Consider the following 142,839-nt stretch of genomic DNA (forward strand, 5'->3'; position numbering starts at 1 on the left):
GAGTACCATGAATTTATTTTTTACAGTTCTCTTTCCAACAGAGCTATATATTTCCTCACTTCTGCCTACAGTTTGCCAATCCTCCATTCTTGGAATATCCACTAAAATTCTTTATCCATAATAGCAGTTTGGCATTTTATAACTAGCTACCCCATGACCCTGGGGGAGGGGTCCCCAAAACCCTTTCAGGGTGTCTGTGAGATCAAAATTATTTTGTACTAAGACATTCTCTGTCTTTTCCAGTCTTATTCTCTCAAGAGTGTAGAGTGGAGTTTTCCAGTCTACAACAGATCTGATAACAGAACTCTGATGGCTTGTGGAATGTGTATTTGAATATTCTCACATTTTCCAAAATTTTCTAAGGTAGTGGGTTTAGGATATAAATGTGCATTTTTAGATATTAGTTCAGTTTGTTCTCAGAACATCTACTATGCTTTTATTGGCCATCTTTGATTGTATCTGCTATAATCCATGCATCTATGAGGATGGATTTTTTTCATATACTTCAAATAAAACATACACAACAGACAAAAAAGGTCTGCTATTAAATCAGACATTAGGGGCACCTGGGTGGCTCAGTTGGTTAAGCATTTGCCTTTGGCTCAGGTCATGATCCTGGGGTCCTGGGATAGAGACCCAAGCCTGCTTCTCCCTCCCTCTCTGTCCTTCCCCCAGCTCACTCTCTCTCTCTCATATCTCTCTCAAAAAAATAAATAAACTCTTAAAAAAAAAATCAGACATTAAAGAGATTTGCAAAAATACAAAACAATACTACACCACTATTTTTTTTTGTTTTGGAATATGGGGGGTTATGTATAAAATGTTATTTATATTAACATATAATGGTTTTTAAATCATTTAATAAATTTTTTTTCAATATCTCAGTTTTAATTTCCGATATGACAAATATCAATAGATGTAACCTATATAAACAATTTGGGGTCCTCAATGATTTTTTGATTAGTCCTGACCAAAAAAATTTCAGAACTGCTGGTCTTTGACATTCTTCCCATTTTTTAAGAACTTCCTCAAATCTCCACCTCCTCCACGAAGCCTTTGATAATCAGGTCTCCCAAGAGGTTAGAGAAGGAAAGGATTAAGAGATACTTGTAGCATCTAATTGTTTGGACTGTGAAAATGCTGTTTTCCCAGAACATCAATAAACTCCAGTACTACTTTTTTTGAATGATGAAAATGAAATTTTACATTTCTGATGATGCATACATAAATGAAAATACGACTGATAACAAATATTTTATTACTGAATTAGCTTTGTAAGTGAAATTTGTTCTGACATTAGGTATCCTGACCAATGTTTGTCTCATTTGACATTTTTATTGGCCTTTGGGCGCTTAACTGGAGGAATTTAACATGTAAAGCATACATTTGTTAGTATCTGGCTACTGATTTTGTCTTTTTATGTCTACTCATCTTGGCCTTGTAAACAAGGCTTAATAGAAGAAATTACACAAAATAACATGTAGATATAACCACATCTGCCAATGGATTATCTTAAATTCTCCCTACAGTTGTATGAGAACTTTCATAAAATTAACTTTAATTAAACTTTCATAAGTTCCTTTTAATAGCCAATTATTTCTCTTTTCTCTGTTAAGGCCTAGCCTAAAGATTTAATAAAACGAGGGACCCTTTAAACGGAACAAATATTCCGTGACAGCATGTGAAAAACAATTAGGAAGCTATAAAAGTTGGATTCTTTCCAACCTTAATTTGAGAAACACAACATCCCAATTGATGTTGCTTTCTCTTGCTTTCAAGCAAACCCTCAATACAGCGGTAGAAGAGTCTTTTCATCCTTCTGATGATGCAAAGGAGCAGTCTGAAAACCAGAAACCAAATGTGAAATAAACGTAACAGCTGGTCACTAGAGGAAAAAGCCTTAAACGTTAATGAGAATTCATAACCGTTTTTTACAGTACGTAGTGTACACCCAAATATTAGCCTGGGGGAGGGAGGTACGCCTGGACTTACCTTTTACTCCTTCAAAAACAAAAAACTGCCTCATTCGGATAACCGCATTTGTCAAGTTAAGGAAACAGCTGCCAAAATGACCTCTCCGTCGGGCTTTCTGTGTGTTATTCGGCTGACTCACTTGGCCCGTGAAAAACAAGATCGCGCTGATTTCCCTCAAACGTCAGAGTCTCTAAGCCAGCCCTGCCCAAATATCTGCTACGGAGGTTCAGAAATCAAGGCGCAGAACTAGAGAGAGAGCCCAAACCGCCGACAGTGGCCACTAGCAGCCCCGGCCGCTCTCCCCACCTCTCCCATCCCACCTCTGCAGTCCCGCCACCCGTCCCCACCTTCTGAGGTCGCCAGAGTCCCGCTCAGAATTTCCCGAGTCGCCTGCCACCTTCTCCGGGCCTTTCGGAAGGACCAGCCCGGGTGACCAAGGCAGGTGCGTCAGCTCCGACCGCCACTCACCTTGCTGGGTCCCCAGGGCGCTGCGGGCCCGGGCTCAGGCGATGCCACTCCGACCAGATCCATGTTGGAACAGAAACCAGCGACAAGAAGAGGGCAGACAGGTGGCAGGACTGGGAAGCAGCCTCCGCCGAGGAGACAGGTGGCGGCGCTGGGGCGACGGGCTGCTGCTGCCGGAGCTGAGGTGACAGATGGCGGCGCGGCCGCGTCCGGAACTACATCCCATCTCTTCCGTCCTCTCCGCTAGGACCGTCGCTTCTGATAGGCCGCCCGCCGGGGGCTCCCGGTTTCGCCTCCTTTCCCCGCCCCCGGCGGCCCACACTTCCGGTCGCTGCCCCCAGCCCCGGCTGCCTCCTCCGCTGCCTCTGACTTGTGGTCGCGGTCGCCGGTGCCGGACAGAGCAGGCATCGGGTGTGGCTTCCTCTGGCCAGTCTGTACTCTGTTGGCGCACCGCCTTACCTCCTCCCCGCCTGGCCGCCCGAGACAGCATCTGGATCTAGTTAAACTGAATTAGGCTGCGTATTGGTTTACAACAACAAACAAACGAGGCAGTCTCTGTTCATTCATTATTTTCTGGGTGAATTCTGAGCTGGGATGGTATGGGGGACAGAAAATAGCTGGTGTGGACAGGTCGGATTTTGTTGTTACTGCAATTTGTCGTTAGGAAGCAGGGCATAAAAAGTGAAAATTTGTAAAATGTGTTATAGAACATTGCAAAAATAGGACTGTGTAATAAAAGTTTTGATTAGATGTTTTGTAGATTCTCCTAAAGTGACCGGATAAAAATAGCTAAGCATTACATTTCACTTACTATATTCGTGCACTGTCCAAAGTACTGTATTAACTCTCAGTCCTCAAAATAATCATGAGAGGTGCATTCTATTTCTAGCATGATCTCAATTTTACTGATAATGAAACCTAGGACCAGAGCTGAAGTAACCTGCTGGAGGTCATAGGGCTAATGAGGGGCAAAGCTAAGGAGTGATGAACCCAGGCATCCTGGGCTAGGGGACTGGCTCTATATGTGTACATGTTGACTTTTCAGACATTCTAGATATAAACACTGAATAACGATGTTCTTAAATTGCAGTTCAGAGCCAAGATCCCTGACTGTCTATGCTTGAGATCCCTAGGATACCCACCTTGGTGGTTTCCCTTAGCACACAATTTTTGCCATTCCAGGTCAGAACATGTTCTGAATCTTCCAAAAACTCCAAATTAAAATAAGGTGAAACTATATGATAGGATACAGACCTATGCTTGGCAAATATTGTCCATATATGTGAATGTGTGTGGAAATCACATTCCCTCTTAAGGTTCAAAGGATTACAATCGGGGTATAGATAGTTGAGGGAAAATGGATGTAACCAGAAATTAAATGGATCTCTCTATTCTGGATAAGAAAGAAGCAGGAAAGAAAATCAACCAAGAGAAGTTATTGGAGTTTCCTATTAGATGAGCCAAGAATTTCTTATTGGAGTTTCCTATTAGATTAGCCAAGAATTTCTAAAGAAAAAGATGAAAGGGAAAAGAGCAGATCAGAAAGAAAGGCTGAGGTGCAGTGCATGACAAAAATGTGCCAGCGAGGGACTTGTGGGGGATGTATCAGAAAAGGATAGGAAGTCAAAAGTAGAACTAAGAATCTGGGTATTTGTTTTAGATCATTTTATTCAACACATTTTTATTGAGTGCTTTCTTTAGTACCTAACATTGATGTGACAAAGATGAATAAAAATAGGTGCCCATCCTCATGGACCTTGAAGTCATAAACACAGTACAATTGAGTGTTAAAGACGCTGTGATAAAAGTATATGCAGGGATGACACAGAGGAAAGAGGTCAGATCTACTAGGACGTTCAGGAATGATTCCATAGAGTTATGGCATTGAACTCAGTCTTGCAAGATCAGCAGAGCACCACTAAGATAGCCTTTAGGGCAAGTGACAGCTTCCATAGAAGGAGGAATGGTATACAACGTGCATTGGAAAAGGGCAAGTGGTTTGACATAGCCTGAACTCAGAGTTCAAAAGGCACAAAGTAAAAGACTGAGTTGGAGAATGCAAGGAAGGGCCAGGTCTAAGAGATTTTAATGGTAAGAACTTCAGAGTTTAGACAATAGTTATTAAAAGATTTTAAATGGGAAGAATAATGTTTTTAGATTTGCTTACTAGGAAGATGATTCTGACAGCTGTCTGATGGGTGGACTGGGGAGAAGTGAGGCTGGAGACTGGGAAACCTGCCAGAAGATTAATGATGAGGGTTACCTGGACTTCTACTGACACATTCTTTAAATGTGTTAATACTTTGAGGGTGCCTGGGTGGCTCAGCCGGTTAAGCCTCTGCCTTTGGCTCGGGTCATGATCCCAGGGTCCTGGGATTGAGACCCACATCAGGCTCCCTGCTCAGCGGGGAGTCTGCTTCTCCCTCTGCTGTTCCCCCTGCTTGTGCTCCTTCTCTTTCCTAAATAAACAAAATGTTAAAAAAAAATACTTTGAAACTAATTTCAAGTCTCAGAAATTTATTTTATCTCTATAAGGTGACTTTGACTATTCCAACTCTTATCTCAGTTCTCTTATTTCCAAGATTTTATTTTTGGGTTTTGGTGCTTGATGTTGGTAGTACCAAGTAGGGGTAGTGGTGGAATGGGAGGTAAGCCATTTCAATGAAGTTCAAAGAGCTGAAATAACTTTTGATTTTTCAACTGGTTGATTGGGTAGATGGTAGTGTCTGAAGATCTGGTTTGGAGGGAAGATAATGTTAATTTTGGATAATGTTAAACTTCATTTGCCTATGAAAATAGCAGCTATCAAAATGTACAAATACACATTTATTTGCCTATTTTCTTTTTACTCTCTGAGAGCAGGGACCATTTTTATTTTGTTCACTGTTGTAATCAATGCTTAGTATGGTGCCTCATGAATATCTGTGAATGAATGAACTGAAAGGATGCAGTTGAAAATGACCAATGGCAGCCTGCAGTTTATGAGAAAAAGTAAGGGCCAAAATTAAAAATCTGATAGTCACTCTCATAGCTACCAGTTAGTGAATGCTTACTATGTGTTGAAAACACTTCAAGCAGATTAGCTCATTTGGTTCTTTTTTTTTTTTTTTTTTAGATTTATTTACTTATTTGAGGGGTGTGAGAGAGAGAGAGTGCGCACAAGTGGGGGTGCGAGAGAGAGAGTGCGCACAAGCGGGGGGAGGGGAGGAGGGGGTGAGAGGGAGAGAGACTGAGAGAGAGACTCTCCTGCAGACTCCCCACTGAACACGGAGACCAACACAGGGCTCAATCTCAGGATCCTGAGATCACGACCCAGCTGAAATCAAGAGTCAGACGCTTAACCGATGAGCCACCCAGGTGTCCCATAGCTCATTTTGTTCTTAAAACAATTCTGAGGGATATTGTTATCCCCATTTTATAGACAGGAAAACTGACACTTGGGGGGAGTCAATGTCACATAATGAATTATGTAGTTTATATTAGCTATGGAAAGAAATGAAAAAGGGGGTAGCTTTTAGGAGGAATGTAAGGAGTTAGGGGACAAGAGATTTTGATGAACTTGAGTGAAGAAATTCAGTGGGAGAAATGCCCTAATGGAGCTGAAGAGTGAAGAGGTAGTTGGTTCAATAGCAGGAGTTGGTGAAGATGTAGAGAACCCTCCTATGTGGCCGTCTTTCACCATTAAGTATTGATGCTAGCTGTGGGGTTTTCACAGATGCTTTCTATCATAGTGAGAAAATTACCTTCTAATCCTCGTTTTGTTAAATGATTTTAATCATGGAGAGGTGTTGAATTTTGTCAAATGTCTTATCTGTTTCTATTGAGATGATCATGTGGGTTCTGTTCTTTATTTTATCGATATGGTGTATTACATGAATTGATTTTTGCATGTTAAACCAATCTTGCATTCCTGGGAAAAATCGTACTTGGTCTTGGTGTGTACTCCTTTCACATGTTGCTGAATTCCTTTCCCTAGTGTTTTGTTGAGGATTTTTGCATCTATATTCATAAGAAATATTGATGTTTGGTTTTATTTTTATTTAGTTATTTTTTTTAGAGAGGGAGAGAGAAAGAGAGAGAGGGCAGGGGGAAGGGCAGAGAGACTCCTAAACAGGCTCCATGCCCAGCGCTGAGCCCAACTCAGGGCTCAATCCCATAATCCTGAGATCATGACCTGACTCGAAATCAAGAGTCAGTCGCTCAACCAGCTGAGCCACCCAGGTGCCCTGCTTGTCTGCTTTTAAAGTGGGATTTAGGGTGTTTCCAAAAGTATGCTGCTGCTTCTGCCATCTTTTGAGAATTCTCCATGTGTGCCATCAAAAAAATTCATTATTAAAAAGATTTGTTGGGGGAAAACCCCCAAAGGCATTATTTTATCTGTGCTCCCCTCTTTTTTTTTTTAATTCAACATTTATGGAGCACTTAGGGATCCATTATCAAAAAACAAATCAGTAACTATGACCCTTCGGTTTCAAAGATCTCAATTAACAATACGAGTAGTTAAATCTTTTTGTGTGTTTAAGTCTAACTCAATCTCATAAGCACCAGATTGTTTGACAATGTAAGACCTGATAATTTTATTTTCATTCAGTCTTAGTTTAGTTTGTTTTGTGAAACAGAATGATACAGCTTTGGAAAAATCAATGGCTTTGGCATGATCTATCAGCACTTTTGCTGCAATGTCAGCTTCTGTTTGCATGGTTCTTTCCTGTTCTGGTTGTTCCTGCTTGTTAAACAATTCTGTCAAAAAAATAAGTTAAGTAATAACTAGGAAATAACAGAGCCCGAACCTGTTCATGTACTAAAAGTGCTCAGAGAATATCAGGTAAGTACCAGCTATTGATTTCAAAGAAATTCTGTTAGGCAAAACTTTTCTTTGTAAGGACTATTTAGCTCTGAAGTAGGTTTCCTAAAATAATGTCAAGGGAAAATGACTTTTTAGTTTATTTATCTTTTATGTAGAGACAATACATCTAGTGATTGCTTGGACAATATAGTTTGATAAACAATTTTACACAGGGAATACAAATTTTAAAAAGTGAAGTTTTCCTAGGATGCAGGGTGTTTCCAAAATCTGTGTTTCTGCACGTGGTGGACACTTGCACCTCTAGCTCCTGACAAAGTCCATCAGCATGTTTCAGGTGTGTTAACGCCTATTTGCCAGAAGCCTAACTAGGTAAAATTTCCACCCTATATACTAGGAATAGGGGCAGTGCTTAAAAACTCTACTTTGGGGAGGATTTATTTTATGTAAATTTCAGCACACTGGAATATCTTCTCTTTAAAAAAAAAACAACTATACTCATTCTAGCTCTTCAGTGTTCCTTCTTTTAAAATAATAGTTTTCATTAACTTTTTGGTGTCGTCTGCAAAAGTAATACAGACTCAATGTAGAATATGGGGAAAATTCAGTAAAGCATCAACAACATTTTGGTACCATCGTTTAGAGACAGCGATGAACATTTTTCTTTAAACGGTAATTGGGTGTTGTGAAATGTTTTGTAAACTACAATTTTTCCTCGTCTACCATTTTTTACTTTTTTACAACGATTACTGTCCGTCCTTTCTCCACTGGCAGTCGCAGCCCCTGCCGGGCGAACTTACCCCCGCCGTCCGCCACCCCGACCTCCTGCGGCAACCAGAGGCCGCCTCGCCCAGAGTGCAGCTGCAGGGCGAGCGCGGGCCCCGGCCCTTTAAGAGGCAGGCGCCGAGGGGGCTGTCCCCGCGCCGATTGGCCGAGCTTGGAGCCACGTGGCTGTTCTGGCAGCAGAGGGGGCGGTCCAGCTCCCGGAGGCTGTCGCGGAACTCCCCCGGGGTCTCCGGGAAGAGGCGCGGGGTGACCGATGTGCGTGAGGAGGTGCCTGGCGGGCCTCACCTTTTGTACCTGCTACCTGGCTTCTTATCTCACGAACAAGGTGAGGGGGATGGGCGGGGGGTGGCAATGATTGCACGTGGGCGGTCTGGGTCCCCAAATCGTACGTGGAAGAGATGCAGCCTCCAGCTGTTTGTCTGATTTCTCGTGATGCTGGTGGAGAGGAAGCGGACTGTGTATGAAATCCTTATTTAGAAATAGGATTCGTTGGACTGTACTGGCCCTGTTTCCCGCACTGTAAAGCATCCCTTTACATCTCCTGGGACACCGAATATTTTAATTGGCAAATTCCCAGGAACTTAATTTTGGGTTTTGCATACTACTTTTAAGGGAAAGAAAGCAATTGGCTCTTGTTCTCTCGGGGAAGGAAGAGTAGAAGAAATCTGACAAATCCTGACTTCTTTCCTAAGACACACCCCTGCCCCAGAAACCCACAAGGTTCAGGAAGCTTTTAAACAGAAGAGATCAACCTATTTACATCTCCATCTTTCCCTCACACCACTGATTCCCAAGACTTTTTAAAAATATGTCTTCATCCCAGACACTTCCAGTATATTCAAGAGTTTTGTGTGGAATTATTTTTGAAAATAAAATATAAAGTTAATTTTATGTAAAGGAATGTCATGAAGCCCTTTTAATGAAAAGGCAGAAAAGCAGTGATACCATGTTTTTATCTTGTTAGGAGGGGGAAACTGGCCTTGGATTTGGTACCAGGCAGGAAAATGTTAGACCCCTGTAAGCTAGAGTGGGCCATCCCCTCCTGTTCTGGACATTGGGCTGGAAACCAAGACAAAGTGGTAATACCAGGCCCAGGACCACCTTCTCCCACTGTGGGGTCTCCCCTGCCCCCCCTCAAAGGCCCCAAACCCCTCTTGCTCTCTGGAAAAAAACTATTAACAAATAGCATTTCCTTATACCTTCTCTCTTAAAGTGAGTGGCTGTTTCAGTATACTCAGAGGACGCGCCAGAACCCTCCTTACCCCTGTCCAGGTGATTTGTAGTCCTGGTGAAGACCCATAAGTAGTACCTTCCTGGGAGGCAGTGATGGGTTTGCATCCTTTCTCCACTTAACTTGGTCTTTGGGGCTTTAATTTGTCTCAACCTAAGGTTTTTTAACTTTAAGATGGGATTAGCAAGTCCTCTTCAAAGAGTTGTTCTGAGGATTAATCGAAATGTTAGGTGTTTGGACAAGTGCCCAACATCATGGTAAATAAGGTAAGTGGTAATTACTCTAGAAGAAACAGAAGGAAGGAAAGACAATCTTTTGCTTATGGTATGACACAATAATTATTAGCTTTTAACAGACTTGTCTCTTCCTTATTGGACAAGTAGCTAAGCTAAAAGATTTATTTTAGCACCTTTTCCGGAATATGTGAATTTGCGAATTCCTGGCCTTTTCCTTTAACTATTCTAATTTGTCTAGTTAAACCTGATGAATATATTGGTAATGTTTCGCTTAAAAACCGAATGACCTTCCTTTTATCTCTCTATAATCATCAGAAGGGGAAGAGTGACAAGTCTTTCATGAAAATCCACGAGCAGTGGCATTGGTTAAGGAACAAACACAGTATCCAAGCAAAATAGTCCAGCAGCCAGATAGCATTTAGTTCACAGAAATTTATACCCCCTCTGGATGCACATTTGCATCTGTGGCATTATTTTTGTATTTATTGGGGTACCTCACCATTTTATAATCAATGTAATAAAGATAGTACCTTCCATGTGCATCATGCCTTAAAGTGCTAGATAAAAAGAAACCAAATTGTCATGTCTCTAGGAATATCTAATCTGAGTAATAGGAATCGTAGATTCCCAAGGACCCTCAGAGTTTAAACAATAAATCCTTTTCCATTTTCCACGATGGTTTGTAGTGCTTTGGTTCAGGGCTCTTGGAAGTGTCGGAGTAGATGGAAAGCAGAGGGATAACAGCAGAAGGCAGAGAGATGGGGGGAGGGGGGAGGAGGTTGTATAAAGGGGAAAGAAGAAGTAGAGTTAAAGAGTAGCAGAAAGCAGATGTGAGGCCCAGGTAGGGGTGGGAGAGGTAGTTCTTCACAATGGGACTCTGGTAGGGAGAGGTAGTTCTTCACAATGGGACTCTGGTAGGGACTTTGTAACTCTTAGATTATGCCCTTGTTTCAACCAGAACAGTCATGCTTCTTTCTGGCCTCCATAGCAGGTTGGCTTGGACCAAGTCAGGGCCAAATGAGAGAGGAGCTGTGCAGTGCCCTCCCCCCCTCCCCAGCATATAGCCTCTGTCAAATGAATTTGCTTTTCAATTAGTGAAGATTGTTTTGAGTTTACAGGACAGGATCTTCTCTTCCAGTTTTTAGAAAACTCTATGCTATTTTTTTTTATTTTCCTATTTCTCAGCGTAGTTTCCAGTTTACAGGACAGGATCTTCTCTTCCAGTTTTTAGAAAACTCTATGCTAGTTTTTTTTAATTTTCCTATTTCTCAGTGTAGTTTCCTCCTCAAACTATTTCCCTTTGTGTTTGTAAAAAAAAAAAAATTCACTAAAAAAATCTTGTCTATTTTAGTCTTATCACTTCTGGTGTTAAAAGAATGGTTGATTTGAGCTTGAGCAGCAAGTGTTGACCTAGTCTGAGTGGCATGTTGTTCCAGCGTGTAGGAGGTTCTGGCAGTAACGAGGCTTAGGGCCCAGGCAGCCACTGGTCCTTCTTCCCCTTGCAGCTATTAAGCCTTCAGCCTGGAGACAAAGTCCATGTATCTTCTCCTTTCAGAGGCTCCCAAATAGCTCCATCTTTTTCCTTGGGAAGCTCTCACCGCTGTTCCACCAAATAGCATTTTGCTCTGAGCAACACTGTTGAGTGACATGAAGAATTGCTGAAAGAATAAATATTAGGACTTAGATTCCATTTGTCAGAGATTTCTTTTTTCCCCTCTTCTTTAGCCAGGTGTGGTAAGAGCTTCAGCATTTTTCTGTCTACCCCCCAGTATCTATGACAAAGCGTGGCACACAATAAACTAAATAAACATTTACTATCTTCCTGAAGGTTGTTAAGGGTAATGTAGCAAATAGCCCAGACAGTCACTTTATCCTTTCTCTATCTCTGTTTTAGAATGAAAATATCAGGGAAGAGTGGGGAAGGGCATATGGAATTATGTGAATAATTCGATTTCAGAGAAGAAGAAGGTCCATCTCCAGTGAATATAGATCAGAGCACAGCAGTTAGTTGTAATTGTGACATTTAGGAGCCCATACGAGGAGGCCTATGTGTAGGCTAATCCATGGGAAAAAATAAGTATGTCAATTTGCCCAATACCAGTCCACTCTGTTTTCTAGATCATGTGAAGAAAAAGTAGAGTCCTTGCCTACAGGCTTTAACGGCTTTTAAACTTTACAAAAATTCTCAGTGTTCAATAGTAGGAAAAATAGGAAAAGACACCCAGAAAGACAAAACACAGTCCCCTCATTCATGAAGTGTTGCAAAAGACATACTAGAAATACAGGTTGCCCTTAGTCAGGCTGGTTTTACAAAATCCTTAAAATGGTAAAGCACAGAAAAAATTATGATGCCTAAGCAGAATTAGTTAAAAAAAATCTTTAGACTGCAAAAGCCAAATTCCCCCAAAAGGAAGAAAAATGAAGGAAATAAAGACTAAGGTGCAGTTCTTGTTTGAAGAGAAACAAAGAAGGGGGTTGGATTGTTAGGTACATTGGACGTGGATACCCTGAGAAAAGAGACTATGTCCTGTATTCTCCAGTTGCTGTGGTTGCAACATGGCACCTCTGGGGTCTGGAAGGAGGCTGAGTGGTTGGGCGTCCACAGCATCAGACCCAGCTGCTGTGCGTCCCAATTTGCTGAGGATCCCAGGTCCATTCCCCGACTGAGGTGGTCAGGCTTCTGACAATCCTGGGCAAAAACAGACCCACTCTTTTTAGTATGACTTGGAAGGTCTTTTTTTTTTTTTTTTTTTTAATTTTTGTCCAATGTGTGACATTTTGGGGGAAGGATAAAAACCTTTTTGAAACTTGAGTGTATTTCTGTTTCTTCAATAGGGATTTCTTTGATTATACAGTCAGTTTTTTCTTGATAATTTGAAAATGTCTGTTAATCTGGTATTTGTTTTTCAGTATGTCCTGTCTGTCTTGAAATTTACCTACCCTACATTATTCCAAGGGTGAGTATCTTTTACGTTCTTCATACACATTTGTGGGACATGTCCAACCAGCATCATTAGCTGTTCTTTAAAATATTTTTAGGGGTGCCTGGGTGGCTCAGTAGGTTAAGTGTCCGACTCTTGATTTCTGTTCAGGTCACGATCTCAGGATCATGAGATCGAGCCCCACTTTGGGCTCCTCACTCAACAGGGAGTTTGCTTAACATTCTTTCTCTTCCTCTCCCTCTCCCCCTCCCCCTGCTTGCGTGTGCTCTCTCTCTCTCAAATAAAGAAATATATCTTTAAAAAAATAAAATATTTTTAATGACTATATAGATTTTTTAATGAAATAGACATACTTTATTTAGCCATTCTATTAGGGGCATTTAAACTGTCCCATTTTGGGGGCATAAAAACAATGTTATCAGACATTTTTTATATTCAAATCTGTCAGATTTCTAGCTATTTCTTTGGGATAGATTCCTATATAAGAAATTTGGGTTAAAGAATATGAACTTCTTTAATATTCCTCCTTAATATTAAATTCTTTCCCAGAAATGTGTTACCAATTTACATTGTCTGTGAAAGTTTCTATAATATTGTATTCAAACCAAGACCGTTTTTTTTTCCCCTCTCTCTGATGATATCATGAGCCCCAAATGGTATCACATTGTTTTGTCTTACCATTTTTCATGAAGTTGGACCGTTTTCTTATTTGTATTACCCACTCGTATTGCTTTGTGCCTTTCCCCTTTTATTTTTACTGGGGTGTTAGTGTTTTTCTTAATTTAATGACTTCTTATTTTAAGAGTGCCAACCACTTGCCCATAATGTTTATTAGAAATTTCTTTTTTGGCAGTTTGTCCTTTGCCTTTTCATGTTGTTCATACTTGTTTTGATTATTCAAATATATTTTTAAGTGACATCATAGAGAATTTATTGCTAAAACGTAAGAAGGAAGCAACAGAGAGAACTACAGGTAAATCTAGCATGTGGTCTTATGATTGAAGAATACCATTCTTGGAAAAAAGGTAGAAGGAAAAAGGGGTGTGGAGCTAGGGCAATAGTGGAGATGTAGAAGCCGCACGGAGTGGTATGGCACTCACTTTTCCCTTCCTCACCTCATCCCCACTCAAGCTTTTTAATTAATTAATTAATTAAGTTAAGATTTATTCATTTGAGAGAGAGTGAGAGAAAGCATGACCGTGGGAGAGAGGAAGAGAAAGAGAAGGAGAGAGAAACTCAAGCCAACTCTGTGCTGAGGGCATAGCCTGACGCGGGGCTCGATCTCACGACCCCAAGATCGCCTGAGCTGAAACCAAGAATTGGATGCTCAACTGACTGCGCCACTTAGGTGCCCTCCATTCACGCTTTTTTAAAAAAATTGTTTTAGGGTGCCTGGATGGCTCCGTCGGTTGAGTGTCTACCTTCGGCCCAGGTCATGATCTCGGGGTCCTGAGATTGAGCCCTGCATCAGGTTCCCTGCTCAGTAGGGAGCCTGCTTCTCCCTCTCCCTTTGCCCCTCCCCCTGCTTATGCTTGCTGTCTCTCTCTGTTTCTCTCCCATATAAATAAATAAAATCCTTAAAAAATTGTTTTATTTTTATAGTGGACAAATATTGATGATTGTGATTGGTACCATTGCTTTAATGTTTATTCTTCTCCATCACAAGCTCATGTAGATATTTACCTATATTTCATTAAAGCTTTATTAAATTTTTAATCGTTGTCCATTTATTTAAATGTGTGGTGTAATGTGAGGAAATTATCTCTCCCCTAGTTTCACTTATACTAGCCCTATCTTTTTAAAAAAAGGTTTATTTCTTTATTTATTTGAGAGAGAGAGAAAGAGAGCATGAGTGGGAGGGGCAGAGGGTGAGGGAGAGAGAATCTGAAGCAGACTCGTGCTGAGCATGGAGCCTGATGCAGGGCTCGAATTTACAACCACAAGATCAAGAGTCGCATGCTCCACTGAGTGAGCCAGCCAGGCGCCCCATGTACTAGCCCTATATTTTATATTATATTGTATAATCCTTCCTTTTGCCTTTGGGTTGTTAATATCATATATCAAATATCATATTTTCTAGAGTCTATTTTTGAGTATTTGTCAATTTTTATGAAAAGGGGCTAGTGCTAAATTGTTTTAATTATTATAGCATTTAAATATGCCCTAAAGCAGGACATCCCTCATTCTTTAAAAAAAAAAAAAATTATACAAATGCAAACAAAAAAGCAGGGGTCATGATCTTTGCCAGCCAAGGTTCAGGACAACAAGCACTAAACATGTGAAGAAAGATGTGCTATGATGCTAAAGCGTGCAGTTCAAAATGAAAAGACAAGTTGTAAATGTCATGAAAAGACATTTTGGAGTGTGCCGTTCAAAACAAAAATAAAATAGGGGCGCCTGGGTGGCACAGCGGTTGAGCGTCTGCCTTCGGCTCAGGGCGTGATCCCGGTGTTCTGGGATCGAGCCTCACATCAGGCTTCTCTGATGTGAGCCTGCTTCTTCCTCTCCCACTCCCCCTGCTGTGTTCCCTCTCTCGCTGGCTGTCTCTATCTGTGTCAAATAAATAAATAAAATCTTTTAAAAAAATAAAATAAAATAAAATAGTGGTGAATATCTACCAGCCAAGCAATGGGGCAGGAATATCAGGAATACATAGAAACATACAAGTGATAGGAAATAAATTTGCCGCTATTTTTCCATGACAGTTCAATTGGACAAACAAAAAAGCTAGTGTCCGTGTGTGTATGTGTTTCTGTATATATATAAGCTAAATAATACAATTAATAGGTAAATATCAAACACTGCATCTGTAAAATAGAGACTATACCCTCTTCTCAAATGCCCAGGGAATATTCTCTATGAATAAAACAAGCAGTAATTTGCCCAAAGTAACAATTATACAATCTTAGTGCCCTAAAGCTAGGTTTTATTTTATTTTATTTTTTTAAAGATTTTATTTATTCATTTGAGAGAGAGTGAGCAAGAAAGAGAGAGCACGAGTGATGCAGAGAGGCAGAGGGAGAAGGGGAAGCAGACTCCCCACTGAGCAGGGAACCCAATGCAGGGCTCAAGCCCAGGACCCTGAGATCATGACCCGAGCCAAAGGCAGATGCTTTACTGACTGAGCCACCCAGGCGCCCCTAAAGCTAGAATTTAATATCAAAACCAAAAATCTCTATTTACAAATGATTCTTTGCTCATAAGAAAAATGTAATTAAAAACGATATTGAGGGGCACCTGGGTGGCACAGCGGTTAAGCGTCTGCCTTCGGCTCAGGGCGTGATCCCGGCGTTGTGGGATCGAGCCCCACATCAGGCTCCTCCGCTAGGAGCCTGCTTCTTCCTCTCCCACTCCCACTGCTTGTGTTCCCTCTCTCGCTGGCTGTCTCTATCTCTGTCGAATAAATAAATAAAAAATCTTAAAAAAAAAACGATATTGAAAAATCATATTTTGCCTATAGGATTTGTAAAATAAAATTTCAAAATTTGATAACACAGTGTTGGTGAAAATGTAGAAAACAGGTGCTCTCATATATGGATGGGTCTGGGGTGGCAAATTGGTACAGTATCTGTGAGTGACACTTTGGCAATATGTAACACTATTGCAACAGTTTGAGTCCTTCAATTCTGCAGTTCCACTTCCAGGAATTCATTTGAGAGGTTTCCTTGCACTTTTGTAAGTGAAATATGTACAAAAACGTGCATGTGAAACATTACTGCTCTGTGACAGCAAGCATTTTTAAATAACCTGATTTTCGTCTCTACAGAACCCATTACATAAATTATATTATATCCTTAATGGAATACTACTCAAATGTCAAAAATTAATAAGGACACTCTCAGGTATTGAAAAGAAAAGGTTTTCCAAATGCATTTAATGGGGGACAAAAGCAAGTCTGTTAACAGGGTAGCACAATAGCATCGTGTAGAAACGTGTGTTTTCCTTATTTAAGAAAAGGTGAAGAAACTACCAAACATGGTTACCCATAGGAAAGGGTGGAAACCGCAGAGAGTGGAGAGGCAAGGGAAGAAGACTTTCGAACACTTACTTTTTTATGCTTTTGGATTGTTGTACTTTATAGTATCACCAATATATTATTTCAAGGGAACTTCGGAATGACTTTGTCAAGTTTCTCCCCAATATTTCATAGGAAAACTTTAAAAAGTATTGTGTATGATTACATATACAGTAGTTCCCCCCCTTATCCACAGTTTCGCTTTCTGCGGTTTCTGTCACCCGTGGTCAGTTCGGTCTGGCAGTAGGTGATTCCCCTCTGACTTGTCGGAGGTAATGGTAGCCTAAGGCTATGTCAGAAATGCCTACATCACCCATCTCACTTCACCTCACCGTCTAGGCATTTATCATCTCGCAGCATGGCGAGAAGGGTGAATGCGGAGATTTTGAGAGAGAAACCACATTCGCATAACTTTTATTACAGTATATTGTTATAATTGTTCTATTTTATTATTGTTGTTAATCTTTACTGTGCCTAATTTATAAATTAACTTTATCATAGGTGTAGGAAAAAACATATATTCGGTTTCGGTACTATCTGCAGTTTCAGGTGTCCCCTGGGGGTCTTAGAATGCATACCCCACAAGTAAGGGGGGATCACTGTATTTCAGCCAATAAAACTGGGATATTGTTTTCTCTTTTAGTGAATAGGAATCATTCTCTGGTCCTGACTGTATTGCAGTTCTCTCCAGGTAGAGAGACTTAGGGAACTTAGGCGGGAAAGGAGGATCTCTACACCTGGATTGCTTTTTCCCCTCTGTATCCATGGATGGGTCAGAGTGAAGGTCCCTCCTCCAACAGATTGTAAGGTCTACAAATGGAAGAACTTTTTAAAAAAAATTTCTTTTGTCACTGGAGTATCCCCAGTGCTTAGGACAATGCCTGGCGTGTATGAGGTACACAGTAGGGCGGAGTAACTCATTCTACAAATGCTTATTGGGTGCATCCTGTGTCCCAGGCACTGTTCTAGACATGGGAGGGACATCAGTGGAGAAAGCAAAGATCCCTGCCCTCGTGCAGCCGGTCCCTTAAGTTTACTTGCAGTGAATGGTACCTCCCATCCAGTTGCCCGACTGAATAACTCCCAGAAACCTGGGAGTTGATTCCTTGGTCTCCTTCATCCCCAACATCTAGGTAACCACCAGGACCTCCTAAACATCTTCAGAATCTGTCCACCTTCTTCAACCAAATTGCCCCTTCCTGGGCCACTGTTACCTGTCACATTACTGTTGACATTTTGAGCTAGGTCCCCTTGGTTATGGGGCTGTCCTGCATATTGTAGGATGTTTGGCAGCATCCCTGGCTACGACTCACCAGATCCCAGTAGCAGCCCATCCCTCCCCCACGCCTAGTTGTGACAACCAAAAATGTCTCTAGATACTGCCGAATGTCCCCTGGGGGAAAAACCATATGGTTGAGTACCACTGCTCTAGATTACGCTGTTGGAGGGCATGACCCCTATCTGTCTGCCCTGCTTGGCTGGGTCAGTGGCGGTTTCACAAAGGAGGCATAAAAACTGGATCTTATAGGATGAGCAGGTGTTCACCGACACAAGGGGATGGCAGAATATGATGGGTTCAAGAGGACAGCACATGGAAACTCTTAGAAGTATGAAATGACCTGGCACATTCCCGAGGCTGCGGACTGTTTAGTATGGCTGGAATGTCACTGCCCATAGCAAGCGGACGGGAGCTGGTCCTGGAAAGGGGAGACTGGAAGTCTGGGAAGGCTTGTGTGTCACACGCAAGTGACTTTATCCTGTAGGCCAGCAGTTCTCAACTGTTATGTCACAACACACGAGCGTGTTGTAATCACTTCCGAGGTGGGGTGTCTCAAGTCATAAAATAAGGTTTTGAAGTCTATGAATGACTCACCTAAGATAAAGCAATTAGAGTGAAACAAGGGGAAGTTATGCCTTTAGTCCCCTCTCACTCATTTTGAACTTTGCTGTGCTTTGTGCAGTGGGAGGGGCAGGGATGCATAATTTACAGCCTGGGCTCCCCCTGAGCTCTGCATGCTAAAGAAGTGCATCTCACATGAGCTGGTGGCCCCTGGTGTGTTGTGGCAGAGAAGAGGTTGGGAGTTGCTGCTGGCCACCTGGGAAGAATCCACCACTTTTAAAATGAGCGAGTGGCAAAATTAAGTTTGCATTCTAGAACAAGCCCGGTAGCTGCAAGGTAGAGAATGGATGTTGCGGGACCATCCTAGGGATAGGGACACCAGTTAGGGGACCGATGCTGGGTTCAGGTGCGCCATGATGGGAGTCTGCATTAGGCAGAGGCAGAGGGATCAGGAGGAGAAGGCATGGCACTTAAGAACTGTTATGGGGATTATGTGCAATAGCATTTTGTGAGCAGATGAGGGAGGTGACTGAGGAGGAAGGGCTAGAATGACATCTGGGCTCTGGTTTGGTTGTTTAGGGATAGGGGCAATAGATCAGGATGGGGAAGGGAAGTTCAAGGTAATGTTTAGGCAAGTTATCATTGAGAGTTTGTGGGTATTAGGGTGGCAGTATCCAGGTGAGCACAGGGCTTTGGGAATCATCAGTGCAGGGCAACGGGAGAAGCAGGGACTGTGGGTGAGATTGTTTGGGGAAAAGTTTAGAATAAGAGAAGAATATTAGTGTCAGCACTGAACAGTACAGCTGGACTTGAGAATAGTACGGGTTGAGAAGGAGGGATCAGGAACTGGGATGCCAGTTGGGAGAGACTGGGAGGAAAGAATTATAGGAAGGCTTCGGTGTGTATATTTGTGTCAGCCAATGAGTCTGCCGGGGCTGTATGGTGTTTGAGACTATAGCACTCTCAAATTCACATTGGTCTGTATCCTTTGCAGGTGGCAGACATTAATTGGTGGACTTCTGCTTCATGTGTCATGGAAACTGGGCTGGGCTGAAATCAACAGCAGTTCAAGGTAGAACAACCAACCTCTTCTCGCTCAATTCATGATTCATACCCTGCATTCTTTTCACATTATTTCATTTCTCCTGGTGTTATGTTGGGAAACACAGATATTTATTTGAGTTGCATGATCTCTTAGTTCCCTTCTAACCTTGAGATTTTAGTGCTTTTATAATGATATAGAACTCAAGAAGTGTTTTCCTGGTTAGTTACTAAAATAACACTAAAATTAATTATTAATTGGGCTTTGTTGTAGATCATGAGAGTGAGGGAATGAGTTTCTGAATCAACTTCAAATTTTTTTTGGTAAATTTTTAATTTTTAAATTATTTACTACTTTACAGAACAGTTAGAAATACTACAAAGAACTTCCATACCCTTTACTCATGTTCCTCAATTATTATTTTACCTTACCTCTCCCACCATTTGCTCTTGAGATAAATATATTTATATTTTTCCCCCTGAACTATCTGAGAGTAAGATGCAGATTGGAGAGTAAAATGCCTCTTTTCTTTACTTCGAAATTCTTTAGTGTGTATTTTCTTTCTTTAAAAAAGATTTATTTATTTGAGAGAGAGAGAGCACGCAAGCGCACAAGCGGGAGGGGCAGAGGAAGAGGGAGAGGGAGAATCTCAAGCAGACTCTGTGCTGAGCGTAAAGCCCAATGCGGGGCTCGATCTCATGACCCCGAGGTCACAACCTGAGCCAAAACCAGGAGTCAGTTGCCCAACCAACTGCACCCCCAGGCACCCCTTTCATGTGTATTTTCTAAGAGCAAGGGTACTTTCTTATGTGACTACAACTCAGTAATCAAAATCAGGAAATTAATATTGATGTAATACTATTATCTCATCTCCAGACCAAATTCATATTTTTCCAGTTTTCTCAATAATGTCCTTTATTACCTTCCTCACCCTCCGATTCTGATCCAGGGTCCAGTTCACATCACACATTACATTAGTTGTTACGAATCTATTAAGACAACTTGTTGAATAGATTTAAAAGAAATCTCAAAGACCTCACATTTTTCAGGCAAAATTATAATCTGAATTGGCTATCCACTCCTGCCTCACCTAGATAAATTCTCATGATTCTTCTAGACATCATGCCTCACCTGAAATGATGTATAAAATGAAAAGCAAATGAAGCCAAGGTTTATATGGACAAGGTAAACAGCCCTACTGAACCATCAGGTCATTCACCTTCACCTGTATAACATCCTCACCTTCATAAAATCAAGATACTTTTGGGATTTTATATGTGATATTAAGCAGAGGGCTTACTTTATACTCCATTGTTATGGTAGATGGTTCAGTGAGAACTGGGTCTTCATTTAAAGAAATAGTACCCCCTGATTCCATAAGGCCTGTGATTGTTCCTATATTTAGTTAAATAATGAAGTATCCTGATTCCCAATGGTTCAGTTTATTCCTTCACAGAAGCAAGAGACTAGACTAGAATGAAGGAACTGTCAGATTGGGGACTGGGGTCCACTCGTGCTCATGAACATGGGTCCTCTACTCTGTTTAAGTGTTCCTGATAATTATCTTATAATTTCTGATGTGAATTGTTTACTTCATAATCGTCTTTTAAACATGACTTTAATACAAATGTAGTGATCCGGAGGGGCACCTGCACCCCAGTGTTTATAGCAGCAATGTCCACAATAGCCAAACTATGGAAAGAACCCAGATGTCTATCAACAGGTGAATGGATAAAGAAGATGGGGTATATATTCAATGGAATACTACTCAGCCATCAAAAATGAAATCTTGCCATTTGCAATGATGCGGTTGGAACTAGAGCAAAATAAGTCAGTCAGAGAAGGACAATTATCATATGATCTCACTCATATGTGGAGAATTTAAGAAACAAAACAGAGGATTACAGGGGAAGGGAGGGAATAATAAAACAAGACAAAATCAGAGTTGGAGACAAACCATAAGAGACTCTTTTTTTTTTTATTTAAAGATTTTATTTATTTATTTGACAGAGATAGAGACAGCCAGCAAGAGAGGGAACACAAGCAGGTGGAGTGGGAGAGGAAGAAGCAGGCTCATAGCGGAGGAGCCTGATGTGGGGCTCGATCCCACAACGCCAGGATCACGCCCTGAGCCGAAGGCAGACGCTTAACCACTGTGCCACCCAGGCGCCCCGCATAAGAAACTCTTAATCATAGGAAACAACTGAGGGTTGCTGGAGGGGAGGGGGTGGAGGGGCTGGGGTAACTGGGTGATGGGCATTAAGGAGCGCATGTGATATAATGAGCACTGGATATTATATAAGACTGATGCATCGCTGAACTCTACCTCTGAAACTAATAATACTCTCTTTCTAAAAAAAAAAAAACAAAACCCAAAACCCCCAAAACATTACTTTAGCCATGTTTTCTTAAAAGCTATGCTATTGGTTCATACTTTATTTATTTATTTTTTTAAAGATTTTATTTATTTATTTGACAGAGATAGAGACAGCCAGCGAGAGAGGGAACACAAGCAGGGGAGTGGGAGAGGAAGAAGCAGGCTCATAGCAGAGGAGCCTGATGTGGGGCTCGATCCCATAATGCCAGGATCACGCCCTGAGCCGAAGGCAGACGCCTAACCGCTGTGCCACCCAGGTGCCCCTGGTTCATACTTTAAAAAAATTTCTGTGGAAAAATATACGTAATATAAAATTTACCATTTTTAAACAATGTTTAAGTGTACAATTCAGTGGCATTAAGTGCATTCACGGTGTTGTGCACCCATCACCACCATCCATTTGCAGAACTTTTCCATCATCCCAAACAGAAATTTCATAACAAACAGTAACTCCCATCCTGCCTTCCCCTCCCTCCAGCCCCCGGTAACCACTGTTCCACTTTCCATCTCTGTGAGTTTGCCTACTCTAGGCACCTCACTTCAGTGGAAGCATATAGCATTTGTCCTTTCGTGACTCATTATTTCACTTCCTGTCCTCAGAATTGTCACAAGCGTCAGGATCTCCTTCTTCTTTAAGGCTGAATAATATTCCGTTGTATGGATGCACCGCACTTTGTTTATCCATCCATCCGTTGATAGAATTCTTCTGCCTTTTGGGGGAGCGGAAGGAGGAATGACTCATAGAACTGGGTGACGTCAAAGATTCTCAGGTTCTTTCCCTGGAAGAAGTGATCCTCCAAGAGTGGAAATTTGAGACCCACTAGACACTGCTGTCCCTTGAACTTGCGTGATGCTAGGTTCTACCCATTGCAGACGTGTGGTCATGCCCCCGTTTAGTCCCCCTGCTGATTCTCAGAGGTCTTCTCACTTCTATCTCCTGGACTTTCCTAGGTGGCTTCGCAGCCTTTACACACGATGTTAGCTCAGTTCAGCTCCTGTCAAAGATCATAGCGTCTTAGTTTGTAGTGGGTCTTGTGCTTAGTAACTGCTGGTACAGCTCAGGATTTCCAGTTGCCACAGGCACTTGGCAAAGGCGAGTTACCAGATGGCTGGCAGCAAGGACCCAGCCCGGTGTTCCTTTGTGTGTGCCTGGCTACGTTTGTGTTTGCTGTGGTTGCTGTTTCCTCCTGGGCTCGGCTTTCTGTTTGTATTGGTAGCGAACCGAAGCCCAGCTTTGCTCTGTGACTGTGCACGTGGGTGGAGATAGCAGAGGTTAGACTCTACTAAAAATGAAAAAAACAGCAGCAGGCAGACAGCTTGGAGTCCCCGAGGTCGTCGTGGAGTTGGGATTGTACCAGTGGGGCTGATGGGTGGTCCCCAAATCGCTGTCTAATAACATACACCAGGAGCACTCCTTTAGACTCCTGATAGCCTGGAGTGTAGCAGAATCCCGGATTCCCTCTTAAAACAAGTCACAGAACCTAATACCATAGTTCCTACTTTGCAGAGAGGCCCTATCTGCTGTGTCGGTCAGTCTCTGGCCACGTCATGTATTGACTCCATTGAGTGACCCGATGGGATCAATCTTCTCCAGGAGGTTTACTCAGCAACCAGTTCAAGTGTTGGATGATGCCCTGAGGCCTTCTGTCTTGGGGAAGATAGCACTGGTTTTTAGGCACCAGTTTGTCCTTATATGGCAGCTACTGCCACTGCCAAACCATTGCAAAATGTCGAAGTGATTTTTCTAGCAGATGTTGAAGTCCTGTGCTGTAGGCTGTTTCCAGAACGTGATCCAGAACACTGTGACTGGACATCTGGCAGTGAGACCACGGCATTCTTTACTAGATTCTCGAACCATTGCTTATAGAATCAGGTGTGATTTCATTGGAGACTTTACACACCATCCTCTGGTTCCTTTATTACCAGACTACATGTTTACATAAAGACATCTGGAAAGTACTTTTTAATGTACTTAATACTTTTTGTTCACTCTACCTAAGATGGCAAATTATTAACTCCCACGTTTTCAAGTATGAGAAGTTCTAAGTTAATAATTCTATGTCACAATACCTTTGTGACAGAAAAAAGCCCCACTCCTTAATTTTCCATTGGGAATCTTTGCTGGAGAACTGCAAACAATTTCTTTGATAAAACCTTCAAATTAACTCAGGCCTGTCCCTAAAGAAATGAACAGTGAGCAAATCAATTAGGATAGTTCTTTTTATGATTGATTATTTGTTTTTAAATGAGATAGCTCGCCTTCATCAAAGCTACTGGTAGTTGGAATTTCTCAAAAATGTTTTAATGTGTTGGCATTTCATTTTGAATGACTCTTATAGTTTTATGAACAGTTACCTTTGCTCACAGAGGAAAGTTAGCACTCAAATTCTTGTGTTTTTGATATTTTTTCCCTGTTGCTTTTTTTCTCCAGAGGAATGCTTTATGTATCTATGTAGGAATTACTTTTTGGGAATAATAAAACCAGCTTTCAAAGCATTCTCAGGAAACATATGGAGAACCACTGAAGGGACATAATATTGAATAAAATCTGATTGGTGTTGGTGTGGTGATGATAGTAGTTCTCAGAAGAGTCCACGAGGCCAGAGATGGTAGAAGGACAGGATTTTTTTTCCAGCTTTATTGAGGTGTAATTGTTAAAGAAAATTGTAAGATATTTAAAGCATACATTGTGGTAATACGGTATAGGTGGCCCGTGGGCCATAGTTCGCTGACTCTTGTTCTAAGTTATGCTTTGTGGAAAACTGTATCATCACAGTGTTCTTGAGTTCAAGTAATATTAGGGCTGAGCTTTGTCAAGGGAGTTGACCCTCTGTGAGTCAGAGGAAGAATAAATAATGAAGGAGGAAAGGTCTAAGAATAGTAGGAAAAAGGGAGAATAGTGAGTAAGATTCTTGGAGGACCATATTCACCAATAATGGACCCCCCAAAATGAAATCTAGGCATCTGCTCTAAGTGGGGAGTTAATATACGTAGAAGTCAAAAGAAGAAGAGGAAGAAGAGGGGAGGAGGAGTAGAATATATGCAGAAGTCCTTGTAAACTGTAAAGCAAATATTGACTACAGTTGTGCGGTATTACTGTTTTAGGCAATTCCAGCAGTCTTCATGAACCCTGTATGTTGGTGGCTTGGTATCTTTATGTTTGAAAACTGTTTTTAGTTCCACTAGGTGTCAGCACAATGCAGAGAATTTTTAAAGAACTTGGCTCAAGGAGCCCATCAGGCAGCCATGAACAGATAAACTTCTGAGTGTTTTGAGGGAGCAGATGTTCCTTCCATAATGCATGCTCTATTTGAAAAACAAGTGATTTAATTTAATTAGCCTTCATCTCGATAACAACAGCTTTATAATTCATGGCAACAGACTATCGTTAGCTTCTTATAAAATGCTTTTTTTTTTTTTTAAAGATTTTATTTATTTATGTGACAGAGAGACAGCCAGCGAGAGAGGGAACACAGCAGGGGGAGTGGGAGAGGAAGAAGCAGGCTCATAGCGGAGGAGCCCGATGTGGGACTCGATCCCGGTACGCCGGGATCACGCCCTGAGCCGAAGGCAGACTCTTTAACGACTGCGCTACCCAGGCGCCCCTAAAATGCTTTATTGATCAGGGTTCTTAGGGACCGGAGAGTGTGCACAAGCAAAGAAACAAACCAGCCCAAGACTCAAACAAGATGCAATACTTGTGCCTACAAATCATGTAAGAGAAACTATGTTATCACCTCAATTTTCAAACCAGACCCCGTGGCAAATAGTCCTCTCCCCCTAGGAGTTGCTGTGAGATCCCTCCCTACGCACGCAGATACACATGCTCACTGGCTTAGCAGCTCCCCAAAGGTCCTCCTACCACAGAGACCCGAGATTCTTCCAGGACTACCTGAGGATTTAATTCCATCTTGCCTCCTTTGTTGGCACATAGGACAACGAAAGAATAAACTAGCACGGGAGGCCCAGATGGTGCCACCTTATAAATGATAGATGGAGAAAATGTACCTCGTTTGTTCCTAATGTGCAGGTATTTGGCTATTGTAGAATCTTAGAGGTGCAGTGGAAGATTATATATGTTATGTATAAATAATACATCAATATAAATATCTAAATATAATATTACATATAAAATAATATATTTATATAGATATACATTTATATGCTATATAAAAATATAAATATATTAGCTATATAAATAAATATATATTAATAAAAATATATTATCTTTATATATACATATATATATATGTATATAAAGATAAGCAATATTAGCTTGGGCTGCTATAACAAAAATACCAGAGATTGGGTGGCTTAAACAGCAAACATTGATTTCTCAGTTCTGGAGGCTGGGAGGTCTGAGATCAGGGTGCCAGCATGGTTAGGTTCTGGTGAGGACCTCTTCTTGTTTATCTTGTTGTATCCTTCATAGTGGAGAGGGAGAGGGAAGGAGGAAGGAAGAAAAAGAGAGGGAGAAAGCCAGGTCTGTCTGTTTTAAAGGGCACTAATCCCATCATGAGGGCTCCACCCTCATGACCTTATAACTTCCCAGAGGCCCCACCTCCAAATACATCACGCTGCGGGTAGGATGTCAACATCTGAATTTTGGGGGAACACAAGCACGTAGCCCATGGCAGAGGGTAGAGTCAGGGTGAGTTCTCCGGAAGGTGATTTTGTAACCAGTTCTGCACTTCGATGCATGCATCTTTGAACAACAACTCCCCTTCAGGGAATTTATCCTCATACTGCAAAAACATGGATATGAAAAGGGAATGCGTTCAAGGAAAACTATTACAGCATTAGAATACTAAAAAGAGGATTAGCTTCCATGTCCAGCAATAGCCTATTATTCGGTTGTTGATAAATTGGTGATGAGTTTTTGCAAGGGAAAGATGTTAAGCAGATTACGGGACAACGCGGACAGTGGAATCCCATTTTCACGGCAGTGTTCATATACTTGCATGTACCGACACTGGAGGGAGGGACACCTGGCAAGGTAGTAACAGTGGTTATCTTTGGGAAGTGGGATGGTCATTGTAATGTTTTTCTTGATTATCTGTATTTTGAAAATTTTCTAGCATGGATAAGTACAACTTTTTAATAAGAAAACAAGATAAATTATTATAGAAAAGAAAGTGACCGCCTCCATGCCAAGTTTCTGAGTTCATGCCTTTTGAAGAAAACATGTTTGTTTATTTTTCACTGCAGTTTTCCGTTGTCCCAGTTAGAGGTTACAACATGATTATTAGAAATGTCCATCGTTTATTGTTAGAAGTTCCCATTAGGGCCATTTCAAAGAGACAAATGGCAGGAGGTAGGTATTTTTTACTTTCATCCCTGCCCTTAAAAACCTAGTAGCTGTAAGCACCAGCAGTTCTGTTCAGAGCAAAGTCTCTGAAGGGCTTCAGAAAAGCGCAGGAAGAAATGTGAATTAGGGTCATGCCTGGAGTTTTCTGGTGTGTTTTGTGGCTGTTGTTTTTCCCCTGTATCAATCTAGAGAAAGAAGGAAAAATCTTTTTTTTTTTTAAGTTAAAAGTAATACATGATGATTCCTTCAAATATTTGAGCGTCTAGCATATATACCAGACGTTGTTCTTCGGGCAGGGGGGTAGGTACACAGTGAACAAAACAGACAAAAATCCTTGCCCTCATAGAGCCTCCCTTCTCATTGGGATAGACCGACAAGAAACGAAGTAAAATGGAAGTATATGAGGTGTCAGACGGCAGTAAGTGCAGAGAAAAATGAAGCCAGGTAGGGAGCAGGCAGGTATGTGTGTGTGCCTGAGGGCGTTCTAGTGCGTGGAGTGGGGGGTTGTTACTTGACTCTGTGGATAAGATGACTTTGGAGCAGACGATGTCTCAATATGTGAGAGAGTGGGCCATGCACGTGTCTGGAGGGAGAGAGTTCCTGGCGGGAAGGCAATAGTAAACCCTGAGGTGCTTGGCACACTTGATGACCCACAATGAGGCCAGAATGCAGCTCTATTTTCCTTGTAAGTGAAAACATCTTTGTGGATAACTTTAACTACCTTTAACTATTGTATACAGTATGCATATTTTTAAAGCTTTCGATAAGTGTAGCAAGTAGTGTGTATGTGCATATATGTGTATAACTTTTCACATGTTTATTGGCTCTCTGTATTTTTTTTTAAAGATTTTATTTATTTATTTGACAGAGAGAGAGACAGCTAGTGAGAGAGGAAACACAAGCCGGGGGAGTGGGTGAGGAAGAAGCAGGCTCCCAGCGGAGGAGCCTGATGTGGGGCTCGATCCCAGAACGCCAGGATCATGCCCTGAGCCGAAGGCAGACGCCACCCAGGTGCCCCTGGCTATCTGTATTTCTTAAGTATGCGTGTGAGAGAGAAACACATATACACATACACACACACACACACACACACACACACACACACACCTGGTTTTGCCCACTATTTTTCTTTGTCGAGCTGATTTTTTTTTCTTACTGAATTGTAAACACTCATTATACATTAAGAATATGAAATTCCAGCCTGTTTTATACGTTGCCAGTAGTTTTTCCTAGGTCCTTAATCATCTCTTGATTTCTTTATGGTGTTTTTTGGGCCAGTGCATTTTATGTAGGTGGATTTATCAATCTTCGCTAGAGGCTTCTGTCTTTGGAGTTATGTGTAGAAAAACCCAGAACATTTATTGAGTGTTGTTGTGCCATGCACTGCTCTGGACTTGTGCCTTCTTCTGCCCCCACACCTAGTGACCTAGGTGACCCCTAGATACCTCCAGCCCTAGATGACCTGACCTAGAAGAAAGGGCATAGCCCAGGGAAATGTGTGAAGTTTGTCCATCCCTTAGAGCTCTTGGCTAAAGTTAGTCAGCTAACTGCTGGAACATTCCTTGGCAGTGAAGAGAGCTGATTATAATTCCCAAAGATTTGGGTAACCATGTGCATGTTAAAAGGTTATACTCTTCAGTGCCCAGAACCAGGTGTGATTTCCATCGCTTCCTGCTCTATCTCCCTGGAAAATAATCCTCCATTTTAGCAGAGTTAACTAGGATTTTAAAATTATAGTTTCGGGGCACCTGGGTGGCTCAGTTGTTAAGCGTCTGCCTTCAGCTCAGGGTGTGATCCCCGTGTTCTGGGATCGAGCCCCACATCAGGCTCCTCCGCTGGGAGCCTGCTTCTTCCTCTCCCACTCCCCCTGCTTGTGTTCCCTCTCTTGCTGGCTGTCTCTCTCTCTCTGATAAATAAATAAATAGAATCTTTAAAAAAAAAAAAAAAAGGAAATTAGTCCTAAATATTTCTAAAAAAAAATAAAAATAAAAAATAAAATTATAGTTTCGTTTTGTCCTGAAGAAATATTTTTAAATAAATATTTCAAGGGGCGCCTGGGTGGCTCAGTCGGTTGAATGACCGACTCTGTTTCTGCTCAGGTCATGATCTTGGGGTCCTGGGATCGAGCGCCACGTTAGGCTCCACTGGGAGTCTGCTTGGGATTCTCTCTTTCCCTCTCCCTCTGCTCCTGCCCCCACTTGTGCACGCACTCTCTCAAATAAATAAATGAATCTTTAAAAAACAAACACTTCAAGAGATAGCAAAAGCACAAAAAAAGTACCACCCTTGTAGTCCCTGTTCCCCCCTTTTCTCCACATAACCCGGAAAAGCATGGAAAACTCAGTTGTCATGCATTTAATTTGCCCCAGGAAACTGTTCAAAGGCCTGACCTGCCCATGTTACGATAGCATAGGAACTGATAGTCGTGCAAAACCCTGGAAGCCAGAGATCCCAAGTCTGATTCAGCAGACTGAATTCAGCTGTCTGAAGCAGCAAGTATAAACAGGTCTTCAAATGATGTTCACCTGTCAGCGGACTAGACTCCTCGAGGCAGGTTCTCTCTGGGAGGGAGACCCGGTGTGCACTCCGAGTGCTCCCGTGGCTGCCAGTCTGTCTGCCTGGTTCTCCTGCTGGTGTGTAAGTTAAGTGCGATCAATGTTGCAAAGAATTTGGGAATGAAGAGTTAGCGAAGAACAAACTTGTAACAAAGTCTTACTGAACCTTAAGAGACTTCTATTGCTCTAAGGGACCAAGGGGGGAAATGTTGGGTCCCTTCTGCTTCTCTAGCCCACCCCCAGTGCCCACTTTTTTTTTTTTTTTTTTTTGAGAGAGATAGAGACAGCCAGCTAGAGAGGGAGCACAAGCAGGGCGAGTGGGAGAGGAAGAAGCAGGCTCACATCAGAGGAGCCCGATGTGGGGCTCGATCCCATAACGCCGGGATCACGCCCTGAGCCGAAGGCAGACGCTCAACCGCTGTGCCACCCAGGCGCCCCGCCCACTTTGAGTTTTATCTCAAATAGCACTTAGAGGAAGGTTTCCCTGTCCTCGCTGACTAGATCAGATGCCCTTATGGTGCAGCTTAGTCCTTTAGTTTCCTTAAAATATTCATCCATGTAATATTTGACATTTATTTATATGAGCAAAACACTCATGGCTCCCACCTTTGTGAAAATTATAGCTTATTTGAGAGGTGGGAGACACATTAATAATATGTGTGTGTGTGTATATATATATATATATATATATATATATATATATAAAATCTGACTGATCATTAATGGGTTAATTGAAAGATCAAGAAATCATTTTTGGATGAAACAATGTATTTTGATTTAAGGTGTATAAATGTGCATTCATTCGCTAATCTCATGGGAAGGCTTTTTCTTATAAACTACACAATGTATACCCTGTGATTTTCAGTGGAATGAGAACTTTGATACTTTGGAACAATATGAATGCAGAGTTCTTCTCAATTTTTAATTATTCTCCCCCCCTATCTTTTCACACCGGTTTTGCCCATATCTGTTTTGGCAGCACTGTCCCCAGTGATTCATATTTATTCTTCTCAATACAGCTATACTTTTTTGTTGGTGTGTGGAGGAGGGAGGCCGCTGTCTCTGAGAAGAGCTCACGAGGGCCAAGACAGGGTTAGGCAACCAGCTGTTCTTGCAGGTGTCGAAATTTCCACCGTCAGTGCATGTTGCTTTGACTCTGTCCACCTAGGAGGTGGGCTCTGATGAGATGATTGTGGAGAACGCAAGCGCCAGTGCCCCGTGCCTGGGTCACAGTGCCGTGCTCGGATCCAAGTTCTCACACAGCTCTCTGTAGCATTTCCCAGAAGTCTCTTTGGTCCAACTAAATCTGTGTTTATTTTTTTAATTTTTTATAGTTAAAGTCATTTCTTTCTTTTTTTAAAAAAATATTTTATTTATTTATTTGTGTGAAAGAGAGAGTACAAGAGGGGGGCGAGGGGGAGCAGCAGAGGGAGAGGGAGAAGCGGGCTCGTCACTGAGCAGGGAGCCTGATGTGGGGCTCAATCCCAAGACACTGGGATCATGACCTGAGCCAAAGGCAGATGCTTAACCAACTGAGCCACCCAGGTGTGCCAGTTAAAGTCATTTCTTTGTGTTTAAGGTAGAGGGTTAAAATATACGGTGTCCCTAGCCATGGTTTCTTTTTCACATCCGTGATAACTCAAATGCCCCGATGTCTCTTGGAGCATATGACGGTGCAGGCATTTTCTTTGTTTAAGAGGAAACAGAGCACGGATGCCTGGGGCCTCACTGAGCTCACGTCCCAGAGTACTGGGCCTGCGGCAGCTGGACACACTGCTTGTCACAGACTGCCCTCCTTCCCTCCTCGCCTGTACTCCCTGTGGTGTGGGCTCTGGGCTGTCTTCTGGTGCTCAGCGGGCCAGGGGCCTGGATCCTGTCTCCCTTGACCCTTGTGATCTTAATGTCTAATGGGAAAGCCCTTTCCTAGAAGAACAGCAATTGGTTTGATGTTCTGCTTGACCCATTAGGACAGAGAATGGCATCTTCCTTTCTCTGTTCACCTTTTGGGTGCAAGAGCAGACATCTGTTATTGCAGCAGGACCAGAAAGAACAGAGGATATCCCTCAGGTAATTAGCTGCTTGGTCTGCTACCAGAGCAAAATCATGCTGTGTTTGCAGCTTATTTATTTATAGGTCAGTGTCTCCCATTAGATCTTGAGGTCCTCGGGGGCAAAGTATGAAAGTGTGGCTCAAACCTAGGGCTTTAGAGTCAGGTGACCTGAACTCAAATTCTGCCTTTGCAATTACCAACTCTTCTGACCACAGGCACATTATTTAAACTCTTTATGCCTCGGTTTTCTCATTTGCACAAGGGGGATAATAATAATAATAATAATAATAATAATAATAATAATAAAATTTTCTCACAAGGTGGTTGGGCAGAATTTTATTTTTTTTTTTAAGCAAGCTCCATGGCCAGTGTGGAGCCCAACACGGGGCTTGAACTCACGACCCTGAGATCAAGACCTGAGCTGAGATCAAGAGTCAGATGCTTGGGGCGCCTGGGTGGCACAGCGGTTAAGCGTCTGCCTTTGGCTCAGGGCGTGATCCCGGCATTATGGGATCGAGCCCCACATCAGGCTCCTCTGATGTGAGCCTGCTTCTTCCTCTCCCACTCCCCCTGCTTGTGTTCCCTCTCTCGCTGGCTGTCTCTATCTCATAAATAAATTTTAAAAATCTTAAAAAAAAAAAAGAGTCTGATGCTTAACCAGCTGAGCCACTCAAGTGCCTCACGTTGTGCAGATTTTTTAAAGACACAGCACAGAAAACATTTAGCATAGTGCCTCGTTTGTAGCAAGTGCTCAATAAATGTTAACTATGATGCTGCTGTTAATAATTCTGGCTCTGTAGGCACCTTGCAAATTGCTATAAATATTTGCTGAATGAATACAGTCAGGAAGCAGAATTTAGAAGCCCCACTAGAGACCGGAGGCATTTTAACACCAGGTTCACTGGGAAGCGTCCAAAAGCAGGTCTGATCACAGATGGGAGTGCCTGGCCGAGCTAATAAGGTTAACAAAGAGCATTTCTTGAGCAGGCACCATCCCAGGAGAGCAGTTCATTGAGTTAGGTGGGATTATTATGTTAAATTCTGCTGGAACGGTCTCATTTATTTCTCTCTATTATTAGAATAACTCTAGGGTACTGGCGTTAGTGGACCGAATGTGTTGGTGACGGATGGGGGCAGCACGTGATCGGTGCTCTATGTAAAAACCAAGATTCTAAAACTGTAGTGAGAAAAGCAGTTTTGCGTGTGGCCACAATTGAATCAAAGAAATGCACCCTTCAGAAGTCCTTAGAGATTCCAGGTTCACAGTGGAAAACGTCAACCCATGGCCACCCAGCTCAAGTTCTAGCATTCTTTTTAAAATTCTGGCCTTTGACGCTTTCTTCTTTTTGTTGTGGTTCCATGGAGCTGTTTGATATATTGCCTAGGTAAATAGTCTTTTTAAATTTTTAATAATTTGGCGTGAGTTCAAAGCTTCTGGCTACTTAAAATCCAAAGAATAATGTTCATTGCCTTTAAAAAAAAAAAATCAGATCTGTTCTCTCCCAAACTACAGGAAGCCATTGTCCAGCTCCAGCTTGTCTGTGCCTTACTGTGGGCTGGGGAACAGGCAGGCTGTGGCCGGATGGCTCTTCAGCCTCCCTGGCTCTCAGTGGACACAGACACGTCACACTTCACAGGCCACTCAGAGATGTTAAGACAAGCACCATCGTCGTAGTTGGTCATCTGAAGGGTCATGCCTTCCAACTAGGTCTTTTGGACAGGAAGTGACAAATATGATGGCCTCTTTCCCTCTTTCCAGATCTGATGTTTCGACATGGCTTCCCGCTTCGGTGCTGTTTGTGGGTATAATCTATGCTGGTTCCAGAGCATTATCCAAACTGGTAAGTGTTGGAGACTTTTTAGAGAGACAGTTTCTCTTTCCTGCTCCCCTTTGCTTTTTAACTTATTGCACCTTGGATCAATAGGAGACAGCACATCAGCTTTCATAATGGTACAGCTAGATTGGAGAACAACGTGGGGTTTTTTACCCCTTTCCCTGCATTGAGGATAACCAGATAACAGGGTCGGGCCAACTTGTTTTACAAGATGAAGAAGCACAGATGGAGACGCAGGGAGAGAGAGGCGATCTTTATGGAGCCTGACATAGGGCCAGCCCGCTCTGCCCGAACGCAGGCTGTCCTGGGAAGCAGCGAGCGTGGGCTCAGCCTGCTCCTTACTTCTGAAGCACTGTAACTCTGCCCGTTGGTGATGCGGACTGGGGGGTGCTGGCTCAGTGGCGAGGTACATGCCTGGCACAGCATTAGTACCCAGGCCATGGCAACACTAATAAAACAAGTGTCCCCCTGTTCTCTCACCCCAGTCGCCCAGGTTTGAGCTCCTCAAAGGAGGGAACTGTAAAGAATAAACTTCTTCCAGTTATGTTATATGAAAATATAAAAATTTAGTTATTTTTCCATCAGAAGAGAATCCAGTGATACTGCCATTGACCAGAGACTCAGAACGAGGTTTACAGTCAGTAATGCCTCTTTCTGTCTTGTACCCCGACTGCGCATATTGTCTTTATCAGAAAATGATTATGTTCTGACTTTTGGAAAAATGCAAAATTTGTTTACCAATTTAGTCTTTTTATACAAAGCTTGTTGTTATGCTGGTCCCTTAGGTCTCAGATGTGAAAACATTAAAACAAACATAAAATCTGCCTACCTGCACAGCAGTATTATTGTTAGGACAACCCTGAAGTTTGCAAAATAGCAGTTGAGAGTTACTAGCAGTGATTAAATCATCATTTTTCTTTCATGATTCATAAGCTTGAGTCATTGGGATGATGTGTCCAATGGGGGAGAAACGTCCTGGGTGGGCCCAAGAAATGACCCACAGCACAATTGGTGCTCAGCCCAGAACCTGAGACTTGCACTGGCTTCCTGCTGCCCCTTCTCCATTCTGTCGACTTCTGTGTCTGCTGCCTCGCTTTACACCTACTGGCCTGCAGAGGGCGCTCCCCCTCGTATAGCAGAATACAGGTGTTGACAAAAACTACATTTTTTAAAAGTTTTAATTTAAATTCCAGTTAGTTAACATACAGTGTAATATTAGCTTCAGGTGTAGGATTTAGTGATGCAACACTTCATGCAACACCCGGCGCTCATCCCAACAGGTGCACCACTTAATCCCATCACAGATACAAGCCATCCCCCAATCCCGCTCCCATCTGGTAACCAGCAGTGTGTTCTCTACAGTTAAGAGTCCGTTTCTTGGTTTGCCTCTATGTTTGTTTGAAAAACAATGTATTCTTGTTCAAAGGCTTTCAAAATTTCTTATAGGATCTGGGTAGTTATAGATGCCAGAATTTTGAAGTTTGAATAACTCTTGTGCTAATAATAATATTTTTTGTTTGTACAGTGCTTTTTTGGCATGTTTCCATAGTGATTTCCTCTGTATCTTTTTATGTGATTCTCAGTCACCTGACAGGCGGCGGGTGAGGCAGATGTTAATCACCTGACAGAGGAAGGAACTCAGGTGTGAAAAGTCTTGAACTTGCCTCTAGCCCCAGCTCCTGACAGCTGCTCTGACTCCAGACTTTTTGCCTTTTCAGATTTGTATCTTTAGGGCCAGCGTATGTGGATTTTAGAATAGCCCAGGGTAGAGTAGTCAGGCGTAACTTTAGACTCTTTTAGTTCTAAGTTATACAACGCTCATAAACTATTCTAAGCAAAAAGGAAATGAACTGGTTCATAGAATTGAAAAGCTGTAGATCAGGCAAGGCTTGATCCAGAGGTTCCAATGACATTCTCAGAACCCAGTTTCTGTCTCTCTGTCTTTTAGTTCTGCTCTGTCTCTGCTCCATTTCAGAGTCAGGCTCTCCCCCTCATGGGTGTAGTTGACTTCAGGCTCACATCCTCACAACACAAAGTCTAATGGAAAGAGACTCTTCCTCGTAGCTCCTGCAGGAATCTCAGGATTCACTCTGAATACATCAGTAGGGTCACTGCCCTTCCCAGGTCTGCGAGCTTACTAGGGAGATGGAATTGTGCTGATTGGTCAGCCCTGGATCCTGGCCTTCCTGAACCATTCACTGGGGCTGCAGAGGCTCGGAGCACTGGTGGGCCAGCTCTGCTCATACGGGATCCCTGCCTGGATGCCGTAGACTGAGAGAGGGTGTAGCAATCCTTGATATTGGGATGCTTTACCAAAAGAAGGGATAAGGATACTAGGTAGCCTCAAATTCCTCAGAAGTCCATTGTAAAGGTCAATCCAGTACATTCTCAGGCAGATGGGGAGTTCTGTAACCAAGCACAATGCTTCTCGAAGTGTGATCCGCATGTGGGGTCAGTCTGCGAGCTTGTTAGCTGCCCGTAAGGAGATTGTGCCACAATGTACATCCACTTTGGCACGAAACACACTGTTTAGTTGAGCTGACCCTTTTTTTTTTCATAGCAAGAGTTTTTGAAGAAGGAAGCACTGCACCGATTTACCTTCTGGCTCGAGCTCCTTATTTTGGGGGAGGACTGGTACTGTCAGTGGCCCTGGCCTAGGGCACAGCCTTCTTTAAAGGGTAAGAAGAAGCTGCTGCAATTCAAACTCTTTGAGCAAAGGAAAACAAGCAAAACCCAAATATACCCAATTAGAGTGGGAGGAGTACAGAAGAGAGACACTCGTTATTGTTTTTGAGTGAAATAACAACCCAGCATCTTTTCTTTGTTTTCTGAATTTTTTGTTTTTACATAGTTGCTTACAAATTTATAGAGTGGGTTAAACACGAGGCACTCATACAGCTTGTGTTAGATAGAAAACAGGCATCCATATGCTGGTGCCAAGCTGTCAGTGTAATGAATCCACAAGGAATTGGGGAAAAGTGCTCCGTTAAAGGCGTGGGTGTATTGTTACGCAGAACACTTTCGAGGGGGTTCTGCTCCATAAAGCCCTCCTTTATCTGACAAGATTTTGAAGCTCTGTTCTTCTGATGTGCAACTCCGAAGAGGAAGCTGGTTTAACTCTGTAAAAGGCACAGCAGGGAAAACTCTACTGATTTTTCTACCTCACAACCGAATCATATACAGAGTTAAGGAAAGGGGTTATTTCTGGGGCTGTCCATTCAGCAAATATTTATCAGGGATCTAGTATGTGCCAGGTGCTGAAAGACAAATAAGAGATGGTTCCTGACCTTGAGGTGTTAGTATGTGCCGGGCACTTTCCATCACCCCTCTTCATGACATATGAAGTCAGACTTAATTACTCCCACTTACAGATGAGAAAACTGAGATCCAAATTATTTGGCCAAGGTCAACAACGCGTAAATGTTAAAGCGGAGGTGCAAACCCAAACCTGTCCAGCCACAACAGTTCATCTCCAAAAGTTACCCTCTTTCCCCCCTAAATCACATCAACTAAGGGAGATCAGCCCATGAGGACTACACGGCGGGGGGTGGGGTGGGGTGGGGGTGGTGGAGAGGACCCGTGTATTTGCTGTCCCTTCTACTTGGGCTAATTTGGGTCAGCTTCTCCAGCTATCCTATGCTGAATAAGGTCCCAGGTGGTGATGGTTCTGATAGCGTGAGTGTCGGTCTTCGGAGGGTCAGTACAACCTTGACCAGTCATCAATACTCTTGCTATAATTTCCCATCCGAAGCCTGGTCAGCCTACACAGGATTGCCTCAAAGCCTGTGCTGGTGAGGGTGTAGAACAGATGTGCAAAGTCAGACAATAGTGAGCTTGCCAGTGAGAAGCCATCCTGGTGTTGGTGATCTGGCTGCTCAAACCATGTCGTTTTCTTGCCTCGGGGAAGCCAGGGTCCCTCGTTGCAGGACTCTGCAAATCCAAGTTAAGGCATCTTGACAGGACTGCTCTTGATTTCTCACCCAGCTCTTTGATCTTGGTCCTTTCCTAACTGCTTGTCAGGGTTTGTCTTCCATGAGCACGATATTCGCTCCGCACGTTGCGATGGAGATTGGACGGGGTGTTGGTGAGGAAACACACATGGATAATTAGACCCAGATGGAGCAAATTAGTTAAGAAAACTGGAGCCCATGAGTCCCCTCCCCATTTGTTTGGCTCGAATATAACATGAAGGAACTTGGATGTGCAAAGGAGAAGAATGTCACTGTTGATGCAGAATGGAGACTCTTCCTCTAATGTTCGCTGTTACTGCTCATTTGAGGCAGCTTTCCTTCTCTTCCATGTTGTTTTCTTACCAGAGCTCACCAGAGTCCATTTGCGAGGATTACTTTTTAAGGTGTAGATTCAGTGGCAAAATAGGAAACCCTCCCTCTGGATTTTAGTTATCTTCTTGCTCCATATAAAGAGGATGTTCTCAGGGCGCTTGGGTGGTTCAGTCAGTTAAGTATTCAACCCTTGATTTCAGCTCAGGTCATGATCTCAGGGTCGTGAGATTGAGCCCTGCATCAGGCTCCATGCTCCGTGGGGAGTCTGCTTGGGATTCTCTCCCTCAGCCCCCTTCCCCTGCTCTCCCTCTTTCTCTAAAATAATAAATAAATTTTTAAAGATGACGTTCTCCGTAACCCTTACAAAATGACTTATTAAAACAGGGCTCTGAGGGGAAAGCTTTATGACATTAGATTTGGCAGTGGTTTCTTGGATAGAACACCAAAGACACAGGCAACAAAAGAAAAAATAGAAATATTGGACTTCATCGAAATGAAAAACTTCAGTGCATCAAAGGCCCCTATCAACAGAGTAAAAAGGCAACCCACTGAATGGGAGAAAGTATTCGCAAATCATTTATCTGATAAGGGATGTGGAAATACACTTTTAGGCCCAAGATGGAGCTCCTCCTTTCTGGGGTGCTATCTCAGCAAAGCAAACTTCAGCATTCCTGGAAATGCTCCGCTTGACCAGAAACACAGTCCAGCTAGACAGCCAGTCCCAAACACCAAGGTGGCTCTGGGTTCTATACTTCCTTATTCCTTGATCTTCCTAAATAAGGTCAGATACGCCATCCCAGCGAATCATGGCATTTCCCCATTGCCACTTCTCATGCTTCATAAAACTTATTCTTGCCCAGCACCCCTTGGGAAGAGGGCTCCACTGCTTCTGAGGCACCATACTCCCCCAACCCAAGGATTGTTTTCCCTTGAATAGAGGACATCAGACTTGTTACGAAATTGTTTTAGTTTTGTCATTCAACAGGGATTAAGACCCAGAATATAGAGATACGTCCTCAACTCAACAACGAAAACCAACCCAATTCAAAAATGGCCAAAGGACTTGAATAGACATTTTTCCAGAGAAGATGTATAGATGGCTGATAAGCTCAGGAAAAGATACTCAGCATCATTAATCATTAGGAAAATGCAAATCAAACCCGTAATGAGATACTACCTCACACCCATTAGGGTGGCTTTAGTCAAAAAACCAGATAATAACCAGTGCTGGTAAGGATGCGGAGAAATTGGAACCCTTGGGCACCGTTGTTGGGAATCTAAACTGGTGCAGCTACTCTGGAAAACACTAGGGTGGTTCCTCAAAAAATTAAAGATAGACTTACTGGGTGATCCAGCAATTTCACTTCTGGGTTTATACCCTCAAAAAATTGAAAGCAGGGAGTTGAACAGATATTTGTGCCCCTGTGTTCACGGCAGCATAATTTACAATAGCCAAAAGTTGGAAGCAACCCAAGTGTCCACGGATGGGGGAGGATAAGCAAAATGGGGCAGATGCATGCCGTGGAATATTATCTAACCTTGAGAAGGAAGGAAGTTCTGACACATGGAACACCGTAGATGAACTTTGAGGACAGCATGTTAAGTGAGATAAGTCAGTCACGAAAGGACAAATACCATCTGATTGCATGTCTGTGAGGTGCTTAGAGTGTCCAAAATCATAGAGACGGAAAGCAGAATGGTGCTTGCCAGGGACTGGAGGGAGGAGAGAATGAGGAGTTAGTATTTAATGGGGACAGAGTTTGAATTTTGTAAGATGAAGAAGTTCCGGAGCTAGAGGGTGGTGATGGCTGCATGGCTCTGTGAATGTACTTTATGCCACTGAACTGTTCACCTAAAAATGGTTGAAATGGTAAATTTTATGTGTAAATTTTACCTCAATGTAAAAAATGTATTTATTAAAAAAAAAAAAAAAACAACCCTGGGCTCTGATAGAGGTTTTCTTGAGGATTATATGAAGAGGAGGGGATGATAACAGGTTCTCACTCGCTTCGCTCAGAATTCCTTTGGGTGCCATAGAATATGCACATTTGGTTTAACTCATTCATTTCTTTGCTCTTGGGTAAAAAGTATGAGAAAAATAACAATTCACCGAGAGCAGGCCAGTCTGCCCTGTGCTCTGGCCTGTACATTTATGCCCCCATGTGAACGAGATGGAGCAAGCTTCTGTCCCTTGAGCCTTTTCTTTTTTTCTTTTTTTTTTTTTTTAATTATTATGTTCAGTTAGCCACCGTATAAGTACATCATTAGTTTCTGATGTAGTGTTCAGTGATTCATTTGTTATGTATCTTATGCCCAGGCATCTCACCAAGGTGGAAGAACCCCTGGTATTTTAAAATGTCCATTTCTGGGGCAACTGGGTGGCTTCGTCAGTTGAGCGTCTGCCTTCGCCTCAGGTCATGATCTCAGGGTCCTGGGATCGAGCCCCGTGCCGGGCTCCTTGCTCAGCAGGGAGTCTGCTTCTCCCTCTCCCTCTGCTTCCCTGCTCCTGTTCTCTCACTCACTCTATCTCAAATAAATAAATAAAATTTTTTAAAAATGTCCATTTCTTGGGGCGCCTGGGTGGCACAGCGGTTAAGCGTCTGCCTTCGGCTCAGGGCGTGATCCCGGTGTTATGGGATCGAGCCCCACATCAGGCTCCTCCGCTATGAGCCTGCTTCTTCCTCTCCGACTCCCCCTGCTTGTGTTCCCTCTCGCTGGCTGTCTCTATCTCTGTCAAATAAATAAATAAAATCTTTAAAAAAAAAAATGTCCATTTCTTATGCAATAAGACCCATAAGACAGAGGCCAGCTACTTTAGGTGATGAACAAATGAACGACAGAGACAGCCTCCAGACTGGTACTGGAGATACACCAGCAAGAGGGGAGTCTGGTACTCTGCACTTCAGTGCTTTGCTATATAATGATACAATAGTAAGATTAACAAAATTAACACTTAAATTTAATCACACAAATCAACTTATGAATGTATTCATGGATACGTACATATACTTACTCAAATACCTCACCATCTTCCAAAAAGGATGAGTGGTGGCTTAAAAGAATAATTAAGATAGACATTTTTTTTTAAGTAGGCTCTGTACCCAGCGTGGAGCCCAACACAGGGCCTGAACTCACAGCCTGGAGATCAGGATCTGAGCTGAGATCAAGAGGTGGACGCTTAACTGACTGGGCGACCCAGGCGCCCCCAAATAGACATTTTTTATGAACAGAATTTTACAAGAAATCTAGGTACAGAAAAGCAGAAGAACTAGATGAGGCCACGGAGAGACTTAGCACATAGGAATTTATGCTGTAATATCCTACAAAATAAATGCAGATGGGGCCTGAATTCAATTTTCAGTGTTCTGTAGCCAAATAAAAAAGTGACGAGACTTGGGGAGTCTGCTTCTCCCTCTGCCCCTCCCGCTGCTCATGCTCTCTCTCTCTCAAATAAATAAATAAAATCTTAAAAATAAAAAAATAAAGAAGTTAAGGACTCTCCTCGGTGCTTGTAAGGTAAGAGCGGAGGTCATTGCTACACCTGTTACACAGAGCCTAACATATAGCAGTGGTGACTCACTATGTTGTACACCCAAAACTAACGTAACATTGTGTGTCCCTGATCTTCAGATTTAAAAAGTTGCAGGGAAAACAAGAGTGAGGTCATTGCTGAAGAAGAGCAAAGCTTCCTCGCTCTCAGGTTCTGAGTCCTCAAAAGAGGTAGACTGGGCCACTTAGTGAGGCAGGGTCTTCCACAACCCCCTTATAACGAACACAGTGACAACTTGGTTTCTAGGATTCTTAGAGCATTTTTGGATGCGTGATGAAATAGCAAAGTTCAGTAGGAGCAGTTTTCTGGGGCTAAAACTGCTACCCTGCTTATTCGCAGACTGCCCTCAGGCAACCCTCAAGGAACATAGTTTCCAGCGGGCGTACTTTTGATAAAAATTGGGTAGCCTACAGGTCAGGCCTGGGGTGCAGTTATTCTCTCTAGTAGATTAAGCCCACATGTACATACTTAAAAATCACCCAAAGAGAAGATAGGATTGACATTCTTTTACAAAAATTAAGAAACCGACCCAGGACTCCACTTGGAAAAGGGAGGCATCGGCATCTGCAGTGACCCAAGGCCGTGCCCGTGCGCAGGGTCAGGATTTTCCATAGAAAACTGTTCTAACTCAGGCCCAACACCTGAACAAATAACAATCAAGGCCTTAAAATTCCACTCTGGAGAGCATGGGAATAATGAAAAGCTTTAAGTAATAGATACCAATTTCTCTTCACAGCCAGAGAAAAATAAATGTCCAATGGTACTTGGATAAGATGTTGAATTTTAAGCTAATGAAGTCTAAGAATAAATTAGTTGCAAATTGTGCCCCTAAGTGACTAAATGAATTGGCCTGCAGTGTAGTTGAATTTGATTAATTACCTTTTGTGTCAAAAATGATGTGAGCTTTATAGTAGTTGATCCTGGCCACTTTCCTGATGAAAGATGGTAGAACCTTTTGTGGTTGAGGCCATTCCTAGAGTCCTGACAACACGAAGAACATACTTCTGTTTCTGTTTTCTTTAGCAGCAAGCAAGTATATAGGTTTTCTAAAAGTGGTTTTCAAGCTATTAATAGGCAGGTTAAAAAAGAGAACCAAAATATATTCCTCCATTTTCTCATCTGCATAATGGGGATGTTAATAGTATCTACCTCATAGAGTTATTATGACAATTAAGTATGCAAAAGCAGTTAGAATAGCAGCTAGCATGTAATAAGCATTCAATATATCTTAGCTATTATTATGGCTATTATCATTTCTCAGAACTTTTCTCTGATTTGACGTAAGTTAAGTCCTGCTGAACCTCACTCCATAAGATAATAAAGGGCAGGTTTTCTTTCTTTATTTTTTTCAAAGGGCAGGTTTTCCAAAAGAATCAGTCACTCGGCGGTCTCCTGAACGGATAGCATAGTTCACAGACTGGAACTTGTACAGAGTTAGAGGCCAAGGAAAATCAGTAATTGAAGTTTGCAAACTGCGTTAATAGTTGTTTTTCATAGACCTCTACGGAGGCTGAAACTGTCCATTGTAGAATTCCTGTTTCTAAAGCCTGCTAGCTTCTCAGTAGAAAAGTGTCTTGAGAAATCCAGATTTAAATTTGTTAAAGTAGAAATGGAAACTGTCCTTTAAATCATGTCATAGAGTTTACTCTGGGTTTGTGTATTTTAGATCATACCAGTATTCTTACTGGAGGAAGCAGACTGGCGGGATTTGAAACACACCAGTCGTACTGGACTTTGTGGAGAGTTGTAGGGCCAGGAAGGTTACCCTGGGGGCTTGCTGTAATTGGGGTGTCATAGCCTCGAGGTTAGGAGCATGGGCTTTGCAGTTAGAGAAGCCTGGATGGGAGCCACAGCTCTGGCCCTGAACTAGCCGTGAGCACTCAGCAAGTTGCCTCATCTTCTAAGCCTGGGGTTCCTTGTCTATAAAGCAAGGTAATAGCACCCACTAATTGAGTTGTTGGAAGGAGATTTAAATAAGAGAATGCAATTAAAATAATTAGCACTGTGTCCAACACGTTGTTGGTAGCTCTCATTAGTGTACTTGAAAATCAATTCTGTGTGTATCGATAGATCCTTTTCCAGACGTGATTAGAGCAGGGCCTCGGGAGATGGGAAAACCTAGTCATGGTTTATTAAAATTGAGAAAATTAGCCTCCTTGAGGTCTAGAGTCAGGGTCTAGAATTCCTAAATCTGGTCTCCTTTACTGGCTTTATAGTCAAGGAGGCAAAAGCATTTTTAAAAAGGTCTTAATTTTAAATAAATAGCATCCAGATCACGCTTTTATATTCATTTCATGGACACATAATTAACCTTTCCAAGATTTTCTTTGCTATCTTCTTAAGCCAAGAACTGGAAGGTCAGGCCCTAAGTTTGCCAAACATAGGCCAAATGGATAAAGCCAGTGGAAAAAAATCTCTTTAACAATCTTAAAACACATAAAAATTAATTCAAAATATAAAAATTTAAGAGGAATAAAAAGCACAAAAGATAAATGAAAAATTAGGAAATAATAAAGTATAATTTTTTAACTTCACTTTTTTTTAAGTTTTAATTCCAGTGTTGTCAATGTACCGTGTTGTACTAGTTTCAGGTGGACAATATAGTGATTCAGCATAACCCGGTGCTCACCACAGGTGCGCTCCTTAATCCCCGTCACCTATTTCCTTCATACTCCCACCCACCTCCCCTCTGGTAACCATCAGTTTGTTCTCTACAGTGAAGAGTCTGTTTCTAGGTTTGTCTCTCTCTTTTTTTTCCTTTGTTAGTTTTGTTTCTTAAATCCCACGTGTGAGTGAAATCATATGCTATTTGTCTCTGTGACTGACTTATCTCCCTTAGCGTTATACTCTCTAGTTTCATCCATGCTGTTGCAAATGACAAGATTTCATTCTTTTTTATGGCTGAATAATACTCCATTATATATACATATATACACCACCTCTTCTTTATTCATCTATCAATGGGCACTTGGGCTGCTTCCATAATTTAGCTATTGTAAATAATGCTGCTATAAACATTGGGTGCATGTTTCCCTTTGAATTCGTGTTTTTGTATTTTTGGGGTAAATACCCAGTAGTGTCATTGCTGGATCATAGAGTAATTCCGTTTTTAACTTTTTAAGGAACCTCCATACTGTTTTCCACAGTGGCTACACCAGTTTGCATTCTCAACAACAGTGCAGGAGGGTTCCTTTTTCTCCGTAACCTTGCCAACACCTGTTGTTTCTTTTCTTCTTGAGTCTAGCCATTCTGACAGGTGTGAGGTGATATCTCATTGTAGTTTTGGTTGCATTTCCCTGGTGATGAGTGATGTCGAGCATCTTTTCATGTGTCTGTTGGCCATCTGTAGGTCTTCTTTGTTCATGTCTTCTGCCCATTTTTAATTGGATTATTCGTTAAAGTATGATTTTATTTTTATGTATTTATTTTTATAAAGTATAATTTAAAAGGAAAAAAACAGTTTGAGTTGCACTTTTAATGAAGGATAAATTAACAGTAGAAAACGTTACAAAGGCAGAAAAATGGAAGGCAAGAACTCCAAAAGAAATAAAATAGTGCAAGTTAGAACAAAATACTAAAATAGGGCAGAGCTACAAAGTTATAAGAGTTTTAAAAACAAGGTAAAAATATATCCTCCAAAAAGATAAAGAATAGATCCATCTGGAAGTAGGCGAGCAGCATGATCTTAAGTGGGTCCTCCAAGCTGGAACGATTTCCCTGCTCAGGGCCCTCTGTCGAGGCTGCTGAGGGCGGGCTACCTGTTAATACTGACCACCTTTCGTGCCCTGCTCCCAAACCACTCATCTAGGTCCTTTACCTCCTTCCTCTGTCATTCCTCCCAGGTGCTCTGGGCCGTAGGTATAGTTGTCCCCACACAGAGGAGCAAACTAAGGTTTGCCTATGCTCGGTTTCACCTATGCTCCGTCTTTTTCTGCCTCTCAGGAAATATTGCCGTCATCATCAACAACAGAGACAATAACAAAATCCCATGCCCTTTAACCCTTTCTGCTCACCAGGTCAAAATTAGCGACCAAATTAGGAGAGACAGCCACTCTTAGCAAACAGCCCAGCGATTGTAAACGGGCAGTGGCTGTTCTGTGTACCTTAATAACCCTCCGGAGTGTTAGGGGTTTTTTATTTATATCTTTTTCCCCCTCCCTTTTTTTTTTTTTTTTTTGGTTCAAAGTTGATCCTGGTTATTCAGTTCAGTCTCCTAACTATTTCCTTAATGCGGACACCCGCATTTTCATTGCCACTACCAAGTTCAGGCCACCATCTTGCCATTCCTTGTATTAGTTTCCCATGGCCCCTGTAACAAATAACCACTATCAGGTGGCTTTAAACAGCAGAAACTGATTCTCTTCAGTTGTGGAGGCCAGAAGTCTGAAATCAGTGTTACTGTGCCCAAATCAAGGTGTGGGAGCGGAGCCACAGTGCGAGAGTCCACTCCTTGGCTCCTGCGGCTTCTGGCGGCTGCTGGCATTTCTCACCTTGTGGCCGCAGCACTCCAGTCCCTGGCTCTGTGGTCTTGTTGCCTCCCCCTCTGTGTCAAATCTCTGTCTTTCTTTTACAAATACATGTGTTTGCATTAGGGCCTACCCAGATAGCCCAGGGCAAACTCCCCATCTCAAGGTTCTGAACTTAATCACAACTGCAAAGATTCCTTTTTGCCACTGGAGGTGACATTCACAGGTCCCAGGGATTAGAGTGGGACACTGGGAGCCCAAGTTCCTTTAAACATGCGGATCAAATCATGTCATCGCCTTGAAACTCCAGCGGTTCCTTGGCTCTTGGCACTGTCCTGACTCCCTGAGATGGCCTGATGACCTCTCCCCCTTCCTCTCCCCAGCTTCTCCCTTCACGGTCCACCGCTCAGCCCCAGCCCCACCCCCACCCCTGTTCCCCGAGGAGCGGGTTCACTCTCGCCTGGGCGGCAGCACCCCCTGCCTCCTCTTGGTTGGCTCACTCCAGTTAGTTTGTCATTCCGTTCTCATTTAGCCAGTGGACTTCGCTTCCTCTCCCCACGCGGGGTAGGTGCGCCTTTTTGTGTATCCCGTGAGAGCGCTTACCTCAATAGGGACACATCCACTCTGGACATGGGATGTGTTTCCTGCACCTGGCACGGCGCCTGACACACAGTAGGTGCCTAATATGTGTTGAGCCTCTACATCCACCTTGCCAAGAATAATACTACACCAGAGAGCACTAATCCACGCGGAAGAGTTTTTGCTGGAGAGGATTATGTATGTGAATGCCAAAAGTTCCCACGGCTCGTTATTTTTAAGCAGAAATCAAGTATTATGTAATTATGGGATCAAAGAAAACATTTTCATGCTGATTACATTCTGTTTTCTTTCAGGCCATTCCTGTGTTTCTCACTTTGCATAATGTAGCTGAAGTTATCCTCTGTGGGCACCAGAAGTGTTTTCAGAAAGAGGTAAATGATAATGCAAAATGCTAGTTTCGCTTCCCTTGCTTTAAATTTCAAAGATGCACCTTTTCTTATGGCCCGAATTAGTGCCTACCTTTTCCTGCCATCTGTTTCCTGACAGTGGTCAAGACTGCCTGGCAGGCGTCACTCCTTTCAAGGATCATGTTTTCGACATCCCTTCGGTTCAGCAAACGTACGTGGGGGTAGTCGTGGATCTGAATGGCACTCAGCTGCAGCTCAGGGCAGAGCGAGCACCTTGGGATACAAGGAGGAGTTTCCTCTGGGCCGAGGAGTGGGGGCGGGGGGCAGCCTTCCCGCCCACAGCGCATCCCAGGGCCGCTGGGAAATACATGGCAGAGCTTCGCATAGGGTGCCGGGAGCATCAGCCCACCCCGGGGGAGTCCCCTTCGCTTCCCGAGCCCAGCTCTGCGTCACACCAGTTGGAGCAAATGTCTTCACCTTCTGTGCTTCCACCTGGGAAAGGGGGACGGTAATGACGCCCAGCTCCTACGGTTGCTGGGAGGACACAGCGAGGCCCCCGCGTTAAGGGCGTACAACAGTTTCTGGCGCGGAGTAGGTGCTCTGTATGTGTTTGCTATATTTATTAACATTAGTGGTGGTTTTAGTTTGGTTCCTCTTTTGGGAGTTCTTTCTAACATCTGCCCGTTCGAAGTGGTTTCATCTACAGATCTGGAAGTTTTCAACTAGAGAGGCTAGTTGGCCATTCAGGCAGCTCACTTCTTACAGGTATGCAGGAGAGAGAGGTGTCTTTCCCGTGGCCGAGGCCCCTCCGCACACCCGTGCACCCTGTCGTCCCTGCCTGCTCCCCACAAGCAGCTCCGAGGAGAGCTAACGTCTCTCCCTCTCTGCTGCCTTTCTTCCCTCAGCCCATAGACACTCCGTGTTCTCAGGCCTCCGAGGATAGAGCAGGCCCTGGGAGACCCGCTCACCCTACCCCAGCTCTGGAAGGCTGTTTCTCAAACCGTACCAGCGGGCTCCCTTGCTTGTCCACACCTCCACCTCCGTCCCACTGCAGCCTTGCCCTCCCCAGCACAGCGCCCGAGGGAGGGTTGGGTTCGGAGCTGTCCATGGCCTTGTGTCCCTCTCGCCTCCAGCCTGCTCCTGCTTCTGCCCCCACCTTTACCCTGAAGTTGCTCTGGCTGAAGTCCCTGATGCCTGCATTGATGTGACTCTGTTGGCCTTTTACGCCATTCATCACCAGGTTTACCGCTGCCTTCCCCTGAGTCTCTTGGCCCCCGTGACCTGCTGGTTCTCTTCCCTGATCTCGGGCTCCTCCTCCTCCTTCCTTCGTCTGCCCGACAGGAGCTCCCAGGGCTCTGTGTCAGGAGCCCTTTGTTCCCACGCACACACTTTCTGGACAGTCTCATCCACACCCATGGCAGCATCCCCCTCAGTTCACCGGTGACTCCTGTGTCCCATGTCCAGCCCAGACTTCTCTCTTGCGCTCAGACCCCCATGGCTGCTGCCTCTGGCTCTCCCCGCAGCTGTTTCCTGGGCATATGAAATGCAAAGGGACCACACTGGAACTGCCCTGTTTTCACAGCCTGCTTCTTACTTGGTGATCCTGATCCTGGTCATCACCACCCACGTCAGAAACATAGGGGTCCCTTTAGAGTCCTGCTCTGGTCTCCGCCCCCCCCATTTCTGAATCTGTCGCCTCTTCTCCATTCCTACTCTGCTGCCACCTTGGTTCAGGTCCTCATCTGTTTTTCAGGGCTCCCTGGCTAGGGGCCAAATGAGAGCTTGCTCCCCTGAACCCTCGGGCAGCCAAGTAGGGTGTGGGGTGAGCAGTCCTGGCTTAGATGGTTACCGTGTTCTGTGCGCGCCATCACCGGCCTTCGCCTGCCGGATGTACGGTGTGCCTGGCTGGTTGCCCTGCCTCTTCCCGCACTCCCCTTCCTCCACACTGCACCCAAGTGACCCTCTGAAACAGATCTGATCATGTCCACCCATGTAGATGGGGGCTGGCCATGACCCGCACGGAGGCATGCAAAGGTGCCATACACCTCTCAGGTTTTAGAAAATCCAGCCACAACCAAACTTCTCATTTTTCCTGGACCATGTCAGTGAACCTCTGACCTGTCAGAGAACCTCTTCAAGTACCCACTCATTCATTCAGAATATATTTACGTACCTGTGTACATGCCCTCCATGCCAGGTGAGGAAAGCGCATGGTCTCACTGCTCTGGGCTACTCTTACGGAGCATCAGCTGAGCAAATCATGACACCCACCTGCTGGAGGCCACTATGGGGAGGTGACATTGAAACAGGCAAAGGCTGAGCAGGAGTTCAGCAGGTGGGGTGAAGGGGAGGGCTCCCAGGAAGAGGACGCAGGAGATGAAAAGGACCAGATGGGACCTTGGGGACTTGGCAGGAGTCACTTTGGGCCAGTGTGGCTGGTGCTTGATAAGAAAGAGAGGAGGGCTTAGGATGAGGCTGGGGGCTTAGGATGAGCCTTTGAGGCTGAGCTAGGGATTTGGGGTGTAAGCTGAGTGCAGTGGGAGGCCAGGGGTGGGTGTGAAAGCGCAGAGGGCCTGATCAGATTTATAGTGTTGACAGCTCATCCAGCTGTCTGTGGGGGAGACAGGACTGCAGGAGGTGAGAGGGGCTGCGGGGGCGACTCTCAAGGTCTCACAAGGGAGGCTCTAGGTATTCCAGGCTGGTGTGCACGCAGTTGGAGCCTGACACCTCAGGCACCTCAAGGAGCATGAGCACCTCTCTCTGACACTTTACTTATCACACCACCTTGCGATTTCTGTATTTCATCAATTCTAACACGTGCTGCTTTTTCGCATGTTAAAAAAATATTCACTGGCTGCCGTTGGGATGCTTCTGCAATCAACAGTGTGCCCTGGTCAAATGCTTTCTTTCTTAGAAATATATAAGGAATGGGGGATTTTACGCTCGGTGGCATCTCAGGTTCAATGAAATGCAGTAGGAATTTCCCTAGGTTTCTGCCTGTTTCCTCTGAGCCCCTCCGCAGGGACCACAGGGTTGTTGTCTTCGTAGCCCCAGAGTCCAGCCCCAGAACCGCAGCCAAGCTGAATATTCACGAACTAGTCACTGAGGTTCAGCTACTCCCCAAGAACTGCTCAGCTTCTGGGAGACGGACTCATGCTTCTTATCGACACAGTGGATGCTTTCGTTGTGAACTGAAAATGAAGATTTATGTGCTCTGGGGAAGAGATCCAGGCATCTCTACGGGGTATCGCTTCCTGATGGTCCAGTCAGATCACACAGGCGAGGTTGAGTGTAGGAAACAGGTTAGAGCATCTTCGGGGGTATTTCCATCAGGCAGAGACCAGGGGCCAGACTTCCAGGCTGAGAGGACCTGTCCTTGGAAGAAATTGGATAAACACCAAAATGTTTTGAATCTTCATCTCCATTTCATCCCTAACACTAAGCAGCATCATTTTTTAAAAAAAAATTTTAATTTCAGTACAGTTAACATACAGTGTTGTATTAGTTTCAGGTATACAATATAGTGATTCAACAGTTCTATACATCACTCAGTGCTCATCATTACACACACACACACACACACACACACACCCCACTTCTTTATCCATTCATCTACTGGGACACTTGGGTTGCTTCCATAATTTGGCTATTGAAATAATGCTGCAGTAAGCATGGGGTGCACATATCTTTTCGAGTTAGTGTTTTCATATTCTTTGGTAAATAGTAGCGGAATTACTGGATCATAGAGTAATTCTATTCTTACTTTTTTGAGGAGCCTCCATACCGTTTTCCACAGTGGCTGCACCAGTTTGCATTCCCAGCAGCAAAGCACAAGTTCTCCTTTTTCTCCACATCCTCCCCAACACTTGTTTCTGGTGTTTTTGATTTGAGCCATTCTGACAGGTGTGAGGTGATATCTGGTTGTGGTTTTGACTTGCATTTCCCTGATGATGAGTGATGCTGAGCATCTTTTCATGTGTCTATGTGGCCATCTATATGTCTACTTTGAGAAATGTCTGTCTACAACTTCTGCCCATTTTTAATCAGATTATTTGTTTTTTGGGTGTTGAGTTGTACAAGTTCTTTATATATTTTGGATACTACCCTTTATCAGGTATGTCACTTGCAAATATCTTCTCCCATTCAGTAGGTTGTGTTTTAGTTTTGTTGGTTATTTCCTTAATAAACAATATCATTTCTTGTCAGGGCAAATTAGGAAAATAGTTTCATGAATTACATACCTATTTAGTCATCTTAAAAAACCTTTCTTTTGGGGCGCCTGGGTGGCTCAGTGGTTAAGCGTCTGCCTTTGGCTCAGGGCGTGATCCCGGCGTTCTGGGATCAAGCCCCACATCAGGCTCCTCTGCTGGGAGCCTGCTTCTTCCTCTCCCACTCCCCCTGCTTGTCTCTCTCTCACTGGCTGTCTCTGTGTCAAATAAATAAATAAAGTCTTTAAAAAAAAAAACAACCTTTCTTTCCTTCATGAATGTAATAAACTATAGTAAGTTGCAGAACATGCAGAGGAAGAAAGTCCCGGAAATCAACTGTGATCCTACTTTGCACAGGATACTGCTCTATTCTGCCAGACTTTTATTCAATGCACGTATATAGACATACTTATACAAATGATATAATATATCCTATTTTCCATTGATCAATTTGTCAGGAATCTCTATTCATGTCCTCATTCCACTCCACATGGAACATGACGTGTTGGCCAAATCCGTGTTTCTAGACTTGGAGGTGGCTTCTAGTAGGTTGGCATTAAAATCTGCTCTGTGATGAAGGTTGAAGATTGGCTGTGATCTATTCCCTTATGATTTACTTTCCTGATCATTTGGCCTGGAGCCTTGACAAAGTGACCGGATATTACCAGGAGCACAGCTGTATGACAGCTCTTAGACTTTACCTGCGACTCACAGTGAGGCCTCTCTTGTCCAGTGTGTGTCGGTTTCACCAGACTCCACTCTGGAGAGGAAGGTTGACCTCCTCATGACCTCGTTCCCAGGTTATAAGGCTAAACTCTCTCTGGAGCTGGGGCTCATCGTCACCGTCCACGGTTCTTTGTGCATGCATGCGCAAACACACGCACACATAATTTGACTCTAAGGGAACGTGTGGCTTCTGGAATTAGTCTCACTACCTTGCAGATATACTTGTCACAGTTGAACATTAGAATGCTGCTGTTCATTCTCTTGTTCGCTTGTTCACCATTTACTGAGTCTGCGCTGTGTGTCAAACCTCTGGCTAGGCCTACGGCTGTGGAGATATACAGGACACAGGGATCGCCCTCACAGAACTCAGCTAAATGGAGGAACCAACACCCAAACGCACTCTGGGATGCCCGTAGAATGCCATGTAGGCTGGAACAGGAGCATGGGTGGACAGGGGGTGACCACTGCTAAGTCTGCTTGCAAGGGCCAGGGGCAGGATTTGAACCCAGTCCCGCAGATGGTAGGAATTTTCCAAGTGCAGGGAGAAAGAGCCCTCCAGGCAGGCAGAGGAAGCAGCAGATGAAGGTAGTAGTCTGAAAGGGCGGGCGAGGTGTCCACGCAGGACTGGCAGACTGGTCGTCGCAGAAGAGCATCACAAAAGGTCAGGCTACGAGCTAGATCGCCTGAGCCCAGACCGTGCGAGCTTGGGCAACTTAGCTAATTTCGCAGTGCCTTGGTGTCCGCATCTGTAGCATATAACCCGAGACTGAATTAACCCGTAATGAAATAAGTCGGTACATGAGAGGGCTTGGAACAACACTGGCACAGAGTAAGTAGCCCTCAGAGTAAGGTGACCCCCTGTAATGTTAGCTATTTATTGTTATTTTTGTTGATGTGACTTGAGAAGTTAGACTGACCCATTCAGAGCACTGAGATATCACTAGGACTATTCCCTGGGTGACTTTTGGACTGAAGAGCCTCAGAAGGTGAACGCCTGAGCTTAACTCCTCAGTCGTTGCGCAACTCACTAATGCATTTACCGCTTGTTCTAATCTCTGTATCTCCGGTTCTGGCTCCTCTAGCCAGCGGCGTTTGAAAGAAAAGAGCAGTCTCTCCGCTGTGGACTGGGTGAACTATTTAGAGCACTGTATTGATTGGCTGCCCTGTGACGGAAGCCCCCCTAGACGGTTGCTGGATACACCTGTTACTACTCATGGAACAGCTGGGACATGCTTTTCGTCTTTGTCCCGTCTGCTCCTGTTTTTCCGCCAAGCTGTGGAGATGTTGATTACCTTTAGCCCAGAATCCTTTAGTGACACGTTTTCCCACGATGGGGGCAATTCTCCAGGTGCCTGAGCCAGGTCACCTTTTTGGGTCATCCTTTCCATACTGAAGGGATGTGTCCCCACCAGGTGGCAGTGGCGTCGAGGTTGGCTGGGCCAGCTGAGGCAAGTTCCACAGGGTTGAGAGGAAAGGATCTGAAGCGGCAAGCCACGACTTTGCACGCAAATAGGATCTATTTATTAAAACAGTGCAAACTGGATTATTTAGTATCTTCAGCATGAAAACTGAAGATAGCCTTCATAGCAAACCATGTTGCCTTCTCAGTCTTCACTTTTTTAAAAAAATTGAGATATGATTGACGTAGACCATATTCATTTCAGGTGTCCAGCATAATGGCTTGATATTTATATATCTTGCAAATGATCACAGTAAGTCTAGTTAACATCCATCACCATATGTAGTTATAAAAATTTTTTTCACGTGATGAGTACTTTCAAGATCTACTCTCTTAGCAACTTTTAAATCTACAGTATGGTATTAGTAACTCTAGTCCCCGTGCTGTACAGAACATCCCCAAGACTGACTTCTTTTCTAACTAGAAGTTTGTACCTTTTGAGTGTTTCATGTTTAAACAATATATTCATACTTCACTTTCAAGAACTAGAGTCAAAAACCTGTACTTTGTCCCCAACTAGCAAAGTAATCCTTTTGAAATGTCCAGAATTAATGTTATTTCCTCTGTCAAATGTAGAAACATCTATGCTTCTTCCTGCTAGAACTTTATACCTGAGTGCAAAGGACTAATTCCCTTAAAATGACTAATAAAAATGATGGGCCACCTGGGTGGCTCAGTCGATTGAGCACCCAACTCTTGGTTTCAGCTCAGGTCATGATCTCAGGGTCGTGAGATCGAGCCCCGTGTCAGGCTCTGGGCTAGGTGTGGAGTTGGCTTGAGATTCTCTCCTCTCCCTCTGCCTGCCACCCCCCCGCCCCCGGCTCACGCTCTCACTCTCTAAATAAATAAATAAATAAAATCTTTAAAATTGAAAAAAAAATGACTAATAAAAAGGGGAGGATAAAGGTAGGACCTCCATTAGAATTTCTTCATTTCAGGGAGTTTTAAATGCCAAGGTTAGATTGCCCCAATCTGCTCTTTGTCTCTCTCTACGGGTGGAGTCAACTGTCCCTTCTCCTTTTTCCTGTTTCTTCATGTGTACATCATCCCAGAGAATTTACAGCACTGCTCAGAGTCAGAGCTGGATTAACGAAAGACAAACGTAAGGACGTAGACTGGAATAAAAGTTGAACGAGAGCTCGATTTCTCATCAGTTTCTCTCTCTCCCTTTCTTGATGTGGTAAGATATTTGAAGGCTTGGCCCTGGCAGCGTTTTGGGGTTTTGTGAGTAAACCCCGTTCCGGGGGTGAGGGTAGTAATACCGCACACCCAGAGTGCTTTGCCCAAGTGACTCAACTCTGGACCTCTGAGTCATCCTTCATGGGGTCCAAGCAGGAAAGTCTCAAGTAACACCGAGGTGTGCAGCCAGCTCTTAAGCCCCCAATAAGCTTACTCAACATTGATTTGCCTCTTGGATCTAAATATTTTCTTTTAAGGGGAAAAAGAGGATTTTATAAAGACTAACTATAAATCTCTTTATTTTCATACAGAAAACTTCTCCTGCAAAGATCTGTAGGTAAGTTGAAAAAAACAACAACCCACAGATCTCTAAAATAGAAGATTTAACCTGACTTTAAATGATGATAAACTGTTGGAGATTCCTATTTGAGAGTTGACAGAATTTATTATAAATAGTTATATACCCGTATTTTGTGTCTTATTCTAAATTTTACTATCTCTTTCTCTCTCTCTTTTTTCTGAAATATTCTGTTCCTAAGGGGAAAATAACCCGTGCTTGATTTCAGTCACTGATGCCCAAAACTTCACTAAGAGTTGTGCAATTCTGATGGGAGAAGGAAAATGGAAAACATGGAAAATGACTTAAAATGCTTAAAATCATGTTTGCAGCTTATTGGGTTTTTATGATTCCCGTGGTAGAACAGGCACTGGCTGTAAGGTCTGGGATCTGAGTTGTGGTCTTGGGCCATAGCAAGGTGACTAAGGGCAGGCTTCATGGCCCTTCGTGCCTCGTTCCCTGGGCTGAAACACAAGCTGGGCTGGACTCTCAGGCCGGTCCCTGCCCCCCACCCCCCACCCCATGTGCTAACCTGTAACCCTGCTCCCTGGCTGCTTCCGGCCTCCTCGGCCATAGCTCCAAAGCTCAGTCCTGAGGATAGAAAATCAGCAGAAATGCTTTGACACATGGATTTAGGACTTTTTGTTTCAAATATTTCTGGGCTTTCATCCAATCTCTTGTTTTGCCTTGATTACAGGCTGCTACTTGGGAAAAAAAAAGGAAAGAAAACACAACACTGTCAGGACTCATCCTCCTGTTTAAAAGATTAGCAGGTGTGGGGGCACTTGGGTGGCACAGCGGTTGAGCGTCTGCCTTCGGCTCAGGGCGTGATCCCGGCGTTAGGGGATCGAGTCCCACATCAGGCTCCTCCGCTGTGGGCCTGCTTCTTCCTCTCCCACTCCCCCTGCTTGTGTTCCCTCTCCCGCTGGCTGTCTCTCTCTCTGTCGAATAAATAAATAAAATCTTTAAAAAAAAAAAAAAAAGATTAGCAGGTGTTAAAGAGAGGCATTAAAACCCACTAATACCTGATATAATCAGGTATTGCTCAAGGCCAGGTTTGGTGGGAAACCAAGCTCTGTCTCACACCTGGCTGTCCCCCATCTCCTCTCAGCCCCGAGGGGCTGTTTGAGAGGACCTCTAATTTTCACTGCCTGTGGATGAGGAAGCATCCTCTATCCTATAAACCCATCTACTGTAGGTAGACACCAAACCTATTAGGGTTCTCCTCTCCTCCCACCGAAAACCTGCCTAATTCTGTGCGGTCCCAGAAGCCCTTCCAGCCACCTCCCTCCACTCACCCCACCCTTTGCCTCTGAGTTCCTTGGCAATCTGGGGCCTTGGAGTCTTCTCGAGGCTGTTTGTGCGTGTGCCTTCAAAGTTGCCGAGGCTATAGAGGAGGGTGGGCTGGAGTGGAGGACCTTCCTGTGCCTCGGGATGACTCGTGTTGTGCTGACCTTCCCAGGACTGTGAGGTCCCAGCTCTGAGGATTCCCCCGTATCAGTTCCCCCACCCCGGGCCCACTGGCCACGCCAGGTGGGTTATGCGGATTTGGCAGGAATGCCACGTGAGTGATGTTGTGCCCTTCTCAGTACGTCCTATCAGGAGGCATATGACATACACCTGTCCCATCACTGGCGATGTTAAGCTTGATCATCTGGTGAAGGTGATGCACAAAAGATTTTAACGTGCTTTCCATGGTGTTCTCTTTTTCCTAAGCGGTAGAACTGCAGTCTGATTACCCAGTTTTCCACTAGTGTATTTTTGGGGATCTGTGGTTTAAAAATGTCCTATTATCTGTTTCACGGGCATCCTGTTTTTCTCGAGTGAGCCAGCCGTGGTTTTGCAAATGTCCTGCAAGTGCCGGTGTCTGGGGACAAGGCCAGCTGAGCCCCAGGGAGGGAACTGTCTGGTCCCCGGTGGAGCACCCAGTTGAAAGCTGCATTGGTAGTGGGGTTCTCAGAGGAGGAAGGGGCACGGGGCGGGGTCTCGCAGGGTCTCGATCCTGTGCTCGCTCCACTCAATGTGTTTCAACCCCCACGCTCTCCGGGCAGCCTTTTGATGTTGAAAAGTGAAGCTGCCTGTTTTATCTCTTTGCATAGTGCCCTTTTCCTCCTGGCTGCTGCAGGATGCCTACCCTTCAACGACCCCCAGGTAAGCTCAAGGGCACTCATTTTGCCTTCCAGGTGTCTTTTACTCTCCAAAGCCTGCAGAACTTCCTAGTCCTTCCTTCGGAAATCAGAAGAACCCTCGCCTATGCAAAAGCTTCCAGTCTGCATACCTCTAGGCCAGCTCACTCCTTTTCGGCAGGCCTTCACTTCTCCTCAGGGCTGCAGCAGCCCGGCAGAGCTCTGGCCTCTGGGTGCAGGGGCGGCTGCTGATGGCCCTCCGTATGCGGTTGGAGGACCCACCAGCCCCAGCCCAAGTTGTCCTAGCCTTGTGCCTTGAGGCAACGTTCATTTTCCCTCTCATCCCAAGGGCTTCATCTGCAGATTTTCACTTTGTTATCCTGTGTTTTTCCTTATTAGGCCCTGACGACCCACCCCCTTACCCCCCAGTAGTCATTTCGTTATAGGTCTGTTTTCTCTCTTTTCTCCCCCAGCAGTTATTAAGTCCCCATCAAGTGTCAGGCACTGAGCCAGGCTCTGGTGACACAAAGAAGAATTGTCCTCATACAGGCAGAAGTCAGAGTCTAGGCAGAGCAAGGGAGAGGAGGACAGACAAGAAACAGATAATTATAACACGGGGAGGCCAGGGCTCTGTCGTGGGGAGATACAGGATGCTGTGTGGCACCTAAGGAGTCTCAGGGACCCGGGAAGTAGGAAGAGCTAACAATTACAGGGACCTAGCTATGTGCCAGGCTCTGGGCCAATGCTTCATGTGCCTTATGTTATTTAAAATCTCACAGTTTCACAAGGAGAAGGACTCTTATTGTCTCCGCTGCATAGCTGAAGAATAATGAGGCCCCAAAAGTCACCAGCTAATGAATAAGTAAGGATTTCAGAATTTACACCAGATCTTTCTGATGCTAGAGCCAGACTCTGCTCTCTGGATCTAAATCTTGGAGGGTGAGGAGGAGGTGGGCGGGAGAAGAAAGCAGGTGTGGGCATAGTCAGGGAGGTGTCCTGCCTTCCTGTGATTCAACTTTAGTAAGCACTTACTATGTGCGTGCCCCTGTGCAAATTCCTGCCCTCCTGCAATTTACAGGCTAATGGATGGTGGAGAAAGAGACAGGTGATAAATAGAATGTGTCATGAGATAAGCTTCTATGGAGGAAAATAAGGAAGGGAAGAAGAGACGGAGTGTCCCTCGGCTGAGTTGGTGGGGGGAAGCATTCGGGCTTGGAGAAGTGCAAGTTCTTTCTCTGGAGAGGGTGCAGTAGATGGGACTGGCGGGGTTGACAGGGGCTTGTCCTGGAGATCCTTGGGTGCCATGAGTTTGAATTTTATCCTGAAGTCACTGGGGGACTGTTCAATGATTTTTTTTTTTTAAAGATTTTATTTATTTGACAGCACAAGCAGGCAGAAGGAGAGGGGGAAGCAGGCTTCCCGCTGAGCAGAGAGCCTGATGCGGCACTTGATCCCAGAACCCTGGGATCATGACCTGAGCTGAGGGCAGATGCTTAACCGACTGGGCCTCTCAGGCACCCCAAGAAACCGACTGTTCAATGATTTTAAGCAGTAGGTGACACCATCCGATTAGTGTTTTAGAGACACAGCGTGAGGGCAGAGTGGAGAACGGGAAAAGGGGTGCTGGAGGCAGAGAGCCCTATTAGGAAGATGTCGGAGGCATCGGGGTGGGAAATGAGGATGGACTGGCGGAAGGCCGCAGAGTCCTCTCATGGCACCCTTGCTTGTCCCGGTGCATCGACATTTAGGGTTTCTGATTGCCACACCGGATCCCATTTGTCTCTACTTAGAGCCGTTTGTTTTTGTTTTTGTCTTAAATCCTGTGTTACAGTTTGATCCCGGTGGATATTTCTGGGCTGTAATTCACTTATTCTGCGTAGGTAAGTTTTTAAAAGAATGCTTACTTAAATAATTGAGGCTTATTATTTAGACCTTATTATATATCCACTTTTTGGTGACCCTGAACAATAGGAAGATTACAGACAAGGTGTCAAGGTTAAACTTAAATGGGCATTTTTTAAAAAAGATTTTATTTATTTGACAGAGAGAGAGACAGCCAGCGAGAGAGGGAACACAAGCAGGGGGAGTGGGAGAGGAAGAAGCAGGCTCTCAGTGGAGCAGGGAGCCCAATGCAGGGCTCGATCCCAGAACCCTGGGATCACACCCTGAGCCGAAGGCAGACGGCTTAACGACTGAGCCACCCAGACGCCCCAAATGGGCATTATCTGATCTGATTTTCCTGTTTTGGAGTTTTCCTCAAATGTTCCCATTTCTGATATAGTCTCCTCTTTTTCTCGACAAACATTAATTAACTCACCATGGCTCTGGCCCTGCTTACTCAAGTCTACTTGGTCTTCTCTAAAAATGGTGAGAAGAGATCCAGAAGTTTGTGTCAGAAACACTGTCCTTCAGCAGCATACCCAAAGAAATGTAAGCGTGGGAAATAAAAGGGCCATCTGACTTTATTTCCAATCTCACAGTCAGTGTTTCTGGTCTGCAGTCTTAGGGGGAGAGCAGGGCCCTGGCTTGGTTACACATGGTTCAGAAATGCAGTGTGTTCCTTTCTCCTGCCCACCTTGCAAAGGAAGCCGGCATCTTCCTGTGAATTGTATCCTTCTGCTGATCACACGAGCCCGCCCGGCCCAGCATTCTCTGTCCTGAAGGGGCGTCCTAGGGGATTACTGTATTCGCGTGCTGGACACCCCCCGGGTAGTGTTGTCGCCCCCTGTCGGCCAGGGGCATCCCTCGTGGGAAGAGTGGCCCTCGCCGGGGTGGATTTCGGGCCTCCCTGCAAGTGCATTCCCTTACGCAGGATGTCCTGTGTCAGTAACACACGCTGCTTCGTTTTCAGGGGCTTATAAGATATTGCAGAAGGCCCAGAAACCCAACGCGTTAAGGTAAACTTTCCAAGTATGGTGGGCTGTTGTTTGGTTCAAGCAAAGGGGTGAGACCCACGGTGTCGTGAGCATGGTCTGTTCAACCGAACACTCTGCGCAGCTGGGTTGTGGTGAGGGCAGCAGCCTGGGGTCCCCAAAGCCGATTCTCCTGCTGTCAGGCTGTTCCAGGTGGGATCCACCGGCACGTGATGCTGCCCGTCATGGGCAGTGGGCAAAGAGCAGGGGAACCTCTGCCCTCTTCCTTCAGGGACAGCTCTTTAGATGACATTTTTATAAAAATTATATGACCCGCTGCTTTGGGGCCCCAGTTTACTTCTTCCAGCTCAGAGGCCAGCTCTTTTTTCTTGTTTCCTCAGCCCCTTCCTAACTTGACTTTGATTAGACCCAGAAGTTCCCCAGTCACGAGCTCTGTGCTGGGATAAAATGCGGCCTCTGTTGTGCAGCCTTAGCAAATATAAATGAAAGAGAGGAGTGCCGGCGTGGGTTGGCTTGCAGTGGGAGGTCAGAGGCCCTGGACTAGCCCACTGGCCTCTGGGTTTTGGGGGACCTCCAGAAGGACCCCTGGGAGAAGGTTATACACTCGGAGGCTGTGACTTTCAGTCCCTGGAACACCTTTTGTTCTTTTAATGAAGTGTTTCTGCAGCAAGAAGCCAGTGGAGTTGCCAGATAAAATACAGGGCGCGCAGTTACATTTGAATTTCAGGTAAGCAGTGAATCCTTTTTTTAGTGTAATATGTCCCATGCGATATTTGGAATATACTTGAACATGATTCTTTATCTGAGATTCAGATTTATTTGGGTGTCCTGTATTTTTGTTTGTCAGCTGTCGTGGCCCTAGGAGCCAGTCCAATGGCCTGAGAGAGTAGACTCACCTTTCACAGTGGCAAATGTACACATAGGAGGTAATCTGCCACAGGTGAAAATGTGTGTGATACGAGTATCTAGGAAGTGTTTTTTAAAAATGAGCCAGGAACAAGTTTTGAATGTAAAGTACCCTTCATATGGTTTATTGACAATTTTTAAATGTAGAAACTTAACCATAGATATAATTTATTAGCATAATATAATGACTCTTTTGTGTATGTAAAACACTTCTATTATTTCATGTTTTATCTTTTTTTTTTTTTCTTATTCCTTAGTGACATTGACCAGCAGTACTTAAACTATACATTCAGGTAAAATATAATTTACATTTTCAAACAATTCATATCTTTCTAGAGCTAATGGACTTTTATTTCCCAATAATATTTTGATTAGGTAGTTCTGAGCCGATGTGTCTACCAGAATGGCAAGCTAAATAATTTGTGAGACGACTAGACGTTGAGAAAGCCAAATAGTAGTTCTGTCCTTAGACCAGGCAAGAGGGACCTCTTTCTGGCTCCACACGGCAGAAGGCCATGCCTCTCCCCATGGGTTATGGAGTCTGTAAGGCTAAGGGGACATTTCTTCCCAGAGCCCACACCCTCCCTTTTAGCTTGGGACCTAGAATTCCCTGCCCAAGTGGTCCCGAGCTCGACTCCCAGGCCTTCTATCTTCCCAACTCATTCCTAGACCCAAAGAGTGTCCAAAGACAGGCTGTTAGTGGAAGAGGGGGTGTGCATGGAGGGGAACTTGCAGGCCGATGTGTCCACACCCAAGTGTATGAGGACTCAGTGTGCAGGATGGAGCCTGGGGTGGAGAGAGAAGGGGGCTCACTGAGAGCCAGGAGCCAGAGGTTGGCTCGGTCCGTGCCGCCATATTCTGACATGAAGCTCCAGGGACTCCAAGAATTCTAAATTCTAATCTAGACTTCCAGGTTGTTTTGAATGTATATTTCTTAAGGTAAGGTGAAGTTTGAGGCTTGATTTAATACATTTAAATGTGGTATATAGACTGCCGTTCGTACCCTTTCTCTGAGCCGAGCAAAGAATAGGGCTCTGTCTGCTAAACAGAATAGCTGGGGAGTATTCTTGGAGTTTCGTGGTCTCTGTGCACTGCGGGACCTAGCTGAGAGGGAAGAAGGGTGAGATCTGCCGCTGCAGCCCAACTTTGCTCTAATGCAGCAAGGCTTGCAAAGATGACCCAGGCTGGGGATGTGCTGCTCAGCCGTTGGTCGTGCTGATTTCTGCAGGAAGTTCATCTTAAAACGCTCAACATGAGCTGTATCCTCCATCCGCAGATAAAGCCCATAAATGTCTTAGTTTATTAAAATGCCTTTTTGAAAGGATCCACCGCAAACATGGCTGTGGGCCTCTTTTGTACTCTGCTGAAAACAATCATTAGTTCCACTCTGCCCGGACACACCAGCTGCCTTTTCAAGAGACGCTTCTGAAAGTGCAGAAGGCTCTGGATGTTTAACATGTTCCCGTGACATCAGAACACTTGGGGCAGTTCTTTTCCTCCGTAGAACTTAGAGGCCACTCGAGTGGCAAAGGAATAAGGGGATGGAAAAGTGAGCCTCTGTGGCCCCTCGACTCATCCTCCTGCCAGCTCCCCACCCCGCCCCGCCCAGGGCCCGGTGCTCGGCTTCCTGGCTGGGCCTCCACACACCCGGCTAAAGCCACAATTCTGTTCCCGAGTCTTCTTTCAGTCCCTGTGATGAAGATGTGTGAATTAGAGTGAGGGCCGCCACTCGATTTCCCATGGGCCCTGGACACCGAGGGGCCCCTCGGATCCGTGCAGCAGCTGTGCTGGTTGGTGCCAGCTGGGAACTCTGTCTGCCAGGACCAAGAACTGGTTTGATCCCCATTTTTTTTGAGAGAAGCCAGTCGTTGAGCAGGTCTCTACTTTGGCACATAACTCCTATTTTCTTGAGGGTATATTTGCTCCCTGACCCTGACCTTCCAGTGTTTCTCATGTAAACAGAGGTCTAAGGCTTGAGGCAGATGGGAAAGGAGGAAGGCAGGAATAAAGGAGGAGGTTAGATCTAGGGCTGAAAATAAATGGAATGTTTAAAAATGATCCGGCCTTCACCAGCATTTTAAGAAATTTAGGTAAATTTATAAGGAATGAATGTTATGGGATGTATGCCCAACACCATTTCCTTTTAACACAAGCAGACATTATTAAACATTAAATAGAAAATTATTATATGTTGTATGTTCCCTGCTGCTACTCCACTCCCTCATTTTGCAGGTGAAATTGTGGGTGTGTGTCAAAGGGAAATAGACGGGCGTTCTGTCTGGGGTATGACTTTGATTGTACTTCAGGCTGTGGAGAACATGTTTTTCTCCTCTTTCCCCATTATATTTCCTATATAGGAAGTAAAGGAAGGTTTTTTTGTTTTGTTCATTGCCATATCACCAAATGAGAACAGTACCCGGCACTGACCAGACATTCAATAAACAGCTGTTGAATGCATTTTATTTTTTATTTTTATTTTTTAGACTTTTTATTTTATTTATTTGACAGAGACAGCCAGCGAGAGAGGGAACACAAGGAGGGGGAGTGGGAGAGGAAGAAGCAGGCTCCTAGTGGAGAAGCCTGATGTGGGGCTCGATCCCAGAACACTGGGATCACGCCCTGAGCCGAAGGCAGACGCTTAACGACTGCGCCACCCAGGAGCCCCTGTTGAATGCATTTTAAAAGGCTGCTGTCCATCTGTCGTGATATCCCTTTTATAGGAGTATAATTTCCCCTTTAGAGTTTACGTGTCGTCTGTAGTCTTAGAAATATAGGGGGCTTCAAGTTATACTTCTCTTCGAACATAAGCCCACCGCAAGTACTCCTAAGGCAATTAATTACAATTCCAAACACATATGCAGCGCCTGCTGTATGTCTGGCCCTGCTAGGCACTTGGGATCCAGAAGGAATAAAATATTGTTCTTGCCCCATAGGAGGTCACAACATAGGAATTAAGAGTGGTATGCCAATATATTTGCAAAACTCAAATAGGGATTAGAGAATCCACTCTTTTATTTAATTATTTCTTCTTATTTTTATTCCCTAATATTTTATTTCGGGGACACCCTTTGGGATGATGCCAATGATGGGATTTGGGGTACCATGGCAAGCTCTGGGAGGTACCTTGGGATGGAAAGGGGCCTCTTTTATCCTGCCATAGGAGTCATAACTTCTGCTGTTGAAGTTATAACCAAAAGGGGATCCAGTGAGATAAAATAATGGAGTATATACAGGGTCTGTGTTTGCCAAAGAAAGAATAGATGGCAAGCCAAGGACAGAACGTCTCCAGTCTTGTTTGCATATTTTTTGCAGCTACGTGTAGGGCCTGTCAAACAAACCTACAACTTCTGAGTGACCTAACACGTGACTCTTCTTCATTGCCTCTTTCCTGACCCTCCTCTCCTCCTGCCTTTTTGCATGACGTCACTCCTCTGAGCCATCAGACAACCAGTGCTTTAGGGGCAGAGCGAAGGAAGAGATTGAGAAAAACAGAAATTGTGCGAGCGGTTAACCCCGGAGCAGGGAGGGGCAGGGCTGTCAAGCTAACGGTGGCTTCCCCGTTCAAACTGTCCTCCACACTGCCTATAATGTCACCGACTAGAGACTGGTGGTCCTCCATCCTGGTACCCTTTAGAGCACCCGGGGGCTGTAACAAGGAAAACAACTGATGCCTGGATCTTGCCCTTAGAGATTCTAGCCAGGGTGTGGGCAATTCTGATGTCCAGCCAGCTTTAAGAACCAGAGTAGGCTGTCTAGCATTAAAAATTAAAAAATTCCCTCCTATCCTTGGATAAAAAATTGTATTCCTAACCTCTCACCAGATAGCTGCCTGCATGGCATGGAGTTGTGATGGAAGAGGTGTAGGTGGGCTGGGGCAGTGTGAAGGCGCAGTGGGCGGGTACTGGGAGATGGGAGAAGCTTCCAGAGAGGAAGATGGGAGAATACCAAGGACCAATATGGCCTGCATCAGAAGAACACTCCTCCTCGTCATCCTTTTCAGCTCATATCGCAAATCAGTCCAGGTAGTTTCCAGGCACGTGGTGGATGGGATGGATCGTTTTGTGGGCTGTCTCCTTGGAAATTCAGCTCACCTTCTACAGAATTAATTTTATGGCAAACAGATTGATCTCATGCTCGACAGCTAGTTTTCCGACGGCAGCCTATCTGTAATTCAGAGTCTGCTTTGTTTAGCTTACCCATACTCTTGGCAGACTAGGTGAGTGTGGTGATAAAGGCCGCACGGCTGGCCTCGGAGTCGGCGTGGGGCCTCGGCCCATCACAGGGTACGGTCAGCCCTCTTGCCAGAACCTGAGGCATCTCAGGAGATCTCACCCTCTCATTGAGGAGTGAGATCACTTGGTGCAGATAACCCGCTCTTCGGCAAATTTCCCTGTTTCCGAGCAGAGCGGGCAGAAACGTATGTTGCTGTGCTCTCAGTGCTGGAAAGACTTGCTCACTGCTCTGCTGTTCCGTTTGCAGCGTGGTGCTCCTGGCACTCGCGTCTCATCCCACAGGTAAGTCAGTTTGCTTGTTTTATGTTGCCCATTCAACCCTGTGCTCTGACCCGGCTACATTTCTGAGGGACATTTTGTAAGAGAGCGTGGCTTGCCTTCCTGGATGGGAGCGCCGGGGTTAGGCATTGCCCACGTATTTGAAACTGGTCTCGGTGACCCATTGTGGATTTATCACCCACGAATTTATTCTTACCCCTTCTTGAATTTTGTCATCTGTGTTTTCATCTGGTGTGGCCTCAGCTGTCCAGACAGGCTTGTTATCTGCCAGGTAAACCAGTGCTCGCCTTTTCCCCTTCTAAAGTTTCTTCTTCAAACGTCCAGAGTTGCTTCACTCCTAGTGAGAAAGGATTTGGTGAGAAAGTTCAGTTTCACCCTACTTCTGACTGACGTCCTTTCACACGTTTATATATGTGATCCTGCAACATTCGTAATTGCAGATGAAGGGAGTCGAGTTTTAAAGCTTACCTTTGCCCTGTTGGCTGCCTCCGTTACTCTAGAGCTGTTTTTCAGATGCAGGAATTGCCCACAATACTGTGTTCCATTGTGGTTTTTTTACTCTGAAAGGTTTTGAAGTGGATGCCAAACACAATGAAATCGCATCTGTGTGCGGTATGGCTGGAAATCCACATTTCATTGGTCGGGCTCCTTCAACGCATGCTTGTTGGCCATTTGCTGGGCAGAAGGCATTTCCCAAGCCCTCCGAGTCTCAGTTAAAATGAGAAAGGTGAATCGGGTTATTTCTAAAGCCCTTTCCAGCTCCTGTTATGCCCAAAACAAAGACGGCTTTCGGTCGGTGCCTTTAGCCGCTTCGGGCTATTAGAACTAGTCTCCCAAGAAAACAGTCGATAGTGACGCAGTGCTTCTGGATTGTATGTGACCCATCCGAACCCCTGTCTCAAGAGGATAATTTGGATTACTTTTTTCTCAAAGCATTATTCTACACTTGCCCACACGAGTGCATAGCTGCTGTTTTCCGCCCATTCCCACAGCCCAGGGTTATCTCCCGACTATGACGTTTGCTGCTGAGTGCCCTCTGCACGCTCGTATGTTGAAAGCCTATCCTTTGTAAGATAAAAATGATACGAAACCCCCGGTGTGAACCCTAGCTGTTTCTGCTCACCCGTACTGCTGCTTGTCTGCCTTTGAGTCTATGCCTCTTGTCTTTCATGCAGTCGGGAGGTTGCCACCCAGGAGATACTCATCAGCCCCTGAAGCACCCTCCCCTTGCAAATGCATTTTGGTCAAAGCCTTTGGAAAATTCGCTGCTTCTCCTTGGTTTGCATGCTCATTTGCTCCCTGAGTGATTAGTGGTGGATTTGGCTGACTAATTCTCACCTAAACAAATCACTCTGCCTTTCAACTAAGAGGTGATGCTCGTTCGTTTGTTACTCATGACTCTCAGAGCTGGAAGGAGTCCTAGTGATTATCCAAGGTGCCATGGCCTTTTACAAACGAGGCAATTGAAGCCCAGAGCAGTTAAGGGATGTGGCCAAGATGGTGCAGGGGAGGTGAGTAGCAGAGAGAGACCAGAGTTTAGGTCCTGACCCTTTTCCCGGGGTTTTTCTTTTTAAATGCTTTCTCAGGGATCCTACTGTTTATTATGAAGTCTCCCGGCTGAGTGAATACTTTTATATGATTTTATTAAATTTCCTTCTGGAGCTTCTCTCGGTTTTTGTTTTTATTTTGTTTTGTTTTTGAGAGAGAATATGTGTGCATGCACGCATGCGAGAGAGCAGGGGAGGAGCAGAGGGAGAGGGAGAGGGAAGGGTGAATGTTAAGCAGGCTCCCTGCTGAGCTCAGAGCACGATGTGGGGCTTGATCTCACAGCCCTGAGATCATGACCTGAGCTGAAATCAGGAGTTGGATACTTAACCGACTGAGCCACCCAGGCACCCCTGGATCTTCTCTTGGTTTAAGGGGCATTTGTCTACCAGTTGCTGAGCTGTAATAGTTTACATAGTTTGGCCAGCATTCCCACATTTCACCTTGAGTTATTGCTTAACTTTCAGGCCAATGCAAGAATATCTTGGGCACTTACTTACTCTCTGAGCACGCAAAGTGGTCAATAGCCTGTGGTCGTAGAATGGCCTGGGAAGAAGAGTAATTTAAGATAGGCCCCAGATTCTTTTTGAGGTTATGAAATGCTCTAGAACTCAGTAGTGGTGATGGTTGTACAACTATTAATATGCTAAAAAACCACTGGGTTTTAAAAAATGTATAGGGGATATGGGGCACCTGGGTGGCTCAGTCAGTTAGGCATCCGACTCTTGATTTTGGCTCAGGTCATGATCTCAGGGTGATGAGATCAAGCCCCACATTGGGCTCTGTGCTGAGCATGGAGCCTGCTTAAGGTTCTCTCTCTTTCCCACTCTCTCTACCCGCCCCCAACCCCCTCCACTCTCTTTCAAAAAAAAAAATGTATAGGGGATAAAAAACAAATCATTCTTTGGAGAGAACTTGTTTGGAACTCAGTTATATCAGAAAAAGATATTTACAAAGATTAATTTTCCTTGAGATTATATTTAAAAAAAAAAGAATGGACATCAGATGCTTACTTCCATTCCTTTTGCAGGCTTTGATCACTTGCTATGGTGAGTGATTGATAGGTCTGCGGTGGGCAGCTCAGGGAGTTAGTTGTAAAGCCGGTGAGATTCATCAGAGAGATACTGGGTACACTTCTCTGGAAGGACTCCTGGATGCAGGTTTGGTGTGTTGCAGTTTTCAGGTAGCTGAGATGATTGTCTTTGAAGAAGCCAGGTAAAGAAAGATGGGCTCCTGAGAAGGATTTTGCTGGCCTGTGAGACCGGCTGTGACCCTGTGGCAATAGCTGAGGTGGCCTTGGCCTCCCTTGCTGTAAGTGGCTGAGGCTCCCCACTGAAAAGATGCCCCAAAACTCTAGGGTTCAGGAGGACTTCAGGCCTCAGTAGCCATCATAGCAGGCTCGAGCAGAGGCCCCGTTAAGGTGGGTGTGGAGTTCTATACGAACTCGTGACAGCCTTCCAGAAGAAGCCACAGATTTCCATCTTTACCAGCATCAAGTCCAGCTTCTAACCCACGAGCATCCCAGGGAAACACTAAATCTCACCTACTTCTGCGTGTATGAAGGTGCTCTGCATGTGGCCACCATGATCCTGTTTGTTGCTTTCTTAGAACTTTTACAAATTGTGTGCCAAGGGGCCTTAAAGACGTGTGTGGCTATTTTTCTTTTCACCTCTGGTCGATGGATGCCATTGACTTGAAACCTTACTATCAACAGGCTGGTCCTTAAGGATCTGCTTGGGTCAGGAATGTTGAGTAGCAAAACAATCTTGACTAGAATAGGGAAGCTGCTTGTGAAATCCACATGAAGAGAGACTATCTAGATTTTAATTAGCTTTAACTTTTAGAAACTCTCAAGGCCGCTACATTAACAGTCGTGGTCTAGCTAAACAGTGCTCTGCTTTGAAATTTTGCAGTGCGCAACCTGAGCAACTGTAAGCAGTGGCTTTTTGCTTCAAAAAGCACTCAGGAACAGTAAAATCATTATATTTGTTGGGTAGAGTGGATCACTAAGACAGATTGATATTAAGGGAGAAATTTGGTATGAGGTGATGGAAGCTCAGATATAGAAGAGTACTGGGGGATCAGTTTTTCTCAGCTTTTGAACCTAAGTCAATTACCCTCAACTCTTTGATGGGTCCTGATGATGTTTTCTCATAGCAGTATACAACTGATTACAAAGTTTAAGCAAATAAAACACCAGAGGAAAATCTCCTCCAGAAGTATTCTAGGACTGCTGAAATGGGACAGCTCCAATTCCTTCCAATTTGTTAGCTTTCTCATTGGACTCACAGGTACTCTTGTCTATTTTTAAGTTAGAACAATCCTTTATTCTTTCCCACCTGCTTATTAGACTGTCCATCTAGAATGTCCGCGGCAGAGCCTGAGTATCAGGGAGAGCATGTTCCTGATTCCCCACACCTGCACCAGGTAAGACACAGTGAGTCCTCAGGGCTCTTGGGTGCAGTGTTTTTATGAAGGATCTGTTAACAATTGGTGGCATTTTATTTTTTTTTAAATTTTTAAAAGGTTTTGGGGCGCCTGGGTGGCTCAGTCGTTAAGCGTCTGCCTTCGGCTCAGGGTGTGATCCCAGAGTCCTGGGATCGAGCCCTGCATCGGGCTCCATGCTCCGCTGGGAGCCTGCTTCTTCCTCTCCCACTCCCCCTGCTTGTGTTCCCTCTCTCGCTGGCTGTCTCTCTCTGTCAAATAAATAAATAAAACCTTTAAAAAAAATTTTTTAAGGTTTTATTTATTTAAGTAATCTCTACACCCAATGTGGGGTTCAAATCCACAACCCCAAGATCAGGAGTCATATGCTGTACCCACTGAGCCAGCCAGGTGCCCTACAATTGCTGACATTTTAAAACAGGGCTTTATGCCTTTCAATTTCTTTTCACCTCTTCTTTTTTTCACTTGTATCTTATTTAGTAGTATTTCTAAAACATTAAAAAACTGAGGTATAAGGGCGACTGGGTGGCTCAGTTGGTTAAGTGTCTAACTTTTGATTTCAGCTCAGGTCATGATCTCAGGGTTGTGAGATCGTGCTCTGTGTCAGGCTCCTCACTGAGCATGGAGTCAGCTTAAGATTTTTTTTCTACCTCTCACTCTGTCCCCCGCCCCGCTTGTGTGCACGCTGTCTCTCAAAAAAAAAAAAAAATGAGGTATAATTTCCATATATGAGATACACCTGTGTAGCTTACACTCCCATGAAGATATAGACCATTTCTGTCACTATAGAAAGTTTCCTCTTGCCCCTTCCTCATTACTCCCTTCTCACCTACCGCCAAAGCCACCACAGATCTGATTTCTGTTACCACAGATAAGTTCTGTTTATCCTGGAGCCTCATATAAATGGAAACACACAGAAAGTGTTCCCCTGTGTCTGGCCCTTGAAGATTCAGCGTAGTGTTCAGGGATTCATCCAGGTTGTTGTATATCACTAATTGATATCCTTTTATTGCTGAGTAGGGTGCTGCTGTATGAACGTAACACCTTTTGTGTATCCATTCACCTGCTTGGACTGTTGCCAGTTTTGGGCTGTTATGAATAAAGCTTCCATGAACCTTCTTTTTTTAATTTCTTTTTAAAGATTTTATTTTTAAGTAATCTGTACACCCAACATGGGACTCGAACCCACAACCCCAAGATCAAGAGTCGCATGCTCTACCAACTGAGCCAGCCGGGCGCCCCCCACCCCATGAACATTCTTATACAAGACTTTTTTGTGGACTTATGTTTTCATGTCTCTTGGATAAATACCTAGAATTTCTGTGCCTTAGAAGAGATGTACGTTTAACTTTTGGGAAAGTGCCAGTTTTCTAAAGTGTTTATGCCATTTTACACCCCTAGTCAGCAATGTCTGAGAGTTCCAGTTCCTCCACATCATCACTAACATTTGATGTTCAGTCTTCTTTTAGCTAGTCTTCATGGTCTCTTGATAGTGCTCTTGACTGAGCTGCCCTTCTCACTGATCCCTGAGTGACTAGAAACATAAGTGTTTCTGTAGATGCAGGGGATGGCCCTTTGGGTCACAGCCTTTGGAGTGCATTGGGAGATCAGGTAGCTAGTTCTCTTTATCCTGAGTGCAGACCCTGCCGCTTTTCCCCCTTCGGGCACTGCGTTTGCTCCTTGGTGGATGGAATCTACCTCCCCCTCTTATCTTTCAACCTCATGATTCACGCAGAGTCTTCAGGAATCTTGGAACCTTGCTTCCCCTTGGGCCATTTTAAGCACACTAGTAGAGAAGAGAAATTCTTCCTCTGTTCGAAAGTTTGCATTTTGTCTTCATATTGGCCCCCTCTGTTGTGTGTTGAAGAGGGAGAATTTCAAGGACCCCGAAAGCAGAGAGACCCACAGAAACCGGACCCAGAAATGCCCTTGTTACCTGGTGTGCCCATTGCTCATGTGTGAGATAAAGCCGGTGGCACTGATTACTTCTTAGAAATGACCTTCCATTTTCCTGCTTCTTCCCAGGGCTAAAATCTGCTGAGAGGAAGTTTTTTTGATGTTCAAATATCAGTTAGTCTTGAATGTGCTAAGATCGGGCCACACTGTTCACTGTGGCAATTTGTTGCTCTGATCTTCAGAGAAATCGGATTCACTCCCTCTCAGAAAGTCAGCAGAATTTTAACTGTGGCTCGAAAAAGCAAAGGGTCATGCTGCGACGAGCACCGGCTGATGTCTAGAAGTGTTGAATCATTATTTGTCCACCCAAAACGAGTTCTATGCTGTATGTTAACTGGAATTTAAATAAAAACCTAAGAAAAAAGTGAAGGCCTAACTAGGACTGCGTTGCCAAAGGCTGCGTGTTGCTTCCACAAAATGTGTCTGCGACTGTTCGGCTGCATAATTTGTGCTTAAATTGTGCCTTCCACGATAGCTGGTGCAGGACCTCTGTCTTTCGAGCATCTTTACCAATGTTTCAGGGTCCTGAATTTAGTTCTTACGAATTTGGGGCAGCCGGCCACACCCTGCCTCGTCTTCAGGGCCATCTGTAGCGCGGTCATTAACCTCTGCGGGTAGAGGATGGCGTGCACCCTCCTTATTGAAGAACGGGAGGAAAAGAGGAGCCAGGCTGAAGGCATCGGAGGGGAAGCATTTGGGGCACATTTGAAATGAAGGACCAGTGTAGCCAGCTGGAAAGGGGAACGTTCTCTGCAGGGGAAGCAAGAGGAGTTAGGTGTTTCGGGTGCTGCTGGTTCAGTCATGCTTAGCCTATGCCGGGGTGATTCTAACACCGTGGACAGGAGATGAGTGAGGTGGAGGCCCCCCTCTCAAGGACTTGATGGTTACGGAAGGAGAGGCAGGCATGGTGTCAACTAAGTACTGTGTGGGAAATGTGTAGGCTTGGAAATGGCTCAGATAAAGAGCGAGCTGTTCTCTCTGCAGGAATTTATAGACTCCGTTTTCAGAATTTAGGTGAAGGTGATCATGTAACTGGTAAATTCCCTAGGACCGTGGTTTTTTCCTTTGTCTTCCTCCCCCCCAGCCCACCTCTGACCACTGCACGGCTCGGCAGAGCCCCCCGCAGCCCGCGCAGGGCTGGGAGGGCTGTCAGGGCTCTGCGAATCCCGTTTTGATGAGAGCCTGGGTGCAGAGAGGAGCAGTGCCTGAGGAATCTCGAGGTCCTGCGCTTAGCTTATCTCCTCTCTGCCCTTCCTCATCACCAGGCGGACTGCACTGCCGTTTCCCTCCCACTGAAAGGGAAACTGGAAGGGGGCCAAGAACCACAGCTGCCAGAGAGACAGAGCAAAACCCTGCATGCACTGTCCCTTTGCCCGCCTGCAAGGGGGGCGGGGGGTGGGGCTCCGGCCGCCCTCTGGGGCTGGGTGCCCAGGGTTACCTCGCTGTCACTTCTGTGCGGAAAGGGATCCCGCAGAAATCGTGCTCTTCACGCACTAGATGTCTGAGCCTGATGATGTTTGCCAAGCCCCTCCACCAGCGCAGGTCCGCATAGACAGTGGAAGCATTCAGGGGAATCGTGGCAGGACGAAAGCGTGAGCTCTGAACCTCTTGTTGGGCTTCAGGAAAACCAGATCCCAAGAGACCCTCCTCTTTGTAGTTAAGCACATACACATATGCACAAATGAAACAAAACAAAACAATAGTCGTGATAAAAAACAAAATACAACCCTCTAGGGAAACGGAATTCGGGCCTTTCCTTCCCAAGAGGTGGTTGAATTATTTGAAATCGGTTTGGCCTCTGAGGAAGCGTAGCAGCCCATTGTGTCTTGTTCTGGAACTCTTGCTTGCTAAGTGCGGTGATGAAGGCATTCCTGCCTGTGTGCTGCACCGCTCAGCTAACACACTGTGAGTCCTTGGGAAGGTCAGCCTTTCCTGCTCCGGTCCATCCCGATCGGAGAGACACACCGAGGCCGGGGGTCTGGAAGATCTGGCTCCTCCAGAGTCTCAGAAACTCCAGATTTGGGAGAATTACGCTATCTGCTGTGGAAATGCTTAATTCCTTTTCTCTGGACATTTTTGGAAGGCTTTCTGCTTTTTTATTCTCCTGACTTCTTGTTTGTGACCAAGTTCAAATTCCACAGAGGGAAGCAGCCAATATGTGTGATTATTTCCTCTTGCACCAAGTGGAACTAAAAGAATGAACTTACTTCACTAGAAATAAATGTACCCTTTGGACCTTAAACCCAAATGAGTAAGCGCGGTTGGTCTGGCCCCTGCACCATTTGTGCAATAATTAAACACAAAATGAAAAAAAGATGTCAGAGGCATGCATTCACAATCTTTTTTTAGACATAAGGCAGAAAAGAATAGAACAATGTTTAAAAAAAAAAAAAGGATTCTTTTTGTCTTACACTCCGCCTTGGGCAGGGATGGCCGCCGGGTGATAAGGAAAGATGGTAGGGGTTGGAGCGACTGGGGTGTACATTCTGGCTTCCCATTCAAGAGTTGTGTGATCCTAGACACATCCCTTCACTTCTCTGAGCACCAGTGAATTGGGAATACTAGAACACCGTAGAGTTAGTACTGGGACTGACAGAGATGTTGTTCGTAGAGCTTTCAGCGTAGGGCCCTGTGCGGGACAGACTCTCACTGAATCAGCGTGATGACCAGCATGCTATGATTTTAAGTTGATGCCACTAACACAGAAACCCTGGGAATGGAAGAGGGAGTTCAGAGCCGGGCAGCTCCGTGCTCAGATGGCTGCCGTGCTAAAGGCCCTCACTGGTGTTTCACGGGGAAACTGGGGGTGGGGGTGTGGGGGCCATTGTCTCACCCTTGCTGTACCCCTTAGGTGATCTCTTCAGTGTCCTGGACTTTCCATTCCTGTATTTCTACAGATTCCATGGCAGCTGCTGTGCCAGGTAAGCTTACCCCATAAACCCCTGGCCCCGTTTGTCTGTTTTCGTCAAGTCCAGGGTCACTGCCGGTTGTCCAGATGCGGGGCAGAAGAGAGTGGTGGCTGGGCAGGAGGCAGCTCCCTCGGCCATCTGCGGGTTGTCATCAACATCCTTAGGTGCGCAGGGCCGGCCTGGGGGACCCGTGTCCTGCTGAGGTTCCTTGGCCAGGGCGGTGCTTTTCAAACTCGCAGAGGAGCCGAGAAGCCTGCGGTTCTTCTCTCCAGAAGCTATTCCTAAACAGAACTTCAATGTATAAAATGATGCATTGGGGGAAAAAATGATCCATCAGATTCAGTTCAAGGGAAGATTTGGGTCCAGAATTGCACCCGCTCAGCTTCCTCCTTGGTCCTTGCTTTGTCCCTAAAGGGCGCCCTCCCAAAAACCTTGACTGGATCCCAAGATCCTGAGAAACAGGTTTTGGAAACCAGTGACTAGCCGACATCTAGACCACAAAGTGACCCTTACTACGTGGCCTTGGGAGGTACTGAGACCGGTGGGATGGGTACGTATAAATGGAGTTCAGGCCCACCCTCTCCCCACTTTCTTGCCATGATTCCCACGTTGCTTGACTTTCTTGTGCTGAGAAATGGAAAGGCTTCTGTAGATAGTCTCAAGGCATGTGCTGATATGGCGGGAAGCCCAGGCTCGGGTTGAATGCCAGCCTTGCTGCTTGCTAATGTGTTTGCTCTTTGGGCAAGCTGTCCTAGTTCTCCCAGCTTTAGTTGAGTTTCCTCATCTATAAAGTGGAAAGATAATACCACTCCAGGGTGATGGCGTATACTAGATAAGGGGTGTGAGCTCCAAGCATCTCGCCTGGCCCATTGCTATTAGCTGCTCAGCTTGACTATAGTCAACTAAATGCAACTAAACGTCCACAGACCATGAGCAGTTGCTAAGCCAGACCACTTCTTCCCGCACATAACAGGTTGTACCTTGTGAGGGGGTGACTCCTTACAGAGTCAAGAAGCTGGTGTGTGGTACGTACTGTTCCTTTTGGGGTGTGTTAGGACAAAAAACAATCAATATTGGACAGTTTGCATTTGAGCCTCAGAATGACTTATTTATCATCCTCAACTAATTTTCAGGAAAATACTGACCGAATTCATCTTTCCAGCTCCTATCAGTTTGGTCAGGCCTCGTCAGCTGCCCGTTAGCTCGGCTCGGGTGGCGTGAGTGTTAGTGCCGCTCTGCTGTCTGCGGACTTGCTTCCCTGTGGGTTTGGTGTTTTGGCAGCACCAGCAAGCACAGTGCGGAGGGGAGGGCAACTGGCATTCGGTTCTTTGAGACAGAACAACACAGTTCACAGCCCGTTCGTGCTGGCTTTGTGGGGTGACGGTCTAGCTCCATTTCTGCCCCTTTCAATCTGCAACTTTCTTACAACCCAGCATGAGCATTCAGGGTTTTATACTTAAAAGATTTGGAAATCTTTGCTTGAATTGATGTGACTCCATTATGTTCTACCCCCTCCCCCACCCAGCCGCAGGATGAAGCTTGACCTCTTTTAAGAATGTGCCCATTTTCCCCACGTCATCTCATGATTCCTCCATATCTCAGCCTAAGGGTTGTCAGCTTCAGAGGCCCTGGAGGAACTTAGAAAGAGCCATGGAGGCCTGAGGGCACGGTGGAAGCCGTGACCCAGAGACACATTAACCGGGAGCCCAGGCTCTTTTACTTCTGCGGTCCTCCCATTGCTTTTAAGGTCTGCCTCCATGGCGAGGAGTAGAAGAGCTGAGTGTGGAAGGAGAAAGAGAGGGGCCCATGAGTAATTTGGAAATGATTCACGGGCATACCAGTCAAGGGATGGGAAGGAGTCGTGGATGCTTTCCCAAGCGTGTTGGGCACAGACTGGGAGTGGCTCTGTTCTAGCAGCATCTGTGTTGAGGGGAAAGGGGATGTGGAATCATGCCCTTCCTCTGGCTGGAGGTGGGGGAGGGTTGGAGGGGAGGGAGTATGGGAGGCAGCACAGGCACCTGCGAAGTTGTTACCTCCCTGGAGGCAGGGGTGGACGCCACCAGGAGGAGGCTTGGAGTGCCGGCCACCTTACTCTTCACTCCCAATATCACAGTGGCCGTGGGCACCTGCAGCATCGCAATCTGTCTTTGGGTCAAGAAGGTATCTTCACAGTGAAGTCTGAAGCACTGTGGAGAACCTTCGAAAGAGCCAGGAAACCTGGATTCTAATTGTGGCTGGGCCTCAGTTTGCTTGTTAATAAAGTGAGATTTGGTGCTATGGAGGCTTTGTGTTCTGAAAAGTCTCTGATTTCCGTAAGATAGGACGAGGACCACTCTGCTTATTCCTGCTTTAACAACACAGAACCTGAGGCAAGAAAAAAAGGGACAACAGGGGGGTGAGTCAAGGTCACGAGGGTCAGTGGGCACTGCCCAGGTCACTCAGTTTCCAGCCTGCTGCTTAACCACTGGACCTCCTTGCCTTTCGGGTGTGAATGACTGACCGTCTTCATCCATAGCTGCCCAGCCTTCCATGAATCAGATGCAAATCTGAACAAACTTTACAGGTCATCAGGGTCCAAAAGGCTGAAATATACACAAGGGAACTCTCATCCCTGTCCTTGGTCCTGCCCCAGGAACGTGGCTGTGAACTAATCTAATCTAATGAAGCAAAGGCACACGTTTCTGTGAAATTTGGCCTTACGGGTGTTTAATTCAATCCAACCTGCTTCTAAGTAAACCTGTCGAACATTTATGTCATACCTACCATGACCAAGGCACCGTGTTTGGCTCTATTAGGGAAAACACAGGGAAGCCCAAGATTGGGCCCTGCCCTCTCAGAGCCCATGATCTGGGTTGGGCCCCCACACCAGTGCCTGTAATAAAGGTGAGATGACAGGGTGCCACTTGAGACCCTGGAGGTAGAAATGAGCTACAGCTCATAGGACCTGCCTCTGTGGTTTGGTGTACGACTCCAGTCATAGCTCTTGCTTTTCAATTTCTAATAAAAGTCACACTCAAACCCCCACTTGCATATATTTACAGGAAGTCAACCTCTATCATGCAGTCTCTCTGCTACACTCTCTTCCCCAATTGCCCTGCCTGCAAATGCAAGGAAGAGTGACCATTCTGTTGGAGTGCCCTTTGCTTTGTCCTTGACCACACAGTGATGCTTTCAAAAGTGGTTCCAGCACAGGTCACTAGTTCCCTGTCCACTGCTATGCCAGTGCCTTGCTGCTCCAGATCTCTAGAGCTCCCCGGGGGGCGTGGTTTCTCAGGTCATACACACTTGGGCTTAGGCATCATTCCCAAAGCATTCCATCTGTGTAGCTCAGCCTGGTTTGGGGGACGTCTGCTACTGGAGCCAGCCCTCCCCTTCAGATTCTTACCTTGAACCCAGGAGTCGGTCCAGACCCTCTGTCCCCATATGGTGAGTTTCGCTTTGGAAGTCTTTTTCTGGCAGTTTGTTCTGCTTGAAAAAAGTTGAAGTTCTACCTTGGCAAGCACCAAGCTCCAGAAATAATATGGGAGGGAGCAGGAGGTATTGTCCTCCACATTTTTTTTCATCCATGATTTAGCCAGAGACTTCCCAAGTTTCTATACTCCTGCCCCCACTGCCCGCTACCCAGTGGAACTCTCTTCTCATACCTCCTTAGAAAATTAGAGCTTCCCGGGTTTTTAAATCCAGAGATCACTAGAAAACCCAGACGAGACACAGGTTCTGTAATAATTAGAAACTAACTGGTAAAACGTACAAGAAAATAGCTATTGGCTAAAGGAAGACAAACCTCACTAATAAAAGAACATTTTCTCTTCCAGTGGATTGTTAGGATTCTTTCTCATGCTCAGCACAGTGAAGCTGAAAAGCCTTATGGCCCCAGGGCAGTGTGCAGCCTGGATTTTCTTTGCTAAGGTAAGAAAGAGGGAAGGAGTGGGGGGGAAAAGTCGGTTTCACGTCCGGTGTTCTTAGAGCGTGTGTAACGTCAGGTTTGATCTTCAGGAAATCCTTTCCAGTCAGGGGCCCTGAGCCTGATCCTTCAGTCATTCTGATGACAATTTCTGAGGTCCTCTGCCCATCTTATCAGCATGACATAATCTTTATCACACTCCTGGAGGGGATAATCCCTTCCCTGAGTCTTAATTTCACCATCTGAACATGAGAGGTTTTGCCCCCAGAAATCTCTAAGTCTCCAGTTCTATGGGATGGATTCCTGGAGACGTGGGACAGGTCTTCTCTTCCTTCCTCGGGGCTGTGAGGGTGTCCAGAGCCCAAGTGACTTGCCCGACAGGTCTCAGTCTGTCAGGGGTGGTAGAGAAAGGAAAACAGACAAATGGCCAGATAGGAGGACTTTGATGAAGCCTTCAAACAACAGACTATTCTAAGAATGCCCGTTGCATATCTGATGATCATGGTTGAGGCATAAGATAGAGAGGTGGGAAAATGAGGAGCAGAAAAAGCAGCTGTGGGATGCTCAATCGTGACTGAAATGCTTTGGGACGAATTTTTTTCTAGCAGAGCATTTCCTTTCTCTCGTGTCTGTGAAGGAGGCGAGTTACAAGGCCCTAGGTGCTGCTTCTGAGAAATGAGATTTCTTAATTTAACCTAATGAGATAATCGTTTAAGATCGTACCTTTAATTATCTTTATGTTTGATGGTTGATTTTTTTCCCCCAGAAAACAAAACCAAACATTTTTTCTTCAAAAACAACATTTCACAGTAATATTTTTACCTCCATAGGTCTGCTTTTTAGCGGCATTAATAATTCTAATTACAGTAAAATGTAAAGAGTGGCTGAGATACTGACTTCCAGCATGACGGAATGAGGAGGTTGACAGAGCCTCCTCCCAAAAAGTAATTGGAAAGCTGGGGAAAGATTGTCAAAAATATCCACTTCAGCTCTCTAAAAATTGACCAAAGGCATACAACAAGCTGAGAAAGCAAGCATTTGTTCATGAAAACTGCCAAGCTTTGGGTAGGAGCGATGTGAGCGTGTGGCGGTCTTACCTAAGGTCACTCCCATTCCCTCCTCCCCAGCTCTGTCAGTGTGATATTTCACCCAGAGCAGGGCAGCCCTGCTGCCGCTTCCAGAATACTCTATTTGGAGTATTTTTAGTTAAAGCATCCATGTCAGTGGTAAATCAGTAAGAGGAGCCAGTAACTCCACTCTCTTGAGTTTAGAGTCCTCTTTGGGGCAAGCAATGGACCAGTGGCCTAGCTGAGGACTTCGTAGGTAGTTCGGGGAGGTGAGACAGCCAGCAGGGGCTTGATAGCTCTCCCATGTGTCCCAGATTGACCGTAGTCTGTGTGCACGAGTGGCAGAGATGGAGTGCGCCCAAAACACCCACATGTCCCTGGCCGGCAGAGCCTGCATGCACACACAGGAGATGGGAGAGAGCCAACAAAAGCTGGGGCAGACATGAGAAACGTCAGCCTAAAGTTTGAGTGTGCTCCCCAGCCCACACACAGTCAGAAGCAGAGAGAAGAAGCCTTTCTGGCTGAAGGTGTTTGAACAAAACCTCTGACTGGTCTTTGCTAGAACACTAAGCTACGGAGACATGGGGATGACTTCTAGAAAGCCAGAAAAAGCTTAAAAATAAAAACAAGAAACAAAATTGAGTAAAGGACATTAGCAACTGTACCTTATATGGGAGACTGATTTCATAGACTTAGTCCAGGCAAATTACTAAACAAGCAAAACAATAAAAAAGTTAGGGGCATTCAAAGAAACAAGAAAGCATGATCCATACACAGGAAAAAAGCAGTTAATAGGAACTATGTCAGAGTGCCTGTCCTCAGATGTAGAATTTAGCAGAAAAAGACTGCAAAACAGCTATTTAAATATGCTTAGAGATCTATAGGAAATCATGTTTAAAATATTAAAAGAAAGACTCAGTGAATATAGAATCTCAATAAAGAGATAGAGATGATTAAAAAAAAAGACCCAAGTGGAAATTCTGGAGTTGAAAAATAACAATAACCAAAATGAAATGAAATGAAAAATTCCCTAGAGGTACTCAATAACAGCTTTAAATGGCAGAAGGAAAAATAAGTGAACTGGAAGGTGAAGCAAAAGAAGTTATTCAATCTAAAGAGCAAAGATTTTTTAATAATTGAGAAATTATGAACAGAGGCTCAGGGACCTGTGAGGCAGCATCAGGCTTATCAACACATGTGTTATAAGAGTTCCAGAAGAGGAAAGTGGTGTAGAAAAAAATACAATCAATGAATGACTTATCAAAAACAATGGAAACCAGAAGACAATAGGATAACATATCCAACATGCTGAAAGAAAAATCTGCCAACCTGGAATTCTAAATACAGTAAAACTGTTCTGCAAATATGAATGAGAAATAAGACATTCCCGGATAAAGACTAAGAGATTTATTGCTAGCCACTGTATCAATAGTTACATTAAATGTGAATTGACTAAATATCCCACTCAAAAAGCAAAGATTGTCATATTGGATAAAAAAAGCAAGATGCACTTATATGCTATCTACAAAGGACACACCTTAGACTCAAAGACACAAATAGGATGAATGTAAAAGGATGGAAAAACATCACCATGCAAACAGTAGCGTATTAGCAAGCTAGCTGGAGTGACTATATTAAAATCAGACGAAAGAGACTTTGTGACAGGGAATATTATTAGGGAAAAACAAAGACATTTATTAATGATAAAAGGATTGATACACTAGAAAGACATGACAGTTATAAATGTATATGCACCTAACAACAGCACCCCAAGATGTATGAAGCAAAAAGTGACAAAATAGAAAGGAGAAATAAATTATTCAACAATAATAGAGATTCCAATGCTGCGCTCTCAAAGTTGATAGAACAACTAGAAGGAAAAGAAAGGACGTAGAAGGTATAGATGACTTGAACAATACTGTCAACCAGCTTGTCAGTATGGACCTGATACCCCACCCACTGACTGCAGAAAACACATTCTTCTCAAACACGCATGAAACATTTCTCACGATAGATGTTATGCTGGGTCACAAAAAAAGCCTCAGTAAATTTTAAAAGATTGAAATCATGTAAACTATGTTCTTTGGCCACAGCAGAATTATATTAGAAATTTACAACAGAAAAAAAAAATCTAGAAAAAAACCCCCATTTATTTGTAAGTTAAATAACATACTTCTAAATAGCCCACCGGGCGAAGAAGACATCACAAGGGAAAATAAAAGTATTTCAAACCAAATGAAAACAAAACCACAGAATATGTCAAAATTTATGGGATACAATTAAAGTAGTGCTCAGAGGGAAATTTATAGGTATAAATACCCATATCAGAAAAAAGAAATTGGGAAAACGAGTCCATTCATAATAGCATTACAAAAAATATGTAGGAACTTAACAAAGAAGTTCAAGACTGAAAACTGTAAAATCTAAGAGAAATTTAAGAAGATTTCAATAAATGGAGAGACTCAATGTTGTTAAGACAGAAATTCTTCCTAAGTTGATCAATAGATCGAATGTAATCCCTGTCAAAATCCCAGCAAATGTTTTTGTACAAATTCACAAACTGATCCTAAAGTGTATTTGGAAATTCAATTGCCAAAACAGTTTTTTCTTTTTTAGGCATCACTATTTTATTTTATTTTATTTTATTTTATTTTATTTTATTTTATTTTATTTTTTTAATGATTTTTTATTATATTATGTTAGTCACCATACAGTACATCCCCGGTTTCCGATGTAAAGCTCGATGATTCATTAGTTGCATATAACACCCAGTGCACCATGCAATACGTGCCCTCCTTACTACCCATCACCGGTCTATCCCATTCCCCCACCCCCCTCCCCTCTGAGGCCCGCAGTTTGTTTCTCATAGTCCATAGTCTTCATGTTCATTCCCCTTCTGATTACCCCCTTTCTTTATCCCTTTCTTCCCCTCCTGATCATCCTAGTTCTTATGTTCCATAGATGAGAGAAATCATATGATAGTTGTCTTTCTCTGCTTGACTTATTTCACTTAGCATTATCTCCTCCAGTGCCGTCCATGTTGCAGCAAATGTTGAGAATTTGTTCTTTCTGATAGCTGAGTAATATTCCATTGTATATATGGACCACAACTTCTTAATCCAGTCATCTGTTGAAGGGCATCTCGGCTCCTTCCACGATTTAGCTATTGTGGACATTGCTGCTATGAACATTGGGGTGCATATGGCCCTTCTCTTCACTACGTCCTTATCTTTGGGGTAAACACCCAGTAGTGCAATGGCTGGATCATTAAGGTAGCTCAATTTTTAACTTTTAAGGGACCTCCACATTGTTTTCCAGAGTGGCTGTACCAACTTGCATTCCCACCAACAATGTAGGAGGGATCCCCTTTCTCCACATCCTCTCCAACAATTGTTGTTTCTTGCCTTGTCTATTTTTGCCATTCTAACTGGCGTAAGGTGGTATCTCAGTGTGGTTTTGATTTGAATTTCCTTGATGGCTAATGATTTTGAACATTTTTTCATGTGTCTGTTAGCCATTTGTATGTCTTCATTGGAAAAGTGTCTGTTCATATCTTCTGCCCATTTTTTGATTTGATTATTTGTTTCTCGTGTATTGAGTTTGAGAAGTTCTTTGTAGATCTTGGATACCAGTCCTTTATCTGTAGTGTCATTTGCAAATATCTTCTCCCATTCCGTGGGCTGCCTCTTAGTTTTTCTGACTGTTTCCTTGGATGTGCAGAAACTTTTAATCTTGATGAAGTCCCATAAATTCATTTTATCTTTTGTTTCTCTTGCCTTTGGGGATGTGTCATGAAAAAGGTTGCTTTGGCCGATGTCGTAGAGGTTGCTGCCTATGTTCTCCTCTAGAATTTTGATGGATTCCTGTCTCACATCGAGGTCTTTCATCCATTTGGAGTTTATCTTTGTGTATGGTGTGAGAGAGTGGTCAAGTTTCATTCTTTTGCACATAGCTGTCCAATTTTCCCAGCACCATTTATTGAAGAGACTGTGTTTTTTCCACCGGATGTTTTTTCCTGCTTTATCAAGATTAGTTGCCCAAAGAGCCAAGGGTCCATTTCTGGGTTCTCTATTCTGTTCCATTGGTCTATGTGTCTGTTTTTGTGCCAGTACCATGCTGTCTTTGTGATCACAGCTTTGTAGTACAGCTCGAAATCCGGCATTGTGATGCCCCCCAGCTTTGTTTTTCCTTTTCAACAGAACCTTGGAGATTCGGGGCCTTTTCTGTTTCCATATAAATTTAAGGACTATTTGTTCCAGTTCTTTGAAAAATGTCCTCGGTATTTTGATCGGGATAGCATTGAAAGTGTAGATTGCTCTGGGTAGCATGGACATTTTAACTATGTTAATTCTTCCCGATCCATGAGCATGGAATATTTTTCCATCTTTTTATGTCTTCCTCAATGTCTTTCAAGAGTGATTTATAGTTTCTAGAATATAGCTCCTTTACGTCTCTGGTTAAGTTAATTCCAAGGTAACGTATGGTTTTTGGTGCTATTGTAAATGGGATGGATTCCCTAATTTCTCTTTCTTCAGTCTCGTTATTTGTGTATAGAAATGCAACTGATTTCTGAGCATCGATTTTTATATCCCGCCACATTACTGAATTGCTCTATAACTTCTAATAGTTTGGGAGTGGATTCTCTTGGGTTTTCCATATAGAGTACCATGTCATCTGCAAAGAGAGACATTTTGACTTCTTCTCTGCCGATTTGGATACCTTTTATCCCTTTTTGTTGTCTGATTGCTGTTGCAAGGACTTCTAGTACTATGTTGAATAATAGTGGCGAGAGTGGGCATCCTTGTCGTGTTCCTGATCTTAAGGGAAAGGCTTCCAGCTTTTCCCCATTGAGAATAATATTTGCTGTAGGCTTTTCATAGATGGCTTTTATGAGATTGAGAAATGTACCCTCTATTCCTACACTCTGAAGGGTTTTAATCAGGAAAGGATGCTGTATTTTGTCAAATACTTTTTCGGCATCAATTGAGAGGATCATATGGTTCCTGAGTCTTTTCTTGTTGCTATGATGTTGCTACGCTGATCGATTTGCGAATGTTGAACCACGCTTGCATCCCAGGTATGAATCCCACTTGGTCATGATGGATAATCCTTTTAATGTACTGTTGGATTCTATTAGCAAGGATCTTGTTGAGGATTTTGGCGTCCATATTCATTAGGGAAATCGGTCTGTAATTCTCCTTTTTGATGGGGTCTTTGCCTGGTTTAGGGATCATCACAAAGTGATCCTAAAGTGTATTTGGAAATTCAATTGCCAAAACAGTTTTGAAAAAGAAAAGGAAAGTTGGGGTTCAAAACTCACTATAAAGCTAGAGTCATCCAGACATTATGGTATTGGCATAAGGGGAGGCCTTTATTAAAGCTGTTGACTTTCAATATAGGTGTCAAGGCAATTGAACAGGGAAAAGATTTTCTTTACAACAAATGGTGCTGGAACAATCAAATATCTATATGCTAGAAAAAAAGTACTTAGACCCTCGTCTCACGTTGTCAACTCAACCATGGATCATAAACCTAAATGTAGACACTAAAACTAGAAAACTCTTAGAAGAAAACATGAGAAGAAATCTGACTGACCTTGGTTTAAGCAAAGAGTTCTTAGATATGACACCAAAAGCATAAGCCATAAAGTAATTGATAAATTAGACTTCATTTAAATTAAAATATTTTGGAATTCAAATTAATGGTCAAAAGATATTGTTAAGAAAATGAAAAGCCACAGCCTAGGAGAAAAGATTTGCAAATTATATATCTGATTTAAGGACTTGTTTCTAGAACGCCCAAAGAATTCTTACACTTTAATGAGACTACATACAGCCCAATTAAAAAATGGGCACCTGGATGGTGCATTTGGTTAGGCGTCTGACTCTTGGTTTTGGCTCAGGCTTGATCTTAGGGTCATGAGATCAAACCCCACATCAGGCTCCCCGCTCATCATGGAGTCTGCTTAAGACTCTCTCCCCCCTCCCTCTTTCTCTCTTCCCTGCACTCTCTCTCAAATAAATAAATAAATAAATCTTAAAAAAAATTGTCAAAAGATGTGAATACATGTAAATGTATATAATGGAATATTACTCAGCCCTAAAAAAGAATGATGTCTTGCCACTTGCAACAACGTGGATGGAGTTAGTATAATGCTAAAGAGGAAGACCGATAATGATATGATTTCACACATGTGAAATTTAAGGAACAAAACAGGTAAGCAAAGGGGGAAAAAAAAGAGAGAGGCAAACCAAGAGAACAAACTGATGGTTAGTAGGGATGAGGTGAGAGGGGAATGGGTGAACTAGGTGATGGGGATTAAAGGTACACTTGTGATGAGCATCAGGTGATGTATGGAAGTGTTGAATCACTCTATTGTACGCCTGAAACTAATATTACACTGTATGATAACTAATTGAAATCTAAATAAAAGCTTAAGTTTAAAAAAAAGGAAAAAATATGTGAATAGACATTTTACCAAAGACGATATATGAATGGTTCATAAAGCCCATGAAAAGGAATTCAATGTCATCAGTCATTAGGAAAATGCAGATTAAAAGCGTGATGAGATACCACGACACACTCACTAGGATGGCTATAATAAAAAAATATAGATGATGTCAAGTGCTGACGAGGATGTGGGGACACTGGGGCCCTCACAGATTACTGATAGGAACGTAAAATGGCATAGCCACTTTAGAAAACTGTCTTGCTAGTTTCTTACAATGTTAAACATAAACTTACTATACAACCCAGCAATTCTGTTCCTAGAAAGCTACGGAAGAGAAATGAAAACAAAAAGACTTCAACATGAACACTCCGAGTAGCAGTATTCATAGTAGCCCCAAACTGGACCCAGTCTAAATGTCCATCAGCTGGTGACTGTGTAAACGAGATGTGCTGTGCACATACAGTGGGGTACTATTTGGGAATAAGGAGAAATGGGCTATTAATACATTGCTGTGCCACGGAGGAGTCTCAAAAACATTATGCTCAGTGAAATAAGCTGGTTGCAAAAGAATACATATAGTATGATACCATTTCTGTGAAATTTCCAAAAAAGGCAAATTTAGAGAGACAGAAAGCATAGTGATGGTTTTTTGGAGCAGAGATTGACTAAAATAGGCTCAAGGAAGTTTTTTTTAGGTAATGGAAATATTCTAAAACTGGGTTGTGGTGATGGTTGCACCATCATTTAAATTAATTTCTTAAATGTGTTCATTAGAAATCATTGAATTTTACATTTACAATGAGTGAAATTTATGGCATGTGAACCATCCCTCAAAGCTACAAAGTGCTCAGAGAATAGTGCTTAAATCTTGTCTTTTAGGACTAGGGAGAATATTTTTCCTATGTGTATGGCTTTGCCTATTTGGCCACTATTTTCATGAGCCTCCTTTTTATTTATTTTATTTTTTCTTTTCCTCTTAAACTCGGAGGGAGTTTTATAATTTCCTTCTCTGTAGTTGATTCAAAAGTGGAAAGATTTTTAATTGGCTGCTGTGGTTTAATGCTAATCCTCGTTAAATGGAAGATTAGATTAGATGAGCCACTAAGGTCTTTTCCAGCCTCAGTACATCAAGCAGTCGCTCTCTTTTTCTCCCTCCCCTCCTTCTCCTTTTTCTTTTCTGTTTGAAAATAAGCTCTGTTATCCTCAGTGGCAGAATATTTACCCATTCTTTGGGCCACCTGCACATCAAAATGTGCTGACATTTGAAATACAACATAATTGTACTTAGCAATACAGCATTTCCCCATGACGTCATTGTGACTCTACTGAGTGCCAGCATATTCGGAAAGTGACTCAGAAGCATGTTCCATTGGCCCCAGAGGAGAATTTGGATTCTGTGGAAAAATTCAAAGATACTCAGAAAGGGAGGTCTTTCGGAAGGGGCTAAGGGTACCTTCTTCCTTGCTCCAGATGGATCCATTCTGTGGTATTTTCCTGGGAGTTGTCGCATGAACTTCATCACTTCCAAGGCATCCATGCTTCTCTCCAGTCCTTATCTTAGTATCTTCTTTAGGTCTGAGAATGCTTAGCGTGGGAAAGGAAAAAAGTGCCTTCTGAGTCACTTTATATTGTTACCACTGTTATTATTGTGTTTTTTTTAATCTGTGAATTTAAAAAACATTATAAAAAGCTAAAACTAACGGAATATTTAGCAACTTTTTTATTCCTCCCTTCAGTTTGATAAATTTGGGTATGTGAAATCTATCTTCATCTTCACAAAATCTTAGAATCCTTCCCATTTGTGAAGCACTGGTACAAGAAGAAGTGAATGAATTTAAGAGGAAAGCAATGAAATGTGTACACACATGAGGAAGATGTGGTATGCGAATGGGTTTTTCTAGCAGATACAGGTTCTCGTGAGAATTTTTTCTTGATCAAATAGTGCCTAGTCTCATCCTTGTTAACTTCAAACTGACTGGTGTTGTCAGCATCCATTGGGAAGAAGCATTTGAGGCCAGTGTGAGTTTATGTTGAGGATGAGCCAGGAGAGGAGAAGCATTCCCAGACAGTAGCTCTGGCCCTCTAGGGTCATTAGAATCCAGTGTTTGCTGCCTCCGTAAGAATGCCTTTTTCCTTTAAGCTAATGCCATAGTTGCTGCTGCCATTTTGTCCTGAGTCGGTGGTAGACCAGCAAGCCAAGTCTTAGTCTGTCCTTCTTATGGCCCTGGGAAAGATTTTCCTGTAGCTTTCCTAGGATGTGTCTCCTGCTTTGGTTTAGTCTGGTTTTTTTGATTGGTAGAGTCTCATCTTTCATGTGCACAGGACTGGGACGAGGGCGGCCCTCACTCTCAGGACCATGCAGTGTGCGGTCAGCACCCAAGAATAACGAATGCCTCCTTACCTGTTGCATCCTAAGTGCTTCAGTTGCCTCCCCGGTCCCTTCCCTGACACTGTTGTGATTTACTGCCTGCCTGAAACAGCCGTTAATTCCATCGGATTTTAAGATGTACTAGATTCTTAGAGTTTGTGTGGTATTATTTCTTAAGATTTTATTTTTAAGCAATCTCTACACCTAACATGGGGCTCAAACCCACAAGCCTGAGATTAAGAGTCACATGCTCCACCAACGGAGCCAGGCAGGTGCCCCTAAATGGAAAGCTTTTTTTTTTTTAAGTAATCTCTGCACCCAACATCAGACTTGAACTCACAACCCTGAGATCAGATCAAGAGTCGCATGCTCTACTGACTGAGCCAGCCACGTGCCCCCCTGGTGGTATCAAGAGTGCCTTATGTCCAAGTACATGGTCTGCCTTTGAATGGCCGCCTTTCTGGACATGATTCTACCAGTCAGTCAACATTTATTAGGGAAACCTTTGGAGTCTGGGGTGGAAGAAAAGCATTAGTGTATGCGTAGTGCCTGCCAAAGGCATCTTATAATCCAGAGGAGGAGGTAAGAGTGACAAGGGTGAGACTATTAGAGGACATTGCTGAGCAGGGTGGTATGACTTCAGGAGCTGGGAGAAGGGAAGCTGTGAGTGGGCTGATGCAGTGGAGAGACCCAACTCGCCCCTGCAAGCCCAGCTTGCCTGGGAGAAGGGAAGATGGAAGGACGGCCTTCCAGGATGAGTGGCAGGGGCCCCGAGGCAGGATGTGCAGGTGGGGAACCGTGAGGAAATAAATTTGACCAGAGGAAGAGGAGAGTGTGGTGGTGTGAGGAGGGGGAAATCAGGCCCAGAAGAGACAGATTAGGTGACCCTAAAAGCCATGCCCCCAGAGACCACTGTGAACTTCTGAATGAGACCGACTGAAGGTAAATTGCTTCGGAGGTGAGTTCCAAGCATTTAGAAGGGAGGCAAATAAAGGTCGTGAGTGATGGTGATAAAGGTGAAAGGTCAACTTGACTGAGTGTCTGAAGCAAAATAAATTGTAATTATTTAATCTATCATATAAGTGTTGTGTGATGTGGTCAAGGAATTGATAATAAAGACTCAGATCCTTGGAGCAATAAGGGGTGTGTGACAAATACTGGGCCTAGGGAAGATCACGAATGGCTCCAAGGTTTGTGGCTCCGGACACCGGAAATCCATGGTATCACAGACAGAAATGGGTGTGGGGGGGGGATTATGAAAGAACATCTTTGGGGAGGAAAGCTGGTGAAATATGTTTTAGATGTGTATGGTGAGAAAACATCCAAATAGAGCTGCTTTGTGTTGGAAACATGGGGTGAAATGTGAGGGGGAGCTCAGGGCTTCGCATGTCTGGGCTTCGCCTAGAGCAGTAGGGTTGGCATCAAGAACATAAAGAAGTAGGTGAGCTCACTGAGGGAGTGAGGGGGTTTGGGTGGAGCAGAGCGAAGGGCTAGGACTTTGCTTGGGAGACACTTAGATGCCAGAGGTCAATAATGTGCAGGAGAAAGAAGTGATAGCAAGGAGAGCCCCAAAAGTTCCATGTGGGGAAGTCTAAGGAAGAGTTTAAATGAGTAAAGCAAAATGCCACCAAGAGGTCAGAAAGATCCAGATTGAGAAAAGACCAGAGCAGGGACATCGATAGCCTTGGAGGAAACAGCTTTAGTAGAAGGGCAGGGTGGGGGTGGGGTGGGGTGGAAGATGGATCATAAACATCCAAGAATACACAAGACACAGGAAGGAGATTGTGACTGGTGGTGGGCAGGGGGGAGAGCCAGATCTAGTGCAAATAACTTCTTTTCTGGGGAAAGAAGGACTTGGGCATGCTTGAAACTAGTAAAGAAGACACCATACACAGAGATTTGGAGATGCTGAAGAATGCGGGAAGTTGGGACAACAGGCTTCAGTGGGAGATGGAAGGAGTATGGGGGCTAGCTTTAGAGAGAGCAGCCTTTTTCCTGAGCTGCAGTGGAAGGGTGGTGATAGATGGGAATGAGGCTTTCCCAAGAGATGTGCGGTAGGGGACTGGGATTTCAGGGGAACAGGGAAAGGGCACTCACTGTTTGGCTTGGATCAGATAGCTCAGAAATGTTATGACTCAAGTGAGTTCTGACAGTGTTGATGTACCTAATATTTAAGACTGAATGCTGATGACATGTACACTCAGTGGTAAGATTATATGTAGTGATGATGTGCTAGGAGCCAGGTCATTGATTATCAGTGCCTACTTAATAAAGCATTTACCAGATGTTAAAAGTCCTTCATAGAACCCCTTCAGAATAAAGTAAGAAACCACTCAACATACTGACCTTCCATCCCTGTCACCAAAGTCTGCCTTCTCTCATGGAAGATTATGTGTAAATGCTACAGGTAGTTAATTGGAATATTTGTCCCTGTTTTTATTTAGAGTATGGACAGTCAAAATCCATGCTTGTTCTATGGGGTTTCCTTTCCCATTGCTGCTTAGGAAGATGCTTTTCTCACAGTCCAGGTAGAGGATGGGGAAACCTTCCTAGACATGGTCCCATGTGAGTCTTCAAACCTGGAGTGTGTGGTGGGCAGAAGTGGGGCAGACAAAGATCAAGGAAGAATATCTTGCAAAATTAGAAAATTCTAGAACTGGACTGTGTTTCCAGATAAAAGCAGAATATATGAGAATGTATGTGAAGGAGCTGGGGGGTGACAATTTGTTTGTTATGCAAACACAGAACATTATGTAGAGTTATAGCAACCTGGACCAAGACGTCATTTTGACCTAGCTTTCAGTCCCAGATCTGCCATTTTCTCCTCTGTAAACAAATATAATAATAATGTGTACTGTACTGAGAGGATCGAATAATATTGCAACAGCCCTAGAAGAGTGAGTGCCGGCCATTGGCAGGGCCTCCCTGGCACTGTCAACTATTAGTTTAATTCTTTCACCAAATTAACCAGTGATTTCTGAAGTCTGAATTTGTCGTTTGTATTCCGTAGTTCTAGGTAAGTGAATTTAGCTGTGGGCAGCCTACTCAAGACACTACTGGAAATTCAGCATGCATGAGAACAAGGTCTCTCACACATATTTAACCAGACATCGTTTAACAAAAGAAGCAATTGATGCACCATTCACAATGTTTTTAAACCTATATAAAGAGTCATTGATTCAGAACAGTTGCTAGGCCTGTGAAAATGTGTGTTTGTTGGTTTCCATGGAGACCACGCTGCTGCCTGTTCGGTGATGGTGCCTTTATTATACACTGGGATTGCCAGGGAGCCTTCAAGGCTGTCTCTATAACAACATGTCCTCGTGTAGTAACACAACCACCATCCTGAACTGTGTTTCCCATAGAGGAGTTGTTTTTAAAAGAGGTGAGAAGATTCTGCTGGTAAGTTTCAGCCTCCAATTGATTTATCCTTATGAAGATCTCTTAAGTGGATAAGAAGCTTTGGGAATTTTGACTGCCTATCTTTCTGGCTGTTTTGCAAGATCTCGGGGGCATGGCCTAATGTCTTTCTTTTTTCAACGACATGTTGACTTTCCTCTTGATCAAGATATTGAACCAAGAAAGAGTCTTGGCTGTATCAGTTTACTAGATAAAATTAAGCCTGTTTTATGTATAGGATGAACTTGTAAACTTGTAAAAGCCTTGTCAGCAGATGCTGTTAGGGTTCGATGTTTGGAACTTTAAAATGTCTCCAAGACTATTGATAAAACTCTCGCTGTTTCTGATAGAATTTTTTTTTTTAAGAAGAAGGAGCAACTTATTGTCTTTCAAAGTGGAATCATACAAATTTTATGTCTTCTAAATAACATAATTTTTTACTCTCCACTTAAATTTTTTGATGTATTTGTACAGACGTTTCAAGGCTTACTTTGAATCATATCTTGAGCTTCTGAGGAGGTGACAAGTGAACACATCTTTCAAGTTCGGGAATCAGACTTCTTAGGTTCAGTGTCTGGCATGCACGTGTATACACACTGTACACACACACACACACACACACTCACACACACACAAAGAACAGACTATGGGAAAATCCTGGGAGTAGAGTTACGATGCCCATCACGTTTTGCTCTCACTCGGTCGTCTGTGCTGAACAGAGTGTTAATTCTCTTCTTCTGTCTCCTTCCTACTCTGTTGCTACTATTACCCCTCCCCCACCCCAGTTTTATTGAGATAATTGACATATAACATTGTATTAGCTCAAGGTGCACCACGTCATGATTTGATATTTGTATATATTGTGAAACGATCACTGTAATGAGTTCAGTTAACATCCATCACCTCACGGAGTTACAGCAAAGTCGGGAGTACTTCATGAATTTGCATGTCACCCTTGTGCGGGGGCGTGGGGGGTAGGGGGTGGGGGCATGCTAATTGTCCCAGTATCGTTCTAATTTTAGTATATATGCTGCCAAAGGGGGCACAGTTACTTCCTTGTCTTTATAATCCTCATCATTCTTGTCATCCTCACTGTCTGTTGGGCGTGGAGAGCCCATCACTGTCTTCCCACACTTCCTGCATGGGGAAAAGGAATCTGGAAAGAGGAGCCTCCCCCATACCCCGCTCAGTTCACCGTTTGAATTTCTTCCCTCTTCTCAGCCTAAGACTCCACCCCCTCTTCCCGTAACCTTGGAAAGCTCACTTTCTGTGTAGCTGTTAGTATTCCTTGTGTCTTCCTCCTTCTGTGGTTATTCAGCACCGTAATGCATTGGGAATGGTCTGATGAAAATAAATGATTAAACCCAATGAAACCATGCTGTAAAGTGACTTTTATGTCGAAAGAGTGTGCTTAAAAATCTAATTACGGCTATGACCTAATTAAATCCTTTTTCACAGTTTAAGCAGCTATGGCAATGAGAATAACTTCATGGAAAATTAAAACCTAGGGGCAGCGCCTGATTTCCTTTACAGTCTCTAGCTGGGCAACAAAAACAGCATGTGGATGTCTTTCCATGACATCACTGTCGCAGTGACAGGAACTTGAAGTGGCAAGTTCGGGAGCTGCCTTGTTATTGTGAGCTGTATGGAAACAGTCAGCAAAGAAGTTAGTTATCTGGGAATTCTTTGTTTATGAATAAGGTTTTCCCAGAGGGCACGTGGGAGGGGAAATACAGTTGTGGATTAAAGAAAAAAAAATTAAATTCCATTTCCCATTGTCAAAATAATTCATAGGGAAGGGAGTGATGCTAACGGACATTTTGCTATTTTGGATAAGTTTGTTGTTTTCTTGTTTCCAATTATGCACTCCTAATTCTTTTCTGGGCTATTTTTAGTGCTATTGACCATCACAATGTTCTCTGCTGCAAAAATATGATAACAATGCTGGCTTTCACAACTTCTGACTTGAATGAATTTGCATCAGTTCATTTACTAAGGAAATACCCCGAATTTCTATAAATTTCCTGGCTCCAAGGCTTATATGTCATGTAGAATAACTAAAATTAAAGTGATTTTTGCAACGCAAAGGCGAGTTGATTGGGGACATTTACAAGGCACCTGTCAGAGGATGCGGTGATGTGTACTTAGTTCACTGTAGGCTAGTACTGCATAAATGAGTGCTGAGTGAGTGCCTCCATATGCTGATCTTGTTGTACACGGCTTTGCGGGTCCGTGCACTCACATCAGACACAGAGGAAGGTGGAATTCTGCAGGTATCTCCTCAATACCTCCCGCCACCCCCAATAATGCTCTTAGGATGCACGATTGTCTTTATTGTTTCCTTCTAGAGACCCTCCCTCCGTATCGCTAAAACTAGATTCCGCAAGGTGTGGCCGAGCCCAGGGTCGTTGGCAAAGAGCTCCTCAGGCCCTGTCCGTGCCCAAGGCAAAGCAGAGGGCAGGCTGGGGGCAGCAGTGAGTTGCCTGTGCCAGGGGAGAATGCGCGGCCGTCGGCAGAGCTAATGGAAGGAAAATCCGAAGGAGCAGACATTCATTATGGGAAAGCTGGGTTTTGACGCGTGATAGAAAGGAATGCCCCGTGGATGTGAAAGACGTTTAGTGATGTTGTTTTTGTTTACCTGTGAGTGTTTGTCCGACTGTAAGGCCCGGCAGTGAAGTACAAGCAGGTTGTGCTTGTTTCTTTGACACCAGCATAGCCAGCCAGCCAGTCAGATATGCAGCAAGGAAAGTTTTTTTCACTCAACAACGAATTGCTTGGTACCATGTAAACACAACCAGTGTCAGACTGTGTGTGTTAATTTTATTGTTGGTGGGGGGTGTTGGTGGGGGGAGGTTGTGAGGGGAACAGGATCTCCCTGGCAACACCTCCACATCTGTCCTCCCGTCCTGTGACTTCTGGGGGCAGGGGGCAGGCTCCTGTGCAGCCCCCCAGCCACATCTGTCTCCAAGGAAAGTTCTATCCTGTTTCTTTCCTGCCTCACCTCAGGCCATTCATTATTCCCTAGTTGGGGCTTTGTGTGTTTTCTGCACAATTTTCCAGGCGCGCTCCATGTTTGGCCCAGAATGTGGTAGGTGATTGGACAAGAGTTGATAAGTAAAATACCCACCACTGTCCCTCACCTCCATGTCAGGAGAAGAAATATAAGGGCAAGGATCAGGCTAATTAGAAAAATCTTAATAATCGGGTCACTCCTTCCCAGCCAGCCACCTACCTGGGTGTCAGCCTGTGAGCGCCCGGGAGGCAGGGCATATCTTACTCAAGGTTATATCCCAACTCCTGCTGGAGTTCCCGGCTCTCCATAAATATGCCTAAATAATGGTAAAGGGTCGATGTGTTCCTAGATGCAAAATTTGAACTGTAAAGAATTTGGCGACTGTGAAAGTGCCTCTTACATTTTTTAGTGGAAATGGAATTAGGGGCCACTGTTTTCAAGTCTCTGTTTCATCTTTTGTACAGTGACTACCTCACACCCCCCAAAAAAGAAAAGACTTTACTTTTTTTTCACGCGGCGTTCAATTAATCTTCTTGTAATTAGAACACTTTGGATTCAAGGATCCAATCACCCGTTATTATCTCTGCACTGCCCTCTCTGCTCCCCAAAAGGATTTTCACCTGGGAAAACGAATGTTTTTCTTCGGGTGAGAGTAAGAGGCGTTCTCATGATATTGGGCCCTGCATCCTTACAAATCCTTGCCTTACAAATCGTACTGTGAGCATCGTTGACACTCCTGTAGCAAATTGGCAAATGTTTGTGACATTTGGCTGCGCTGTTCAGAGTTCAGCACTTTGCGAGGGAGGAGTTTGGCAGTTATTCGGCATCATCTTTCATTTTGTCTTTTTTAAAGATTCTCTTTATTTATTAGCGCATGAGCAGAGGGGAGGAGGCAGAGGGGGTGGGAGAAGTAGACTCCCCACTGAGCGGGGCTCCATCCCAGGACCCCGGGATCATGACCTGAGCCAAAGGCAGACGCTTAACTGACTTAGCCACCCAGCCGCCCCTAAGTTTTGTCTTTAACGGATGGCTAGAGCTCTCGAGAAATTAGAAAAGGAGTCCACTCCAGGGAACTGAGGGTTTCTTCGCACAGAAACTATGTGTTTCTTCTCGTGTACCCCACAACTGAGCCCACAGTCCGTGATCAGTAGATGCTTCTTCGTGAAAGTACTCTCTGCCCCTGCGTCGGAGTTGAGCCACAGCTGCGTGAACCACTCAGATCTCATTAAGTCCTGACGCATCTTCCACGAAGTCAAGGATGGTTATTCTTTTTTTCCTCAACATCTACTCAGGCTGTTGACTGTTCACTCTACGAACGATGTAAAGCCTAGCTGGGTTTCCGTACTCATGCTTCTTAGAAGTTTTTTTCTTTTCCCCGGAAATTGTTTTTCAAGTTGCTCTGTTGGGACATGTTACATTCAGCAAATGTATTCAGTAGAGATTTATAGAGTGATGAGACAGTAGAGAGTAGTGACAGATAGCCCAGTTCTTGGGAGACGGAAAGACCTGGATCAAAATTCCACCCTAGCAATGTAACCTTGGGAAGATTACTTTGCCTCCATATGTATCAGTTTTCTCACCTGTAAAGTGGGAATCATTATAGGACATCATGGAAATGTTGCAGGGATTGTATGAGATAATGTGTGTCTCGAGCATTTTACATTGGCTAGCATAGTATTACTTGAAAAGAATGAGCCTTTCCTTCGCAGATGGAGAAACGTTTGAAGTGCTGTTTGCATTTTGGGTTCAGCTGCAAATTCAGAGCTGTCGATCTGGGTTGATAGAGAGCATTCACTTCTGTCTTCTTCCATTTTGCCATTCTGGTGTCAAGAGAAATCTAAAATGACCAGATCCAAGTGACACCATAGGTTTCAAAGTGCTTTTTTCAATTTTTCAAATAACTCAGAGAACCTAAGTTATCATTTTGGTAGTTCTACACAGGTGTTTATTTAAAAAACGAAGAAGAAAGAAAGGAAAAGAAATATCAGCCCTAAAGATTGTTGGCTGGGTCTTCAGGAGGTAAGTTGTGGCTTTCGGCCTGGGCTAGGTTAGCTGTGAGAGAATCGGGCATTGAGACAGAAGTGGTATCAAACCTGACGGAGAACCTCACACCCACCAGAATGGCCAAAATTATAGAGACCGACAATATCGAGTGTTGACAAGGATGCAGAATAACATTTCTGGCTTAGAAAACACTACAGCCAAACAAGGTCTGTGTTTTGACGGAGCAGTCCCACTCCGGGCACGTACCCCAGAGAAATGAAGGCATATACGCACATGTACACTTCCTCTCTCTCATCTACCTGTAATCCATATATTTTGTCTGTAACCACTGTCTTTTTAAGCTTCTTGAAAATTCTCACTGGAACAAGTCAGCAAATTAAGAAAACCCCCCAACCCCTTTAAAAAAAATTTTTAAGTGAAAGACTAAAATTTAATCCCTGAGAAATACTTCATAATTTCTTTGTTTCTTATGGAGGGGAAAACTCAAATCCAGAGAGGGGAACCGGCCCGCCTGAGGTTCCAGTGAGTCTGGGACTCCCAGGACTCCCAGGACACTGCTGGCCTGGCTCTCCCACAGACACGGGCACGAAAGCAGATGCTCACGAGATTGGCGTGGGCTCTCGTGACATCCGAGTGCAGGCCTACCTCTGGTGTGCTGATCAAAGGATGCGCCCGGTCGTCCTGGAACCAGCTGCCCATTGTCCTTAAAGAATAGGATTCTCCGTGGGAGTTTTTTCAGTACCTTGCTAGGGAAAGGGGGTTCCCAGCTATTGTTTTTTTTCTCTCGGTTTTCTTTCAGCTTTGATGGTGGCCACTATTCAACTCACACTTTGTGCCCCAGTTGAGACCCAGTGGCTTCAAGTTTGCTGACTTGTGGGTACTGTTCCTTCTATGTAGAAAGCCCTTCCCCAGCTCCCTCACTTGATAATTCTTACTTGTCCAAGATTAACGTGGGCATCGTCTCTATGTGGGGCTTGTTCCTGTAATATCCAGAGTATACCCGTAATCTCAGCACTTAACATATTCCGTTGAGACGATTTGCTTAGTGGCATCTAGAAGCAGCGAGCCTGCATAGGGCGCTGTGAGGGCAGGTGCTGGCCTGTTTTCTCCTCTCTGGTGCCTGGGGAGGTGCTCAGTGTGTGTCATTTGGCCTCTGCTTCATTCCAGCAATACCTCAAAGCCCTGTTCCTCCTTCACTTCCAATTCGGTAAAAGCTTCTTCTCAAACAGTTAGTCATTGTCGTTTTAACTTTCACTTTTTTAAACTCTCCAAAAGAGCAAGGAATAATGTCTTCGCTCGTGCTGTCATTACAAAATGCCACCGACTGGGCGGCTGGAGCAACAGACATTTATTCCTCACGGTTCTGGAGGCTGCAAGTCCGTGATGAAGGGCTGGTGTCTGGAGGCAGCTCTCTCCTTGGGTTGCAGATGGTGGCCTTCTAGCTGTGTCTTCACATGGCAAAGGGAGAGAGGGAGCAAGCTCTCCGGTCTCTTCTTACAAGGTCACAAAGCCCATCATGAGGAATCCCCCTCCCCATGACCCCATCTAACCTCAATTGCCTTCCAAAGGCCCCATCTCCGTATACCATCACATTGAACATTAGGGCTTCAACATATGAATTGGGGGGTGGGGGTGGGGCACAGTTCAGTCCATAGCAGAAGAGCTCACTGACATTTTGCCGAGTGCGCCAAGCTGTAGCGCAAGAGCTGAAAGCCTTCATGGTTTTTGTAAATCCCTCAAATGGAGTTGGGCTGTCGGGGTGAATCTTGCGCAAGCGTTGTACATTCCTCAGGAGTTCTCACTCTCAGATCTTGCAAAACTGACTGTGACCCGGAGCCAAGGCACAGCCCGTGATGTCATGGCCTCGCTTCTCCCCACTGATATTGTTGGGATTAAGGAAGGAGGCAGGTTTAAAGCAGCAAAAGGGTTTTTACCAAATGGGCACTACGTTTCCTTAAAGCCTGCAAGGAGGTCTGGATGTATATCTTTTGGCAAATCTATTCTTTTCCCTCCATTATTACTCAGGATAACAATAGCATGAATTGAACTTCTATCAAAAGGAGAAGAAAAAAATCCCCAGGCCTTGGAGTAAATATAATTATGGTGCTTTTATTTAAAGCTCCTTTGAGCTTAAATTTATTTCATTTCTAAAAATAAACTGCAGCGATTAGATCAGTCCTTTGAGTGTATCAAAACAGCTCAGAAAATTAAACACCTTAGCCACATGCCCTTCCTTTCCAGAAGCACAGAGCACTGTTTAGCTTGGGAAACTGATAGAACTTTTCAATCAGCGGGACAAAATTTTAAAAATAACTTTGGCAGAAACCAATCATTTCAAAAGTAAGTCTGTCAGTAGATGAGTACATTTACTGAATAAAATGAAAGTTGAGAAAAAGTACCAGAATGGAGAATCTATTGACCCCACGCCAGGTTGTCTCTGAACTGAGTTTGAGAGGAAGTTAGGGTCATCTCAAATTCCGTTTGTCTTCAGCAATTGGATGGTCTAAGTATGACAGCATTGTTTTGCTCTTATACTACTTGGCAAAGAAGCAGACTTGGCATCTTTATAGCCTCTTTACTTAAAAAACATCGTATATGATAGAAAATCAGACAAATCAGGCATTTTAGGATAAGCTGAAGTGGAATGCCCACAGAGAGAGACAAAAGGAGGAAGCCCTCCAGAGGTACCAGGAAACACCACATCAGTGTCCACGTTAATATGGCCGCTTGAGAAATGTGACTGCTGAAGGGAAAAGTCTGACACCCAACCTGGGAAAGAGCTAACACCTTCTGCACAACCATGCCGGGAAGTTGCAAGTCCAAGAGAAAAAAAGGTCCAAAGGGCCACAGAGTTTTGAAGTTACAACCAAAGGGCCAGTGTTAGATGGTATGATAAGACACACAGGTCTTTTCAGTACATAGCACGTGTTGGAAAGTTCAAAGTTTTGATACTTAAACTCTACTACCCACTCCTCTTCCCTTCTTGGATGTAGACTAAGAGAATACATGCACGAGGAATAGTAGGCAAGTGGGAAACAAAGTTGAGCTGAAAATGTCAAGAGAGTTGAAATGTTGAAAATGTTTAGAGACTTAAGGCTTTCTGCTCCTTATAGGAGGCATGGCTTCCTCGCATCCTCCATTTCTGTCCCCGACAGGTGGAGACAGAGACTCCAGGGAATTTTACTGCATGGATTCAAGAGAAGAGAGAAACCATTTAGAGTCTGGGTTTTGTGTGTAAAGCACTAGAATCCCACTAACTAATGTAATGAGCCTTGGTAAATGTACAGCAAGATGAGTAAGGCTTCCCATCAGAGTGAGCTTGGATGAGAGTGAAATGCTAAGAGGCAGAAGAGCTTCCTCTCCCATGGGCAGAGAGAATCATGTGAAGAACCTGAATGTTGCTCTCACCACCAGCTGCCTTATTAATCCCCATCAGTTGCGTCATACCTGAAACTGTCTGACAGAAAGAGGAAGGTTGTGCCTTTGAGAAAGTCCTGTTGCCCCAGGCTGGTGTGTGTGTGTATGTATATATAATATATATATGATATATATAACATGATATATATATCCTAGACTACGGTAAAAGAACAAAGGTAATTAAAATTGTAATGATGAGTTAATAAGATTGTCACTGATCGGGAAGATGTTCAGAGCAAATAAAATAAAGCCTCCCTACCTTGCCTTACCATGACATCCAAGGAGGCTCTAGGGAAATAGTGGTTAGCCAAGCCTGGTTTGAAAACCAGTAGCTTACCATTTCTCTAGGTCTCAGTTTTCTTATCTGTATAATAAATGGAGACCTTTTACTTCAGAGTAGAGTGTTGTACATTGTGACAGGCCAACATTCAACTGAAACAACTAGGGGGGAAAAGCAAATAAATTGCAAAAATTGTATTTTTAAAGAAATCAGAGGGGTGCCTGGGTGGCTTAGTTAAGCATCTGACTCTTGATCTCAGCTCAGGTCTTGATTTCAGGGTCATGAGTTCAAGCCCCACATTGGGCTCCACACCAGGTGTGGAGCCTACTGGAAGAAAGAAAAGAAAAGAAAAGAAAAGAGAAAAGAAAAGGAAGATAGGAAGGAAGATCAGAGACCAGTGAAAGCAATGAGAACCACATAAATAAATTTCCAGAGAAGGAAGGACCCTTCCTAGGTATACTGAGTAACACAAGGTCTTTTCTTCAAGGTGGTTGGGTGGGGGCGGGGGAGATCTTGCTGATTTTGGGTGGGGGCTAAGGATCTGGCTTGCTCCAAGAACAGCAGACTGGACACAGTGTCACAGGATTCGTGAGGCATAAAGGGGAAAAAAGAATGGAGAGAACAGAAGAAATCGTGAGAGACACAGGGGAAGTGGTCAAAAAAAATCAAATGTATGTGTAACCGGAGTTCTAGAAGAGAGATATTGGGCAGACACAGTATTTGAAGGGATAGTGGCTGAGAAGTTTCCGTCGCTGCCGAAAGATAATCAACCACAGCTTCAAGAAGCTCACCAGACCTCAAACAAAAAATTCAAAGAAAACCATACTTAGGCATATCCTAGTCAAACTGTTGAAAACCAGAGATGATGGGAAAATCTTATAATCACCAGAGAAAAAAGACAATGGAATAACATCTTTAAAGTGCTGAAATTTTAGGGGACAGACGAGGTAATCTCAACAGTCCTATTCCTCTATTCCTGTTAAAGAACTGACCACCAACCTGTTCAACATTACTATGAGTATATTTTGGGATTTACTGTGTGGAGTTTTCTAGACCCCTACTAAATATATGTGCTTATTTGATCTCCAATCTTTCCTAAGATTGTATGTATGTATGTATGTATGTATATTTTTAAGTAATCTCTATGCCCAACATGGGGCCTGCACTCACGACTCTGAGATCAAGAATTGCATGCTTGGGGCGCCTGGGTGGCTCAGTCAGTTAAGCATCTACCTTCTGCTCAGGTCCTGATCTCGGAGTCCTGGGATCGAGCCCCATGTCAGTTCCGTGCTCAGTGGGGAGTCTGCTTGAGGATTTCTCTCCCTCTCCCTCTATTCCTCCCCCACTTCACACTCGAGCACACTCTCCCTTTCTCTAAAATAAATCTTTTTTTTTCTTTAAGCTGTAAAAGTTTTCTAGAAATGGATTTTCAAAAAGCGAGCAGGAATTGTGTGGGGAGGCCTGTGAAGTTGTTCCAGGCAGAGGGACTTTGCTGAGCAAACGTGATGGTATGAAACCGCGTTTGAAACACTACTATGAGTTTAAGTGGGAGGTGCGGGCTGTCACTGAGGCAGCGACCGTGCAGGCCTTTTCTCTGTGCTGCAGTCGGTCCCTTTTTCTTAAGTTGTGTTTAAACAGCAACAGCAAAGCGATAACAAACAACAAGCCCAACTTTCCGATCCCCCCCAATGCACGATTGTCTGGCAGGTTCCCACCAACCACCACTCCCCATTCTCTTTCCCTTGGACAAACAGAAAATTTGTCTTAGGATCGAAATACATGTTTAGAAAACAAGCCTGATCTGCTTTAAATACCAAAATCTGCTTCAATAACACAGAGGTTGTGACATCCGCTGACAAAGGCAGGAAGTTCAAAGGCCCGCTGCCCCGCACGATGTATTGAGCTCTGCTGTTCTTGGCATCTCTCAGCCCGCGGCTGGTCCTGGTGTTTGTTGTTCAGATCTGTGTGTGCGACAGAGACATTCCTCAGACCACAGGACTCTTTCTTCTAGGGGGAAAATTTGTATTTTTAAACATGCTTTCTGAAAGCAAGAAAAACAATTGCTCGTAATGGCTGCTACTGAAGTCTCTTGAATGGCAAGTTCCAAGAGTAACCCAAAGTCTAGTTCTTGAGCAGATTTTAGCCATTTTAAAGGCTTAAAAAAAAAAAGTTTACACAGTGACTGACATCTGTCACCAGAAGTTTTTCAGCATCCGAAGCTGAAACTCTGTCCCCATTAACACTAACTCCCTACTCCCAATTCCCCCCAGGCCCTGGTAACTTCCATCCTACTTTATGTCTCTACAAATGTGAGGACTCTAGGTACCTAATCTAAGCGGAATCCTACAATATTTGTCTTTCTGTATCTGGCTTATTTCACCTAGCATCATGTCTTTAAAGTCCATTCATGTTGTAGCATGGGTCCTATTTGCCTTCCTTTTAAAAGGCTGAATAATTATGTATGCACCACATTTTGCTTATCCATTCATCCATTGACAGATTATTGGGTTGCTTCCAAATTTGGGCTATTGTGAATAATACTGCTATGAACATGGGTTTGCAAATATCTGTTTGAGTCCCTGCTTTCAGTGGATTCTTTTTTTCAAAAAAAGCCATATGGAGAGGCACCTGGCTGGCTCAGTTGGTAGAGCATGCGACTCTTGATCTCAGGATTGTGAGTTCAAGCTTCATGTTGGGTGTAGAGATTACTTAATAAAATCTTAAAAAAAAAAAAAAAGCTGTATAAAGCTGGTGTGGGCCCTTTCTTGAGTTTCTGGCTGTGAGAGAAGGCTAACCTGCTGTGAGGGTCCCAGGCCTCTGGTGCCTCCCTCTCTCTGTCACAGTTCCCCCACCTGTGATCTTGGGGAGTCCCTTCCACCTCTCAGGTCCTGCCTCTCAGTGACCATGGGTAGGACACTGCACCCGGACATGCACCCTTAGCTACTCTTGGCTTCTGTTTGTTCCTCGGTGGAATTGGAAGTGGACTGGACCCTTGGCATGAACAGGTGGATCATTCCCACCTTTGAGTGTTCTTCAGAAGCCTGTGACATATAGAAATCTCTCACTTTGCTGAGGCATGAATTTGAACCTCACACATGGTGAGGTTGATGTGTGGGTGCAAGTCACTTAGTGGGCAAGTCTGGCTGGCCAACGGCCCAGTGTCTGCCTCTCAGGCGTCATTGACCACTACTCAACCCATCTTTGGTGGTGACTTTTGTGAAGTGGTAGAACTTTGGTGAGTGTGTGTGTGAGAAAATGCCTCCAGAGCTGACTGCTAGGGCTGGCAATGCAAGCCAAAGAAAGTAGAGAAGGCTACGAAATCGATGGTTCTTACTGAGATCACGGAGTGGTCCGTTGAACTTCACTGTAGCCCCGTAGTGTAGACAACTTCACCACACGTTCATTACAGAAATAAGACATACCTATTTGTGACATTTTAGGAGTGTCTCAGCCAGCCGAAAATGGGCTCCTTGAGAGATAAAACTTTAGAGACGTTTGAAAAAGTGCCTTGGGAGCAAGGCAGGAGACTGTACAAACATTTCCAGGAAGCGGCACACGGCAGAGGCTCCAGTGTGGCTACTCAACCAATCTCGGTTTCAAGTAAGGGCTGTTTGGGAAGTTTTAAGATGTGTTTTTCTTGGCAAGAGGTGCAGTTAGTAGGAGTAAGCAGGCTAGTTGTCTCACGGCAGACGGGATTCGTCCGGAGCTAGAGAGGTGCCTGGAGGAAGGGAGGCGCATGTCCCAGGCCGTGAGGGCTCCGGGCCACGTGGGAGGTGCAGCCTCATGCGCTGGACAGCCTCACGGGCTAGACGGCCTCGCGTGCTGGACGTTCTCACGTGCTAGACATTCTCACGGGCTAGACGGCCGCAGGCGCTAGACATTCTCACGCGCTGGACAGCCTTACACACTGGACGTTCTCGCGCACTGGATGGCCTCACTCACTAGACAGCCTCACTCACTAGACGTTCTCACGTGCTAGACATTCTCACGGGCTAGACGGCCGCAGGCGCTAGACGTTCTCACGCGCTGGACAGCCTTACACACTGGACGTTCTCGCGCACTGGACGGCCTCACTCCCTAGACGGCCTCACAGGCTAGATGGCCTCACGCCCTAGACGTGCTCGCACGCTGGATGGTCTCGCTCCCTAGATGTGCTCGCAGGCTGGAGGGCCTTGCGCGCTAGACGGCAAGCCGCAGGAGAGAGGCCATCCCAGAGTAAAGGACGAGCCCGTCAGAGAAGGCCATGAAGAGCTGGTGAAAAAGGGGCAGAGGGCCTGAAGATGACGATGAAGAAGGAGGAAAGGCCAGTTGGACCCTTCATAAACGCAGGGAGGTGTTCCGTTACACCAAGCTGCCAACACCGCGGCCATCTGTCAGTAGGACGGAGCCTGTTTCAGCGGTTCTAAGAAATCCCCAGTGGCTCCATCCCAGGAAATAGCCAAGTAGTGGCAAGAGTAAAGAGGGATTAACAAGCTGAGCTTTGGTTAAGACTAAGGAAGGGAAAAAAAAATAAAAGAAAATGACAGTAGAAGTAATAAAAGGGAAGGTAATAAAATAGGCACAAATGAGAAAAAAAATAGTAATTTTTTTTTCCCAAATAGCGAAATGTTAATGAGTTGGAAAACCTAGAAGAAACAAATTTTTGGAAAACATGAAAATGACAAACTTGAATCAGGGAGAAAGAGATTTGATTAGGACGGTGGCTGTTAAAGGCCAGCCCCAATTAGAAGGCCCAGGACCAAAGGCGTTCAAGTCAGAGTTTACGGTCTGCAGTCAAGATCACCTTCATCCTTTATAGGAAGCTAAGCAGGGACGTGGATGCACTAACTTCTGGGCTCAGTATAACCTTGTTTCCAAAACCAGACAGTTGCATGGCAAGCTAATAAAATTTGAGACCCCCCCCTTCAGTTATGACCATAGATGCAAAGGTCCTAGTATAATGTTAAGCGAAACGAGGGGAGGGGAGGAGAACAGCTGCCATCCATCCTGCTGTTGAAGATACCCGCCCCCCTCCCCCCAGCGCTTTGACAAACCTCTCTCCCCTTGTTCTTTGGGTTCTGCTTTGCAACTGTCTCACTGACCTGGTTGCCATCTCATTTTTGTTCCTGAAGACAACACAGGTCTGTTTTGTTGTCAGGGTTTTTGCTAAAGATGAATAAAAGAAGCAAACAGAGAGGGACCTCAAGCGAGTCAATTACACGGGTTCTAAAACCTCACAGAGTTTCTGACTGAAGATTCCTTGTTTATATTTCCAGACTTCTGTTTGAGGTGGCAGATGAATGAGGATGAGACTCATGTAGTCATACTCCTTCCTTCTGGCCACCTGCTCGCTGCCTGGTTCCCAGTTTGGAGACCAGAGGAGGCCTCCAGGACAGCATGATGGCTTTTCACATTTCCCAGAGTGTCCAGCGTGAGGGACCCATCCCACAACAACCTGCTTCTGCTTCTCATTGCAGGAAAGCAGGTCCTTAGGCTCACCTTCCCAGTGGAAGCTGTCCTGCATTTTAGAATACAGAATTCTGGGGGAAAAACATCTTTTCCTGAGCAGGCATTCCAACTGGTGACAAAGTCGGGTCTTTGGTTCACACACACACTCTCTGTACCAGCTGTTTAGTGATGCTGTGGGCGTGCGAGGCCCATTACTGCTGTTCCTTAGACTTTCCTGTCATTTCTAGTTCTGAGAGATGTGGGGGTAACCTCTTCCCTCTCTTTTGGCTTCTAGGTATTTGCAAATAATTTTTTTAAGGTCATTTATTTTTTTAGTAATCTCTGCACCCAGCGTGGGGCTCAAGCTCACAACCCTGAGATCGAGAGTCACACATTCCTCCAAGTGAGCCAGCCAGGCGCCCCTGCAAACAATTAATGATTTAATTGTTCTCTCCCCCAGGAAGCACGTGGCTTCTTTGAATCGTATCATGGGCCAGAAAGACAGGGCATTAGAACAGCGGGAGAGATGGTGCTGTGGGCAAAGGCAGGATGACAGCTAAGTTCTTATCTGGAGGATGTGGGAACCTATGAAAGAGCACAACTGGCCTTGGGGATTATTTCTACACATTGAGACAAGATGGAAATGCATATTCTTACTGCCCCCTGCCCTGGAGAGAGATGGGTGAGATGTTGGCTGTGTGCCTCCTCTTTGGAAGAGTTGGGAAGTTAAATGTTCCTTTGAAGATTCTCACCTCCCAAACAGACTAGGACTTAGCATTTTCTCCACCAAACGCTTAGCTCAGAGGGAGCACTAAATACAGGGGCCTGGCAAGTGTGTGGGGAAAAGGACGTGAAGTAGAAATGGGTGATATCTGGGATGTGAACTAACATGAACTCAGCTTGTAAACAAGGACTCTGGAGAAGGTTACCGAAGTCCTGCTGCTCTGATGGCCTTTTGTTGAAATTATTTCTACAGGTCATCACAGCTGGCTCATCAGTATTGCTGTTTGATACGATCCTGACCAGTGCGACAGTGGGATGGTGAGTCTTCTGCACAGAGAGCAGAAAAGCAAAGTCATTGTTTGGGTTTCATCAGGATACTAATTTTTTTCTCTCAAATGCTGAACAAAGGGTGTTTGGGGTCTATGTTTTATTGACCTGTAAATATACATTCTGAGGAGTACATATATCATGACTATGCAGCTTGATGAATTTTCACAAACTGATTATCCCGAACCTGCTACCGCCAGCATCCAGATCAAGAGACAGCATCGCCCACACACCTTTCAGCCCCTCATCCGCACAAGCGTAAGCACTACTGGTGAGCCACGAGTTTTATATATTTTATGTGATTTTCCCAAGATTTTATAGCTACTATGATTGGACAAGGATTCAAAACCAGACCAATGTGTGTCCAAGGTCCCATGACCTTCACGTACGTCCTTAGGACTGACCTGGCAAACACCGAGAATTTACTAGCAGTGTAGATAGTGTCTGGTAGAAGTGGGTCATGAGGGAGGTGTAAGAGAAGTTGGCCTGTATGTTCCTCTTCCCACCAGTCTGATCATCTGTAAAGAGCTTCTAGATAATTCGACAGCAACACAGAACAAGCATCACCCAGGACAAGGAGCATTACCCATTACCTTACCTCTCTTGTTCAAGGGCTGACATGGAGACCTAAGAATGTCCAGTGAAATGATACAGGAAAAAGATCTCATTGTCTTAGGTTTTTTAATACTATAAACTATAATTCTATCAGCTAAAAATATTTATTGAGTGACTGCTGCCTGCAATGTAAGACATCATTCAGCCCTCAAGGAGGGGAAGGGGCAGGGAAATTATAGGGATAATTTGTGGGAGAAGATAGCCATGGTCTGAATGCACGGCGAACGTGAGGGCTGAAGGAAGGAGAGAGGACGGCCATCAGCAGGGCTGTGGAACTGGCTTGCACAGGACCTTATGCAGAACAGGGAGGCTTAGCGAGGCTATGGGTGGAAGAGGATTTGGGCCTTTTGGCCCCGGGAAGACAGGGAAGGGTGGAGAGGCAGGAGGTGCCAACGGTGAGAGTGAGTGATTTGGAACCGGAGCTGGGACTGTGGGGCAGGGAGCTAATCTTATGCTCCCTCCTTCTTCCCCTGCACCTGTCCTTCCAGGAAGGCATGACCCCCACAGTGGGCAGGTGACATCCAGAAACCCAGCTGCCAGGCTATCCTGGCACATTCCTGGGACTCTTCCCCAAATGTCTGTATCTTCACCTCCATAGTGGTAGTGTACATTCTTTTTTTTTTTTTTAAGATTTTATTTATTTATTTGACAGAGATAGAGATAGCCAGTGAGAGAGGGGACACAAGCAGGGGGAGTGGGAGAGGAAGAAGCAGGCTCATAGCAGAGGAGCCTGATGTGGGGCTCGATCCCAGAACGCCGGGATCACGCCCTGAGCCGAAGGCAGATGCTTAACCGCTGTGCCACTCAGGCGCCCCTGGTAGTCTACATTCTTGACGGTGGTTTTCTTTCTCACAAATGGGCCTCCAACAACTCTATTTTGTACGGAATTTTGGAATGAACTTTAAAAACCCAGGTGTGGGACTGAGTGTGAGAACTAGAGGAGTGAGGCGGCTCTCCAGCAGGGAGGAAATGCTAAGCCCGAATATCACAGCAGCAGTCTGTAAGAGGCCAAGTCTCCAGGCTCTTTCACATCCTGTGAACTTTATGGTATGCCCCGAACAAAATGGAAAGAAAGGCTGTGTGTACCCAAATCAAGGAAACAGCATGTGTGATTATTGCAAAAGGAACCTTGACTTTGGAATTTCCTGATTTTTGAGAACCCTTGAGTTTAAGGATGGTGTGTTTTCAGCCTCAAAGAATTTTCCAACCACAAAGCGAACCACCAGAAGAGGAGTGTCAGACTGGATTTCAGATTTCCTGTCTTTTGCACAGAGCTAGTCTGCACTGGCCATACAGCATTGTGCTCCAGCCGGGCCTGGCTGACCAGCTCGCAGAGCCAGGATCCCGGGCAGGACTGCCCTCTGGCTGGTGGGAGCTTAGACGCATCAGAAGTCACAAAGGGCAGGGACTGCAGAACTTTTGTTGGGACCTACTATTGGGACCTGTATCATCATTGTTTCTTGTTTTTTGATTTGCAAATTTTAAATTAGTTAACGTTGAGAAATCAGGTGATTTCCCCTTTAGGGTCCAGATTCCCAGATTCTTTTGAAAATGGGACCATTTGCTACATTGGGCCTATACTTCCGCATGGCACCGGTTTCTAGAAGAGGTAGAGGCTGCCCCCTTATGTGGGCATGGACTCTCAAAGTCAGCATGGCCTCCCCCACGCCAGGCTGGCTGAGACCGGAGGACCCTCTCTCAGCGACATCCAGACCTCCATTTGCTTGTATATCCATTCATTTCACAAAAAAGTGGGTGCAGGTCATTATCTGAAGTAGGGTTTTTCGGGGCACCTGGGTGGCTCAGTCCATTAAGCGTCTGCCTTCGGCTCAGGTCATGATCCCAGGGTCTCGGGATGGAACCCCACACTGGGCTCCCAGGGAGCTTGCTTCTCCTTCTGCTCCTCACCCTGCTCATGCTCTCTCTCTCTCTAATAAATAAATTAAAATCTTTAAAATAAAATAGAATAAAGTAGGGTGTTTCGCCTCAGCACCGTTGACATTTTGGGCCAGATAATTCGTTGTAGGGGGTTGTCTTGTGCCTCGTAGGGTTTTAGCTGCAAACCTGAGCCCCACCCCACTGGATGCTAATAGCACCTCCTCAGATGTCTCCAGATATTGCCCAGCGTCCCCGTGGAGCAAAATTGCCCCAGTTGGGAATCATGGATCTAAGGGTTTGTGGTGGTTAGTGGAGAGGATGGCATTAGGAACTTGCTAAATTAGAGATCGGTAGGCTTGCTCTGTGTCAGGTCCTCGCAGCCCCTCCCACACTCTCGCAGCGTGCTGAGTGACAGGCGGGTGTGCACACCACATCTGCCTGCGGCTGTGAGCTCCTCCAGGAGGGGAACCACAGTCATGCACCTTCTCGTCTTCAGCCTAGCCCTAAGGGCTGAATAAATGAGTGGCCAGCCTTCTAACTACTGTACGCAAGAAAAATTATAAACCTACGTACCAACGTTGGTCAACTTTTAAAGGCTTTTCTTAAAAGCAACTGTTCTTGTCCAGAAAATTATCTTGGTTCTAATTACAAAAAACAATCTAGTGCAAGCCCTGAATTTAAATATCCAGATTAGTATTTAATTATTCACTTTTAATTAACAGAGTTTTATGGAATATATCGATATGAATTCCCTCTATTCCAAAATTTCAATAAAGGGGATCCAACACATACGAAAGAAAAAATTCTGAACTGTGAGCAGTGTCCCTGTTGAGTAGAATTAGTTGTGGGTGCCCCTTCTTTGAATCCTTTTTAGGCTAGCAGAGACTCTCTTCTCTTTGCAATAAAGATACAAGAAGAGAAAACAAATAACCAAAACACAACCTGTCTGTTCTGAGGATTCTGTGATCACTTTTCGCCTTTGCCAGTCATTCATGGAGCCCGCCATTGATCATGTGTTACCAACATGCTCGATCTTAGCACAAACCTCACTACCACCAGCAGTCTTTAGGAAGTGGTCTCATACCATCTTTGAGTAATGGTGTCTTATGCCTTTAATTTTAGGACACTGCACAGAGACTGCCCAAGCCTCTTTATAGAAAGAGTGAATTTGGGGTGAAGAAAACTCCCCCCCAACACACCCTAGAGTGCAGCTAGATCGCAGTGACTGAAATGTATCAGTTTTCCATTTGAGTTAAAAACTCTAAAATGCTAAGAAGGGCCTTCTAAATAACTATCACTCCTTTGCTCTCAACACATAGTAATTTATCAGATTGTGAACTGTCCCTCAGCAAGGCTCCAAGGGAATGGTACTTTAGGCAGGTATCTTTTGGTGAGGAGAAGAGAAAAAGCCAAAATCGTTTGGAATTATAGATGGGAGAAGGGGAAGAAGGATAAGAATGCATCGTCATTCTTTGAGAAAATATTTATTGGGTGCTGCATGAAGTGCTGGGCCTCCAGCCGGAAAACGGTACAGTGTCTGCCCCCCATCTCATGGGATCAGTAGGTGCTTGAATAAGCACAGTAATGAATGTAAAATTGAGTTGGGGCTTCTTCAGATGGGAGGACACAGAAAGACTGGAGGGGTGCTGAAAATACCGCCCCCCCACCCCGAACAGAGGCTAGTGGTGAATATTTCTGGCTGGGTGTGCTCTCCAATCTGGTGTGTATGTTTAGTTGCATGAAGTGTGTTCACTTCAGGAATGATGGGGATTACAAGATTTGCAAACAGTTCAGTGAGGCTCTGACTTAAATAGTTGTAATGCTATTAAGATTCCTGCACCCTGTGTCAGCTTCTCCTGCTGTTTAGAAAACAACATCAAAGCTCACCTTCCTGGCTCTCTTACCAGTAAACTGAACCAAGGTTTGTTTCCTTTCTGAGCCTTCACTAAGCTGCTTTAGTGTTTCATGAAATAGCTAAGCCCAACGGATGAAATGCAAGGTTATTACACTTGGGCATTGTTCTAAGGCTGTGGGGGGAGAAGGGGCAACGAGCCAGCCCGTAGCCTATTCTTCTCCCGGGTGACTAAGGAGGATTACTGGAAGCTGTAGAAATGACTGAACCCCCAGTTACATGGCAGAAATAAGCCCCTCCCCAGCCCAAAGGCTCATGCAGCCTTTGCGCCACGTCACCGTGACTCTGCACTTGCCCCGGGGGTTTAAGAAGACGTGTGTGTGTGTGTGTGTGTGTGTGTGTGTGTGTGTGTGTGTTCTCCTTAAGGGATGTTGAAAGGAGCAGTAGATCTGCGTAGAAGAAATAGCTTGGTCATCAGGGCTGAGCCTCTGTACCAGAACAATGGCTGCCCCTTCACAGTTACTTCCTCATCCAAAGAGAAGAGGCGAAGGGGCCCTCCTGCGCCCCGGAACTAGACCAGGGACCAGCACCAATGGCTCATGTTTCCAGATAGGGTCTTTTGGAACTTGGACCCCAGTTTCTCACAGAAACAATCCTGTAAACGATGATTATAGATCTAGGAAGGTCCTCAGACATTTGTTTTGCTTATAACGTAGACACTAACTTCAGTTACGTTATTAGGAGTTAAATGTGCGTTAAAGAGAATTTATCGGCTCCTTGTCACTATTTATATTTCTGTACAAAGAAGAAAGTACATTCCAGCTTTGAGCTTCAGGTGTGAGGCATACATGCCCCTCTCGCCCCTCACCTTTCCCTCCCAGCTGTTACCCTGGGTGGTGGGACAGCCTCCCCGGCCTCCCCCCAGTGACTGGCTGCTTGGCGAGCACCTCTGCTCTCCCCCAGAGGCCTTTCGGCACAGGGAGAGGAGAGGACGGTGGTTTGGGGATCTCCCAGCTCTCTAGGGTGGACGGGAGTAAGGGAGTAGATTTGTTCTCTGTTGCTCCAGAAAGCAGAACCTGGACTCACAGGTGAGGTGGTAAGAAGCGGCTGTTGGGTCCGTCTGCGGAGGGACCTCCCCGGGAGGGAGAAACCGTATGCCCAGGGTCTTCCGTGAGTCAGACACCCGTGGACGCCGGCGTGAACCCCGTGGCCAGAGCGGCTCAGCAGGGGGGCGTGGCCCCACACGAATCTTGCGCAGAGTCGGGGAGCCAGCTCCGAGGGCCGGTGAGGAAGGCACTGCCGCTCTGGGAGGCCAGTCAGCCGGTCAGTACGTTAGTATGTTGTCGCTCGGCCGTTGCAGCCAAGTGCGGGGCTCGATGGCTGCAGCCTCACGGGGACTGCTGGAGGTGACCACCTCCCGTGGCGCAGCCCGGACACAAGCTGAAAAGCACGCACAGGGTCACGTGGCTACTCAATGCCTGAGCCGCGGTTTGAGCTCCGTTTATTGCTTTCATAGTCTCGCACTTAGTTCATCCCTGTGCCAAACGGGGCAAACGGTACAAGTTACCTTCACGTCGGAGTCACTCACATAGGTGACACTTGTCCCTGGCAGTGTAGCGTGCACAGCCTCCGTGTGTTTCAGAGAGTCGGTACCCCGGGTGTACGTCAGAATCGTAAAGACGCCATCGCCTCAATGTGCGTGTGTGGCGTCGGGGTACGTGGGGGGCGGGAGCGCACGTAGAACTGAACGGCTGTTGGCGCCTGTGGCCAAGGGCAGTCCGTCACCAGGGGCCTCCCGTCATGATCCCGCCGTGGTGGCGCCGCCCAGTGGCCAGAGTGCTTTGGGGGAAGACTCTGGGGATTCAGACAGCCGACTGTCCGCGGAGAAGTTGAAAACAGAAAACGTACAGACCTTTGGATGTCCTCACTCTGAGGCCCGTTAAAATACTCCACTCGCTCTCCCCGTCTGCAGGCTTCCCACTTCCTTTTCATTTTCAAATCGACGACCGTATTTCTTTCTGCTCTGCTGGGAAATTCATGATTCGCCTTTAGTGTTTTCATCTCTAAATGTTCTGTTAGCCTCTGTGAAGTAACAGGGTTCGGAGACTGTCACCTCGATAACGATAAGATTATGAATCCCTGCGTGGTGTCCTGTCATCCACCCGCGTCAGCAAAAAGCCCCCGGCGGGGGCTGCTGCGTGGGACGCCCGCTCCCCTCTGTGTCTGGGGCAGAACACTGGCTGGGGCACAGTCACCTCCACTGGGTCAGGAGGAGCGAGACACACCACCTTCTTCCCAGGGGAAAGGATCCAACCCCACCTTGCAGCCCACTCCCCTCCTGGCTCACCGCTGACGTTTCTTGGGACGACTGGGCAGTTACGGGGCCTGACCTGGCAGCAGGGCAGGCTGGGGCGGGGGAGCGGGGGACGAGAGAGTCTCTGCCACAGAATGAGGGATCCCTTGCCATGCTGCAGGTGGGTGCCGGGCAGCTCGGTGCGTCCACGGAGGGATGGAAGGGACTGGAAAGCTGACCTGTTGCTGGTGCTGTTTCTTGCAGCCTCCTGCTCGGTGGGCTTGGAGAGGCCTTGCTGGTTTTCTCAGAGCAGAAGGGCTCCTAAGGGCAGAAGAGTCAACTCACAGGCTGCCAGCTGGAGTACACAGCCCCTGGGCGTCGGAACTCCCCGTCGAGTGTGTTGGAGGGAAGAAAGCAGGGAGGGTGAGGCCACCACATCTCACGGCATCAAGGAGAACTCTCTGGGGGTCCCCGGGCTGCTGCAGAGAACGGACTGTGTTGTGTTTTCCTGCTTCGAGAGGCTCACCCAAGTCCCGCTGACCGCACCGTGCCCAGTGGTGCAGACCCAGATACGGGAGGCCCTCCGTACGGGGATGGCTCCGCTCCCCTGGCTTGATGCGCAGGCCTCCTTATTAAACACCTGTCACCAAACACTGCTCTGACTACTTGGTGGTGGGCTCAAGGTATTTCATGGCACTTTTTGTTTTATACTGTGTTTTTGCGTCTTTGGAGACTCTTCGGGGGACATCCTTCCCTTGCTCTCATGGGCTCGCCTGGAGCCCACCCTCACCCGCTTACGAGCACAGACAGAATTCCCCAGGAGGGCTTCCACTGGGGGACAGGGCAGAGAGGAGGGTCGAACAGGAGTTCCGAGCTAAGTAAGACACCAGCAAGGACACCGTTACTCCTGAGTGAGCGCTGAAGGGTTTTGTGACTGTGTGCTATGGTGTGTTGAATTCTGTACACACTTTCTTTGCCCACTGTTGTGTTCACTTGCTCCTCAGTGATCACCCGAGGGAATAGGGTTTATAATTCCTGATGGATATGCTCCCAGTGAAACAAACACAGAACATATGTATACACACAGGCACACACCTTTACATTCATATTCCTTAAGCTTTTAATCCGTTTAATTCCCTGATGGCTCAGCGGAGGTTTCAAATCATTGAACACTGAAGTGTATTTTTCAGGCCAGATTAAAAATCGGATTAACACTCTAAACCTTGCCTCTGCGGAATCAAAAGGAATGAATATGGATGAAATGGTAATTTGATTCTGAACCCACAGTGAAGGTTTAAGAGAACAGTGTCTAACCCCTGATATTTCTGCTCATGACAGGTTCTGAATACCTATTCTTCCGGTGTTGGTTGTGGTCATGTGGAGACGTAGAAGGTAGTGAAGTCACGGCGAGTCTTCCCCAGGCAGGAAGCCAGGCTCGCGGTGTTGGACATGTGCGTCGTCAATGGAGAACCATCTTTAGCATTCAGGAAATAAGCCTGTCCATTCTTGGCTCTGGGAAGGATAAGGTTAGCTCAGTCAGGGGCCATTCTTTCTGCACGTTCTCTCCAGCTTGTTGAAAAAATAAACAGAAAATGAAACAAATGGGAGGGGATTCATTCATATATTTGGAACTTGGGTACCTTAAATCCATTCCCTTGTCTTTTCCTGGTCTCCGCATGTCATTTAAGGTAAAGATATTCAGAGTGAGGGGCGCCTGGGTGGCTCAGTCGTTCAGCGTCTGCCTTCGGCTCAGGGCGTGATCCCAGAGCTCTGGGATCGAGCCCCACATCAGTCTCCTCCGCTGGGAGCCTGCTTCTTCCTCTCCCACTCCCCTGCTGTGTTCCCTCTCTTGCTGGCTGTCTCTCTCTGTCAAATAAATAAATAAAAAATCTTAAAAAAAAAAAAAAAGATGTTCAGAGTGACCTTGACACAGAAACTGTTTCAGTTTGCTTTTTGTTCTTCCTCTGGGGTGTTACAGTCTAGAGAGGCTGAGGATCAAGTAGAACACTGAGTTTAGAATTGCCCTTGCTCTTTTGCTCCCACAAAACTTTCTCTGTACAACTGAGTTCTTCTCCTTTTGTAGAAAGCGCCATCTGACCAAATGTCATCATAAGCCTGTCTTTCCAAGTGCCATTCAGGCAAACAGAGATTCCGAAGTCTGGAAAGAATCATGCACAGTTAATGGGCGCATCTCTGGTTTCCAGGAGACCTGGTTTTTGTGGGGGTTTTTTGAAGATTTTATTTATTTATTTGAGAGAGAGAGCACGAGCAGGGAGAAGCAGCAGAGGCAGAGGGAGAAGCAGGCTTCCTGCTGAGCTGGGAGCCCGACGTGGTGCTCGATCCCAGGACCCTGAGATCATGACGTGAGCGGAAGGCAGACGCTTAACCCACTAAGCCACCCAAGCACCCTGAGGAGACCTCTCTGAAAAGAATCTCTACTGAGGATTTTTTTGTTTTCGTATGTTTGATTTTTTTAAATGGCATTCCAGATTCCCATTGTTTCTAGTTTTTATTTTTTTATTGTAATTGTTCAATTCGAGTAGAGTTTGTGCAAATTCATTTGTACAAATAAAGGGAATGCTTTCCATGCACGTGTTATATCGATTTCAGGTGTGCAACTTACTGATTTGACAAGTTTATACGTTATGCTATGCTCACCACGAGTGTCCCCTCTGTCCCCATACATCGCTATTATATTATTGACTATATTATGCTGCACTTTTTATTCCCGGGCCTTACTCATTCCATAACTGGCAGCCTGTATCCCCCTCCCCCTTCCCCTGTTCTGCCCAACTCTGTACCCCCAACCCCTGTGGCAATCATCAGTTTGTTCTCTGTATCTATAGCGTTGCTTCTGCTTTTTGTTTGTTCATGTTTTTTTTAGATTCTCTTGATAAGTGGAGTCATGGTATTTGTCTTGTTCTGAGTGACTTATTTCATGTAGCATAATATACTCTAGGTCTGTCCATGTTGTCTCACATGATATGATCTCTTCCCTTTCTTAGGGCTGTTGAATATTCCACTACACACACACACACACACACACCACATTTGCTCTACCCATAAGTCTATCAGTGGACACTGGGGTTGCTTCCATATCTTGGCTGTTGTAAATAACACTGCAATAAACATAGGGTGCGTACGCCTTTTCAAGTTAGTGTTTTCATTTTCCCTGGGTAAATACCCAACGGTGGGATTACTGGAGCCTATGAGATTTCTATTTTTAACTTTTTGAGGAACCTCCTTGCTGGCCCCACGTCAAAGCCAAGGTGCTTGGTTTTTCATTTATACAAATAAACAATATACTTTTCATCAAGAGAGGCAAGGTTCTCTGGTTGTGTATTGTTACTAATTTGCTGCGGATGGAAAGCAAATAAACTGTTTGTTTTTGTGGTAATTTGCCTTTCTTTCTCTTCTCTTCAAACTCGCTGGAGAGTATTGCAGAAACAGTTGTTATCCTTGGGAGTGGGGCCGGAGGGGAGGGTTCTTGCATCCTAAACACAGACCCAGACTTCTACCAACATCCAGGCTACTTAGCTCTGAACAGGGAGGGCGACCCAGCCTCTTTTGCTGGACCTGTGCTGTCCAGTAGGGTCACTCAATGTAGCCACGTGTGACCACTGAACCCCGAAATTTGGTATGCATCCACGTTCAGATGTGCTGTAAATAAGTGTAAGTATACGCTGATTTCAAAGATCGAGTATAAAAAAGAATGTAAAATATTTCGTCGTGATTTTTATGCTGCTTATGGATTGAGAGAATGTGTTATGTTAGATTAAATAAGACACGTTATCAAAATGAATTTCTCATTTCTTCATACCTTCTTTAATGGGCCTGCTAGAAAATCGCAGTCTATAGATTTGGCTCACATGACATTTCTGTCGGTCAGTGCTCATCTGGAGTGGTTCGCCTACACTGGGCCAGGAAGGTGGCGGAGGAGATGGGCGTGGGCAGCAGCTGCTGGGGTTACCGACCCCATAACAATTCTAAGACACTAAGTTATTGAATGCTTATCAAATGCCACCGTGTGCTAAGCACATTCTACGTGTCACGTCATTTAGTTTCACCAATGGTGGGGCAGGCAACATTCTCCCGTTTTACCAAGGAGATTCAGAGAGGTTGAGTAACTTTTCCAGGGTCACCCAGCAAGAGCTCGAACCCAGGTGTCTCTGATGAAGCCTGTCCACCTTCACCTGGGAGAGTTCTGTTGCAGAGGAGAAATGAAGCCCCTCACATTTTACAGGGAGTTGTCGGTTTTGCACTTACGTGCTTCCATGTGGATGCCTGACATCTGTGAGGTCACTTGTGGCTTTCTCCCCAGAGGCCACGTCTTTGCCAAAAGGTGGGGACTGTGGCCCGCGTCCCAGCTGCCTTCCCAGTGTCCCCGTCCATCCCACCAGCCTTCTCCCTCGGGTTGTGCCTGAGAGCCGCCCTGCGTGGGTTGGAGCGACCAGCAGCCCTTTGGGAATGGTGCTGCTCCCACCTGAACTACAGCTCTTAACGTTTCCAGAACGAGGAGCCACTGTTCAATGCTCAGGCTCGGCTTCTCGGGGACGGGCACGTTTGGGTGGCTGCGGGCTTTGAAGGTTGAAGGGGCCAGGGTGCCAGTGCACTTGGTCTGCAGCCCACCCAAGGGGGAGCAGTTACAGATCTGGTAGGAAACGTAAGCACGTACGAGTGCAGTAGGTGGTTAGGAACGCTTAGAACATGGTATCTTTCCGGAACGGTTGGCTTCGGTAAAGTACTGAACTAGAATATGGAATCATTTGGAAGTTCAAGGGGTTGGGACCGTTTGGGAGTCCGTGGTCCTTTGATCCTTGTTCCTGGGAAGGCCGGTCCACGGAGGGAGGCCCTTGAGCTGCTCTTGGCCCTGGCCTGGCTTCAACTTCTCTCCCTCTGCCCCACCCAGAGGGAGGCTGTGCTGGCTTGTTCCCGAGATGCCCGCACCCCACCCCGAGGGTATTCACTCCCCTGTGTGGTTGCTGGCCCTTTCTCTTGAACGTGGGCTAGCTCTGTGACTTGCTTCCACGAGGACACCGTGGGAATGATGCTACATGACTTCCAAGGCCAAGTCAAAAGCAGCCTTGCAGGATCTGCCTTAGTCTTCCAGAACAGCCTCTGGGAGCCCTGGGCTGACAGGCGGAAGTCTGGCCACCCTGAGGCTTCTGCGCTGCAGAGACCAGGTGCAGGCGCTCCGGTACACAGCCCCTGCTGAGCACCCCCTTCTAGACACCCACCAGGCCACCAGACTGTGAGGGAAGCTGTCCTGGACCCCCTGGACCAGCCCATCTGCCAGCTGACGGCCATCAAGTGACCTCAGTGGATGCCACGTGGAGCAGAAGAATCACCCAGCCCGGCCGCACCTGCGAATTCCCGACCACAAAATTATGAGATACAGAATTGTTTTAAGCCACTAGGTTTTAGGAAGGAGTGTCACACGATAACAGATAATAGAGCAGAGGTCCTAGAGTGCTGGTGCTCTCAGGTGCCTCCGATCTGAGTGCTCCGAGCCCCTCCCCAGGATAGACTGTTGCTCCGGGAGAGGGAGTCCCTGCTCCAGTGGACCTCTAGCCAGGGAGCAGGGCCCCGGCCGACGGTGCCAGGCTTGCCCGGAGCCCCGTCACAGGGCGGATCTGTTCTCTGGGTTAAAGTACCTCCTTCGTGCATTCCGTTCATTCAAAACATATGGAGAGTCCACTGCGTGTCGGGCTGTTCGGCCTTCCTGAAGCTGGCTTTCTCGTAGTGATGGAAACAGACGACAAGGAGAGAATAAGAGAATTTCGGAGAGTTAAGGGCTTTTAAGAAAATAAAGCTGAGAAGGGAAACACAGACTTGACCGAGCCTCTCCTGAAAAGTAAGAAATTGTTCTTCCAAAAGTGCGGTATCTCACGCCCACTGGAGCTCGCAGTGGGGGCTGAGCGTGCGGCCGGCTGAGGCCTACTCCGGCGGTGCAGGGCTGCTCACAGCGCTTCTGTCCTGCGGCCTCTCGCTGTCGCCTCACCAGGAGCCTCCGGTGGAGGAATTGGCGGGGGCCTGGTTTTGCAGAGGAGAAGGCAAGACACCGAGAGGGTGAGTAACTCCCTTGAGTCCCCAGGCCAGTTGGAGGGGGTGTAAAGACTTGAAGGGGCCACCTGAGCTCGCAGCCCTGCCTGTGGGCCCTCCCCGTGCCAGGGGACAGGGGACCCGACCCGAGGGAGCAGAGGTAGCAGAGTCGGAGCCAGGGAAGTCTGACTGCACAGGGGCACAGCCTGAGTGGCAAAGCCGAAGCCCGTGAGAGGCCGGGGAGGGAGCTGGGTCAGCCCGGCTGTGATTGGAGTGTGGCAGTGGGAGAACTTGGGCCTCTGAGGGCCCCTGAGCCTCCATGCGGGGTGCAGGTGCTCCCAATACGTTATATCATCAACTGTTTACACTCTGAAGGGCCGACCTCTAGGTGAGGCCTCTGAGACTCTGGCAGGACAGGAAACCTCCCCAAGCTCCCTGCGCCTCAGCCCAGACTCCAGAATGTTCTCACTGCCCGTCTCCCTGCCCCCCCCCCATGCTATGGGTTGTCCACGGGCATTGCCCACCCACCTCAGCCCCCTCCCCAGATCGCTGGGTTCTGAGCAAACCGGAGTAGCCAAGCCCCGTGCTGGCGGCCCTCCCACGGGGTGGGTGCTGCTCACCACCAGCGTCCGCCCAGGCCCCGAGCCGGCCACCTGCAGGGCAGCTCCTGGGTCCTCCGAACCAGGCGGCAAACCACCAGGAAGGCCGAGCCCATTCCGGAGCCTGCACAAGGCTGCCTCTGTTCTGGAACCTTTCAGAGGCAGCAGACACCCCGAGCTCCCGGTGAAACGAGGGATTCTTTGCTCCTGCAGGGAGCAGATTTTCGGCGGCCTGACCAGCAGCGGCCTGCCCTTAGTAAAACAAACAGTGGTGTATAAGCTTTGTGGGTTCCATCCAGGATCTGCTGGGGAGGGGTCTGAAGGAACCGCGCCCCCTTCACCCCCTCAGCACCCCGCCCTTGGCAGCTGAGAGTGGAATCCCATTGCAACAACTGCCTGAGCCAAAAGGAACAGTTGAGTCATTTCTTTCCTCCCTGCGGTGTGAAACGGCCCGCGGGGCTGGCAAGGCCAGGCCTTTGTGCCCATTTGTCTTCACACGTCCTCCTGAGTGAGCCTCAGGGAGGGCAGCGGGGCCTTGGACGGGCGGGGACTTAATCCAGGCCCCGGTCTGCGGGGCCCCTGCAAGTTCTGGGGAGCTGGGGCACGAGGGCGCCAAGTCAGAGGCAGAATCCCAGGGCCTGTCCAGGCTCTGTCTGTGCCCTGGAAAGTGATGTCAACCATTCCTTCATTTTCTCCTCGCTCCTTCATTCTTCACACACACTGAATGCCCCGGGGGGACGGGGGGGCTAGTTTTGGTCGCAGGTGTGTCTGTGCGCTCCAGCATTCAGCTCCTGCACTGCTGAAGGTGGGCCTGGCTCTTCGTGTAGGTGAGGCCCTGGCAGATCCTGCCTCGAAGGGGGAAGCTCTGGGTTGTCCCCCAGGCAGAATCTCCCCTGTTCCGGCAGGAGAAGCTCCGCGTGACTTTCTGTGATCGTAGGCGGAAAGTGAATGCAGTTGACCTGGTACAATGCAGGGGGGAGGGGTGCTGACCACCCCCCCAGTCGAAAATCCACAGAGAACTTCTGACTTCCCAAAAACTTAATTACTAATAGCGTACTGTTGACTGGAAGCCTTACCGATAACATCAACGGTTGATTACATGTATTTTTATGTTCTATATATTATATACTGTATTCTTATAACCATTTAAGCTAGAGAAAAGAAAATGCTATTAAGATCAGAAAGAAGGGAAAATGCACTGATAGTATTTGAGGTATATTTTTTGAAAAAAATCCATGTATAAGTGGGCCTGATCAGTTCAAACTCACGTTGTTCAAGGGTCACTATATCCATTCCTTGTTCTCACCGAGGCCCTGAGCCTACAAGGAGACCCGCAGAGAGAGCTGTGTTTAAAAAATGCAGCTTTACCGAGAGATAATTCACATGCCCTAAAATGTATCCGTTTAGAGTGTACAATTCAGTGGGTTTTAGTATGTTCATGGGATTCTGGAACCATCACCACTATCTAATTTGAGAACATTTTCATCACCCCAAAAAGAAACCCTGAACTCTGGTCCTTCCTCCCTCCCCTGCTCCCTGCCGACCAAGCAATTCACTTTCTACGTCTGCTCCAGACATGTCATATGAATGGGGGTCATGCAATACGCAGGCTTTTGTGTAGACTCAGGTTTTAAGTGGTTCCTACACTTCTCTCCAAGGCTGCTTTCCATCGCAGCCACATCTCTGCATGGGGTGGGAGTCCTGAATAAGGGCCATGGAAAAACTGGGGGGTGGGGGTAAGAACAAGGGACCCCCAGCCCCTGGAGGCAGGTGAAGGAGCTCAGGAGGGAGGCAGCAGGAGGGGGCGTGGTCAGCACTCTTCCAGAGCCCCGGGGGCTCCGGTCTCCATTTCTTTTTCCGTGATGCCCCATTCGATCCTCAGGCCTTTGGTCAGGTCTGTTACTGCAAGACATGCTGGCGTTGGCTCTGCTTTGGGGAGTAAAGTGGCCGGGTCTCCTGCGGGTGGTGAAGCTGGACAGGGGAGAGGAGGAGTGGTCACCACTAGCAGGTCAGGGGCAGCACTTGAAGCTTTCAGCTCCCAGCAACTGCTCTCATGGGGTCTTGACGGTACAACTGAGTCAAACGTGTGCTTTCTGTTGGTGTTTCTGTCAGCTGCATATCATGTCCCCTCTAAGTCAAGCACTCTGTCCTGAGCAAAAGGGAAAAACAAACATGGCCGTTGGAGGAGTCCGCACTCCGACATAACGGATCCATTCACACGTGACGTGAGGACATGGCTCAGGAGGCAGAGAATAGAGACCATCACGGGGAGCTGCCATCTCAAGGTTCCCAGCCACAGCCTCGGTGGAGGCCCAGTAGAGGCCTGTTTGTAGCCTCACCGCGGGTGAGGGGACCAGACCTGCCGGGCGGAGGGGCCAGGAAAGCTGTCAGCCTGTGCTGTTCCCACCTCTGCGGCCCCCACATCCCCATCCCCGTCTGTCACCCCTGCTCAAGCTCACTGTGGTCTGCCAGCCCCAGTGGCGCACTGGGCTCGGAGGCCCAGCTCCAGGCATTGCTGACCCAATGCACATCTCTTCTTCTTGCTTAGCGTGTTTGCTAGGCCCGCGGTAACAAAGTACCACAGACTGAGCTTCCTAAACAACAGAAACGTATTGCCTCACAGTGCTGGAGCCTGGACGGCAGAGGTCGGGTCGGTTCCTTCTGAGGGCTGAGAGGGAGCAGTCTGTTCCAGGCCTCTTGTCCCCGTGTCTCTTCACGTGGTCTCCTCTCTACGTATGTCTTTGTGTCCAAATTCCCTCTTTTTATAAAGACCCCAGACGTGCTGGTTTAGAACCTACTCTAACGACCTCACTGTAACTTGGTTACCTCTGTAGAGACCCTGTCTCTAAATAAGGTCACATTCTGAGGTACTGGGGGTGAGGACTCCAACATACCTTTATGTGGGGGGTCACAGTTCCACCTATGACACTTCCTAATAGCCATAATAGCGATCAGTTTTACTGGAGAAGCTGTGTATACAGCTAACAGATGCGTACCCCCATCCCCAGACCTCCTGTGTAGCCCATGCAGCTTATTTGACTGGGCTCAGGCCAAGGAGACATGAGCAGAGCTTGGTGGGTGACACTTGGGGACAGTTCCTTCAAAGAGCTCAGCTAGGTAGACCTCCTGCCTTCTTCCAGCTTCTTTCTTGGATTGAGGACATGATAGCTGGAGTTCTAGCATATCTCTGGGGCCCTGAAACAACCTTCAAGTTGGAAGCTGTGTTCCAAGGACAGTGGAGCAGAAGCTGGAAGGAGCCTGGGTTTCTGACAAGACAGTGGAGCCACCGTGGCAGCCATGGGCTGCCCACCTCCAACTGTTTTAAGTGGGAGAAAATAATTAAGTCCTCCTCTGTTGTTACTAGCTGCCAAAGGCAACCCTAACATAAGCAGCCTCCAAGGAGCCCGTACGGTGCAGTGGGAAAGGCAGGTGGGAGCACTGGGGCCCGAGACATACCTGAACGGATGCCTCTCCTCTGATCTCTTTATACACACAGTTGCCTCACAGCATAAAAATGACCTCTCTGCTGTCTGCCCTGCCCCTACGCCGTAAGCTCCTTGAAGACAGGTCTGTGTCCGTTTATCACTGTTTCCTCGGTGCCTCACACAGAGCCTGCCCACAGAAGGTGCTCTGTGTGTCGGCCTCAATGGACTTTTAAATCCTCTACGCTTGCCAACTCTGTGGTCTTGGGCTCTGAGTCTTAATTCCCATAGCAATAAAAACGGAGGGTATAATACCAGGGCTGCTTTAAAAAGAAAGCACAATTAAATGTATAGCATTTAGCACAATGCCTAGCACAAGCCAGATGCCCAAGGAGTGGTGGCCATTATTAGTATTACAATTGTCTATAAAAACTCGTTCTAGTCCCCGTGTGAAGCTCCACTTGTCTTCTGACAACCAGAGTTTACTTTTCCCTAAGACTGAGTCTCCAATTTACACGCATGGTGTTCACGAGGTTCCCATTGTGTTCTCTTGGCCTTCTTGGTCTTGAGAACGTCGTTAGTACATAAGCCCCTAGGTTGTCTTGGTTCCAATTCTGGTACCTTCCAGTCTGTCCCCTCCAGTGTGGGTAAGCCCTCCATGCTCAGCCAGCTTCCCAGCTAAGTCAGAATATAGGAAGCCTTGGGAGCTATACGTTCCGCCCAAAGGTCTTGGTGCATGAAGAGGGTCTTCCCATGAAAAGAGTAGGGAATCCGTTGCAAAGATGGCCCCGGTGTTCACTGTTGCTCGTGCCCCTGCCATTTGCAACGCGATGGAGCCATTTCACCACTGCTAACCTCTGAGCCAATCTTGTGACTTATTTGGCTTATAAAGGCAGTAGAAGTGACACTAGCCGTTTTGAGCTCAGGCCCTAAAAAGCCTTGTACTCTTCCACTTGCTCTCTCCGACTGTTCTCGGAGCCCTCTTCTCTACCAGGCCTTTTCCTTGGCTGCTGAGCTCAGTTCAGCAAGATTCCTGCCCAGCCAGTTTAGCAAGCATCCCTCCCCCGCCCCCATACCTAACCCAGAGTTCCTCTTGGTAGTTTTCCATCCACTGCCTCCCTCACCCTGCCCACTGGCTATATGTCCCCAGCTCTCTGCTGGATCCGGAGTGGAGTGCAGTCTGTCCCGTTACAATGGTCTAGACCTCTCCTGCAATAGTCCTGAGTAGTTTTCCTTGCCTGTTTAACTCTGTCCAGGGTGTGTTTTCTTCGACAGCTTCCACCAGGAGAACCAGTCCAGACTTGCCTGCTGGAAGATAAGAGACCACTGGAGCAGAGCCAAGTCCTCCCTGCCAAGGCCATCCCAGACCAGCCTGCCCTTAGCCCACTCTGCACACCTCACGAGCCCGGCGGAGATCAGCTCAGTTTGGCTTAGGTGAACGGAACTGTCCAGCCGACCCGAACGTCTGTCAGTTTATCTAGCTGGGGGGTGGTTTGATTTGTGGTGATATTGGGGTCAATATAGGTGACAAGGGGTACAGCGGAGAAGGAAAAGGTGAGAGAAGCAGAGCAGAGGGACATTTTGAAAGAGCCCTTGCCCTGAGCTCCTTGGGGCCGGCAGAGTTCATGTTTTCTGGTTCCCCTGGCATTAGTGAGGGACGGCACTATCTCTTTGGTGACCACAGCCAGGAAGGAGAAGGCGGGGGACCGTGTGTGTCCTGCAGTCACCCAGCAACAACCCAGAGGCCCTCGGGGCAGGGAGGGATCGGCTGGCTCTGGGCTGGCCTCAGCTGTCTACGCCAGCTGGGGAACAACTAAGTCCTATATTCCATATCACTTGGAACGAACACAGGGGGACTGAGCTATGAATAGCCGTCTGAAGAACTCGGAAATATCGGCACCAAGCACACTGCTCGCTGGGGTCCCCTTCTGGAATATTCTCCTGCCCGGTCTGGACCCCACCTTGCCCTGGGCCTGTTCTCCCACACAATGCCTCTTGCCTCCTCAGCCGTTTCTTTATTTTTGTATCTTTAAAAATTGTGGTAAAATACATCTAACATAAAATGTACTATTTTGACCATTTCAGGGGCAATAAGTGCAATCACAGGCTTGTACAATTATCACCACCATTTCTGGAACTTCTCATCACCCCAGATGGAAATTCAGTACCCATTAGACAGTAACTCCTAATTCCTTCTTTTCCCCCAGCCCCTAGGAACCTCGACTCTACTTTCCGTGTGTATGAATTCACCATGTTAAGTACTCATGGAAGGGGAGTCATAAATCGGTTGTTTTGTGTCTCTCAGCTCTTTATTCGCAAAACCAAAAGTTCTGTCTTTAGACCTCTGAAAAGCAGCCCACCAGAGATATACACATTCTTTTTTTTTAAGTTTTTATTATTTATTCATTTAAGTAATCTCTATACCCAACATGGGGCTCAAACTCCCGACCCCAAGATCAAGAGTGACAGTCTTCCGACTGAGCCAGCCAGGCACCCATCAACACCAAAAGTTTTGGTTTTAGACCTCTGAAAAGCAACCCACCAGGGATCTGCCCTTTCTTTAATACCCATCCCCCCTCCTAGGACCCCCTGCAAGAGCTGGGCTGCATGACCGTGACCTGGGGGTATGCGTGTCCCTGTCTCATAAAATCTCCCCACAAAACAGAACAAATCACTCCTCCTGACCCAGCTCCTGAACAGGGGCCACGAGGACACCCCACCCTGCGTTTTCCTTTCTGCCTTGTGAGTCCAGCCAGGCTCCCCCCGCACCCCGAGCTACCGCCTGCTCCCGCTGCAGTGGGATGGGGAAGCCGTGGTGCGGTGAGGGCACTGTGGGCCTCAGCTTTGTCTCACCAACCCCCAGGGCACAAAGTCTATATTCCTGGAGTGGACCCAAGGTGCCCCAGCCAGTTTTAGGCCCAAAGCTCAACAAGTTCAGTGTTGCTTTTACAGCAGAGGCCCTGGCTTGAGGTAAGTTGCAGTCAGACAGGTCCTATGGGGCCAGAGCTATCTGGTGGGGCCTGTACTCGGCAGGCAGCCCTGTCCACAGGTGGATGAGGTAAAAGGGTGATGAAGGAAATGCAGGATATTGCTAAGTTTCCACCCACCACTACCCCACCGTCACCGAGCTTGTGCGCGCACTCACACGCGTGCGCACACACACACACATGCGTGCACACACACACACACACACACACACACACCTGCCTCAGGGACTCATGTTTTTTAAGCCTGAGATGGGAAGGCTGCTCTGGACATAAGTCAAAGGAAGTATTTTCCAGAAGACCCTGGGGGCCATGAGCAGTGGGATCAAAGGTCAAGCTGAGAGGGAGGGGGTCTTTCTCTCTCCCTTTTTGGAGAACTTAGCACCACTCTGGCCCTTTGGCAAGTGAGGGACAGCACCTGGGGGCCAGTGGCTGGGGCAGTGGTGGCACTTGAGGTGGGGAGGCTGCCTTGAGAGACTTAGGGCACCCAAGGGGGCAGGGGAAGTGGGGACAGAGAAGGGGAAGTGGCAGGGAAGGGGGAGGACGGTCAGCTTGTTACAGTGTGTGATTCCCCCCGGGGGCTCTCAGGTTGCCTTTGATCAACTTTGCCCACAGAGGGGGCACCAGGCAGAAAATTCCACCCTGCCCTAGGCATGGAAATTATTTTTATCCTGTGATGAAGCAGATTCTTCATTATCAAGAATCCCCCACCTGGCTTTTCCTCCACGGTCTTTCCAGGTCTCTTGGTCAGGCAAGACTCCCGCATCTGCGTGGAGATCTGCAGAGCCTGGGGTTATGGGCCTGGGCAGGAGGGGAGGAACCCCCTGAACCCCTGTCCTCCTGTCTTTAAAGTGGACAGTAGGGGCGCCTGGGTGGCTCAGTTGTTAAGAACCTGCCTTTGGCTCAGGGCGTGATCCCAGGGTCCTAGGATCGAGTCCCACGTCAGGCTCCCTGCTCAGTGGGGAGCCTGCTTCTCTCTCTCCCTCTGTTCCTCCTGCTTGTTCTCACACTCTCTCTCACTCACTCTCTCTCTCAAATAAATAAATAAAATCTTTGGAAAAATAAAATGGACAATAATCCCGTCCTAGGTTTGTTGAAATAATTAAATGGGGGAAAGGTACCTATATGTATGTAAATGATATAAGCGTGTGTATTCACCGTATGTTTATGTACATACGTCTGGGTACACATACCACATATATGCATGTATGCACACATGGTACTTAGCACAGTACCCAGCACGTGATAAGCAGTAAATGTTACCGTCAATATCTTTATCCTTATCCATGATGGCTTTCCACAGTGGTTGGCTTGAGGTGGCAGGAGACTTGGAATAAATGGAATGTGGCAATAAAATGACTTTCATGTCTATTAGCACTTCCATATCCAGGTGAGCGGGAACACGCAGGCACCCAGAAGTCCCCGTTCAGCGGTCATGGAACAGGGCGCATTACATTCTCCAGACGCCCATAAGCACCAATCTCAAATGGCTCTCTGTACTCAAGGAACTGGTCCTTTCTCAGGCTGTCACCTTCCTGGATCTTTCACCCTCTCCAAACCCCTTTCCCCCTGTTTGCTCTCCCCTCTCCCGGGTAGCTGGGCCTCAGCTCTTACTGAAAGGGAAAATAGAAGCTGCCAGATGAGAACTTCACCTCCCTGTCTCATCCACGTAAAGCAGCTCGCACTGGCACCTCTCTGCCCTTTTTACCACTGAGGGCGCCTCCTCTCCAGCTTAGCAGGAGTCCCTCCTTCTCCGCTTGTTTTAATTCTAGCTCCTCCTGCCGCCGCAGGAACCTGACCACATCTCTCTTTCGGTTATTTGACCCCTCTCTTTCCACCGGCTTTAAACACCCTCAAGTCTTCCTTGGCAACAACAAAACAGAAATGAAAAACGCTGAACTTGACTTTTTCCTTCATCCCGTTGTCAGGAGCTGGCTCCCCAGAGACCACCACCACGGCCACGGATAGGACGAGCCACCGCGTCTTGCTGTGGGCAGGCCGGCCGTCGGGGAGCTCGGTGTTCAGAGCGCGTCGATCAAGAATTGGAAGTTTGGTTCGAGGTGAGTCTCTCAATGCGGGCCTCTAGGACTGGGTCACAAGCACCATGCCTCAGCCCCGGATCGGTGGGGACGGCAGGGGAGCGACGCACCGCTTGCTTGGGAAGACGGTCCCAAATGAGTCCAGAAACCCTGATGGAGCCCGTGGACTGACGACCTCAGCTAACTGGGCAGTCGGGTGCTTTCACTTCTCTGCGTCCAGGCTGAGTGTGGGCTGGAAGGTTTTGGTTCTCGCCCTAGCTCCTTCCTCCCACAACTCAACTCGTCAAGAATTTTCTCTGCTTGCTGATGCCATCTTCTCGACTTCTTCTCACTCCTCAGCCCTCCAGCCTGACCTCAGGCACCTTCTAAAACAGTGCTCCTCCTCAGCGACCTTCCCGTCTTTCAATCCGGTTGATACTTTGCAAGTCTGGTCACACGGGGCCTCTCAGGGCCTGGGTCTCCTGCTCCTTCGTGCCCCGTGAGCCTACACACCCCGGAGTGTTGCTCCCTCCCTCTTTGTCTTCTTTGCAGACTCATTCTAGTCTCTCCAGGTATCAAACATGATCGTCCCACCAGGCCAGGGCCTGGGGCCTCCCTCCTCCCTCTAGGCTTGCTCCCGTGGTCATGCCTCGCATTCACGTAGCCCCATATGCACACATCACTTATAAACATACGTCTCCAGCCCGACCTGCCTTTGGAGCTCGCCGTCTACATGGCATCTCCTCTGAGTGTCTCCAGGCCTTTGTAAGCCAAGATCTCTGTAGAAGTGAGGTCAGCCCTATTGACAGACAAACCCCCAAATTTCAGGGCCTTAGCATAGTAAAAGCTTACTCCTCTCCGATGCCCCAGCCCAGCGTGGAGTTCCCGAGCTCCTCTCGTTTCTCCCACACGTTGAATCAAAGGTCCCCGTTCCTTCCATCTGCTGTCCCTGCGGAGTCCCCTGCATTTACCCAGCGGGTCGTGTGGGGGAGGAACGAAATGCTTTCCCTCCGCCCTCTGAGATTTAATAACTGGGTCTCTGACATAAACTGACAGCAGGCAGATTAATAGGAGAAAAGTATACAAATGCTTTCGTTTTACTATTACATGCCTCGGGGCATCACAGGAAAAAACAAAGTGAATAGCCCCCCCAAGATGGTGAGAATTGAGAGCTTATATACTGTCTTATAGGGGAAGGGGAGGGGAGGTAAAGACAACCCAGGAAAGAGGAAATGGTTTGTAGGAAGGATGAGGGGGGACAGTGTGTGACAGCGGTGGTCTGGCTGCGGTGCTGGCTTCCCGTCTCCTCTCCTGGCGGTGAGAGTCAATGTTCCCTGTTGATGGAACTCCCCGGAGGACAATCTCTGACAACCGAGCTAGGATCTGACTTTAGGCAGGTAGGGAGAGTGCAGAGAAAGCCTCCCACTGCATTCGCTGTTTTTCTAGTGCCTTCAGCTCAAAGTAGCCAGTATGCCAAAGTGGCACATATTGGGGTGGCATGTCCTGAGCTCCTTCAGGAGAGAAAAGGGGAGTGTAAAAACCACGCCTGAGTTTTATAAAGCTTTGGCCTGGGAAATGATATCGCTATGACTCATGTTCCATTGGCAAAACAGACAAACAAACCAAAACAGTCACTTGGTATTATGGCTTGGATTGTTGCCTCCCAGCCCCCCAAAAAGAGAGGTTCAAATCCTAAGGACAAGTACCTGTGAATGTGACCTTATTTGGAAATAGAGTCTTTGTACATGTAATCTGGTTACGATGAGATCACACTGACTTAGGGTGGGTCCTAATCACATGACAGGTGCCCTTACAAGATGTTAGAAAGTTGGGCATGCAGACATACACGGAGGAAAGGCGACCACGTGAAGACACTGAGACACAGGAGAGAATGTTCTGTGAAGACAGTGGCAGAGATTGGAGTGATCCATCTACAAACCAAGGGACACCAAGAATTGCCAGCAGCCATCAGAAGCTGAGAGAGAACTATGGAACAGATTTTCTCTCAGAGACTCTGGAGACAATGACCCAGCCACCACCTCCATTTTGGACTTCCAGCCTCCAGAACGATGAGAGAATAAGTGTATGTCAAGTCATTCGTTTGTGGTACTTTGTTACTGAGCCACAGAAAGCCAACACACTTGGCCACACCTGGATCCAAGAGGAAACGCAGTCCCACATTTCAGTGCAAACTCCATCCTCCTAAAGGGCTTCTGTCACAAGATGGAAGCCTGAAGTCACTCTCTTCCTCCCAATCCTGGACCTCCTCGGGTGCTTCTTACCTTAATGTGGGCACCGCCCTCCTTGTAGCTGTCCAGGCTAGAAACTTGGGTTTGGCCACGACCTCTCCTTCTTCCTCTCCTCCCATATCCATTACCAAGTGCTAAATATCTCTAGGGTCTATCACTTCTCTCCGTCTCCATCACCACCCCCTCCCCAAGCTGACACCCCATGTCCTGGTCACTGCAGAAGCCTCCTGACCGGTCTGCCCTCGCCTGTGCTTATTTCCTGCTGAGCTTCCCGAGATGCCTACCTGAATTCAGTTTCCAAATCTCAAATCAGCTTATGTCGTCATCCTATTTCAATGCATTAAAGATGTTCTATTGTCCAGAGGATAAAGATAAATTCCTCATGGTCAACAGGCCCTTCATAGTCTGATTGTGAAGGTTCATTTGATGTGTCAACTTGACAGGACCATAAGGTGCACAGACATTTGGCCAAACATTATTCTAGGTGTGTCTGTGAGGGTGTTTCTGGATGAGATCCACGTTTGAATTGGTAGACTAAGGCAGGTTGCCCTTTCTAATGTTTCTGGGTCTTATCCAATCAACTGAAGACCTGAATCAAACAAAAAGGCTGAGTAAGAGGGAAATCTTCCTGCCTGATTGTCTGAGCCGGGACACTGGTCTTTCCTGCCTTCAGACTCAAATGGAAAGATCCTATCTTGTTGGGTCTTGAGCCTGGTGGCTTTCAGACTTGAGTTTATACCTTTGGCTCTCCTGGCTCTCAGGTTTTTGGATTTGGACTGGAAACACATGATCAGCTCTCGTGGGTGCCCAGCTTACTGACTGCTGGGGACTTCTCAACCTCCCTAGTCATATAAGCTTATCTCTATCTATCTATCATCTATCTATCTATCTATCTATCTATCTATCTATCTATCTATCTATCATCTATCTATATCTATCCATCCATCCACCCATCCTTGGTCTTGGTTCTGTTACTCTGAAGAACCCTGACTAATACATTGACCGTATCTATCTCTCTGGTCTCATCCAGAACCACACACCACAGTCCCTCCAGATGTTGGGGCTTTGCATGTGCTCTCCCCCTGGAAAATCTCTTCCTTCTCACCTTGCTCATTTTACTGCTATCCTTTTTCCAATCTCGGATCAAGCATCACTTCTTCTTCCTTAATTTCCTTGACCAGGTCAAAGCTCTCAACTGGATGCTCATTAGCGCATCATGAATCCCTCCACCGTAGGACTTGTCAAAGTCATGCAGCCATTTGACTGTCTGTCTTCCCCTACAGCCTGTGAGCTTCAGCAAGATAGTTGTCTGTAGTAAGTACTCCTCACTACTGTGCCCCAGCACCTAGCACAGTGCCTGGCCAAAAGAATGGGTGCATTGAGTTTTGCCGCCATTTGGGGGGAACATCTACTTGGAACACATGCCAAGCATGACCCAGAGCTGTGATAGACAGTTATCCCTGTCCTGGCTTGGGGAAGAGGGAAGAGACAGATGAAGACATGTCTTCCGTGCAAGGGTTTCTCTGTGGGGACCTGTCACCTCCATAGCAAGGGCAGCCAGTCAGGATGGAGGCAGAAGGGAGTCTGGGAGCAAGTCAGGACAGATGTCATGCAATTGCTCCAACAACACTGACATCACTCAGATCATCATGGAGCAAACCTTCTGAAATTACCCATTTTCTCTCTTTAAGGCTTGCTATGGTCTGGATTATTGTGTCCCCCCAAAATTCATATATTGAAACCCTAGTCCCCAATGCAATGGTATTTGGAGAGGGAACCTTTGAGGGTAATTGGGTCATGAGGGTGGAGTCCCCATGAAGGGATTAGTGCCCTTATAAGAATAAACATAAGAGGGGCACCTGGGCGACTCTGTCGGTTAAACGTCCAACTCTTGATTTCAGCTCAGGTCATGATTTCAGGGTTGTGAGATCAAGCCCTGTGTCGGGCTCTGCGCTGAGCTCTGAGCGTGGAGCCTGCTTGAGATTCTCCCTCTCCCTTTGCCCCTCGCCGCCTTCCCCTCACCTGTGCACTCTCTCTTTCAAAAAAACAAAAACAAAAAATCGCAAGAGAATTTGCCCTTCTCTTTGCTCTCTGCCATGTGAAGATACAATGAGAAGGGAAGGAAAGGGAAGGGAAGGGAAGGACAGGTTTCTGCAAACCAGAAAACAGGGTCCTCACCATCCACCAGATCTGTAGGTCGTTGATCTTGGACTTCCCAGCCTCCAGAACAGAGAAAGAAACACTTGTTTAAGCTGCCCAGTCTGTGATATTTTCGTGATAGCAGCTATATCATATCATAGCAGCTGAAGCTATGTCATTTCTTGAAAATGCCAGAAGTCATTTGGTGTCCAAAGTGACCGGAATAGGTGATGGTTCAGTCAATGATAGTGTTTCAGGTCAAAATGGAGGTGAAGGGATGTCTTAAGGAGACCGATTTCTTTTTTTTTTTTAATAATAATTTTTTATTATGTTATGTTAGTCACCATACAGTACATCCCTAGTTTTTGATGTAAAGTTCCATCATTCATTAATTGCGTATAACACCCAGTGCACCATGCAATACGTGCCCTCCTTACTACCCAACACCGGCCTATCCCATCCCCCCACCCCCCCTCCCCTCTGAAGCCCTCAGTTTGTTTCCCAGAGTCCACAGTCTCTCATGGTTCATTCTCCCTTCTGTTTACCCCCCTTCATTCTTCCCTTTCTTCTCCTACTGATCTTCCTGCTATTTCTTATGTTCCATAAATGAGTGAAGATGTGGTCCATATATAAATGGAATATTACTTAGCCATCAAAAAGAACGATTTCACAACATTTGCAGCAGCATGGACGGGACTGGAGGAGATAATGCTAAATGAAATAAGTCAAGCAGAGAAAGACAATTATCATATGGTTTCACTCATTTATGGAACGTAAGGAGACCGATTTCTTATCCCACTTAAGAATTGGCCTCAATGCCGGACCCAGAAGAGGCATCCCCCACGTGCTTTCTCCCAGCACCTGCTGCTACCAGGTGATGCGTGAGAGCAGCTGGGTGTCAGGGGCCATCTGCACATGCTGTATTCATTATCTGGTGTGCCCCTCACCACCTCCTGAGAGAGAAAGGTGGAGTCAAGCCCGCTTTACAGCTAAGGTTTGAAGCTCGGGAAGGTTTTCTCGCCGGCCCCAGCTCACTCGCTAGTGAGGGGCAGAGAGCACCTGTTATGACAACTTGCAGCTCTGACATCAGAGCCTTTCTTTGAATCACTCTTGTGTGCTGCGACCCCAGTGACTGCTTGAGAGGACAGCGGTTTGTTTAAATAAGGTTTAGAATCATTATTAAAACAATAGCCTCATTATATTTCACTAGGGAAGCTAAATCACGTGAAAGTGCTATGCTGTTAACTACTGTAATACGTGCAGGCACACACACACACACACACACACACACACACACACACACACAGATAGTGGAAGGGAAACACGCTTTCCAGATCCTTGCTACTAAAAGTACTAAAAATGTGACTTGTGGCCCAGCAACACTGGCTCCCTAGAATCTCGGGTGCCCTCCTGGGTCTAACGACTCCACACCTGCTTTTTAACAAGTTCACATGCGGATTGGAGGCTGAGAAGCCCTGCCAGGATCAGCCTTGCCTTCCATCTGTTACTCGGCACGACCCCCCACACTAATAGCTATGACTGTCAAACTTCTGAATGTAGAAACACCACTGGGGAACTTGTTGCTGATACAGATTCCTGGATCTCACGCTCAGAGATTCTAGAATTTCCAGGCTTTTTCATTTCTAAAAGGCATGCCAGGTGATTTCGATGCATCTGGTCCTATCAGGACACCGTACTTCGACAAGCACTCATAGGATCTTTAGTTTTCCAGCAGAAAATATGTCCTTAATAGTAACTGGGCTCTGGAAACTTCTTGTGGCAACAACCAAAGCCCAGATCTTGTCTTAATTGGAATTGAGAGAACTGTTTCAGTTTGGGGAAAGTCTAGATAATAAATACCTAATTCTCCTCCTTCTCCGCCTCTCCGTTCGTGTCTGATTCCTATTCGGTTCTCAGCCCCTGGGACTCATGCTTTGATTTAGAACTGGGGGAGAGATTTCCTGAGAGTCATTTTAATTATTCTGCAAAAATAAAAAAGCTTGTGCTCTTTCAGGATGGTTAAGTCGGCACCCCTTTTACATCACCTGGGGAGACCAAAGTGCTGTGGCATGTGAGCTCTGGGAATCCTGCAGAGCAAATGAGCTCTCTCAGAAGGGAGACCTCAGGGGCCTCAGTGAGCAGATAGCTCCAGAAGATCCCTACCCACAAAATGTGACTGGGAATTAAAGGGACTCCCCAAACTCAGGGTGGCCAGAGGTTTCGGCGGAACCGACGCTGTACGATGTTCAGTGTGCTTGGAGAGCTTGTCTGTGTTCAGTGGCTGTGAGGCGGGGGTGTGTGCTAAGATGCCGAGGAAGCCTGGAGAGGGAGGGGGGGACGGTGTGACAGGTCTGGAAGCAGGAGGCCCTTTGCTGGGACAGGACAGGTGGCAGCCAAGGACGAGGGGAGCTCTGAGGTTCCGATGGGGCAGGAGATCCCCAATGTGAAGGAGAGGTGCAGCTAGCCAGGAAGGACGAAATGCAGGCTACGCGGGTTGACGGCAGGGGGTGGAACAGCCTGGACAGCTTGTGACAACGGCAATTGGGAGATGAGCCAGTGAGGAGAGCGACTGCATTGCAAAGATTGGGAAGCAAAGGAGTGTCCTGGTAGGGAAGAGGAAAGCAACTCCCTCCTTCCTTCCTTCCCTTCCCTTCCCTCCCATCTTTTTAGTATATGTGCTGCCCGGAAAGCAAACCCTTTCTGAGAGCAGATTAGGGGCTGGACGTGGGCTGCGGTAGAAAGAACACAGAACAATCTCGGGCCTCAGGAGCCCCACCTGGGAGCTAGCAGCAGGGCTGGGTAGAGGCCAGGAAGCATCCCAACCAGAAGAGCCTGCTGGATTTGCTTCTGATGTGTGTAGAAGCTGAGTGGACGTGTGAATGGTCTGGGCTTGGTGGCATGTCGTGTCCACTCTGAGCACTATGGGCCGGACCGTGTGCCCCCTAAAGTCCTATGTGGAAGCCCTGACCCCCAGAGGTCAGAAGGTGATGCTGTTTGGAGACTGGGCCTTTAAAGAGGTAGGGAAGGGTCAACGAGGCCCACCTGGGAGCGATCTCGTCCCGTCTGTTGTCCTTATAAGAAGAGGCAATTCACACCCACGAAGAGACGCAGGGGATGCGTGGGCGCAGAGAAAAGAAGGAAGGGGCAGCAGGAGAGACCCCAGAGGAAGCCAGCCCTGCCAGCCCCTCCATCTTGGGCCTCCAGCCTCCAGAACGTGAGAAACTGAGTGTGTGTTGTTGCGGGGCTGGGCTGCGCTGGAATGCTCCAGCGACGTTCTGCGTGTCCTGGGGCGGTCTGCGGGATGGCAAGAATGGGACGGCAGGGAAGGCTGAGAAAGCAGCCCCCCTTCCCGCCTGGGGGTGTCGTGATGAGCGCGGCGTTCACCAGCTGGGGCCCCGCTCCCTGCGCGATGGCCCGGGTTCCTCGATGAGCTGTGAGAGGCCCAGCAGCCTTTGCACCTGGGCTCCGGTGTAGACGCGGGGCTGAGGGCTGGTGGCACGAGCACCTTCGTCTGGCTGCGGAGACGCTGGTGTCAGGCTCTGTGCAGACGTGGCTGCGGGGCAGGGGGTCCCCACTCTAGGCCGTTTGTCACCACGCCCTTCCCCAGAGTGGGGGGTGGTGCCCAGGCTCAGTGCCAGACCCAGGCTAGCAGGCCGGGCAGCCAGCCCACGCTCGAGGGTGCCCTGTCCTGCACGTGGGAAACCTCTGGAAGGGAGGAGCCGAGGGGGAGAGAAGCCACCTGGCAGGGTGACCCGCCCCCCCAGGGACAGCGGTCCAGGTGAGTTCAGCCGGAGCCGTGGAACTCCCACTTCGTGGTGGGGGCCGTGGGGAAGCACTGACACCCCAGGGGCCTCATGGTCCCCCCAAGATCCTGCGGTCAGCACTCGGGGGGCATTTGGGCTCAAGGCCGCAGCAAGGCCTCTAGGGCGCGCTCGCCTGCCCGCAGGGGTGGAAGCTGCCTCCTGGCCGGGCTCTCGGGTCCCTGAGCAGCAGCCGGCCGTGGGGACAGGAACAGAGCCGTGCCCCTCAGGGATGCGAGTCACGGTGGGGGCGGGGCGGTGAGTATGTGAGTGAAATGCCACCGTCCGCCTGGAAAGGTGCAATTCTCACTCAGGCCCAGCTCGGCCACCAGCTGGCGTAACTGCGCTGTGACGGGGCGGGCAGACGGGAGCGCGGACTCGGTGCCCCCCCCCCTGCCCCGTGGGCTCCCCCACCCCGCACCCGCCTCACGTGACCCTGTGCCAGTGGACGGTTTCTGAGTCGTGAGAAAATGACAAATGCTGTGTGTGTGTGTGTGCGCGCGTGTGTGCACGTCTGTGAGCGTGGCTCTGTGTGTGTGTCTGTGTGCATGTATCTGAGTGTGCGGAGGCACGAAGAGCGTCTGGTCCCAGTGGGGGACCCCTGGCTGACAGCAGTGGGCTCACACGCTGGCCTTGGCTGGGCCCTGCTGCTCAGGCCCCCCACGGGGCTGTGCTCAGTGTCTCCTCCAGAGTGAGATGGCTGAGGCGCCCCTCGGCCCTGAGAGCAGCGTGGGGGCTCTGGTTCATCGCCAACCACGTAGCCCCCCTGCTCATCATCCCAGCTGTCCGAGGGCTCGGGGCCACGGGCTTCTCCCCAACAGCTCTCTCTGTTCTCTTTATACCTTCACACAGCTGCTTGGCCCCTTGGGTCTCCTGGAGTTTTACTCTAAAAACTTAGGATGTCCTGTTGGGGCTGGAATCCCTCATGGCCCAAACAGCACCCATGTCCCATCATGCCCGGGGGGTACCTTTGGGAGGACCGATGCAGTGCTCCCCACCTCCCCCCACTGCACCCCAGTAGGACAGGGCTGAGCAGGTGGGTGGGGCCTGGAATGCAGGGCTTTTAAGAAAATGATTTACAGTGAGTGGTTCTGGCAGAAGATGCCATCAGTCTCCCCATTGGACCCACTGGATTTTTTTGGGGGGGGACAACTTTTAGGATTGTTCAAAGCCCCTCAGAGGGGAATGACCAAGAACTTGAGGGCTCCCAAGGAATGTACATGTGGTGGGGAGGGGCCTGGACACCATCAGCACCTTGAGGAGGGCTGTTTTTAGGGTCAGAGTCATTGTGGCCAAACTGCCTTTTTTTTTTTTTTTTTAAAGGCCTGTGATCTTCTTGACTGTTCACTCATTCTTGATGATTTTGTGGGGCAATTTCGACTGTTTCCAGAATGATTTGGAAATCTAGAATGCTTGTTTTCCCATTGCTCCTGCTTGATGAAACACTGTGTTCTCGCCTGCCAGCTGGGTGTGCCGGGGGGGGGGGCGCACTTGCAATGGGGGGCAGTCAAAGTGAGTTCACTGAGGAAACGATTTATGGAGGTGTGGATGGGTTAAGGGACCAAGGAGGCCAAGAGACGTCAGAACTAGCAGGGTCCCTTGGCTGGTGGGGCTCGGGCTTTGGAACCACAGAGCTGGACCTCCTCTTCCTCCTGCTCTTACTCTCTCTTGGCAGAGCGGACGCGGCGGGTGGAGGGCAAGGGACCTTGGGTGGCGTGGTCGGTGGGGTCAGAGCGGAGCAACACCTGAGCAGAGAACGGCCTGCTCATTTGCCCGGTGGGGTGGTGGTTTTGCGATGACGGCTCATTAGATTTGACCGACACTTATTTGGTGGATTCTGTGCACCCCGCACGGTGCTGAGTGCTTGCGGACACGGTGGTGGATACTGTTCCTGTCCTCCTGAGCTCTGGTCAAGAGGAGCAGTTAATGACCACGAAAGGTCTCTGTGCCCGTCTGACGAGGCGTGTCCTGCAAGTGACATTTGGGGGCTGAGACGTGAAGTCTCAAGCAGCTCATAATCCCTAAGCCGTTCTCTGGACTCCACTGAGCTGTGGCCCTTCCTGCTAGCTGACAGGCGGCCGGATGTGTACTTGGCCTCGTAATGGAGAAAAACAAGTGTGCGTTTCCTAGTCACACACTGATGGGGGCTGGCAGCCAGGGAACGTGCAGAGTCACGAGGCGAAGGGAGTTTGTGGTCATTAGAACACAGTGGAAAACCCTTACATGGTCGATGAGAAACTGATGGGTCCAGTGTTGGCGGCCACCAACACTGGCGTGTCTCACCTCACGTGATCTTCTTACTTGCAGAAGCCCCTTAGCTCACCTGTGGCAGAAGCATGTTTTCCAAAAAGCCCATGTTCTCCCAGGGCCCAGAAGTGTGTCCCACATCTGCTGTGAAGGCTGCTCGTGTCTCAGAGGACAAAGCTCTGGACTTCGCAGCTCCAGAGCCTTCCACCTCCTTCACGGAAGGGGCCGGTGGCTGCTGTGTGGGTGGGGAGAGGGTCCCACCTAACCTGAGGGGCTATCCGGGCAGAGGTCGAGGGGGACAGCTGAGGCCAGCCTGGCTCTGGCCTTCCACATTCTTAGCTTCTCTGTGTTGCCCCAGCTTGAGGCAGGAGGGCTGGTTGGGCTTTGGTATAAGACCTGGATTTGAATCCTGCCTTTCCCACTTGGTAACTGTGAGCTCTTGGGAAAAGTGCCCTTCAGAGCCTGTTTCTTCAGCTGTGAAATGGGAGTGTGATCCCTAATGTTACGGTTTAAGGGTGTTACCTACGACTCTTGCTTGGCGTGCCTCGCGCAGGCGCGGTGTGCGGGCCGCAGGTGAGGACACCCTCCCCGGCTCTGCCCCGCCAGCCAACCACGGCCCATCACCGTTCGTGTCTCTGGCTTCTCCCCGAGCCGTCCAGGCGCCTTGGTAAGGCGCCCCTGACTTCAACCTGCCCATCTTTTTGGTCTTCACTCCTAGGACCAAGCGCTGGCTCTAGCTTGGCCTGGCCTGTCGTCCGCGTGCCGGGCCGACTCCTGAGCAGCCGTCACGGCCGGGGAGCCTGGCCTGCCCTGGCGCTTCCTTGATAGCTTCTGCGTTCAGAGCTCCCTCTGCAGATCGGTATCGCGGCACCTGGGAAAGGTGCCTTCCACCCACCCCCGGGGGCCCCCCTCAACCTCTGGAAGCCCCTCAGGGGCAGGCCCTTGGGGTTCCTGTGGTCACCCGCAGAACCTAATGTAAGACCTATTTAAAAATGGTAGGCGGACCCCAATGAACACGCCAAATGGGAGGCGTGCTTATCTGTAACGTCTCCAGGGTCATGCGTGTACAACCCTCAGCAGCCCTGTCCCCCCACCACTGCAACTGTCCACCCCTGGGCTCGACGCCTGGGACACAGGCCTCATCTGAACAGCGACCCTGGTCAACACTGGGGGAGGCCATCGACTGTGGGAGCTCCGATTTACAAAACGTGAGCTGAAGCTCAGCCCAGCTTAAATCTTTCTGGCCATGTGCATCCAGAAAACGTTAGAGGCGGTGGCCTATACTCTGATGTCAAGACCACCTTTCACTGAGAGACCAGCGCTATTTTTTTTTTTTTGTATTAAAATCCATTTATAGCGTCTCTGCATTTCTTTGAGACGCCAGTGAGTGGGCTTGTTTTAGACACACGCTACTTGTGCTAAATCCGAGAACTGTGAGCTCTCGATGCACACAAGTCTTCGTGAAATCTGGGCGCAGCTTCTGCCTTTGCGACAAGCCCCCAGGAGCGGCTGGCGCTCGGCCCGCACCGTCCTCGCCAGCGTGTTCTCCTGCCCTGAGCAGCCCTGTGTTTGCAGGCTTTCTGGAATATCTCTTTGGAGGGCTGAACGGTCCTTTACGAGGCGGGGGCTGAGCTCGCTCGCGTTCTGCAGTGAGTGCTCGGGCGGTAAGAACGCCGTTCCTTTCACCCATTTCTTCTTTTATAACCGACTGCCTCAGTTGCGCCTCACAGTCGCCCTCCCGGAAGCCGCCTTTTAAGGCGGTGGGAACGACATGGGACTCGGGATTTACAGTCTTCGTGTTTCCTCCCTTCCCAGGCCACCAGCGCTCTCCTACCTGGCCCTGCGGTGACCTGGCCAGCGCTGTCCTTAACCAAACGGCCCTGACAGCCCCCCGACGAGCAACTCCGGCCGCCCCCTCACCACCCCTTTCTCTGAAGGACTTCCCCCATCAACAGCCCGACGACACGATGAACAGGTAACAAAACGACCTGGCCACATGTTCTCCGGCAGATGGCAAGGGGGGTGAGGAGGCCTCGGGCTCTGATGGGTGAGGGAGGCAGCCCGAGGGAGAGGCTGGAGGGAGAGGAGAGGCCCGAGGGAGAGGCCTGTCGTTCAGGCCTGAACCGGAAACGTCTGAGACAGTTCAGCGGGTGCCGTGAACAGTTTTATTTTGTTTGCTGTTGAGGGAATGAAGGGGACAGGACAGAGTAACGAGGAGGGACGGCTCTCCAGTGCCGCCTGCTCCCACATCAGCAGGGCAGGGCCTGGGGTACGGAGTGGTTTCTGTGCAGTAGGGGACCCCCCCAAAACGGGCCAGCTGGGTGAAGACCACAGAGACTGTAGCAGGGGCATTTTTAAGTTAAAAACAAGGAGAAAAACACAAAGGAAACAGCTTTGCATTTGGTGTGTTTCCTGGGTCCGCTGAGGTTTGCCCGGGGGAAACGGAGGGAAGTAGTGACCTCTACTGTCACCGGGCTGGCCCAGGCTCCGACCCCTGGTGGCAGCTACTCTCCGCGGCGGGAGAACAGACCCTTCCCAAGCCGGGCCACTGCTCAGGGATACAGCAGCTGCTGCCACTTCCTCCCCAGGCGGCTGCATGAGCCTGTCTGCTCGGCTGATATCCGTCTCTTACCTGGCAAGGCTGACTGGAGGAGAGAAGCCCAGTCTGGGGAAACTGAGTCAGGCAGAGCCGCTGGCGTTGTCCCGTGGGGCCTGCGGCTAGGCAGGGCTTCCCAACAGACGTGTGCGCAAGGGGAGAGCTGGAGAGGCTTCAGGGCAGGTCTGAGGAAGCGGGGCTGGCAAAGGGCTGAACCCGCCCCTCGCGGTGGAGGGTAAGAGCCTCAAGGTCGTCTAGAACAGGCAACCGAGTGCCCACCTCCACTCCACACCGGCTCAGGCTCCTTGACTCCTTGTCGAAGCCCCAGGCTGGAGCAGTGTCTGGGACGCACGCCCCCGGGCCACTCCCGCGGTGACCTTCGTCCCCTACCCTCTGTCTCTTTTGCCTTTAGAAAGCTCATGTCAAGGACAAGCAAAAGAAGCCCTTGACAAAATCTTTCATTCTTAGACCCCACCCGACTCTACAACTCCACAGGCCAAAATAGTTTAAAATTAAGGTCTTTAAAAAAAAAAAAACCAACAACTTCCTAAGTTCATCTTGTAAATGCTAAAAGCCAAAGAGCCCCAAATTCAAGAACACTCACCTGATTTTAAGACCCAGGAAGGACCCTGGTGGCGTGTCACCCATCAGACGTCCCCCTAAGCTTGGCAAGACATTCAAGGCAGATGGATGGTGGGGAGCTCTGTGGGCAATTTCTAGATGCCAGTGGCCTTGTTCCTCAGAAAGGCTTTCCATCTGCCAGGTACTCAGCAGGGAGCCGAGCCGGCTGCGAACCTGGGGTGGCTCATCGGACAGCAGCAAATGACAGACCCCAGGAGAGGAACGGCAAGGGCATGTTTAGTTCAGGCGACGGAGACGCTCTGAACCCTTTGGGCTTCGTTCCCCATTTGCCTCATCAACAGCAGGTAGGTGCCCTTAACTGTTATTTGATTTAGAGACTGCGTTCGTTGTAGCCCCTGACAAAACCACGGTCTCACAACTGAATCCAGCCAAGGACCTTCATTAGCACAATACTTACTTAGTACCCAATTCAGTTAAATCTAGGACTCTGGAGAAGGGGAGCATTCTGTTCTCCGCCCAGCTGTTTCTTAAATTCCTCCGTCCTGTGACCACCAGATTCGTTCCAGCTCTGCTACGTAAAGCTGGGCGTGCTCGGCCTCCCTGGCCCCCTTTCCCCGGGGGGAAGGGAGAAGCTCCAAATCTGCGTGCAAATGGGGAGGTGGCAGATGAAGCAGTAATGCAGGGCAAGGGGTGACCGGTGACACACAGGTGTCTACACAGACGCAAACATGTATATAGAAACAAAATATTTTAATTCTTTTTACACGGCCCCAGGCCGCCTCCCGTCAGGTGAACTCCAGCAGGCACACCTCTTGAGGCCGCGAGGTGCTGGGTATGGCCATGTGCCTGAGTACGGGTCATCCGGGCCAGTCAGGGCAGGTGACAGCTGAACTTCTGCACAGACAGCAGTATGGGGCGCTGAGCAGTCCCTGGCTCTGCGGTTGACCGAACCTCAGCTCCAGCTGTAGGGTGTCCCAGCTGTCAGAAGCCTCCCAACACCAATGGTGCTGCTTCCATCTACTCTGGATTTTTAGAAAACATTTATACAGCGCGAGCACACTCAATGTGCCTATGGTGCACTCTAACGTAGAGCACGGGATACACACCACGGAGCACAGCCCCAGCCGTCTCCACAGCGGGAAAGCGCGAAGGGCAAACGGCAGCGGGAAGGGACAGAGCGCCTCACGCCACGCCGTTCCACGTGACCTGTCCGACGCCGAGAACGCGTCCTCTTTGTCCCGTTGGTGGTAGGAGCAG

At 46.4% G+C, this 142,839-nt stretch overlaps 3 protein-coding genes across 16 annotated transcripts in view; 1 reads left to right on the forward strand and 2 right to left on the reverse strand.

The window, feature by feature from the left end:
• RIOK3 (RIO kinase 3) overlaps window positions 1–2,715 on the reverse strand; it is a 24,050-nt gene extending 21,335 nt beyond the window's left edge. The window contains exon 1 of one of the 2 annotated variants that reach the window (XM_008690778.2): window positions 2,443–2,715. In XM_008690778.2, the coding sequence (XP_008689000.1) occupies window positions 2,443–2,505 (63 nt within the window). In that variant the 5' untranslated portion in view covers window positions 2,506–2,715. Of the gene's footprint in view, window positions 1–1,992; window positions 2,402–2,442 lie in introns of those variants that run through there. The other variant, XM_040632648.1, reaches the window with a different exon arrangement.
• A 5,491-nt stretch (window positions 2,716–8,206) lies between these two features.
• TMEM241 (transmembrane protein 241) lies at window positions 8,207–115,504 on the forward strand. Of its 13 annotated transcripts, none has more exons than XM_040632650.1 (18): window positions 8,207–8,354; window positions 12,407–12,453; window positions 19,288–19,365; window positions 33,385–33,466; window positions 46,653–46,730; window positions 46,846–46,917; window positions 54,590–54,615; window positions 56,715–56,766; window positions 58,573–58,621; window positions 59,085–59,171; window positions 59,593–59,638; window positions 60,778–60,813; window positions 64,925–65,034; window positions 73,829–73,898; window positions 77,702–77,795; window positions 106,193–106,257; window positions 106,420–106,537; window positions 114,988–115,504. In XM_040632650.1, the coding sequence occupies exons 1-17, from the start codon at window positions 8,283–8,285 to the stop codon at window positions 106,526–106,528; spliced, it is 1,173 nt and encodes a 390-aa protein (XP_040488584.1). In that variant the 5' UTR covers window positions 8,207–8,282; the 3' UTR covers window positions 106,529–106,537; window positions 114,988–115,504. The 13 variants fall into 13 exon arrangements, 10 of the variants coding, with proteins under 10 accessions (XP_040488584.1, XP_040488583.1, XP_040488587.1 ...); XM_040632649.1 differs by lacking the exon at window positions 114,988–115,504 and adding an exon at window positions 113,169–113,590; XM_040632653.1 differs by lacking the exon at window positions 114,988–115,504 and adding an exon at window positions 113,169–113,555 and having other exon boundaries at window positions 65,000–65,034.
• Window positions 115,505–142,317: 26,813 nt separating this feature from the next.
• Window positions 142,318–142,839, reverse strand: part of CABLES1 (Cdk5 and Abl enzyme substrate 1) — a 120,754-nt gene continuing 120,232 nt past the window's right edge. The window contains exon 10 of the mRNA XM_040632658.1: window positions 142,318–142,839. This exon is cut by the window's right edge and continues 881 nt beyond it. The gene's annotated coding sequence lies outside the window, so the exon portion shown is untranslated.

This window comes from Ursus maritimus, unplaced genomic scaffold, assembly GCF_017311325.1.
Source record: "Ursus maritimus isolate PB19 unplaced genomic scaffold, ASM1731132v1 scaffold_18, whole genome shotgun sequence".
Lineage (NCBI taxonomy): Eukaryota > Metazoa > Chordata > Mammalia > Carnivora > Ursidae > Ursus > Ursus maritimus.

Bases quoted from the DNA above. Each gene is read 5' to 3' on its own strand.
- TMEM241 (XM_040632650.1), top strand. From the start codon at position 8,283: ATGTGCGTGAGGAGGTGCCTGGCGGGCCTCACCTTTTGTACCTGCTAC. The intron at 19,366-33,384 runs GTAGAACAACCA...CCCTCTTTCCAG, and splicing joins GAAATCAACAGCAGTTCAAG to ATCTGATGTTTCGACATGGC. The intron at 77,796-106,192 runs GTAAGAAAGAGG...TTATTTCTACAG, and splicing joins CCTGGATTTTCTTTGCTAAG to GTCATCACAGCTGGCTCATC.